Here is a 141631-nt window from a genome sequence, read left to right on the forward strand (position 1 = left end):
GTGTTCATGAAATGCCGGTCGAAATCATTCTTAGTAATTATGGCAGATTAAATATTATAAATTGTTAGAAAATCATTTTATGTAAAGAAAATAATAATTTCTTATTTCCCGTCGTGATCTCAAAAATCATCCTCAGTTAATCTATGTAAAAATAAAAAACGGCAGTTTCATTTTTTATTTAGGCGTGATAAAAATTTTAATTTATAACTGGATAGAGTAAAGCAGTAAAGTAACAGATTAATTAAACAGTTTTGCGATTTATCAAAGAGGATTTAGATAAAATAATTTTAAATACTGTAAAAACATCTTAAAAAAAGCAAAATAGTCAGTTTTTAGCATATCGTTAAAAAAATTAAAGAATCTGCTGAGTTTTTTTTAAACGTAATTGAGTGTTTTGTTTTTTCCGTGATTTTAAAGAATTTCCAGAAGATAGAGCAGGAAAATATATTTTTTGAGAGAAAAATTGTTTGATGATTAATTAATTTAATTTTTTGAAACAAACCATAAAATGAGGGCATTTTTAAAAAATTGCTTGATCTCTATTTTGTTTTAGAGTGATGTTATAGAATTTACCGGGGTTAAACGTACTAAACATATATCATGCAAAAACAAACATTTATTATTTTAGTTTTTTAGTAAAAGAGAAGTTATTTTTTTATTTTTCCCTTTATTAAATTTTTTCAAAACAAATTCGCAAAGTTACATACTATTTTAGTAGTTCAAAAATTAATCAAACTTAAAATAAAAGTTTATTATAGATTCATTTGGAGAGCTATTGATTTCAATTAATTGAATGTTAAACTTTGAAAGAACTGTATTAAAACTGTTTTTTCATTAAAACCTTTCAAATAAAAATTATGCTTTATTAGTCTTTTGATGCAATATTCTAGAAAACTCTGCCTCTGTCAAATAATTAATTTTAGAAAAGAATCTGTTCATTATGATTTCCAATCTGTAATCTATTATCTATACTTTTAATAAACTATATTGTCCAAAAAAAAATTTTTTTTGTATAAAAAAGGCAAGTATAAAAAGTTTAGAAAAACATTATAGAAACTTTAATTAGGAACAGTTTTAAGAACATTAAAAAGAAATCTTACAATAAGAAATCTCAATATCTTTAAATTTGACCAAATATATTGGATTGCTTTATATTAACAGGAAAAAAAAAGTCTTACCCGGGCAAAGTCAATTAAATCAATTTTCATCATAAGAACTCTCTTGCTTCTGGTTCATTAACTCTTTGCCAAATATCACTGACTCCAAAGAGTTGCATAGTTTTACTAACATCAACTTCAATGGAGTCAGTTATTTAGCCATATCTTTTTTGATGACTTAAAGGATGATACTTCACAAACTTATTATAAGGAAAAAGTGCTCTAAGACCCAAAACATTTAAGTAATTTAAAATAATTAAATTTGTGTTTTAACTAAGTCAAAGAGCAAGCTGTAAGATATATTTACGAACTTAACATTAAAGAACCATCAGAACTAACTAATAATAAAAATCCTTGCTAAAAAAATCATTATATGTAGAAATACAATTGTAAGAAGAAATATTTAAAGAGCAAGAAAAAAAAGTGCAAGTTCAGTTGCAAAATTACAAGTTTGCAAGCAGGGAATAATTTAATAATTGGATTCATATTGTAAAGAAACTTTATAATACAAGAAACTTTATTTCTAAGCACTAAATTGGTTTATGTAAAGTTTTCGATGTTACCTTTTCTAATGGAAACGAATATTTAGCATATAATAAATCATTTAGGAATGATAATTCTTTGGAAAAGAGTACTTTCATGCTTAGAACATTAACAGGGTTCCCACTCAATCTTTTAAAAAAAATTCAAGGACTTTTCAATGACTTTCAAGGACCTATTCGATATTATTGTTATACGCTAAAGTACATGTCAACCAGATTTTACAATTAGATGACATTATTTTACATGAAGCAGAAATTGTATATTTTTAAATCATAATGCTTATTTGACAACAACAGAAAATTATTTATTAAATTTATCAGCTAATAATACGAATGGTTGATAGTTACATTGCTGTTTCAAATTACTTTAAAAAATTCCAATTGATCAAAAAAAAAAAAACAATCTTCAATTGACACAGGATACTAGCCAACATTTAAAACTAGCATCAGTGAAACTTTTCATGACAAATGAATTAGAATTAATGAAACTGAATGAATGAGTAATGCATATTACATTAAACAAGCATAGTAAATAATTGATAAAGTTTGTGTAATTGCACGGTTTTTAAAATATAAATACTTTTTTTAATATGTTAGATCAAATTTTAGGTTACAGGAAATGTATATACTTAGATAAATTATCAAAATATATCTATTTAACATATCTGTTTCAATTTTAACATCAAATTTTCTATGTTCTTACTTAAGAATATCAGTAATGTATTTTGAACATAATAAAATCTATTGTAGAACAATATTTTACAGATAACTAAGACTTACCAAGCTTTATTTTCAATAAAATATATCTATAAAATGTAAATTTTGTGAATAAGCCTAATTTTCACAAATTGCAATTTGTGTTTCGAAAGGTGCTTAATATAGGACAGATATGTATGATTCTAAAATCATTTTGATGAGAATTGTGGGTGGTAATTTTCAAATCTCTCTTTTGTGAATCGCAATGCTTGATTTGTAAACTACTAGAATAAGAATCGTGAGACATGATTGATAAATAACTTTAATGTGAATCATGATGTGATTTATAAAATACCTTAATACAAATCCTGATGAGTAATTTGCAAATCACTTTAAAGTAATATTCGATATGTGATTCATTGATCACTTTCAGTTAAACCACAATTCATAGAACATTTTATGTGAATTTCTGATCCATAAATCAAGAATCAGTTTAATGTGAATCACGATGTTTATTCATAATCAATGAAACCTGTAGGACTAAACTTTATTTATTAGCAGTAAAAACTGAATGTAAAAATTTGATTGTAAATGATACAAAATTAATTATCCTTCTTACATAAATTAAAAGAACAAATAGGACAACAATATTAACCTGTCATAATAATGAAGTCAACACATTAAACATGTTTCTAAATCAATTAAAACCTATATATCATTAGCAAAACTATAACTAAGAAACCTAAAATTTGCTAGAAATTTCAGCTTTCAAAACATCAGAGATATGAACAACAATCTGGTCTGAAAAATCTAGGAGAGAAAAGTTTTGCATCTTCTTTAACCCCTTTTCACTTCAAGCATTAAAAATTGCATAATTAGAATTTCTATAATTTTCCTTTGAATTTTTTTTTTCATTACTTTTTTGCAAGAAAAATTAGTAGTATTTTTATTTCTAAAAAATCAAGTACTTTTCAAGTACCCTATGGCAGAATTCAAGGACTTTCTGGGGCCCTGATTTTTTTCAACCAAACTCAAGGACTTTCAAGGTTTTTGAAGTACCGTGGGAACCCAGATTAAAAATAATCTGGAAAAAAACTTCATTTTTAGCAACTCACATATTATGAAATTGAATTTCAAGATAAACTGTATTATAAAAAAAAATTGTGAACGGAAATTTAAATATAGTTACTTAAATGAATGATTAATAAGAAAAGCAAAGCTGTAAAATTATAACTTATCCAAAAGAAAATAGTTCATGATAATAATCCAACAGCAAGAAAACATTAAAGTCAGAAATCTAACATTTGTAAGTTTTTACAATGTTGTTTTTCTTCTTCAAATCAACAGAAAATAAAAAGTATACCCTTCAAAGTTTTCAATATCAGAACATTCTGGCTTCCTTTTCATTAACTAATGACTAAATATCACCAATTCCAAGGAGTTTCACAGTTTACTAATATCAATTCAATGGAGTTAGTTATTTAGCCATATACATATATGGCTAAATGATACTTCATACACTTATCCCAAGGAATGATACCACATGAAACATTTAAACTAATCGAAAATAAAAATGTGATTATGCGAATTGACTAAGCCCAAGAGAAAGCTGAAAGATGGAAAAATATATACATATGCATTAGTATATATACATTTATGAACTTAAAAGGTATATATTTTTATAAACTGAAAAAGTCATAGCTGTGTGAGCAAAAAATAATAAACAAAATGAAATAACAAAAAAAGTACTACTCAGTACTTTTAGGTATAGTATAGTAAAAGTACTAAATGAAGAAATGTTTCTACGCAAAAATTAGAGAAGATATTCCACGAAAAGAAAACTAAGAATAAAACCAAGAAAATATTAAAATCAAGTCTGTAGGCTAAATTTGAAAAAAGAGATCAAGAACGCTAGATTAAGTTCTTAGAAAAATATCTCATGGATTATAGCACAAATAAAAACAAAGAATAGATACTTAGAGTGAACCACACATGTACCAGTAAATTAAGATAGCTGCAAATCCAAATGCATTATGACAATCTTGTATTACAAACTGAAATACATTAGTTTCAAAATAGCAACTCAACAACTACAGGCTCAAAAGAAAACTTCCAGTAGCAAGGAAAACAGCAGGTTAATCATATTATGATTCTTTGAATTTTTAAGATCATTTTAATTAAATTAAGATTAAGGAATAACTGAATTATGGAAATGTCATCATTAATGAAAGTCAGAAAAATATAAGTACAATTTGCAAATTCTAGCACAAGGCAATATAATTTAAGAAAAAAAAATTTAATAATTGCTTGCAGATGCCAGAATTGTTTTTACAAGAAGCTAGGAAAACTGCAGGTTCAAAGACTATATTGCAATTTCATTTTTATCTCAAGGCCACAAGCTATAAATTTAAATCAACTAACACCTTAACCATGGAATTTATAATAGGTAGAAAAATATGAAATATAAAAGTTCCAGGCAAATGCTAGAAAGAAATTATGAAAGCAAAGAGAACTTCAGATCAATAGATCATACTACAATTTCTTCATCTGTAGATAATACCAGCTGTAAATTAAAATCAATAAATAATTGAAGCAAAAATTTAAGAAAAGCAAAAAATATTAAATATAAAAATTCCAGGCAAATAATCAAAAAACCACATAGAATTTATTCTTCACCTTCAAAGACCACAAGCTATAAAATTAAAATCAATAAGTACTTCAAACATGAAATTTATGAATGGCAATAATATATGCATGTATATATATATATATATATTAAAGTTCCAGGCAAATTTATAAAAAATTATTCTATACTTACAATATTTTCCCTATGTTAGAAGCACAATGAACATGAAAAGAATAAAATGTATATGTGTGAATAAAATTATGAGTGAATAATTAAGTGTGAGAAAATGTTTAGTTTTGAATAATAAATTAAGAAAAAGATTTAGATAATAAAATAACATAAAAAGATTAAAGCTTTTTATGTTGCAGCCCACTTTCCTGAAACATTTGTATAACCATCTAAAAATGTATAAAAAATTATTCTCTATTTACAATACTTTCCCTATGTTAGAAGCACAATTAACATGAAAAGAATACAATTTATAATCTTAATATACAAGCAATATATAATTTTTTTATTTTATTTCCAATGGCCAAGGTTACAAAAGACCACTCACCACAATGGAGGAACAACAAAATAAACAAACACAAAACAAACGTGGCAAGAAAAGTCCATGACCCCAATATGTCTCTTGCACGCCAGTAACAGTCACACAAAGGGATATCCCCCAGTGCCGGGCAAAGACGAACGTGTTTTGCATCCATCTCTGCTTGAAGGTCACAAAGCATACAGAAAGGCTCTTGAGCAACATGAATTTGATGGAGATGTTAGAGGAGGCAGTCGCGTCCGGTAGTCAGTCGAAACTCACCAACTGCCCTACGTTTCGGCCACGTAGGAAGATTTTTGAGATTATTCCATCAGATCTTACCAGAATTTTTCTCTGTGTATTGGTTTAAAGTGAGAGCCATCATCTTTTTCTTGGTTAGGCGCTTGGCATTAGTGAGAGGGACAGCTTTCTTTGATGTCTGTACTAGCCAAAGTTATAGATCATTTAGCCACAAAGCGTTACCAGGGTGCACCACTAGGAGGTAGATCTACGCTGCACCCCTATATATAAAAATAAGAATTATATATAAAAATATATAAAATAAGAATTATAAAAAACACACTATTGTAAAAATGACAAAAAATTAACACACAATTATCTGCAGATAAATCTTTGTACGCTTACTTTTCAATTAAATGAATTTTTTTAAAAAAGATTTTAATAGTTTATATTTACTCTCTGTCAGTTCAAAGTCATTTGTTTATTTTTCATGATAATAGTCTTTTACTAATAAATACCTTTCCTAATCCATACAACTTTTAATTTTTTCACTTAAAATTATAAATTTCCCCCTGGACTTAAAAATGCAAACATTCAAAGACTTGAAATATAAAAATAGAAAGAAAAAAAAATCAATCTAAAATTAGAGACTGTAAAAAGAAAAGATTAGATATTATAAAAAAGAGAGAACAGGCTGCATAACTAGTAAGCTGTAGCAACACTACAGTAGTCTGTAAAACCAAGGCCAAGTATTAAATAATACATTCCCAAAACATTTACAATAAGTTAAAAAGCTTAAGATAATAGATTTTTTGGAAAAATACTTGATAAAGTAAATAAAAAATTAATAAACCCCAGTAAATTTTATTAAAATCTTTTAGATTTAAAACTAATAATAATATAAAACTGCAATAAATCTTAAAAAAAATATTTTTATCCTTCTAAATTTTTTTATTGTAAAATATGCCTTTACAATTTAGGAAATTTTCTGCAAAATTCATAACATATGAGCATTTTCAGGAAAATGACATAAATATTATTAAAATATCTAAAGCAGAATAGTTATATAAATGTAAAAAGCAAACTGGTATTGTAAATAGGAAATTATAATTAGAGAAGATGAAAAATAAGGTTAAATAAACAACAATAATAATAATAATAATAAGACCCAGTTTAAAATCAGGAAAATACTGTAGAATGGATTAAATTGAAATTAAACAAACCTTTACATGACAAAAATTTACATTAAATACAATTATATTTACATCAACCAACACTGAGCAGGGTGGTCACTTCAATCCAGTTTTAAATTTCCCTGAATTTTTTCAGGTTTTTTCATTTAAACATATTAAAATTTCCAGGTCGTCATGCTTTTTTCTCATAAAGTGTAGGATAGGTAAAAGAAAAATATCCATATTATGAAATATTTTATTTAAAATGTTATATTTTTAATATATCACCAAGAAAAAATAATCGTACTAAATTAATTCGTAAGTAAGATATTGTTTCCTATAATTTGTAACTTAGTAAGATATTGTTTTTTATTTTTTAATGTTTGGATAAATTTCTAAAAAATTAAGACAGATGTGGAGAAAATATCTTTAACTAGTAGAATACATTGTTTTTATTGAATAAAAAATGTTTTAATATAATACATTAAGTAGGTACCAAATGTGAAATAAAGAGTGTTAAAAAAAAAAACCTTGAATAAGTATTGTTTAATATATTTTCATTAAGCAAGAGAAAAGGATTCTAAGCAATTATACCTCAAAATTTTTTTATTTTTACAGTGGCTTCCAAAAGTGCTTGCACACTTATGACTTTTATTGAAATATGGCTCTTTTCACTAATTAAAATGAATATTTCAGAATGGGTATTTAATAAAGAGATGTATAATCTATTCTTAGCAAAACTTCATGGAATATTTTAAAAACAAAGCAAAAGTTTATTTTTAAGAACTGAATAAAAAAAGTAACAAAAATTTTACATTGTACACTTAAATGCTTTAAGATTTCAGAATTAAAATTATTGTCTATCACTTTAATTTGTTTTATTTAATTATTTTCATTTAATTTTCATTTATTTATTTATTTGCAATTTAGTATCAAACTTTTGTTCAAAAAATTATATTTTAATTTTTGCTGGCTAACTCCATAATATTTTCTTTTACCATTTATAAGTGGCTCGTAGTCATAATTATATAACTGACAGCCTTTGAAAGATAATTATTTGTCATCATAAGAGGTAAATCAGTAATGAATATTGCTAAATTAGTCTATTTTGTCCCATTCCATTGTGCAACATGAGGTAAAATGCTTGAAAGAGGTACTTCATATCAGCGTGACCTGAGATTAAAATTATAAAATTTGCGAAAAAATTCATAAATTCAGATTTGAAAGTTGTAAAAATTTCTGCAAAATTTTAAAAAAATATTCTACTTAAATTTCATTTTTGATGAGGCTATACTTTGCAAATTCAATGATAAATAGATTCCTATTGTAGTAATAATGTTTAATCGGAATGGAAACAAACTTAATACATTGGGTTTTGATGTGCATTATAATGCAGAGAGGAACTTAATCCAAAACAGTTGGAACAGTTAAGCATGGTGGTGGTGTCTTTGCATGTTGGTGCAGATCATAAGGATAAGGTAATTAGTCATTTATTGATGGCATAATGAATAAACCTGTTCATTTAAATATTTTAAAATATAATTTACAATTATGAGCCAAAAATTTGGTTATTGTAACTTTGTTTTATATTAAAATTGCTACTGGTAAATTTAATTGGTAAATATTCTAATTATACTAAAAATGAGAATATTTACCAATAGGCAGAGTTTTTTTTAAAGTGTATGACGACTTTCTTAAAAATTAACTTTTGCTTTGTTTTTAAAATATTCCATGCAGTTTTGCCAAGAATAGAGTATATTTTTTATTGATATATATATATATATATATATATATATATATATATATATACAGTGAAACCTCCTGTTATGGCACTCCTGCAAAACGGACGCCTCTCAATACGGACATATTTTTAATTCCCCGGGAATCTTCTATGAATAAACCATTACGTACATTCTCCGCAAAGCGGACACTCCCGTAAACGGACGCGGACAGTCATTTTGATCCTGTAACGTTGTTTTTCATCTCTACAAACCGGACACTACTTTTTCTAAATAAATTGCAAGATAAAAAAATGCAACTTTTCACCATTTTTAAAGCATGTAAATAAAACTTTTTGCCTTATCTATAACTAAAAATATTGTTAAGCTATTTCACCACCGAAAAATCAATCTTTCTTCTGTCACCTTGCCTTATCTTTGTAAAGAAAGCAGAGAAAATGGTACTGCACTCCTGAAATAATTCTGACATCGGCATATTTTGATCTTTTCATCTGGGCCACACAGGTTATGAGACCCCTCAAGTTGAAATGATTTCTCTCAATGCTTCTTCCCCATTGAAAATTTCTTTAATTTTCTTATCAATTTGAAGACTGTATTTAACACAACTGGGGTAAAAAAAAGAGAACAGAAGTATAATCTTTGAGGTGTTTATATAAATGAAACATTTATTCAGACACTTGATAGCTGCTCAATTGTGAATAATCATCTCCATAGGTCCTCATGACTTACAGGTATGCATTACTTTTTCTGTGAATCATGGGAGGTTTATTTTCCAAGAAGGTATTAACCATGTTCCCTATCAAATGATAAGAAGGTGTAAGGGGATGTGAACCTAATAATTGAAACGGACTGAGGACAGTACGCTTCTATTTAGTATCATATGTCTAACTTGAGTATCTATGCTAATAGGAAAATTATATTTATTTATCTGTAGCTACATCCAGAATTATGTATTTATATCAAACTTCTTTATATATTCTTTTTTATCTTTCTTATTGTTTAAATAAATATTCTTGTAGATATTTACAGTATCCTTGTAGATATCATTTAATTATTTCTACATCTTTGAGAATATTCTAAAAACAACTTATGGTGTTAAATTTCGTTACAAGGGTACCCTTCCCGTAAACGGACAACTCTCATAAACGGACAAATTTTTTGGTCCCATGAATGTCCGCTTAACGGAGGTTTCACTGTTTATCCATTCTGAAATATTCATTTTAATTAATAGATAGAGCCCTATTTCATTGAAAGTCATTAGTGTATGAACTTTTTTGAGAGATACTATATTTATATTTCAATAAAAAGCTATTTTGTACTTCATTTTATCTAAACAGTGCTCTTTATAAAATTCATTGATCATATTTTAATTAAATCAGTATCTAAAGTTAAATCAATGTATAGATAATGTAGTTTGTTTGGAATTAGCATTATTATAAGAGATAGTCAGAATACAAAAATGAATGTTGCAAATGCAGAATTGTCAAATTTCTTCTTGCACACTCTATAAAAAAAAGATGATAAAATTCTTTAAATCTTATTCATTTTGCTTTCTTATTTGAAATAAAAATATTTAAAGAATTCTGATCTAACCACATAGTTTTTTAGTTTAAATTAGTTTATTGTTTTTACAACTAGAAAGCTGTCCCTAACAAAGTATCATTCTCCTTCTTTCCAAGAAATACACACGTAGAGCCCAAGCAAAATATTTGCCGAATGCGATAAATTGTAAATTCAGCGAAAGAAATAGTGTTTTGGCTAACATTTTTTCTATAGTTAAGAAAAATATATATTCTCATTGAACATGAAAATTACATAAATATGAGTTTTTTTAATAAATCTTGATTATTTTATTCAATTACAATAATTTCTTATGGATATGTCATATAACTAATTAGAATTATATTAAGTTCAGATAATTTAAGCAACAAAAAAGTAAAGGGAAAAAAAAATATAGATCACATATCTGTTGCTGTATTAAGCAATATCATGCGACAGAACTCTGTCCTTCGATTAACACTTTTTATATTTGGACCTTAAATGTTTGGCTCATTTATTGGCCTGCACATGAATAAAATCCTTTGAGATTTTATGTTAATACATCGTTTAAATTATTTCTTATACATTTCTCAGTCATTGCCAGCTTTTTAAGGTAAAAGGAGAAATAGTTTCAGAAATATCTCTAGATTGCAAACAACATTTACAAATGTTCAACATTTTAATTACTACACATTTCGTATTTTGAATCAAAAATCAAATATTTACCATATGCAGTAGAGAACTAATTAGCCGGTACCTCGGTACCATCATTATCCCCGATGTCTGAATTTCCCGGTTTTCTGGATCAGCCAAAAGTGCCGTTAATCAATGTTTTATCAAACCCAAATTGCAAGAAAAAAACGAAAAGATCTCCTAAATTAAAAAAAAAAACAAAAATGGTAGAAAAACAACATTTAAAAGGATAAAAACATTTGCAAGCTCAGACAAGAAAAACAAGTTTAAAAAATATAAAATTCACATATTTATTTTTTGATAATAATTAAAATCCCCAAATGAACTAATATAAAACAAAACCAATAATTAAAAGAAGCAATATATTTCATACTTAATTATATGGGGGGGAAACGATGAAAAGAAAACTTATTAATCTAAATAAAAAACAACACTTGAAAACTATTGAACGGAAACAACATTTAAAAAAGGCACTAACATAAATATTAAAACCTGGAACAAGGCAGGATATTAAAGGATCAACGGAATTAAAAAAACAAAAAAAAAACTTAATGATAAAATTTATGAATAAAAATAATTAATTTATTGAGTACGAAATTTATCTTGAAAAAAAACCCAAATGTAGTAGAATCAGGAAACCAGAATCAAAATTAAAAAAAAGAAAACTGCTATCTACTTCATAAAATAATCGTCTGCTTTTATTAACAAATAATTATATGCTTAAATTGATGAACAATCTTCTTTTATTTTATTTTTTATAAAAAGACTATTTTTAACGAAAGCAGATGTGATTCCACATTAAGAAACAAACTTGCTAATGATACAGCATTTCTAAAAAATCAGAATTTATTAAAAAAAACAACATTGTTTTGCAAATCGATGTCAAATAGATGAATATAACTGGTGATTATAAAACGTTTTGTTCGTAATCAATAATGCATTATCTGAAATAATAAAACAATTCATCACAATAAATAAAGGATAACTGAGTAACTAAAGTGAATTTAAAATAAATCTCACATGTCAATACTCTTAAGCAGAAGTTTCAAGTTCCTTAACATATTTATCGTTAACATATTTTGCATGTGCAATGCATATTCCCCACCCCCTCATAAACTAAAGAAAAAACCAAAACAGCATTCCACTTGTTTGATTGACGGTCGCTTATCAGAAAAACAACTGACACACAGGAGAAAGTAAAATTATAAAATTTAAATAAAGAAATTTTATAAGAAAATTTAAATAAGAAATTTTTTTTCTGTTGCATGAAATATATAACAGGGTGCATAGACAAATCTTTCAACAAAAAATAAGCACATTTTAAGTACTTTTTAAGCAATAAAAGAATATTAAGCACTATATACATTAACAAAATGCAAAATAGTTTAAAGAGACTTTACATGATCATGATAAAATAACTAAGTTTCTGACAAAAAACAACAACAACTCTTTTCTTGATTATATAAACCACCATAAAAAGATGGAGAGATTTTTCGGTTCGATTTCAGAGGATGGAAAATGAAGCCTGCACTTGGGAATCTTTTGCCAATTGCAGCAGAGTTGTACATAAGAGTGCAAGAATCTCACAGAACCCAGCTCAGTATACGCAAATGCTGACCCGCAAGTATTTCAGCAAACATGTAAAATGATTGTCGCCTTCATACGCTACGGACTGAGGGTACGCCGAAATGCATTATGTTAGATTGAATTGTGAAAACATTGAATAGAACAATGTGGAAACCACGCTTTTGCATACGTGATCGAGATGGTAGCACGTGATTTGCAATCGAGATGGTAAATAAAAAAAAATCTCATTTCCGAAAAGGGAAAATTAAGCACTTTTTAAAAACATCCATTGAAAAAAGCACTTTTAAAAAACAAAAATCGAAACAGGCAAGAAGTAAACTTTTATATATTTAAAAAATTATTTGTTTACTTTCAGATAAGTAAATCTGTCATTACTCACTAGGCTATATGGTTAAATAAGTATTTTTTTATATCCTTATTCAATTGATTTAATGTTATTTTGTTATACATAGTGAATAACAACAGTATTTCTATCTGCTGTCTGAAGTTCACATACACACAAATGATAAGATTATCTTAAAATTCATTTCATTATTCTGTGCAAGAAGAAAGAGAGAAACAATTTTGGAACAGCCTAATATTTATTATATTACCATCTAGATTAATTTAGCCAGTAGTAAAAATGATCAAGAACCAAATTAGGGTACATAGTTTAAATTAACGTAAGTTATGTTAGTACTATGTTAAATCCAATAGAGTTGACAGTTAAGCAATATACTCTTTTGGTCTTATGTTACAAATTAATAACTTACAATTCTTTGTTCGCAGTTTATATAATCTATACAGGGATAGTATTTTGCTTCTGAGTCAATTTTTATTGACATTTCTCCTCAATATACATCTTTCATATTGAGTAATAAAGAAGAAAAGAGTTTAAGAGAGAGTAAAATAGATTTAAAAAAAACCTTTAGGCATTGCAAGTACTCAATAAGTCACAAGTTGTTTACAAGTAGCTTAAAAAAAGGATAATAATAAAATTTATCACCATATATATTTACCATTTGAAAGGAACACATATTTTCCATACTTGGTTTCAAAAGAAGTTGGGGACTAGATGGACTTTTTGAATCTTCCAAAATCTGTTTCACTAGCGTTTTTTTAAATAAGTTTTGTCAATATGGGTCCTCGAATTATGAACTGAAAAAATAGAGAATAAAAAAATTATAGGCATTCAAAATAATAAATGTTTGATTAAAAAATTGGTATTTCTATTTTTTTGTAAGTGTTTAATTTCTTGTAATTATCATTATCACATAAATGATCATTTCAATCAAGTCAATAGGATATGATAGTTTTTTTTTACAGGAAAAATGTTCCTTAAATAATATACTGCGAAAAACTATGACTAGCGGGGCTATTTTTGGACAAAAGTGTTCAAGTATATTGACTAATGTTGATATGGATAGCAATATAATCAATCGTCAGTTTATTTAATACAAAAATAGAAGAAAAAAAAGTTTTGTCATGCAAAATATACCTAAACATATAAGTAAGTTATAAAAGAATATTAAAGATTTAAAAGGTATCAAAAATAAACTGAAATATATAAAAATTGAAATATAAAAAAATATGTTACTTTAAATCAGTAAAAAGTAAGCAACTATTTATTGGTTATGACAAATAATAATAATATCATTTGAAGAAAAGTAATTCAGCCGAGAGTATCTCATTAAAAGATTAAAAAATATATGTATTAAAAAAAATTAACAGAAAGTAGGTAGCGGATTGACAACAATTTTAAATGTTATATATTTAAACAATTGCAAATTTTTACAATTTAAAAATCTCTCTTTTCTATGTTTAAATAAAAGTTCATTTAAGTAAAAACTGCTAATGTGTTGATATTACACATTAGAAAAATTGAATAATATTATTGGAAAACATCTATAATAATTTTTATTTTCTTTTTAGATTTATAACAACAGCTGGTTCAGTTAAGTTTACATGGAGAATATGAAGTATTTACCAGATTTGTAAATGACACATATCTTTATATGCTGTAAGATAAAATAAAAATTATTTCGGGTTTTGAACTGTTTTTAATGCTATTTGTCAAGCAATGGCACAGGGAAACAAAATAACTACTAATGATGAAAATTAAAAAATAATCCTTTGTTAAAAAAAGAAAATAAAACAAGTTTTTAAATACAAAAAGTAAATTTTAAATGAAAATAAATAAAAAGGTCAGTAAAAAAAAGAATCATAATTATGAATCATTTTTAAAAACTATCTTCATTCGATTCTACCTTCAGATGATGAGCATATTTCTGAAACAAAATAATTATCAGAAAACACTTGAGATGGTAAGATAGACATATATAGTACTTTAATCTTTATATATGTATAGTATCTTTATATTTGTACAGTTAATATGCTTTAAATCTTTATATACAAAAAAATATAACATTAAAAAATATCATAAGTTGCTCTATCCACAAGATAGAGGATATAAGTATGTAAATTTAAATTTCTTTAAATATGGTTGAAATATAGCATATTAACTGTAAAGTGCATACTATTCCATATTTTAATGAAATTTTTGTCATCAACTTGTTTATTTCAATTTATAAAGAGACACTATGTATGTGTGAAAAAGACTGTGCCAAAAATCTTTATGTTTCATGGTCTTGTACAACTGAGGAAATTATTCAGCAAAACTCTGAACTTATATAAATAATCTTAATTATTGAGTGTTTGCTTGCAGAAAAGTGTTTATTAATCTTCATTGCAAAAGGTAAATTTATTTCATTTTACTCTTATAGTTACACCTGCAACAAAAAGTTACATTTATACCTTAACAGAAAAATTTAAATTAAGCATGACCAAGTTATGAAATTTTGTATTCAAAAATAGCTTATTAAGATACAGTGAATTACTGACACTAAAAAATTATTTTATATTTTAATAATAGTTAAGTATTGGGGGTGTGACATGTTGCAGGGCTCTTGTTAAATACATTTTCTTGTGCAGAAGAATAAATAGAAATGAATAATCATAAAATATTAAAGAAAATCCCGTAAGTAGGCAGAATATTTACAAAAAGGGACAAAAGCAAGAAGAAAAGCAAAAACAGTGAATGACCGAAATCAAGAGAATGTCGGTTTTCATTGGTGGATACCAACGATCAGATAGTCGCTATGGAGATGTTATATTTCTGGTCCCATTTATGTTGAGATGGAAATTTCGGTGTAGGTTGGAAGTTTATGGAATACTTGACCAATTGAAGATTGATGCTGAAATCAGGGGATGATGAAAATAACACTTAAAAATGAAAACCGGAATATATACTCTGGAGGAGAAAAGTGCTTTGCCCTCTGCACCAAGTGCTCTTTGGCCCAGGCATCCCCTGAACATCTACTGGACTGCCTCGGTCTTTTAAAACAAGACCTTATTGAAAGACCCTTACTTGTTTTAAACTTTTTGAAGGTGAACAATCTCATGGACCTTGTCTAGCTAGGCTAGAAATGGGTATTTGAAAGTAGAAGAAGGAACAAAATATTAAATATACATTTATGTACAGTTAAATATTAAAGCAAAATTATTATTCAAAACAATTTTAAACATACAGTTATACTTCAAAAATATATTTTCAATACTCATGTTCTTAAATCTTATGTTGATGTAAAATTAGCTGAGCACTGTCATCACCTGGACAGGCTGAGCATTGTCATTCCTTTCGTGAATTTGAGAAAACTTTATCAGTAACAAACATAATTTGCAAAATCATTTCATTTACCAAATATTTTTCTTATTGTCATTAATACTTTTCCGCATCATTTTAAAAGATTAAGTCTTTGATTTATTTTGATATATAATTCTATCAATAAAAATAAATTCAACTAATTTTCCAAAATTAGTTGAATGAATTTTTCAAGTATTATAGAGGTATTTAAAAAAATATTTTACATGCTCATTCAGTGCTTCATAAGGCCTCATTGACATGTACTTTTAGAAACCTCATCAAAAGTGAAATTAAAACATGTATACAACACACACCGGGGTTGCAAATTGATATTTAAATGAGTAAAAAATGCTATCAAATCTGAGAAACTACACAAAGGAAGGTGCGAGTAATAAACACCATAACAGGTCTAATTTGAGGCTGAAATTTGCAGGTTTCCTTTAAACAATCATCTTTCAACTCCTTTCAGATTCCTCCTGTAATCAAACCAGTTTTGCTGTTTATTACAAAAATTGAAAAAAGAAAGATTACTAAAGGTTCTGAGACCCATACTCATCTGGGACATGAATTGTATAGTTGCAGTCAAATCTCACTTTTTGGGAACTGATGATCTGAAATATAGATTTTTTTTAAATTTGAAATACAATGAAAAAAATATGACCATGTTTAAAAATATTATTACAATGAAAAATTAATAAAAATACTGTGAAAAGAATTTAAAATTTTTTTTTATCATAACACAACTAACTTTATGAACAGAATAAAAACGAACTTTTAAGACATACAGATATAAACAATAAAAAAAATATATTTTTTAGAAGAAAAATATTGGATTATTTTCTTTCCTTAAAAAAAAAACTATTATTTGAACTGAATTATATCAAGAAATGATTAATAAAGATACATTGAAAGTTTTTTTAACGGATAAAAGTTATACTTATTAACTTCACTGCATCTTAATAAATAATTTATTGAATGCATTAAATAAATTTTACAGTTAGATAAAATAAAGTATTGAATTAATCTTTAATATAAAGTAAAATGAATTAGCATCAGTTAAAACCAGTTAAAAAAATTTTAAAATTAAAAAATAATAATATTTGAAACACTAAAACAAATAATATGCTTAACAGCACTTCTAGTTAATTGATCTGATTTTATAAATATTTATATGAATTACTAAAAATATTTACAGCAGGTAATGTATATTTCACATTAATTATGTAGTATACAAAACAAGTTCTAATTCTGTAATATTAGAAGAAAAAATTTATCACAGAATTAAAAACTTAGAAAAGAAAATAATTTAGTTCTCATATTTATCAAGAATCCAACTAGTTCTTATAATTACTGTTGTTTAAATCTATGTTGCAAATTGAATGATAAAAATGCATAGTAAATAATCGGTATAAGAGAGAGTTCTGAGCACAGGTTTTCTATGCTTAGATTAGGAATGAAAATTTACCTTTTAGAAAGAAAAGACTCAGAAACAATCTTATGGCTATGAAAAGGTGGTGGAATTTTAGTTGAATCATTCTAAAAAACAATTCGTTTTGCATCCTACATCTTCATCATACTGAAAATTGAAAATATTCCTGAATAATTTATGTTAATTAAAATTAAGTTATTTAAAAACAAGCATTAGTTTCAGATATTAAAGAATAAATAGGTACTTTTAGTATCAAGCACTTCTGATATGTTTCTTCTTCTTAAAGATAATGAAAATCTGACACATTGTTATACTTGGAAAAAAAAAGAGAGATAATTCTTGTAAAATCATTCAAGTGAAACCAAGCATAATTAAGTATCAAGATTAAATTAGCCAGTGGTCAAAATGAACCAAATTAGGGTACACAGTTTAAATAACATAAGTTATGTTAGTACTATCCGGTGTGGCAGAATTTTTTTCAGGCTTTCTGAGACATACCTCTTTAATACTAATATGATATTTAACAATATCATATAGATATTTAACAACAACAAATATACAAGATATTTAACAATAACAAATGTACAGACTTCAAAAAAAAAAAAATAACTGTAACTTCAAAAAAGTTAAATTAATTAAATATATATATGAAAATTGGAGCAAATAAAATAATTTTTTTAATTGAATATGTGATTTTTCTCATTCTAATATTATAAGCGATATTCTAGCCCTTTGTAGAAAGATAACACACTAATATTTCCTTTTTCGCACTTTATAATTCATAATCGCATTAAAAAAATAAAATCTGTAGCAGTAACTACCGATAAAAAAGATAGACGACGAAATCATGCGAATCGGACTCTTCAAAAAGGGGTTACTAAACGCGTGTTTTCATTTTGAGATTTAGTTGTTGGGACGGATTTTAAAAACTATGTGGAAATCAATAGTAATAACTGCATGAAAAATTGGAATGAACATTTCCACAGAAAAGATAATCAAAATTTTTACTTCATCATTCTTTATCTTTCATTATTCTCCAATTAGAATAGAAAAATCACAAGTATTTTTTTCCCCACTCCAAAATGCCCAAAGGAAAAATACTTCTGCAAGAACTCAGTAACGTTCTGCAACAATGTCGCCACAATTCTGGCTCACTACACTGCTTCATTCAAAAAGCAGCACAAAGAAAAAGTAACGACTAATTTTAGTTTTGTACAACTACTTATAGCGTGCTACATCAGACTACTGGTTTATAGGCATAAAATGGAAAAAATTAAAGAGGTTACCCTCTTCTCGCTTTGTCTATTAACTCATGGCAGAGGAAGAATAAAAGTTTTTCCTATTTTCATGCCCGTTTTGCATTAATCCTACAAAATATTATATAAATTGTCACAAGAATTGTGGTAATAAGTAATAGGATTATATAACAAATATTATCTCATAAGTAATTTTTCAGCTAGCTTTAAAACATGACTATTTCATGAATGACTAATGTAACAAAGAAAAAAGAACTTCTACACAAATACTTTTCAGCAGTAAATACAAGACTTAAGAAACAATCGATAACAAATTAAAATATTTTTTAAATACTGCTTTATGGGAGAAAAAAGCATCAAATATAAAGCTACATAATAAAGCTACATAATAATTTACAGCAGTTTTTGAAACATAATTCATACATCATATCATTAATAGACCTTCAGAAAGTGTATCATCGGTAAAATGTTTTAATTATCTTGGAAAAACTGAATTATCTTTGGAATCTTATAAGTTTAAATTGAATAACATTTAAATATTGCATACAGACACAATGAATATTAATAAAAAAACAAAGCTGAGCATAGAAACTGAAACTAAATTGACAAACACTTACAACTTACAAAAAACTAATAAAGGAATTAATTGACAAATAAGAAAATTTTTAAAATCTAAATTGCTTGCACCTGACTTTAATCTATCCATCTATGAAATATGACTTTAATCTATCGATCTGACTTTAATCGATCTACCAAATTAAAATTTTATTTGAATAATTTTGACACATTTTGAAAGTTGAAATTTCAGCAGTAGGGTTATTTTTTCAACATACTCAGAGTTACATAAACTAAAAATAAAATATTTTATAAAATTAAAAAAAGAGCAGAATATCCAGTCTCATGGCTGAATAACATGATTGGCTATTTTAAAGATTAGGCCAAAAATTAAATACAATTAAAGCTCTTGGTTCTTGCTTTTAATTTCTTTTGCTTTATGTGCAAACATGAAAAATAGTAAATTTATATAATAAAAGTAGACTATTTAAGAAGGTAAAAAATACCTCTGTTCTAGGCAAAATATCAGGATCAGTTTCGATTCTATCAATAATTTCACACATGGTGATACCAAAAGAAAAAACATCAGCCTAAAATAAAATATCTTTTAAAATCTAATTTATACTTTCATTTATTAAACAAAAAAGATGGTTCACTGTTATCTTTTATGTAAGAGACAAATTTGAAATGGAAAATTTAAAAATAAAATTACATCTTTTTTCTTAACAACTACTAATGAAACAAAATTTTCTTAGAATATTTAACGAAATTATGTAGAAAATTTTGTTACCATTTTTCAAAAGAAGTTTAATTTTTATTTAAAAGCGAAACAGTAATAGTAATGTCAGTTTATTATCATAATAATAATATGGACTACAATTTATTTACACACTAAACTTTATTGCTATTCACAGGCAAACCACCAGGCCATCTATCTTTCAAAGGCTATAAATGTCGCTTAAATCACACACACGCATTGGCGACATATCTGTCACCTAGAAATATGTTAGGAATTTGCAGAACAGTAAAGAAAAATAGAATTTTGCATTCATTTCCATGCATTTAAATAAAACTTTGCTGCACAAATTTTATTGTTCAATGTGTAATATGGAATTTAAAATGCGTGGTGTTCAAATGGAATAAGAGAACGTATCTGGTACAAATTTTTAAAAATTTAAATGATGAAAACATGTTATTTTACATGTTGTGCTGTGCTTTGCATTCATGTACTGACCTTGAACCTTTACCAAGTACAGACTTTGACATTTTTATTCATGAATTATTAAAAAATAAAATAAAATTTTTTGCTTTTTTAGAATTGACTTTAAAATTTTATACTTTAGTTATTCAAAGCTTTATAATTTTTAATTTAGTATTCTGTTAGGTCTAACTTTCTCTATTTTCTTCATTTACTTATTTGATCTCAGCATTTTAACGGCTAAGTTGAATCTATTTTTAGCTTCCTTATACTTAATTTTAATAAATACTTACCTTCAATCATTATGGGCTAATGAATCTAATTAGTTTTGGGGTGTTATAGATGGCAATAATTTTTGATGTGTAAATTGTACAGATTGACTTTTTTCTCAAGTTTGTACATCATTAAAATTTTTTTTAAAAACTTAATGAATACCTAGGTGGTTCTATTGGGCCATTAAATTTTCATTGCTGGTGTGAACCCTAAATATCTGAAAAACTTCTTTATTAACTACCATACCACATAATTACCTTTTATTCATGACAGGTTTAACATGCACCTTGCAGAATAAACAATCAAGTTGTTCAATTTGTTACCAAGATGGAGCTCCCAGCAGAACTCGAACCCGTGCCAACAAAACACTTTGCTGTCTTGACCTTTTTTTTCTTCTTCCTTTTTTTCTTTTTAAACAGGTAAGTGAAAGCACAGGGAAGCACTTAAAATAGAACTTTGGAAATAGGCTCATCTATAAATTTTATTTTTTCACATTGTAAAGCTGAAGAGCTGGGAGAATATAGTAAGCCAAATTAGAGTTTTTGGAAGAATGCAACTAGAGTGATTTCTGAATAGACAGACAACACGATATTTAAGTGAATTGTGCTATTATTTAAAAGAAATTTCAGAAATTCTGGAAACAATACTAAAGAACAGTTACATAGAAAAATATCTTTAGAAAAAGTGAGACTTTGCACTATACTGTCTTAAATCCTTTAATCGATTATGCTCATGCCATAGTTTTTGAAATAGAAAAAAAAAGAAAACTGTATAAAATTACACATTATTAGCTCTCCATTTGAATATTTTAACTTTTCTTTGACACTTGAACATATGATTCAGTAACTGATAAGGATTACAACAATTTAAAAACTAAGCATCATAAAAAGTCATAATTAATCATAGCTCAAGAACAAATACACTATTTTTTTAAATTGTTACTTACGTTGGTCTGAAAAAATCCTGACATAATATATAAACAAAATAGACACACATGAAATCTGTTTGAATATCTTCTACTTATAACAATGCTGTAATATAATATGATATACAGTAAACAGGTTTTTACAATGATCAGAGTAACATAGTTAGCCCTTTAAATAGAATAGACCACTAGTATTCATTTTGTATTAGAAAAGCATACTACATGTTAGTGTATGACAGCTTTTAATATTTATAGCAATAAAGAGTTACAAATATGAGCTGACATTAATTTGTAAAATTTTTTCCCTAGCTAAATATTAGTAGTAACTCATTAGGAAGTAAAGACATTCCCAGATTGTACGTTAAATCAATTAGACACCTGAAATATAATCATAATCAATTTAATAAGAAATATATCAAAAACTATATTTTATTCAATTTGATCTACAAAAAAGGGGCACTGAGCACTTTATACTTATACACTAATTGTTTAGATAATCAAGTTTTTTTTAATAATTATATTTTGAAATACTCTTTCTTTAATGAAACTGAGACACCTCATACATACTAAAGGGTACTTCATACCCTAACTACCAGGATTAATGGGATACCTACCAAGATAACTGTCTCCTCCCATCATTTTAGGTATAAGGTTCTATAAGTATGTTACTATAAGGCTAACATATAAATGATTAAATAAGCACTTAAGTTTAATCAAATTATGGAAAGTTCGAAATACTAAATATTATCAGTAACTTTTTTTAATTACAGAGCAATAAAATAGACAGGGGTTAAAATCATCCCAGTCGTCTTTGTATTGTTAATACAAGAATACTCATGAAGTTTTTGAAGGAGTGTAAATAAATATGACAAAAAGTGTCATTGGAACACTGAAAATTATAAAGTAGAGCTAACTTGATTAAAAAATATTTACCTTTTTATTAAACCACTTTCCCCTTAAACACTCAGGTGTCATCCAATAAGGTGAACCAACAATTAGTAAACGTTGACTACGATCCCTAAAATAAACAAATAATGTCTTAATACCTTAATAACGTCCTAATATCTAAATGAACAAATAACATCATAATATTTTAGAAAAAACGATTAGGCTTAATTATAAAAACCATTTAAATTTATAATTCAACAGAAAAAGTCTCAAAATAAGGACAAAAGAAGTTGAAATACTAGCTGTATAATTCAGACTTTGTTAAAAAGATATTTACACTTTTACTAAAAATATATATATACACATTAAGCTTATATTGAATTATTAAAATGCTTTTAAAACTGTTATATATTTTTGAGACATGCTAATTTTGATTGTAATTAAACAAATTCTACAAAAAAAATTCTAATTTAAAAAAAGAGAAAAATCAGATCTTTTTTCCTTTATAGACACTTAGCGGTTATGCTGCAACAGTTATTGCGCAACATAGAAGTTTGTGTCACAAATGTGCAAACCCTTTAACAATTACAGAATTTTCATAGTTACAGAAAATATTTTTAATGGTAGTAAATGTAAAGTATTAATATTTTAACTAACTAAATTTAAAATAAAATTGTTCACCACTACATGCAAATGATTTAAATTGATGTATGAAAAGTCTGATACACAAAAGCTCATTAACATTTAACAAAAATTCTATTTCTTTTAAAATTTCTGCTTTAGTTTACTACCACTAGGATAAATATAGCATTCATGATCACCAAGACACTACAGGATAAAAGAGGACTTCTAAAATGACTATCCTTCCTTCATCTTTTTAAATTTTAATAATACTACAAAGCATTTTATTCAGGGGACAAAAGTAAATTGATGTATAACAGAAAATCAAACAATTTAAATTTAATATTTCATAAGAACACTAATTTTGACAATGCAATAGCCATTGTTAAGATGACATTTAATGTTATCGATGTTGAAAAAAAATAGAAATAAGTTTAAAATAATCAAACCATTACTTAATAATAAACCCCCTCCAATAAAAGGCCAAGAGGAAGGCCCAAAAAGAGATGGAAAGAATGTGTGGATGAGGATTTTGCCATCCTAAAACCTTAAAATAAAGAACTGGAAATCAATTACTGGGAGAAGGGCAGAATGGGAAAAGCTTCTGAGGAAGGCCCAGGCTCACAAAGGGCTGTCATGCCAATGCTGGTGATGACTTAATAATTTGAGCACACAAAAATATACAATTCTTTCCATACACATAGGCAATTAAGAAGAAAAAAAATTGAAGGGGAAAAATTGTATTTTAGAGTTGAGGAAGCCTTGAGAGTTTCTGAAATCCATGGCAAATATTCAGAGATTACATAGAAAAAAAAACAAAGTACAGAAAAAAAACATACAATCAATATTTTATGTTTTTCAGTCATATAAACAAATTATTTTAACATAGCATATATTAAGAATAAACTGGGACTGCAAATAAATTACGGATAAATGTGATACAGATAAAATGTGCTTTACTGTAACAATAAAAAAAAACTAAAATTATCGCCATCTGTTGGTACTTTCATCAGTGGAATCTACCAATCAAAAAGTGCTAACATCATATATAGGAAACCAGAAATTCAAACGGTAGTTTTGAATTGAAAAGTAGGTATTTATCCATTAGCTGGGTACCTTATCAAAATGTTTACAAGTTTTTTAGCATTAAGAAGGACAGTTACAACTAATCAGATTTATCTTAAGCTAATTAAAAATTAACTTTAAACAGTTAGTCTTTTCAAAGTTTTGGAAAGCTGTTTAAATTAAGATGGACTAGCAATTGTATAAAAGGTGGAGACAAGAATTCAATTTTTTCAAAAGAATAATCTATTGCTGAAGTCTTAATGAAGTTTGGCTATTTTGTTTTGCACCCAGTTAACAGATTAATGCAGAAAATATATTAAAATAATGTTCTATAAACATTCAAATATATACAGGCTCGTGGGCAGTTACTGTTTACCTTGAATCTGGTATTTTCTCTGCTAAGCCAAAATCATCAACAACTGCAGTCATCTCATCTTCATTCATTTTGATGAGGCTTTCTGTAGAACAAAGTATCACTATTTACAAATCAAATACAATAATAATATAAGTCAAAACTTTCAAATTTTCTTTACAAATAAAATGCATATTAAAATTAAAATAATAACAAATTTTTATGTCTCATATATTAAAAATGCACAGCAAAATTAGAACATTATAGTAACTTATGAAGATAAAAGATTTCAAATGTTTGAAGTAACAAAAACTTTAATTTGAAAGAATTACAGTTGCATGCTGAACGATACGTCAAATTAAAGCCATAATTTGCAATGAGAGAAACATAAAGAGCTATATTAAAGACTATAGATTTTGGGATCATACGAAAAGATTTAATTCGTTTTAAATGTTTATATGTCATTACCTTTTTCCATACTTATTAAGAGAAGAACAAAGAGGATTTCTGTATAATTCTTTAACTTTCAGAAAAAGAGAACTTTAGTGAAAGAGAAATTTAGCCTTAACCTAAAACTTTTTAACTAAACTGAACTTGTGCCGGGCACAGTTTAAGCTCAATTCATCTTAGACTCTTTGATGCAGGAGGGATGCCAGTGTCCCTTTCATATATATATTCTAATTACAAACACATATATTTTGTTATTTTTCAACTATGAAAATCAGTAATAGTTACGAAAACAAATTGTTAGAAGATTATCACAATTATATTTACACTAAAATATAAAATCCAAAAAAAGCAGTTTGAATTTCTTTTTAATCATATGAAAATTGATCAATAATTGATTTTGTAAATTAAAGAAATTTCAAAGATAAATAACTTCCTCTTAAATATAAATAATTGCAATTAAGTGCAAACTTGAAAAATTATTGTTCGGAAGTGAGCAGTGTTTGGAAGATTTAATATTTAACACAAGAAAAGATACGGCTGTATATCATAATCATGAATTATTAAAGCGCTAAATATAATATTTTTCACTCATTTTGACCTAAATTAATACCAAAGAATAAAAAATATGTTTAATAAAAATTGTGTGTCAAAGAGTTAAATGTCATAGTAGTTCAATTAAGATTTACAAGTATTAAAAATTCAAATCTACTAAAAAAATATTGTTCAAGCATTTTAGGTCTAATTACTTAAAAAAAATAATAATAAAGGAGCGAAAAAAAGGGGGGGGGGGAAGAAAAACATAGTGCCCCAAAGCATGGCTCAAAACTAAAAAACTATTTAGGATAAATTTAAAATGTTTATTTTGCTTAAATTTATAACTGTTAAAAAATAACTGATTATGATTTAATAATTTTACAGCCAACATGTTCTTATAACCAGTAGGTAAAATTATTGAAAAAAAGATAAACCTCTGAAATAAAATAATAAATTTCAGTTCTTATCCTTACAATACACATTTAGTTCTCCATAATTATCACTATATTATGATATGTAAAAATAGCTTTAATAGCTGATAATTTCTTACCAGTGAACACACTAAAATACAAGTAAATAAAATAAAAATACTAATCAAACAAATCTGATGCCAGCAACTCAACAATAAACACAGAATGAAAAGAAAGATGAGGTTAAATCATAACAGATGTTTTATACCTTTGAAGTAAGATCTCTATGAAAAACAACACGTGAATGCAAGTAACATATGCCATGAGCTATACCTAATGACAGTTTAATTCTTGTCTCCCATGACAACTCAATATGCTTGTTCTGTAAAAGCTGTTCCAAGTTTTAGCCATTAATGTACTAGAAAAAATTTACAATATGAATCATCAGAAGTTTTGGTTACGAAATCAATTATGTATATATATATATATATATATATATATATATATATATATATATATATATATATATATACATAATTGATTTCGTAACCAAAACTTCTGATGATTCATATTGTAAATTTTTTCTAGTACATTAATGGCTAAAACTGTTATTAGGATTGTTATATATATATATATATATATATATATATATATATATATATATATATATATATATATATATATATATATATATATATATATATATATATATATATATATATATATATATATATACATACATACATACATACATACATACATACATATATATATATATATATATATATATATATATATACATACATACATACATATATATATATATATATATATATATATATATATATATATATATATATATATATATATATATATATATATATATATATATATATATAACAATCAAAAACTAATTTAGTGCTAATAAGAACACAAAAGTCAACAGTTACAACATTATCAAAATTCTTACAAAAAATTGCTTCATTAAATATCATATTTTCATAATAAATTGCAAATCGAAAAAAAAAAACATATTTCAACATAAGAAATCCATAAAAAAAAAAAAAAGGAAAAGGAAAATCCATAAAATAAGAAAAAAACTTTTTAACAACATTTCTTAAGCTTCACTTTAAAACACATTTAATATTGTATCAACTTTTTCCTTGATTTATTTTGTCAAAATTTTGATTACAAGAAATCATCTCAAATCTAAGATTTTGCCAAAACAACATTAAAAATTTTTTAATATGACTGTTGTACACAAATTCATATATGTAAGAAATGTACATATTTGTGAAAATACTTAAAGTATACTGATATAAAAAGTAATATATGTTATGCAATAGCTGAATGTATCTATAATAGATAAAACACGTACATCAATAAAAATATGCAAGATAAGATCATTTTCCCTGTGACAAAACTCTCCACCACTAATGTTTTTCTGCAAGATACTTTTAATAATCAACAAACATGTATCTTACTAATTTAAAATAACAAAAGCGCTGCATTTACAAAAGGAAAAAATAAGAAAAAAACATGCATAATTTTTTTTTATTGAACATAAAATAATTTTTTACTATCAAATCTGATAAACTACACAAAGGAAGGTGCGAGTAATAAACACCATAACAGGTTTAAGTAGAGGTTGAAATTTGCAGGGTTCTTTCAAATAATCACATTTCAACTCCTTTCAGATTCCTTTTGTAATCAAACCAGTTTTGCTATTTATTGCAAAAATTAAAAGAAAGAAAAATTAAAAAAAGAAAGATTACTAAAATGCCTTAAGTTCCAGAGACTCATACTTATCTAGGATATGAATTGTGTAGTTAATCACACTTTTGGGGGACTGCTGAGTTTAATATAGATTTTTTAAAATTTAAAATACAATGAAAAAGATGTGAGCATGTTTAGAAATATTATTATTACAATGAAAAATTAATAAAAATACTGTGAATGGAATTTCAAATTTTTTTATCATAACACAACTAACTTTATGAACAGAATAAAAACAAAAATTTTAAGAGATACAGATTTAAACAATAAAATAAAAATATTTTTAAGAATAAAAATATTGGATTTTTTTTTCTTTCATTAAAGAAAAACTATTATTTGAACTGAAGTATATTATGAAATAATTAAAAGATACATTGAAAGTTTTTTTTACAGGTAAAAGTTATATTTATTAGCTTTTTTCGGTCTTCGACTGATTTTTTTCTTCATTTTTTTTGCAATAATTTTGAAATTTCTACAAAATAAATACATATAACTATTTTTAAGACCATCTATAGAGGGGAATGTAGCGATAAGCTTTTTGTCTTGTTTGCTTCTTTTATCTCACTTTCCCATCCCTAAATAAACCAGGCAGATATTTCTAACTCAGGCAGATGATGCACCTGTAAGGTGTCAGTGGTATCAATATGCATTTTCTGTCAGAGGGAATGAGTAATTATTCATTATTGGTCAAAGGGTTGGACACTGATCTATGTAGATAAGGCTTTTATTTCATCTCCTTTTTGCTCTCAGTTCAGTTAAACAAAAGGCCTACAGACAAGTGTCTCAAATTTAACTGTGGCGAGCAGTAAACGTAAAGCGTTCTCCATTGATGATAAAATGGGCATAATCAAAAAAATTGAAAATGGATGTAATCAAGCTGATATTTGTAGAGAATATAAACTATCCAAATCTACAGTTTATAATATATGAAGAAGAAAAAAAAGGCAATTAACAATTTCTGCTCATGAAAAAAATTTAGGTGACAGAAAAAAGTTGAGAAAAGCAGATCACATGGATGTTGAAGAAGCATTACTGAAGTGGTTCAGCATTCGAAGAGGCCATAATCTTCCAGTATCTGGACATATGTTGACGAATTTGCTGTGCCATTTTGTGAGACTACTTTTATGTGATCGAATGGCAGGTTAGACAGGTTTATAAAGCGGAATAACAGAAATTCAGGATCTGAGAGTCGGGAAGTGTTTCCATATCTGATGTTGAGGATTGCTCATCAGCTAAAGATTACTAATTTTTTTTTCGTACGTAGGAAGAAGAATAATAAAAAATAACACATTTTTTGCTTCCATACAATATTTTTCAGTCATTTATTTGAATAATGTGTAATAAAACGGAGGAGTTTGGGAGCCATTAGTTAAATTGCCCGTGTAACGGATATAGTGAACCGAAATTTCGGTCCCTTGAAAGTTTACCATAAAGTTTGACTGCATAAAAAAAGAGTGATTTTACTTGTAGATAAGAGAGAGATAATTCTTGAAAAATCATTCAAGCACCAAGCATAATTAAGTATCGAGATTAAATTAGCCAGCAGTCAAAATGATCAAGAACCAAATCAGGGTTTACAGTTTAAACAGCATAAGATATGTTAGTACTATCTCTTGTAATGCCAATAAAGTAAAAAATGATTGCACCAAGGTTCAAAACCATGTTTTTTTTGATATGCTAAAAAAACTGAACATGGCAATTTTCGAGCTTGGAAATCTTATTGAAAGTTTGATAGTAACATAGAAGAAGCCTATACTCAAACCTTCAACATGTTGAGCTAATCAAAACAAGAAATAACTTTTTATTGATATACTGACAATACTTTTTAGACAAAACCTGTGTTTTCATTATAAAACTGTTTATAAACATATGAAGGCAATTCATATTTATAAGCTAAACGAAACAACACCACCTAAGCTTTAGAATTTAATTAACAATACATAAATTTTAATACATTTAAGATACATGAATATGTGACAGAATTAAAATTTACAAAGAGCTTTGTTTTTTTATTATTATTATCTTAGATTTTAGACAGTTTTGGTTCCTTGACAAACAATCTGCATTTATCCCACAACTCTGTTAAAGAAAGCTAATTACTTTTATGTGGATAATTGTATTGTGTTATTAACTGACATAAATAAGAATTACTACTCCCAAAAATATAACAGGGTGTGTAGCCAAATTATTCAACAAAAAATAAGCAACCGTTTTCATACACTACAGACTGACAATACGCCAAAATAGATAGCAGTTGAATTAATTGTGAAAACGTTGAATAGAACAATGCGAAATGTGTCTTTATTCATGCGATTAAAAGACATCAATTGGCATCATTAAATTAAATCAAATATATAAAATGATTATAATAATTTTGCTTTTGATGATTGAGTGAAGGATTAATAAAAGGGAAATGCTTCTAAATCAATTAATTTTCATTAGCGTAAATAACAGTGCATGTCTAAAAAGTTGGATTTTATTTGTGCCCTCTGTTACAAGTACTTTTAATTAACTTGCAATTTAATTTTAAGTCTCTTTTATTATTTTATGCCAAAGCTTATTTAAATGCAAACAACAATGTTTTCTACTATTAACTAATTTAATCTTTTTAAGACTTTTAATTTAATCTTTCTAACTGACAAATAGTATCCTAATCTTTAACATTCATTATCAAATTGAGCTTGAAATATATAACTATGATTTTATTTTTTCAATGATTAGTTTTTTAATACTTAAATAATTGTTTTACCCATCTTTGAAACCCATAGTTTTACATTGTACTTTGAAACCCATCGTTAACACCAGAAATGCTAACTATTTTAAATAATGTTAAATATCTTTAAAACAATTTATTACATGCTTTCGTCAGAGAAAAAATCTGATTCAAATGTAACAAATCTTTTTTGGTTTTTTAATCATGAATTTTGCCAAACCGAGATTTAATTTACCAAATTTTCATTTTATTTAATGCTGCATTATGTTAATAAGCAAATTGCAGGTCACAGTAGGAAAAAAAAGAAACCAGGACATGTTTTGAAACAATATACATATATTAGTTTACTTTTTTAAAAAGGCGAACAAGATAAAACAAAGTATAGTTTTCTCAACTTAAGTACAATAAGGGTCAATTTTAACTACAAAGAAAAATACTTTTATTATATACAGAGTTTCGTTATTCTAAATAAAAAGTTTTAAAAATTTTTCCAGTTGAATTTTTTTAATAAACATGTCATAAAAGATCAATAATTAAAAAGTTTTATTGGTACTATGGCATTAAAAAATAATAAGTATCAATTATTTAATATTCTTTCATACCAATATTTATTTAAAATTTGCAACTAAGGCCATGATTTCTGTAATAAATCATTTTGAAGTGGGGTTGCAGCAACTTTGAAACGAAATCACAGTAAATATGCACATTTGTTTTCAAAAGCAAATTTTCTGCATGAACTAAAATACAACAAAAAATATTAAATTGAAAATACAAATCTTTCTATCATTCAAACTGATTACTTTAGAAACTGTATTAGTATTCATAGAAAATGGGATGTTCTTAGTACAAATAAAAAGACAAAAAGCTAAAAATAACGATAAAACATTTTTTAGTCAGGAATTCAGAAATCTCAGAACTACAGTCTTTAATATTATTAAACTTTATCATGTATTTAATCATGTATTAAACTTTATCATGTTAAAATTATTGGAAATAGTTTATACTTTATTTATTATCTAACTATAATATTAAACAATTATTATTAAGACTTATTTTTACTACTTTACATGTGTTCCATGTCATTTTTGTACCTTTTCACAATTTCATTTTTATAAAATATTTTTTTAAATTATTATAAACATAAAAAATATATGTGATATATAGCAATTTAAAATATATTAAAACTTGTACTGATTCAATGGATAAAATAAAAAAAATGTTTCATAAAATTTAATTAAATACTAATAATATAAATTTTATACAGCTGATAATGATGCTAATTAAATAATACTTAAAAATATAGCATTTTACATTACAGAAAAGCAGGGGGGGGGGAAATCATTCTCTTTAACTTATATTACTAAAATAAAATTTAAATGTTCATTTATTTGTCTGCTAAATTAAGTTGTAAAATAACATTTGTAAAAGCATACTCAAATTATCCAGCTCGTCTTTTGCTTTTTTTTTGTTAGCATATTTAAGGTAGATATTTTTGAATTGTTCATTGAAAACATTAATTAATATTTATTGGAATAGTTAAATGCTATGAAATATCTTGGACTGGTTCCCGTAATTTCAATTACAGGCTTAAGACATTGTTCCACAGTTTAAAAAAAAAAAAAAAAAACCTAGTTTGAACCAAGAAAAACATGTTCTATTTTTGATCAAGCTACATGAAATAATAATTCCCTTTTTTGATGCGACTTCAGAGTTTATCAGGATTTTTTAGCAAGATGTTCCCTAATTTTTATAAGAGAGCATTTTGACTTTGCGTCACTTGGCATATTTGAATTCGCTATGTATCTTTCTAAATTTAATAGGAAAAAATCTAAATATCTTGACATATCTAAATATTTAAATTACATCAATTATGATTAAGAATAATGACGTATCAGAAATATAAATATGACTGAAAAAAAAACACAAGGCTAAAGGAATTTACTATGCAACAGTAAAAAAAAAATTATAAGTACAAAGTTTTTGCAAAAGAAATACTAAAAATATGTACATAATCTGTATATTATCAATGTTAAATCTTATTTAATCAATGTAAGAACCTTTTCCAAAAACACAATAAGCAAATAAACCCCAATACATAGCATCGATTAAAATATTAACTATGGGAAAGATAAGAACCAATAATATAAGGAAACTTAATTGAGCATTACTTAATTAAAAAAATAAATAAAACATTTTTTAACTCTAAATATTGCATTATCCCGAAAAAAAATTTAAGAAATGCGTGAAAAATCCATATTTAATTAAATTTAATCCACAGAAGAGAAGGAAAAAATTACTATAAAATTGCAACATGAGAAAAGATTTTCTATTAAAAAAATATCATTAATAAGAGTGATAAATAGATAGAAAAATATAAATTATGATGGCAAAATTGTGAAATTAATAAGAAAAACAAAAAACTTATTTAATATGATAAAACTTACACAAATATAAGTCAATTAAAGATCTTCATTTAATTGAAGTTAAGCTAAATTATATTAAACTAAATAAAACCAAATTATAATAAACTAAAGATTTAATATAATAAACTGAAGATTTATTATAAAAGACTAAAATCACCAAATTAACTAATATAAACCAAAATTAGTCATTAAAAAATGCAATATATTTTATACCTAATTAAAAGTAAAAAATAAAATGATAAAATGTAAGGAAAATTTATTAATTAAATTAAATAAAAACAAAGCTTAAAATTTACCAAATGGAAATGATAGTAAAAAAAAACTAAATATAACATAAATATTACAATCTCATACAAGGTAGGATATAATAGAATCAACTGAATTTTTAAAAAAAAAAACTTCACCTTAAAATTTATGAATAGGTATTAATTTATTGAGAATTAATTTCATGATGAATGAAGAAAAAAACTAAAACTGTAGGAGAATCTGAAATGTATCACTTGTAAAAAGAAAATGCTGCAATCTGCTTTATAACATAATTGTCTGCTTTTAGTAATTGTACGCTTATTTATATTAATTGTACGCTTATAATATTAAATTAATTGTACGCTTATAATATATAAAGATAAAATTAAAAAATTGAGAAACAAAAATGGATGAAAAGTAAAACCTAACACATAGATACTCTAAGGGGAGAAATAGACAGTTACTTAACAACACTCCAGAATTTAACTGACAACAATCCAGAAACATGTAAGAATAATAGAAAAATCTTATAGGATACACCTAATGGTAATGAAATCTAAATCACAAATTAGCAATTTTAAAAACTGTAAAAAATGCTAAATTAGAAATCCAGTAAATTATTAAGGAACATCATCAAGTTTTCTCCTTTTTTGATTTACATGATTTCAAATAAGGCACAATTTTTTAAAACACAGTTTTATGTAGATTTGTTCAAAAAGTTTTTTTTAGGATGAAGATTAATGCTTTTAGGAAAAGGAATGTTTTTCTGTCCTGTCACAATAAGAAGTTAACATTGATTCTGAAAATTTAACTTATAAATTACGACTTTGTCTGTGAGATTAAAATTTAAATCAGATTAGGCCGATTGCCGAACCAAAAACAAAGAATCCCTAAAAAAAGAATGGATGTGTAATTTATTCGTTCAAAAAGTTGACATAATAACAGATATATAAATAGATTATGCAACAAGAGAGAATGTATAAATAGCAAAGATAATAAAAAGCACATCTGCCTTCATCCACATCCTGTAAACTCTGTCATAAAAGGTTTATTTCTTTTATGTAGTTAATTTTTATTGTATTGTGTTATTAACAATACACTGACATATTTAAGAATTACTATCCATAAAAATATATGTATAATAAGTATAAATAAAAAAAATGGAAATAATGAAAAAAATAATTGCTAACATTTAAAAAATAAATATAGTACAGTAAAAATCCAAAGCCGGCTACTCAACCAGTTCAATTCAATATTTTATGTTTAATTTCTTTTATCTCTTAAATCTCAGGTCCCACCCTAAGATTTTGATAGTTTCACTCAGTATTCACAACTTTGTTTCTTGAAGAATCTATACATAAAGACTTACTACCTGAAGGTTTTAATCCAGTTTGGCCTATGATATAAAATAATAAAACTTTGCAAATGGAGCAGATGATTTAAATCAAATTATTAAAATTTTCAATTTAAACTGTAAGTTAAATTACTTCAATTAAAAAACATCAATTCGAATCACTAAACGATATTAAATATATAAAATGATTATAATAATTTTGCTTTTAATGGTTATGTAAAGAGTTAATAAAAATAAAATTTTTCTAAATCAATTAATTTTCATTAAAAAAAATTGTTTTTTCACTTAATATATTAAATTTTCATCAAAACCTTTTTTTTATGAACCTGCTACAATCTATATTTTTTGCAGAAGGCAAAATATTCAAAGTTCAAATGCTTTTAATTCAAAAATATTGTGCATTTAATGATCTAGAAACATATAGAAATATAAACATAGTTTAAGACAGACTTGTTTATAAATTTTAACAATATTAAATAAAGATTACATTGGGGAACAAATTTTTTTTTACGCTTATACAAAAACTTGATCTTGCCTAACTCAGGGGTGGAAATTTCAAACCAGAAATTAGTTTTGTTCTTCAATCTACAGATTCTTTTTGAAATAATATTTTCAGTATATTTTTGTTGAAATGTACAAGTTTTTAAAATGTCATGTATAACAAAGGTTCACATAAATGTTGCGACAAACTTCTAGGGGAGTTGGACTTATTATCTGAATGAAACTTGCAAACATGCATGGAAATATTGTCATATGTGGCTATCATGACCTGTTCAGAAGCACAGTAAAGAGCAGTTCATAATAGTGAACCGCAGAGTATGTCAAAAAATCCAGGCATAAGTCGCTAAGCAAATTTAATACAGATGATGTGTCTTTATTCCCCTAGAAAATTGTCATAACACTTATGCGATCTTCTATTATAGGAAACATTTTTTAAACTACATTTTGACAAAAAATACACTTAAAAATATTACATGAAAAAACTGTAGCTTGGAGTAAGAAATTGCTTGCAGATTTGAAATCAGCATAGTAAAAATTATATTGTTAAAAAATCCTATTCATTGGAAAGCAAAAATAAATAATTGTTTTCCAGTGCTATTCAAATTATAATCAATTGATGTAAAACCTTAATTTATTTGTCCCACTTAAACAGATAAATTTTTGTTTTTTACAGATTTCTTAATTTTACAGCATATTATTATTATTACCAGATTAATTTAGTGAAGCACTTTTTAAATTATATTATGATTAATAAAATATATAATTCCTTCCGTGCTATTCCCTGCAGTAAGTGGGTAACATGGTTGTGTAATTTTATACTTCATTAGGTAGTAATTAGTATATTTCATGAAACGTAATTTATAATTTTAAAAACATTTGTTTCTTGCTATATAGAATATAATAAAGTTTAGAAAAAACAATAAAAAGTATATATTAAATATATGTGTAGATATGTGATACAAAGTTAACCTTTTATTACTCTTTGTTTGGTTAAAAAAAACAGTTTTCGATCTTAAAAAGTCCATCATGCTGCTTCAAAAGTATTTTAATTTTTTTTTTGTCCTTCAGTTTTCTGTTGACTTTTTTTCAAATTTAAATTAAAGTCAGATTATAGACAAAACTTTTTTAAACTTTAATTTTAACACTCAATATTCTTAAACCTCCGCTCTCAACAACTGAATTTCCCCTCCCCTCTTAACAGACAGGATAATGATCAAATTTTAAAAATAAACTTTATCAAAAATTTTATCTTATTTTTCACAAAACACAATTTAAAGGGAAAAAAAAGTAAAATAGTTTTTGACTATTAGAGAAGAAAACATATTTTCTTGCATATCAAAATTTGGTAATCTGAATTTCAAAATATTTACACACATTTAAAAAAATTTAGGACCTGAAAACTAAAATTAAATAAATTGACACATATTTTCTATAACAAACAAGAAGCAACTCAAAATATCTTAAAGGTTACATCTCTATTAAACATTTACATGCTTACCAAGTCATTTTTTTAATGAAGACTCCTATATTTTACAACTCCCTCCTGTTTACCTGTATATTCGGAAATTTCTCTGTATTTGTTGAAGAAATTTTTTTTTAAAAAATTGACAATGAAATATCCTATGATGAAAAAAATACTTCTCTTAATCCTCAACAGATAACACTATTGCTAGCACCGCAGCTTGTTCAGTGTTAATAGTTTTAAGTAAATATATTATATATTTACTTAATAATGGTTTAAAAAAATCTTGAGGTTAAGATTTATATACATATTTTTTACTTTGCTAAATGTAAGCGCTTATATTATTTCCAATTTTGAATTTCTTTTTTTGACTTACATGATAATGCACAATGTATCAAACTTTATAAGTGGCCTAAGAAATGTTGCCAGCAAAATCTCTGTAATTTTATTTCTCTAATATTGGCAGGTATGCATTTATAATTTACGGGAGAAAAATTTGAACAATAGAATTAACTTCGTCAAGTTTTTTATTCATTTATTTTTTTTTTAAATAAAAATGGTAAGCTAGTTGAAATCTATTACAATTTATTCCTTAGGTCAGTTAAAAAAAAACTTAAACTTTGAAAGAAGCAAATTTGAAAAAATAATGAATATATGGTAGAAATAATTTCAAAAATTTTATAGCTGAAATGAAATAAAATATAAGTGAAAAATGAATATCTCATATAAAACGAACCTCTCTCAACATGTATGGATTTGAAACAGGAGCAGCAGCTAGTGAAGGTAAACAAGTATACCTAAGAGCTTGTACAGAAGAACTATGGCAGCACCTACACATGAAAAAACAGGAAATATTTAAAAAAAGTAAAACAATAAAAACACTGCATTTTTTTAATAAATAATAATGAAAAAAAATCTTTTTTGAATTTAATAAAGAATAGATTTTTAAAAAGTTATCATTTCACAACTCAAATGCTATCTGAACTACATAACGTATGAGCACATATTTCTCCAAAAATTAGAATATCACTAAGGAATTGAAAATAAAATTGGCACTAAGGATAAAATTAAATACAAGCTTTTCAAAATCTTTCTAATAAAATAAATACATCAATGTTTATAAAAAAACAAATCTTAAAAATATTTAATACAATCATAAACTAAGCTATTTTTTTCTCTAAAAGATAGCTTGGTATTTTCTTAAATATCGAAAAAAATTATAAATACAGGGGTCTGTCTGGGTTTTTCTAAAAGGTACCTATTTTGTGAAAATTTTGACATAATTTGTGAAAAATTAAAAATTATATTAAAAAGTCAACACAAAAGCATGGTAAAAATATAGATTTCTGGTTTCTTAAGGGATACAAAAATAAAATTTTAAGAAAAAGTATATTGTGAAACTACCATTTTGCGTAAAATTAAATTTGTGAATGTACCGCTAAACGGTAGTAAATTCGGCCGGGACAGACCCCTGAAATATATCTAAAGAAATCTTTCCTATAAAATTTAAACTAGACTGATAAATTATTAATTTGTCATATTGTAAGCAAAACCTATAAGAAATTGAAATATATTCTTGCAAAAGTTTGCTCCCATGAAAAAGCACTTAATATTTTCAAGGGGAAAAAAAAAAGATAAAGAAAATTTTCAATTACTAAATAATCAGAGGACTATTTAACAGAATTGAAAGCAATAAATTTTAAGAATCTTGTTCGTTTTAAATCATTACCATCTGCATTAATTTAATTCGTACACAACTTTTACGCATATCTAACTAAAGAATTTGTTAAATGAAAGATATTTTAATCTTAAATTAAAGATAGAGTTGCTTAAAATTACATAACAGTTAAAATATATAATTTCTTATGCATGGGAGAAAAGTTTATTGTATTTATTGACAATATACATCAAACTATTTAGTGTGAATATTCATCTTATTAACATAAAAAATTTATCTTTAAAAATGAATTTTTAAAATTTCAAAAGAACTTTTGTTTTTACCCAAAACAGTAAATTTTTATCTTACTATGAAAATAATAAATCTAAGCTATGAAGAGCAATAATTGTTTGTTATTAGAAAATAAAAAAACTTCTTTTTGCTAGATAGGTCTATGTTTTGAATACCTAAAATTAAACCAACTTCATCAGGATAACAACATGTGAATGATGAAAAATTAGGAAAAACAATGCAAAATGATGAAACAAGAAAAAGCATAAATGACAATATAAAATCAAAGGAAACAAATTATGACATGGGTGGAGGAATTTTAGATGTAAAATCATGGCCATGTGCAAAGAAAACACAGTTAAGAACTGAGTTCATTTACTAAAGAAAAAGCTTTCTTTTAAAGAAGATTAATTTTCTCTAATAACTGCTTTTTTTCTGGCACTAATATATGCAAAAACTTGACAGTCAGAGAAGCATTTACTAGAAAAGATCCTTGGTGATGGCCTTGATACAAAAAAATTCACCAAGCTACAAAGGGATAAAACCAATGAACAGTAAAAAAATTAATTAGTAATTTATTTCTTTTTAGTTAATCTCAAAAATGTAAAACCAGGAGACAAAAATTTTTATCATCATAAAGATATTACTCTTTGTAATAAATGATGTGAATAGTTAAAGAAAAATATAATTTTCATTTAAGATAATTCATTGTTACTAAAATATTTGTGATAAACATAAAATATATATATATATATATATATATATATATATATATATATATATATATATATATATATGATGAAATTAGGTGAACTTTCTTCTTTGTATTGCATTCATCATAAACTATATTCTTTAGTTGGAAAATAACTTTTTACGTAAAGTGTTATAAGAAAAACAGAATTAGTCTTACAATTTTTTTTTCCCAGTTACAGTTCAGGCAACATAGGCACTATATATTTAAATAACTATTTTAAAATATTTATTGCTATCATACAAATACCATAGAAACGTTTCAAAAGAATAAACCCACAATGCAAAAAAGCTTATCCAAAAAAGAAAAGAATTAATTTGCAACTGAGATTATTTTGTATTTCTCTGTGATCATATAGATATTGTACTTAAAATGAATATAAAAGTTGTAACTAAAAAAGTAACATCACAAATTTTCTGAAGAGCATAATAAAAACCTTTTTCAACTTTTTGAAGATATTGGCACAGGTATTTACTAGTAATATTTCTTTATAATCCGCTAAGATTCTTAATATTATTCTCTACTATTATTATGATTTGATATTTTATTTTTTACGCAAATTAACAGTTTAAAACTGAAAGCGGTATACTTTTATTATAAAGTAAACCTGTAACATCACCTTTATCAGGTAAAGTTTTGTAAAAAAAAATTGAAAAATATTATAAAAAACATATGCTTTTTTTTTGTTTTGTTAATGGCGGGTACTTGGGGGTTGTTCCATTGGCCACAGAAATGCCAGAACTGCTACTCTCTTCTCGTTACCCAGTGGGCACCTGTGGCGAAGATTTTTGCAAAAATTTTCCTTTCGAATTTTCAAATAATTTGAATATTGGAAAGAAAACTGACTTTCTCAAGTTAAATGTATGCATTAAGTTTAGTACTTTCAACGAAAAAAAAACTTAGTTTAGCATAGGAAACTTTAAATTAGGTTCAAAATTATGTATGTATATACATATATACAACAAAATAAATATATACAAAAAAACACGAAGAAAATTAAGAAAAACAATAAGTTTCATTTATTGCGCATAAGCTGCAAGTAAACAGAACTCATTAGATAAGTTCAAAATGAAGATAAAACAAAGGAAAATAACAGACATATGAAAAAAGGGGGGAATAGAAAAATAATAATAAAAAAAAAAAAAAAACAACTGGGTGAAAAAAAAGGATAAATTTTTTTTAAAAATCCGGAAAATAAAAGATCACGAGCCCACACGATTATATCCACAAAAAAGAGTGCTTTCTGATACTGTATCAATATAGTCAAAGCAAAATATATTAATATAATAGTGTGAGGAGCACTCAAAAATTTTTTTTACAAAAATTACAACAAATAAAATCGAACACAATAAGTAAAGTAACATGCAAAAACAGAAAATAAAATTAAGTAAAAAGAAAAAACAGAATAAAACAAAATCTATAAAGCGAGTAGCGAATTCAAATGTAGTTACGCGAACGTTAAATTTTTCAAGAATGATTTAAAAAATATTTTCATAACAAGATTGCAAAATATTAAAACAAAAGGGCAAATTGAGCATAACTAGAGGAGTTTTGTTTTAAAGTGCCGTTCTTACTGCATTGCTAAAGTGAGTTTGATTTGTTAGTTACCAGGGATGGGCCCGAAATGGATGTGTGCAAGGTAATATTATACTGGATAATTTAAAGAAGTTGACCATAAATAATTTTAGAAAATAAATATTTATTTAAGAAAAAAATAGAAAACAGAAAAGAGAAACATGAATTGCCTGTTTTGCACATAATTTTAGCCATGGATTTGCCCGAAATGGGTTTGCACATGGAAAAATTATATAAATTAACAAAGACAATTTTTTTACAGTAGATAATTTTAGCCACGGATTTGTCCGAAATGAATTTGCGCATTGAAAATTGTATAAATTAAAAAAGAAATTTTTAGTGAATAATCTTAGCCACGGATTTGCCCGAAATGGATTTGCTTATGGAAAAATTATACAAATTAACAAAGAAATTATTTAGTAAATAATTTTGGTAACGGATTTCCCCGAAATGGATTTGCACATGAAAAAATTTTATAAATTAACAAAGAAAATTTTTAGTAAATATATCCACAAAAATATACGATTAATTCAATGATTTTATATCGAATTTTATTAATTTAGTTAGGTACACATTGTTTTTTTTATCAAATTTTGAAAAAGTTTATCAATTTGTTTTTTGGATAAATAAATATTACTACATATTCTTTTAATTCTATTCATTTCATTAAAAGTGGTATTACTTGGAATTCTAATGCTTATAGGAGCATCTATTTAAATACCACTTTTAATAAAATGAATAGAATTAAAAAAATATGTATTTATTTTCAGGATTTTTTAAAAAATTTTTATCCTTTTTTATCCCAGTTGTTTGTTATTTTTTAATTATTATTTTTCTTCCTCCCCCCCCCCTTTCTTCATGTGTCTGTAATTTTCCTTTGTTTTATCTTCATTTTGAACCTATATATATATATATTTGATTTTTTGCTATTCCATTTTAAGGGTAATACGTTAACTTTTATAATCTGTTCTATTGTTTTGAAAAAATAAAAATCAAATTTGATTTTAAACTTTCAAAACTTCAGATAATTCAAAAATATTAATCAGTTTATATATATATATATAATATAACTGAATGTTAATCAGTATATTTATATATATATATATATATATATATATATATATATATAGATAGATATATATATATATATATATATATATATATATATATATATATATATATATATATATATATATATATATATATATATATATATATATACAGAAGAAATCCATTTATCCGGCATCCAGGTAGCCGGAGGAAATTTTGCTCGGTTCTCCCGCCATTTTAAACTGGAACAATTATGAAAAAAAGGGGAAATTGGACTCATCCTTGAAGTTGAGTAGAGGAAAATGTGAAGAAGGGGAGAATTTTTTCCACGTTTACCCAGAGAAACGTCGTTTCTTCCATGACCTTGAAGATTTTCAGATAGAGAAGAGGCAGGGAAGGGATGAATGTTTTATTTTCTCCTTTAGGCCGTCAATCAAACTCAAAAGAGTGGCATGCTGATTTCGTTTTCTCTTTGACTTACGAGGGGGGTGGGCTGGGGAAAATGCATTGGACAGGCATATCAGTGAACAGAAGATGAAAGAGAAAAATATACTTATCTATTTGACATCGATTAATAAAAATAAAATATTTTTCTTTTGAATAAATTCTGATTTTTTGGGAGTGCGGTATCATTTGCAAGTTTTTCTTGATGTGGGATCACATCTGCTTTCGTTAAAAATCGTGTTTTTATGAAAAAATAAAAGGAGAACTGCTTATTAATTTAAACATACGATTATTTTATGAAGTAGATTGCAGTTTTGTTTTTCTGATTCCACTGCGTTTTGAATTTTTTCTCTTTTCACGATAAATTTAGCACTTAATAAGTTAATTCTTTTATTCTTAAATTTTATCATTCGATTTTTTTTAATTCCGTTGATCTTATTGATCTTGCCTTGTTCCGGGGTTTAATATTTATGTTAGGGCCTTTTTTAATTTTCGTTGTTTTTATTTAGATTAATAAGTTTTCCTTTTATTTTATCGATTCCCCCCCCTATATAATTAGGTAAGAAATATATTGCGTTATTTAATCAATGGTTTTGTTTATATTAGTTTATTTAGGAATTGTAATTATTTTTAAAAAATAAATATGAAAATTTTGTATTTTTTAAACTTGTTTTTCTTGTCTAAACTTGCAATTTTTTTTATTCTAGATGTTATTTTTCTACCATTTTTTTTCTCTTACTATAAAATGTGTTACACTTTTTACCTTGTAATTCAGGTTAGATAAAACATTGATTAACGACACTTTTTGGTCGATCCCGAAAACCAGGAAATTCAGTCATCCGGGATAGCGATGCTCCCGATAAAATATATATAATATATATATATATATAAACTTACAGTTAAGTTAAAAATATCACAGTTCTATAAATACTTAAAAAAAATCAACAAACATTTTAGTATCAAAGACTACTAAACTTTCATTTGTAGAAACTTACTTTATCATTTCTTTCACACAGAAATTTCAGTTTTTGAGCTTTCTTATGCATAAACACACCATCCAAATAACCAGTTTCTACATTACGTCGTTTTACAATCGTTTTATGGCCTCATCCCAGGATGTGTTTACGCTACAAGGAAGAAAAAAATTATTTAAACAAATGAAAGATTAAAAATAAATCACACACAAACTTAAAACTACTAATTTTAAGCTACAACCTGAAGTTGTACTTTTTAGATGATAGTAAATGAAAGATCAATAACATAATTTTTAAGAACAAAAATCTGCAATTAATTATTATTTTAAAGGTTTATTTATTGTAAATAAATTCCTTTACATATTTAGCTTTAACTCAATTAAAGATGCCAATTTTTTAGAAAAATGCTTCAAAATTTATATGTATGTTTTATCATTCTATAATGCTAAATGCAAAAACTATTAGTATGTCATGTTGTGTTCATTTAACTAACTTTTATGTAAATGACCATACCTAAGATGAATAGTAAAACAATTTTTAAAAAAATTCATCCAGTAAGGATCTCATTAATGTTAAAAAAAGACTACAGATGCTCAATTAACTTGATCTGTAAACTTTTCAACTAAATTTAGTTGAAGCTCTGAAGAGCTGCATATTTTAAGCATAATCTAATAAAAAGCAATTTTTTAAACTTCACACTCAGAAACTGTAGCTACTACTCTTGTTTGGTAGTCTAAAAGCATAGTCTAAATAAAAAGCAAGCATATCTTTGATTATAATAGCTTCATTCTTTTTTCGTTTGTATTATCATGCAAAAATATTTCCTTCAATTGATTAAGAATTCATTTAATCCTCCTCTTTATAAATCATTAATATGTTTTTCTTAATAACTTTGGCATTTGTGCAGAAATCAAATTATTTAAATAGATTATTTGTCTACAATTGCCTAAAACATTAACATAAAATTCAAGAACAGTTCAAGTTTTATTACAATGTTTTTACCTTTATAAAATAGCCATTAACTTCCCACTGCTAAAACTGTTCAGCAGATAATACAATACAATTGAAAGAATATTTTTAAAATAGCTTTCAAGATATTATACAGGATAATATGTAACTGTTCCTATCATAACTGAATAAAATGTTACATTTAAATCCATTATTCTTTTAATTTACAATAATAATATGTATTGTAAATATTCTGTTATACATTTCAAACTTGCTTTTGCAAAGCTTTTTTTCTGTTCAATTTTTAACAAAGTTGTAATTCCTAAATAGAAATAAAGAGAAGGATCTTGAGAAATCTCAATTTTCGTGATCAACTGTCAGGTTGTATTTTTCTAGCAAAGAAAACAAAGCTCAAAATGAATATTTAAAAAAAAAATGGACAAAATATTTCAAAGAAAATAGGCATTTAAACAACTTAATGTGAGTGTCGAAGAATACAAGCATTTAATTCAGATTTTTATACTACAGTTATAATTATTTTTCAAAAGAATTACATGGAACTAAAATAATTTCATAATTCGTAAATCTCTGCATATGCAATTTTAATTATAAGTAATTATTCAACAGACTTTTACAAATTCTGAAAATAGTTAAGTATTTTTCTGAACCTCAGACTTTAAGCTTTGAGAAATTAAAAGGTTTTCAAAGAATATATTTGTTTTTATTTTTTAACTCAATGATATCATCTGAAAAGTTACATTTGCAACTTTTCAAACGATCCTAGTCATCTTAACCTAGCAGTTCAAAATCTTAATCCATAAGGATTATTCCTAGTGCAGTGATAGGATATGTGCCTATAATACAAAAATATGATGGAAACTTAAAGCATTAAATAAATTCTCAATTTAACTTTTCATTTATAACTACTACAATATATTAAAATTACCAATGATATATATTTAAAATGAAAAATTAATAAACATTAAAAGTAAATAATAAATTAAAAGAAATAAATAAAAATATTTTTATAATTTTTATTTCCTTTAAGTTTCTTTTTCTCTTTCTTACTGAACACCACTTTTTACATTTTTTGGCACATGTTCCATCATTGTTAATGTTTAAAATTATATAAGTGTAATCCAAATTGTTTTAGTCTTATGTTAGAATTTTCGGGTCAATCTTTAATATTGAAAAAAATCATTGTGCCGAGACAATTTTTATAAATATACACTTTCAGCTTTATCTACTTTTTTTAAACACCCATTTGTAAAACTTTTAACACTTATTTTGAGCTATATCCAATTCTGTAAAACATGCATATCAAATTATGTTCATTTTCTTACATATGTTTTTTAGCTGTATCCAAAACAAACAGCTCAACAACAATTTAATCTTTTTAATAAATTGCAGATTAAAAAAAGTTTTATTTTAATTTTATCAGTTTATTTAAATTTTCATAAAATTTATTATTTTAATTAAATATTTAAGAAAGAGTATGCTAATAAACATCTTTTAATAAAAATTGACCTTTTTTAAAAAATAGTCTGAACATAAAAATTTTCACTTTATAAACAAGAATAAGAACATTTACATATATTTGTAAGAAATATATTTGTATAAGTACATTTAATGTTATTATTAATGGCTCAATATGTATAGATATATATAACATTGTTAAATAAATAAAAACTCTCATAATTCATCACAAACAACTTATTCTATACAGGTTGTCCGAAATACAACAAATGTGTCATGCATACAGAATTTAATGGTGGGATCTTTCCCAAGTTTTCCTAAAGGAATGCAGTACCTTGCATTTCTTCGGTTTCAGCTGAAACTGTGCTGAGAGCAGGTTCAATACATTCAAAGAAATGAAACTGCATATCTCAAAAAGTTCTGATTTTATAATAATGAAGACTCCACAGAACAATTTAATGTACAATGAAATATTTGAAACAAATACTGAACTTTTATGTGTGTGTTGTAAAATGCACAAATTAAACTCAAACACATATTAATAATTCAGTTACTTTTTAGTATCTGCTCAACATAGCACATTTTGTCGCATTGTGTGAAAAATTATTAAAACTACACAAAAATTATAGAAAATAGGAAGTCTTCTTAATAATGGAGAACTAGTTGTTTGGGTATATTTTTAAACTGATAATGCAACATATGATTAGCAATAATTACAATAAAACTATAATCAGTAATTTTAAATCTCTAACAATAAATTACAGTTTATACAGTTAGAAAATACTTTTTTTTTTTTTTAAAAAATTGATACATTCTTAAAAATGAGCAGTAAATAACTGGAATCAAATGTAAAACAATTTATGTTCAGTTATAAATTTTAAGCATTGAAATTATACTCACTATCATAACAAAGAAGGAGCTGCAAGCCTTTGGAATTAGGAAGAGTGACTATAGTGTGAGGTGTAATGGAGCCCTAAATCTAAAAGAAATATAAACATGAATATTAAAAACTTTTGAAATGTTTTGGACAATGATTAAAATAAACTAAACAAAGGAGCAGACTATATTATATAGTCTGCTCCTTTGTTAGTCGTTCACTACTTCTTTGACTATCGTATTTAAGGATAGTACAAGGACCACCAGAGAGGGACTCTAGTGCTTTTGTATAACTTTGAAAGCGCAGAAAACCTTTTTCAGTGGTTTTATTAGATTCAGCATAAAAAATTGAACAAATACAATTTCACATACCGTTTTCTATTATAAATTATCAGCCTGTACTATGTTATTATAACTAATGCATCTTCAAGCATTCATTCATTTGCACCATGTAACACTTTGTCAATCTTTTTGTTTTGAAGTTTATCAATGCAGAATCTCAATAAATAATATTTCAATGTCTATAGGTACATTTATGTTAAAAAATTAATGAATGGAAAAAATAATAGAAACAGCTTTTTCCTTTTTGCTGTTATATCAATCCCTCATTCACAATAATTTCAGCAAAGCAAAATTTAAACAATCAAGTCTTAGTTTACAATAAACATACAAAAGTTTTAATAACTATAATTATTAGTACCTATAATAATCATCATCAGCATTGGCACGACAGCCCTTTGTGGGCCTGGGCCTTCCACAGAAGCTTTTCCCATTCTGCCCTTCTCCCAGCAATTGTTTTCCAGTTCTTTACTTTTAGGATGGCAAAATCCTCATCTACACAGTCCTTCCATCTCTTTTTGGGCCTTCCTCTTGGCCTTTTATTGGAGGGGGTTGCATTAGAGACTTTCAATGCTGTTCGTTCTGGGCTCATTCTCACTACATGCCCAGCCCATCTCATTCTACTTAATTTAATAGATTTAATGATATCGTCGCCATCAAAGATCCTATATATTTCAAAATTATATCTTTTCCTCCAGTTGTCTTTATCGAGTATAGGGCCAAAGATGGTTCGTAGGACCTTCCTTTCGAAGGTTGCTAATAACTTTTCTTCCCTTTTTGTTAAAGTCCATGTCTCTGAAGCATAAGTCAAAACTGACTTGATTAATACCTTATAAAGTAAGATCTTAGTCTTTCTTTTTATTAAGTGAGATTTCAATAATGATCTTAAACCATAGAAGCAGCGATTGGCTGCGATTATTCTTTCTCTAATTTCGGGATTGATGTCATTTTGACAGTTTATTTCTGATCCTAGATAAGTAAAATTTTTTACAGATTCAAATTTAAAAGAATCTATTTTAAACAATTTAGGGATGGTTTCCTTTGTACCACAATACATATATTTTGTTTTCTCTACATTCACTCTTAAGTTAATTTTTCTAGCAGATTTTTCCAGTGCCAAAAAATTTTCACTCAGTGCTGTCCTAGATCTTGCGATGATATCTACATCATCGGCGTATGCCAAAATCTGCGTTGATTTATTAAATATAGTACCTGTAGTATTTATGCCAGCATCTCTAATAACTTTTTCTAAGGCTATGTTGAACAGAAGACATGCTAATGCATCTCCCTGTCTAACTCCATTATGAATTTCAAAAGAAGTGGATAGTTCCCCTTGAATTCGTACTGTTGAAATGGTTTCAGTGAGTGTGAGCATTACAAGTTTGATTAATTTTGATGGAATATTAAAATCATATAGGGTCCTTAATAGCTCAGCCCTATTAATACTATCATATGCCGCCTTAAAATCCACAAATAAATAATGGGTCTCTATTCCAAATTCTCTACATTTCTCCAAAGTTTGTCGTAGGGTGAAGATTTGGTCAACTGTGGACCTTCCTTTGCGGAAGCCACACTGATAGTCACCTATGACGCTGTCTACAATGGGAGACAGACGTTCAAATAGGATATTTGAGAAGACCTTATAGGCAACGCATAACAGACTTATTCCTCTATAGTTGTGACAGTCCAATACATCCCCTTTTTTATGTATTGGACATAAAATACTCAACTTCCATTCAGTAGGTAATATCTCTCTCTCCCAACTAGATAGAATAATTTTCCAGATGTTGTTCACAATAGCGTTCCCACCATATTTTAGAATTTCAGCTGGGATATTATCTGGTCCTGCCGCTTTATTACATTTCAGCTTGTTCATAGCGTGTTGTACCTCTTCCAGGGTCGGAGTGTCAACCAGTGTATCATTGATATTGTTGACCGTAAAATTTAATTCACTTGACTCATTGGAGTTAAGTAAATGGTCAAAGTGTTCAACCCATCTGTCCATAATTTTATTTCTCTCATTAACAATAGTTCCATTTTCATCTTTACAAAGAGAGATCCTTGGTTTAAAGTCTCTTCTTCCCTCATTGATGACCCGATAAAAAGCTCTGCTTTCATGGTTGGTCCTAAGAGATTCGACTTCTTTAAATTGGTTCTCCCAGTAAGCTTTCTTTTTTCCTTTGTGTACTTTCTTTTCCTCTCTTCGTGCACTCTTATATTCATCAATTGATCCTCTGGTGAATTTTCTGTTAAGCATATTTTTATAAGCTTAACTATTTAATATATTACAGTTAATATTTGTAAATTTAATACGTTTATTAAGCATTTCTCGTTTAATTTCCATCAAAAAGATTTTACAAGCTGTTTTCAACATATTTATATTAAAACAAATTTTAAACAATTTGTCACTGTTCTACAATAAGTCTGAGTAAAAACAGAAGAAATTTAAAGACATAAAATTTAACTACAAATATAACTATTTGAATGTATGTTTTATCTTTAGAATTGTTAAATCTTTTCAACTTATGAAAATATGTCACTTCAATCAATGATAAATAATTTTTACCACTTTATTTGCCGGTTTTATGTTTTTATTATTAATGATAATAACAATAAAAACAAGAGGGGGAAACGAAGATAATTCTACTATAATTCCCGGCTAATTTGATTGATCAGTTCTTCTCAGTAAGAATGGTCGTTACTATTGAAAATTATTTAATCAAATAAATTTCCTTAATCTTATTTACAATATTATATTAAATAAATTGTGCAATACATAAAAAAAACTATTAACTACAATAACTTGGTTAATCATTGACAAAAATTAATACAACATTCTTAATTTAATTTTATTTTCTAAATAGCATATATCGTAATTTAAATCACTAACTCTAAAAAAATATGCTTTAGTCAGTTTCTAATTTATTTATAGCATATCACTCAGAACCTTAACCCTCTAATCTCTTAGTTCGAATCAAATATGTGGTTTGATTTCCAAAGAATTTTCTTTTAAAATAGGTCCCCAACAAGTAATACATAAATATTTCAACTATTGTGCTTCAGTTGCAAATGATTCATATAAAATATACATATTCAAAACATCATGTCCTTTTCCTTTTGTACCAAATTTCATAAAAGAATCCATCTTACTGAAGCTATGTAGAAACTATAATAGAAATTATTTTTTTTTGTTAAATTCAGTTATGAAATTTTAATGTTCACAAAAATTTAGTTCGATCTTATGAAGATAAACCAACGAGATATTATTAGACTTCATAAAAACTAACTTAAAATTAAACTGTATGTAGCATAATGAGAGGGGAGGAACACGAAAATTGTCACAAAAGAAAAAAGATTATGAAGAAAAAAATATCATTTATGAGTTCATTACAAAAAAAAAGCATAAAAAATACAGTATTATAAATTACGATTTCAAAATCCGCAATCTTTGAAATCCTTATATAGCCAAAATCATGAATGAAGTTACAGCTAAATTAAAATAGCAATAAAGAAATTATCTTTGAAAATTAACTTTAAAATATTTTTGTAAACAAAAAAATTTGCAAAATTTAAATTAACTACAAAAAAAGCAGGAAAGAAAATAGTAGATGTATACCCAAACTTATAATTGATATTTGAAAGTAGGTGGGAAATGTAGAAAACATTTTTTACCCTTATGAGAATGTGTTACATAGTTACTAAAACACATTCCACAGCCACTCCTTCCCCAGAAAAAGGTTAAAGCAGAACTATCTATATTAGAGGTTTATACTTAAAGAGTGTTATAACAAATAGCTTCAAAATTGTATAGATTAGGGTTGTAGTAGAAAAATGTAGCAAAATAAATTGCAACACTTAATGAAGTTTCCATTCCTATTCTGCTTCAAAATCCACTTTTCATTACTTTTCAGTCAAAGGATTTACTGAATTATTACACCCAAAGTTGCTTAAATTATTGAATAACTGAGTCAGCTCTTTAAATATAAGAATTAAAGTTTATTTTTAGCTAATTCGCAAAGTCCTCTATCAAGAATAACTTTTTGGTAAGAAAACTAGTATTTGATCAGAAAATTATCAGTTTATTTAGGGGAAGTCATAAGATTGCAGGATGGTTCAAAAGTATACGTCAAAAATGTGAAGGCAGCTAGAGGTGACCTAAATAAACTGATTTTGTATAGGAATGTACAATATATGCTTAAATGCAGTGTTAAAAGTGCTAGCATGTAATGCAGTATTACTCCCAAGTAATTGATAAAAACAAGTTAGATAAAAGATTTATTAGCAGTTCCTAATATTAACAGATTTATTAACAGTTCCTAATATTAACAGATTTATTAACAGTTCCTAATATTAACAGATTTATTAACAGTTCCTAACAGCTTGCAACCAGTTTACAATCAAATTATAGAATTACTTGATAGAGCGAGCATCAACAAGATTCAAAGAAGTGGCACATGAATTGGTGTACATTAGCAAAAACAGTCAACACATTTTCAGTGGCAACCAGAGCTTTAGATGCTTCAAGACTATTGATTGTACAGGTTACTTGCTTTATATTTGACCTCACATAAAGAATCCAAGCACGTCAAATGTGGAGAATGCGGTGGCCAGTTCAGGAACGTGAGCTGGAGGAACTACATTCGGGAGTCAACAGCCAGAGAAACATCAACCAAAAGTTCATGAAAGACATCTTGTAGAAAGATGGTGCGGGTACAGTTAAATAACCTGGTAGAGTGTATAACCCAGATAAGTTATTGTGTTTAAAACCTGCCTAAAGTTTAATGGAAAACTTTAATTGGAAGGCGTATGTTCTTTTGGGCATCATGTGTTATCATGGATGATTCATCAATGAATAACATATTTGAAGTGGTCTGGCATTAGTTGACACGCAGGGAGTAATCTGCTTTGCAAATAGTACAGATGTCTTCTGTCTTCAAAACAGTTTCATGGCTCACAATCACGCATGTTTCAAAGGATTAACCTCGCATTCCACAGCAGGAACTCCATGCCAGTATTACGCCTGGAAGTATACAATCATCAACTCATCCTCAAAATCAGTTGAAGACTGCTTGCTATCTACGAAAAGCGACATTTCCAAGAACACACATTTCTTTCTGAAGTCTGCTCATATCAGTACCCTTTCCAAGCTCTTACATTCTTGTCAGTTTTGAATTAATATTATTTGTATTAGGTTTCAGCAATAGTTAATGATATTATTACACGAGCCTATATTCTTGATATCAGGATAATAACATAAAACCAGGTTCAAAATACTCTACGAAATAATTATTTTATAAGAAATATATTAAAAGCAAGCAGCAATGACATTTTTATCTGCATCAAAAATTAGGATTAGAGCGCATGAAGCCTACTAAAAGCTAAATAATGTATTCATATTTAAAACATACCTGATCGCGAAACTATCCAAAAGGAGCACAAGAAAAAGATCAACGGAAATATTATTATTCAATTAAGAAATCATCAAGGTGCTTAAAGAAGTGTAAATAGATGCAGAAAATGTTTAACAGTGACTATAAGGCTTTTAAAATGTAAAACTGTCATTTAATTTAAAGAAAAGAACTTTGGAGTAAACCAAATAAAAGATTAAAAAAAGTTAATTTTATGTAAAATAAAAATTTAGTTATTGAAATGCAAACTATCAGCAAAAATAAAATACAAAACTTCATGCATAAAATTTACATTTCCTTGACTCTCTTACAGATTGAAAATTGTCATCAAATCCAACGAAATTAACTCCAATGAATTTTTCCTATGATTTATCTTGTTTTCTATGATTTATCTTGGTGATAAGAATTTGTGTGACACCTCAAAATTTTGGCACGTCTAAAAAGATCTTTGTATAAGGATAGTCATTGTATTTCTTCGGATTATTATTTTCTTAAGTTTACTGAAGTTGCAATTTTTAAAATACCATATTTATTCCAATATAAGCCACCCTTTTCTTTTCAATGTTACTGAAAATCAATGCAACTTAGAGTCGAAGGCGTAAAAATTTGCTGAATGGAGGAAATTTAGTTTTTACCCCTTTCAAATGGAAAAATGTAACGGTCCATTCTGGTCATTGCACTAGTCACGTTCCATAGGTTTATCTTCAGTGTTCAATCTATCCTAAACATCATTGTCTGCATAACAAATGATACAGTTAGAACAATTATAGTTTCATGTGTGTATTTAATCTATTCAAAAGTTTTTAATGGTGAAAAATTAAGAAGTGAACAATTAATTTAATCAATCATTCACTTATTATTGCTTCCTATTATTAATTTCATATATATCTGTTATCAATAAACCTTTCTACGCTACTTTTTATTTTTCACAAATACATGCTCAAAATTTGGAGTGCAGCTTCAATTCAAATAAATACCATATGATCATATTAAATGGTAGCGAGTCAGATATGAAGATCTATCACCAGATCATAGTTTAGAGACCCACAGAAAACTCAAACATCAGTTACAAAAAAATTCATTAAAACTCAGAAGGATATCAAAATAATTTACTCACATGAGCAGGTATATAAATATCATAGACAGCACCAGAATCCAAATCTACAGCATGAAAACCTTCAGTAGAACCACACACTACTTAGAGCCAAACACACTCTTCAATCGTCATATTTATTAGAGCATGCCGGTGAGCTAAGTCTGCAAAAGACTTGAAGGCCATGAATTTGTGATACGGTATTGGTGCCCATTAATAAATTTCTAGGCTTTCTTTCAAGGCGATCACAAGGAACTTTATTCTTTCAAATTTGACTGGAAAAAAATTATAAAAACAGTCACTCTTTGGTATAGTAGTGATATATTGCTCATTAAGTTCTTAAAATTATAAAATAAAGAAATCATATTTTGGTAAGAACTGGACTCTTAATTAGAATTAATCATCATTACAATGGTGTGATAAGTAGTCTAATGAAAAACCTACAAACAGGTTTATAAATAATATTTGTTATACTTTGAAATGGACTTATGTTCAAGATTATACATATTAGAATTGATGTTAATATAAAATTCAAAATAAAGTTTTTAATATTAACATCACTAAACAAAGAAATCATACTTTTGTCAAAAGTAGACACTTCACAAGAATTTATCACCGTTTGAGTCATTAAAATGAATAGTCTAAATATAAACACTGCAAGCAGTTTCTTTCAAGAAAATATTTATTTTTATATAAATACACAGTGGTACCTCTTTAACGTGAACATGCTAAACATAATTTTTTTAACAGGGTGCTAAGCCAGATTTTTTAACAAAAAATAAGCACCTTTTATATACATTTTAAGTACTCTAATTAGGGTCTGTGCAGTAATAAAAATATTTCTTTTTCTATTGTTTAAAGTTCTTACTTTATAAACATAATAAAATTTTAAAAAAATCAAAATTAATTTAAAAAATTCAAAATCATCATAATAAAATTCAAGAACATTTTTTTTAAAAATTACGCAATCATGATAAAGTAACTAGTTTCTGATAAATATTGCAGAGAAAAATGTGAAAATCGTGCCTTTTTTTTTTTTTGTAATTTAGAACGACAATCGACACGGCAAAGAAAAGAAAAATCTCTTTTTAAAATATAGAAAATTATGCACTTTTTACAAACCTGAATTAAAGAAATACCACCTTTAACCCCTGTTTAACATGAACTAATTTTTTATTCCCTGCCAAATTGAATACGTACATAATACTTTAAAGTACTTTTAACATGAAATATCTTTTAAGGTGCACTTAAATTTCATTGAACTTGGAAAAAAATTTACTTTAAATGTGAACAAAAAATTCAGTTCCCCTTGAACAGGTAACAAAACTACTTTGTTATAGAGTTATTAATTACAGCAATTAAATTAATGAGTTGTATGAATTAAATCTGTTGAGAGAGCATTGTTGTTGAGAATTACAGGAAACAAGCCTTTTGTACTCTAATGTGAAAAGAGTTTTCTTCTATCTCATGAGTGAGAATGTAAAGAAGCATGCTTTCTTGAAAAACCCAAATTGATCCTTTGTTCAATATGAATAGTTATTTCTCCACCACTCTCATTGGTTACTCCAAGAAATTGATATTACTGAACTGCATTTCTAGAGATAAATACGTGTGGAGCTAAGATTTTTAGCTAGTATGTGCTAGTTTCAAAGAGGACGGGTACATTGTTGGACAAGCCGTCCTCAGGGACGGTTAAAATTTCTGAGCTTTTTCGAACCCTGATATTTTTTATATAGATTTTATGAGTTTAACTTCGTTAATAATTTTATTATTTTCATTGATAGTTATCAAATTAAATTGTTTTATTTTAAAATATGATTGTTATTTCAACATTCTTAAATAAATGTGTTCACTTACAACTAAATAATTTCACTTCAAACAGCGGATCTTGCCTTTTCAAGGTAATTTACCAGGCGATGATTGTTTCTGCTGCTTGCAAAAACAATCAACATAAATAAAAAAAAAACTGTAAAAACATGCCATTTGTTTGAAAGTCAAGCATTCAATAGTGAAATATTTTTTTTAATAATTTTAAAGTCTTTGATGGTGTTTATTTTTAGTGTGAAAAGTAAACAGTAAACCTTACGTTATTAATTTATTAATAAATTTTCACTCATTATTATTGCAATACGATGTTTAAATGTTTTATTGTGTATCCTTCTGAGTTTTCTCGTGGGTAACGAACAAGGTCATTAAATTTTTAATATGGCATAATAAAATTATTAATTATTTTGTCGAAGAAAATTAATTAGTAATTTGTTGATATTAATTGGAATTAAAGCAGATCAACATTTATTAAAATAGATTAAAAGCTGGTTTAAACTCATTGCATTGTATAATTTACTTATTTATTTGTATGTGCTACTAACTGTGACTTAAGCATTAGGTGGAATTTTTACATTGCTGATAGCAATATTTTATCAGACTGTTGCTTGGAATTATAATTTTTTATATTAATTTCTTTTTGAACTTAATTTTGTAGCTAAAATTTATTTTATTGTTTTTTTAATTTAAACTGTTGTTACTTAGGAGTAAATCTATTGATTGGTACTGAGAATGGACTCATGCTTCTTGACCGTAGTGGTTAAGGTAAGGTGTAGCAGTTAATATCGAGGAGAAAATTTCGGCAAATGAAAGTCCTAGAAGGCCAAAATATTCTTGTCACAGTGTCTGGCGAAAAATGTAGAGTATGCGTATATTACCTCTCATGGCTGAGGAGTAAAATATTAAGAACTGATGGAGTAAGTATTAGCTAGTGTATTATGAGTTTAACACATATTCAAGTTCGGGATTGTTTTTTATATATTCCTTACAGCTTTATTTCAGTTATTAATGAATTGTTTTTTATTAGCTGTAGAGAAACTGAAATAGCTTTTAATGCATATTTTATGATGCAGCTTTTGATTTTAATCAATGTAATTAATTTTTATTTGATTTCATTTATTTTTTATTATTAACAGATACCAAATATCCTTTTAAGCTTATTATGAGTAAATCATTAAATTTCAGATTTCAATATTAAATGAAAATTCGTTTTAATCTCTCCCAAACTTTTTTTTTTGTCCTAGTTAGAGAAGAAGTTATAAAAGTTTTAAAAACCCATCTTCTTATAGGGAGCTGCAGCAAGACTTGTCTTTTAATAATATACAGTACCTGTCACTTAATTAAGCATCATTCGTTCTTAGGAAGTTTGATTGTATTAAGTGGCTAATTTTATTAACTGGTATTCTACATTTAAATAAAAAAAACTGTTTCAAAATTAAACTTTACAAATACTACAAAGACTAAATTAATTTCTGTATTTTTGTTTAATTTTAATGGTTTTAATTTAAATGTGATGTATTATTAAAAAATTAGCTTCAATTTTTTTTTTTAAATTTTGTTATTTTATAAGCAGCATTTTAAAGATTCAGCTCTTTGAAGGCTTGTAAAAGTTTTTATAACTTTTATTATTTCATTGAGAGTCAAATTGGAATTGATGTCAAATTTATCTTTGACATTCAAATCTTGAGAATATAGTTAGTTAACAAATTTAATTAAATGTACTCACTATTTTTGTTGTGTCTAAATAAAATAAAAAAAAAGCACAAACTGGTTTTTATTTTACTTATTTTTTCCATATTTTAGCTCCACTTTTTTGTTTGATTTTATAAATGATGAATATTTTTTAAATATGTTTATCTCATTAAATATTTTAGGAATTTAATTTATTTTTTTAAATTTGGCTGCAGCTATTTTATTTTTTTCTCAATAGTAAAGGTTAATGAGTCAGTGATTTAATTTATGAATGATAACTGTATTTAATTCCCTTTTCTTAACTCATCAGCAATTTTTATTTACATTCTTTTACACTTCTCTTCCCCGTTTCATTCTTTTTTAAATATAAGTGCAGTTACTGCATCTCAAAACCTGTTACGTTATTTTCTCTATTGGTAAGTGTGATATTTTAAATATTTGTTTGCCTTATCTTATTGAAATTTTGCATAAATGCTCACTACATGTTTGTCAATAGTATAGAGTTAGCACTAAGTTATCAAACTATTATTTTTTATTTTACACTTATCCCTAAATTTGTATTTTTGATTATTTAGGTCTAAAAAAATGTATTTCCGACCATTTTTACTAGTGGTTGCTATATTAGTGGTAAATTATTTAAAAGTTATTGTTAAGCTTAATGAAAAGCCTGTACCCCAAGTTCATTATAAAAGCATTAAAGCCAAAAAAAAAAATTGTTGAAATGAGTTTTTTTAAAATTTAATTTAATATTTAAGTAAATAAAAAGTGGTTGCTATATTATGAACTTAATTTTATGTCCATTCTTTTTTTTTATAGTTAATGAAAACAATTTACTTAGCAAAACTGTGATCATATTTAAGATTGGAAAAAGAAGTGGTTGAAAAAATGTAGATCTTCAAGGTGCTATCCATTTTAAAATAGGTAAATATGAATTTAATACATAAGTGTTATGGTATCTCAATTTTGTATTTGTGTCCATAAATTTATGTGAAGTGTTTATGTTTATAATTCAAAAGAAATATTAGATAAGTATTTTATTTGGCGCACGTTAAAGTTAACACTGTATCAAAATTTTATTCAGCTATGCACTGCTTCTCAGTTTGAATTAACTTATCACAAATTTAAGAAAAAGAAAGAAGAAAACTGTTATTTATTATGCTTCGTAGCATACTTGTAGTTCTATTTTCTTTTATTTATAAATTTTATGTATATACAGTCAAACCTCGAAGCTTCTAAGTAAATAAAAATATAATTTTCTCTTATTAATTATAAACATTTATAAAAATTGCACAATGAATTAGTAGTCACTTGGATTACAAATACTTACATTATACAGTAATAAAAGAAACACTAGGTTACTAATAGTAACCTAGTATTTCTTTTATGAAATAATTTAAATGACAAAGGTCAAGTTATCTGGAATATCAATTTATCCGAGGGTACTGCGTTTCTTAAATGAATCAAATATGATGTTTGCCAGTTCCACAATCAAGCCAATGATTTACAGAGGTTTCTGCACAGAAATCTGAAAAGGGTTTTCCATTTAGATAGATGTTCATAATTGTGTTTAACGCTTCTTGCTTAAGACTAGTACGTAATGTGTTTTTTTTTTTTTTTGTAAGTTCATTGCTGAAAAGCCCCTTTCAACCGCTGCAGTACTCCCAAACAAAGAAAACATCAATTCTAATAACAAAAATTTAAAATGTATCACGAACAGTAACTATAAAATGGCCGTCCGAGCGGACTCGAGAAATTCGTTGTCCGCGGGGAATTTTTGACCACCGAGGACGGGCGGTTTTTCGAGCCCTGAAAAATATCAATAGTTAAAAGCCTAGTTTTTAAAATAAACAAAACAATGCCATCCAAAAATGTTTAAAATATGTATAGTCTTTCTCTTTATCAAAAATCCAGCAGTTAAAATATGGGAGTACATACAAACGTATGTCAATATAAAGGGTTACAATTTATTCAGTCTTGCTCTAAATGTATCACTATTTTTTTTAAAAAATTCACACCTAATTTTATCACTAATCTAGCACTAAAACTAAATCAGGTAATTTGGATATAAACTTTAGATGCTTGAGAAAAAGGATTTTGTTTTCAAAAGGAAATGAACACATTATGAGGAATGAAATAAGAACTAATAAGCATTTTATAGGAACCCTGTAACAGAATTTAGGTTTCAGGAAAAATATTTACATAATTTACTTTGCGCTAAATAATTGTGTATCAAAAAAGAGAGGGAGAAAATATTTTTAAAAAAGTGCTAGATTCTCACTCCATAAGGCAGTACATAGGATATCAGAGTTGAATTGCACTTTCTTATTTCTGGAGTGTCATAAGATGACTTGTGCGATGTTGGTGTAACATTGACACTATGATGGCTCTCTTTTCTTGGAGATTGAGAGGGTCCAGTACCACCACCAAACCCAAATATGAGAAAAGAGCGCTGTTTGTGTTGTAGTTGAGGAGGAGCCTTTCCAACAGCTTGCCTATACTCTTACATAAAAGAATAAAGTTATTCAATTAGAAAAATAAAACTAAGAGATAAACAGACAATAAAGCAATATAAAAAGCAAACATCAAGAAACTATAAATATTAATTCATACTGTATTATTTAAAATTAGCACAACAAACAAAGCCAATACTTATTTTAGAAAAAGTGGTGATTTTATTTTAACATTTAGTGCAATTGCAATAACATAAAAAAAAATTTTAACACTTACTTCCTGATATATCTGCAATAAGAATTAAGATACTTTTATTCTACTGATTTCTTTAGAATATTTAAAGCGAATGTCAAATTTATACATAAGTAATATTACTTTTCATTTCAGTTAAAATAAAAACTCAATATTTTCAACAAAAGTTATGTAATGAATGTATATGTAGCTACGTATGTTATAGTGAATGCTAAAAGTAATATCTTTCCAATAACATAACTAATTACTATTAAAAAAGATAACCATACAGAAAATTTTAATGAGACTTAAAACTAGAATATTATATTATGCTGTTCCATTTAAAATGTTATTTATAAATTCTAAAAACAAACAAAAAAAATTATCACAATTCCTACTTAAAAAGAATAACTCTCTCAAATAGAAAGACATAAAATTTTAGCGAATATTTTATATCAAAGAAAATCACTTATTAATAGCACATGTGGGTTCTGATAATTAACTTTAAAAATTATTAATGTTTCAGTCACAAGAATATCTTAATTAAAATATATATTGAATGACTAGTTATACAAGTCACAATAGGAAAAAACGAATTTCTCAATTCTAACTAATATTTTGCAGGGGTGACATTAAAGAAATGGGGAAACAGAAGGAAAAAAATTTAAAAAAAAATATTATGCTTAAAAAACAAGTAAGAATATTTTAAGTGCAATAAATGTATCAAGTAACAAATCAACTAGATGTTTCCAGGGATGTGTCCAGACATTTTGTGAAAGATTCGTTTCTGTAACATTGTTAGAAATGCAACACACAAATATTTGGTATTTAGTCTATACTTAGTTCCTTGCATTTGTCTTTCTCCTTCCCTCCCCCCTTCTTGGGAAGGGTTAATTCTATTAGCGAAACAATAATGAAGATAAACAAATCTGTGAAGGGTCCGTTTTTAAGTTAAAATATTTTGTGAAGGGTTCGTTAATGGACCCAAATTTCTTCTAAACAGACCTTAATTTTTGAAACCAATGCCATACAGTATGCTTATTCACAGCACTATCCCCTGACACTTGATATATTCGGAGTTTTCATGCAGCTAGTGATAAGCAGCACATGGTGTACCTGCTTTTAAAACAACTAATATTCCTGCTCCGACAGGATTTTTGACCACTTTACACACTAATTTACTTTTCACTCAATGGCAAAGCAAAGACAGCAAGAACTTTATTAGTTACCATATATATATAATATATTAAATATTAACTCATGCGTGCATTTTAAAGTTTAAAATATATATACATTTAAATATAGTAATATAGTTAACAATAATGTTTAAATTGAGATTATAGTTCAAAATTAACTCTTACTTCAATTTAAAAAATCTGTGTTAAAATATAAATTTTAGTCAGTAATTTCATAAAAAGAGTTTTCAGAAGAACGTTTGTTTATTATACTATGGTCAATACTAAAAGTTTATTTATATACACTGGTTATTTTAGATAATAGTGCATAATAATAGTGAAAATTTTGCTTTAAATAATTTGAATTCTTAACAAAAGAGGAATTTTTCAATACAATTTTTCTCATAAGTACAGCTATTTAAAATATCAAATTAATGTCATACCATTACATAAAAGCAATTCTTAAGGTTTTTGATAGCTTTAATTCTGATGGTTTCACACATAGTTATCTTAAAAAAGCTAAAAGTATATAAAAAAAAAGCAAACTCGTTCACAATAATTAAGTCTTACTTTAATTTTAGTAACACAACAGTTATAAAAATCACAAGTAATACCTCATCTGATATCGTTGAGTCTTGAAGCCTATGCTGTGGTGAAGACTGATGATCAGATGTGTTTGAAGCATGCTGCTGCAAGAGGTCAGGTACAACACCCATGGAACGTGCTAGTGGTCATCCCTATATTACCAGGAGAGCTTTGAGTCCAGGACCTCGATCACAGTCACTGCTTGATGAACTCCGATCGCTTCCTATATAACAAAATAACAAAATCGTAAATAACAAAAGAGCTTTAGTTGTCAGAACTAAACACAATTAAAAAGGAGAGAAAATTTAAAATCCCTGGAATTTAAAGTATAGCAGATATGCTTCTAGTCAGCTACACGTTTAAGCAGATTTTATTGCTATTACAAGAGTAATACTGTTTTACTACAGTGTGTTCCATAAATCAAGCAAGAAATAATTTTGATTGAAAACACAAGTTTTAAACCAAAAATTGTGATTTAAAAAAAAAAAAAAACCTAGAATTGCATTGTAATAGCGCGTGTGAAATTTTAATAGTCTAAACCCAGAACTTTCCACTGCACTGGCATTTTATTTTCAATATCCGCATTTTATTAATCAAATGACATAAAACTCAAAGATTGGGTGATTTTTAGAACACTCTTTATTGCAAACAAATAGCATTTTTTCAGCTAGGAATATAAGTAATATTATGTAATTTTTTTAAAATTATTAATACATAAATTAGAGTAACAAACCATGCCACAAAAATTTGACATCCTTAAAACAACTGACAGTAACAAAAATGACTACTAAAACTGTTCCCTACTCTACTCTATTTAAGTGTGCAGGACAGAATCAAGATCGCAGCCCAGTCTCGATTTAACAGTTAAAAACTTAATAATAAAATTAAAGTCTGCTCAAACAAATTTAAAAGTTTTAACAATTTTTCCTATTTTCTAGAAAGAAGATTTTTAAATTCATGAAAGATACTATTAAATCAGTGTTTGATATAATTACAATTATTCTTTTTAAAAAAATGAAACTGAGGAAAAACTTTTTAAAATAACATTGTTATTTTAATGTTCAGCATAGAAAAAACTTAAGTATTGAGCTCTGCAAACATTAATGCTGATGCACAACATTACCATACATTATAGAATGTTTAATTAAGTCTAAATAGCATGAACAATGAGGTTAATTTAAGTTTAGCAATCAGCAGCGTCAATCAAATTGGACAGGTTAGAGGGGAGACACCAGACAAAGAAGAACACGTTAGTCCTTCAAGTTAGGAGCTCACAAGGCTAACGGCTCAATCTCATGAATTTAATTTTTTTTCAAAAAGCAGAAACTTTTAAAACTACAATGTATACCATGCCAACTTTTTAACTGCTAAGTCACGGCATAATCAAATAAATTTTTACTCGAAATTAAAATGTTTTTTAAAGCTTTGTTGCACTACATCTTTTGATTAATGAACTAACCATTGATAAGCACATTAGCAATTTCCTACAGACAAATTAAATTATGTCTCAGCAAATACTTAATGAAAAAAAAAATTAACAACTATTTTTCTCATTTAGAAAAATGTTGCTGAACCACCAACTGATAGACAATATATATTATAATTAAACTGTTTTAAAGCAAAACAAGATAATCATGAAATATAACAAAAATGATAAAAATGAGTAAATTAAATGCAAAAAAAAAAAAAAAACAACAAAAGAAATGAAACAAAATAAATGCTGACCTTCGATTCATGACGTGAATTTCTATTTCATTCCTTTTTATCTCCATTTTGATTAGGAGCTGAGATGGCTAAGGGAAAAGGTGAGGATGAAGAGCGATGTTTATCACTACTTTTAGATTTATTAATATCTGAGAGCTCAACAGGAACAGAATCACACCTTTTTTGATTTTTTTCCAGGTTAATAATTGATCTATCTTTGCCTTATCCTGCCCCTTACTTTCATTCTTTGTTCATCTGTTGTTACCTTGCTTATTTGAATGATCTGTAATAATAGTAGTGATTTAAAAAATAAACAAGTTTTAAACTTGAAGTTTAAAAACCAAGCTAAATTATATATACATAAAACTAATCAAATAATTCTTTTAAATCAGAAAAAAATACAAGTAAATAATTTTAAAAATAAAACAAAATTGGTTATTATACCAGTAATAAGTAAAATAATATATGTGTGTTAATATGCCTGTAATGTAACACTATGTAAATTGTATCTGTTGAGCAAGAGATTCTACTAAAATAACAATATTAAAAATTTTATTTGCTTCACTTATTTAATATCGCTGTTCCCATAAGATTTTTATGCAAAACTAATAAAGCTGTCAATGTCATTGTGGAAACATTATATATTAACATTTAATAGATCTGATAACAAGCATGAGAGTGGATAAATAATAAAAAGCTGAACTTTCACAACTCAGACACTGTGAGATGGAGGATATTGTTCTACGTAATACAGTGATATCAATAAGATATGTAAAAACATAACTTCTAACTCTGCCGTGAGCATTTTATTTTATATTAAAAGTGGCAGATGCATTTAGAGAATAAAACTTACATATTTTTCTTAAATATAATTTTAAACGTCTTTGATCACTACTATATTAAAGAAAACTAAGCAATATATATGTAAGGCTTAATAATCATCATTTAAAAGTCAAATCATTTTAAATTAAAACATCTCTACCTCATCTGATATTTCGGATAGATAGTTACTAACAGTTTAGTCACTGACTGTTTTATTTAACCAAACTTGAATTTATTTTTTTCAGCAGCAGCGATCGTACGCACTTTGTGTTTGTTTTTCAAATTGACTTCCAGCATTAAAATACATTCATCTTACGATACTGAGTGATACAATGTGAAAAAGAGAAGTACACAAAAAGCAAATATGTGCACAGACAAGAACGGCCAATAATAAGAACTAGCTGAGTTGAGAGAACTAGAATATTCGGATGCCCAAATTTAATATGCGTCGCACCAAGGCGGAAAACACTGGATCAAACATCGGCAGTCGAAACAAAACTGCACCAAGAACCTCATCCTTTTAACTCTACAGCGAAAGTCATGGTTGTCAAGGCAATAGCACACCTGCAGAAGCTCAACCCATTTTCTCCTGAGGATCATTCTTTCTTGTAATAATTTGACAATCCAAAATATTACATTTTTAGAACATTGACAAGTTTTAAAAATCTAGTGGAAAAAAAAGGATTTTTCCATTTTTCTCAGAAGCCTTCCATCCCTGTGATAAACTGCTGTATCGAATTTTGGATAACACAAAATATTATCCTATTATTAAATATATATAAAGTAAAAGCATTTACTGCGTTCCTTATTACATCAAACAGATTTTATTTGACAAATTATGAATTAAATAAAAAGGCTATAAAGAAAAAAAATACAGAAAGTTTGCTTTTCCATTATCAAATCAAGGTTAAAAGGTTACAAGGTTTTTCTTTTTTTAATATATCGGACTCTTATTCTTGCTGTAATACAATAAACCAGGACAGTAACTACGCCGAGGCACATCATGTTTTTTCCAAATAAAGTGATTAAGTACTATAATTGTATATATATATATAGAGGAGAAGGTGTAAAAATGGGCACAGGTGTAAATATGGGCACCCCTCCCTAGTAGCTACGGGAGGTACTGAAGACTGGCGGCAAGGACTGCATATGGCGCCAGTTGCTAATATAAGATTGTACAGAGCAGTTGAAACCATTTTTTCAAGTAGTGTGGATGCAGCGTGAGTTATTGTGCAAATTGGTGTTTATTCTGGACTGCAAACTTTTGAGAGGTATGTGAAATCGTTTTCTTTTCATGTACTTATGTTCAGTTAAAAATAATTTGACAGTGATATCAGGAAAGCGGAGATCTTAAGCTATTTTTTGAAGCACACCTTTAGTCACGCACGCTTTTAGGTTACTTGTGATAGTGGCCATCTTTCTTAGGTGGGATTGGTGTAAATATGGGCCCCCATTTAAAGGGTGCCCATAATTACACCAACATTTTTTAGTGGAGTTTAGCACATCAGGCTCTAGTTATGCTAATTGATAAGGCAGCTGAAATACCTTAATGTTCCCCGGGAACTTCAAGTGAAATTTCTCCGTTCGACATATCGCCTGTTCCCAACATTAAGAAGATAACCACTACTCGTGGACGCAAAGCAGCAAGGTCCAGCCTCATCACCGGAATACCATACAAGGATCAGTTGACCAAGACGCTTGACAAGTGCTCTCAAGAGGACGTCCTTGAGTTTTCCCGGGGTAAGAGACCGGCCAGAGGGCAGGGTGGGAAGACGAAAGGCCTTCAAAAAAAGAAAATTCGGCCCACGCAACGATACGATTCATCATCGGACTCATCAGACTCGATGGCCCTCCTCTTATCTACAGCGATGATGATACGAATCTAATAAATGTCAACGGTGGGGATAAACCAGACTCAAGCGATGCAACTTGCAGCTTTTGTGATGGAAAGTTCTCTGAAGACACTCGAGGAGAGGTGTGGGTAAGATACGTTATGTGCCAAATGTGGGCATTGTGCCGGGGGTGAAAGAGCCAGTTATGTTTGCGATTTCTGTAAATAATTTTTTTTTATTCCTGTAATAAATAAATTCTCTACCATTTTGTATTGTTTTATCCTGTTTTTAAACTATTTTTGGTGGCTTTTTTGAAGAGGGCCCATATTTACACCCCATTTTTTCTGGTGCTTTCTTAAAAGATTTTTGAAAATCGTCGTTTTTGAAATGAAATAATTGATGTTAATCATTGTTTTGCCTTCTCGCATTTAGGAAACTTGTTATAGTTGTTAATGAAAGATAAAAATCTAGAAATTTTCAAATTGAAAGTAACTTTATCCAAAAAACAAAAGAGGGTGCCCATATTTACACCTTTTCCTCTATATATATAGCACAATAAAAACAAAGAGAAAAACGAAAATAATTAATAAGTTTTATTAACTGCGCATAAGCTGCAAGTATATAGAACTCATAAAATAAGCTAAAAAATTGAGAAAAAAATAAAAAATAATGACAAGAGAAGAAAATTATTTACAATAATTTTTTTAAAAGTATTTAAAAAACATAATTTTTAATACCTCAAAAAAAAAAAAAAAAAAAAACAAATTTAATTAAAATTTGGAAAACAAAACTAAGAAAAGATACAATCTCTTCATCAGCTCACACGATTATATCCGCAAGAGAAATATATTATTCCTATTACCTTACTTCCGTTTTCTTTTTGTTTCCGTTTTTAGTTCGGTTTTGTTTTTATTGTGCTATATATATATATATATATATATATATATATATATATATATATATATATATATATATATATATATATATGTAGGTTTCAATACCATAGTAACAACTGCGAACATTGCGTCATCCACCATCTTGTAATATTAAAGGAAGTTGCATCATCCTCGTGACATTGAGAGGCGCCGGATAGACCAGAAGGGGAAGTCCCGAAGGGAAACTCCCGAATTTATAATTAACTCTTACTTTATACCATAGAACACTCTAATTCTTAGTCACATGCATTCCGGAGACCACTGCGAGAAGGCAGCTCTCACGAGACATGTCAATAATGCTAACTGCTATATCCTTCCACCTACCTTTTTATTCTATTAAATTGTTATGTTTATTAAATTATCGTTATTATTTACTCCTATGCTGCACTATCTCCCACAAATAATGGGGGCCCGAGTCCGGAATTTGAACGGCGAGCTGTAACTATTTCTAAACTTTAAAATCCCGCGAAGGGGATTTTAACCAACAACTTCGAAATCCCGAGAAGGGGATATTTTTCAGCCAAGCAACTTTAGAAATCCCGAGAAGGGGACATTCACTGAAATTCTACGCTCGTGGAGGAGCGATTTATCAAAGTGCAGCAAAAGCAGCTGGAATCCACGAATTTTCAGGAGTCATAGTGATCGAGAGGGGAGAAGTGCAGCAAAAAATCAGCGACTGGAGAAAAGCAGCAGCAGAGACCTGAACTTTCCTAAATCAGCAATAACCGGATCTGTCGCGAAGGATAGAATTGATCCAGAAACTTCTGTCGCGAAGGACAGAATTGATCCAGAAACTTCTGTCGCGAAGGGCAGAATTGATCCAGAAACTTTCCGAAATTATTGGAATATCCTGTGCAAATCAGCAAGGCAGTCAACTTTTCCGTGGAAGTGCAGTGTGAAATCCTTGGATACGAAAAGGGATACGAATCTGGTTTGAATCAACGAATCGAAAAACATTGGATTACCATTGGACACTGAGAGTCTCTTCAATCAAGGTAGGAAATTTTCAATTTTAAAAATGTATAAAAATTCAAAGAAAGAAGACCTAGTAAAAGTATTAGAGGAAATAGGAGGCATCGCAGACAGCAGCGATAATATCGTTAAATTAAAAGAAAAAATTGAATCTACCGAAATATTTAAGAATGATTCTGAATTTGTCAAAAATTTGATAACTAACGCCGTAGAAGAAAGAGTACAGGCAGCAGACAGGGAACTTAAACAAAGCGAAATTCAAGTTGAGTTAGAAAAACTAAAATTAGAAAGACTCGAAAAGGAAATGCTTTTATTAGAGGCGAAAAACAAAGCATTTGAAATAGACCCTCCCAAAACAATAAATGATACACCTGAAACAAGCATTGAGAATTTAATTCATAGCATTAAAACTTTATCTCTTCCAGTTCCATCGAAACCTGAAAATTTTAATCAATTTTTTTCATCGTTGGAAAGAGCTTTTAGTACGAAAAACGTAAATGAGGGGCTTAAAGCCGAAATCTTAATTAATATGCTAGGTGAAAAAGCAAACAGCATCTTGTTATACATTGAAGATGAGGATTTAAAAAATTATGAAAAATTAAAAGCTTTAATATTGCGCGATTTTCAACAAACTCCCCAAGAATGTTTGAATAACTTTAAAAATGCCTCAAAATTTAAAGAAGAAACATTTATTCAATTTGCTACTCGCTTAAATTCACATTTTGAGTATTATTGCAAACTACGCAAAGTTGAAACATTTAAATCATTATGTAACTTAATCATATCCGATAAAATAATTGAGACATTAAATAAAGAGATGGTCAGTCATATTTTAATCCGTCAGGGAGAAAATTGGTTTAATCCTGTCGAGTTAGCTCGAGAATTAGACATTTACACTACGTCTAAAAATATGCCTTACAGAGAAGTTTCCAATACCCATAAATATGGGCAGAACACTTTTTTTCGAAGCGAGAAAAATTATTTCAGAAAAAACCAGCCGGATCGTTTTTCTCAACCAATAAATAAACAAAATAGAGCAGAGAAAAAATGCTACATCTGCGGAGAATTCAGCCATTTTGCACGTGATTGCGAAATGAGATCGAAAAAAACATACGAATCCAGAAGCGATAAATCAGAAAGAAAAAGTACCCCTCCCAGTGATAACTTAAGTAATCAAAGCTTTAGTGTAAATTCCTGCAAACCATCTGGAGAGAATAATTTTAAGCACGAGTTGAAGTACGCTAAGATTTATTTGAATAAAAATATCCCAGTGAATGCCATAATTGATTCCGGAGCTCAAATATCGGTGATTAATTCAAATAAAATAAAAATAAAAGATTTTCCTCAATCTAATATAATGCTGACGTCATGTTTTGGGGATGAACGGAAAGCGAAACTTATACAGATCCATATGTCTTTACATCCCAATGAGTCAGGGTTGAAGGTCAGCGCCGCTGTTTCGGATGATCTTAAAGTAGATGCAATAATAAATTCAACGATTTACGAGCAATTAATAAAACTAGGTCAGCTTTCTTCAAGTGTAAATACTCAAACCAAAACTTCTAAGAGTGAAGATTTTTATGAATGTTCTTGTTTCAATATTAATGATTCTTGCTCTTGTGAATGTTTTTTATTTAATATCAACAAGGTGTATAGTAATGATGAACTTGATTTATCACATGTTAATGATCCTTGTATTAGAAATGAACTGTCAGTGTTGATTAATAATTATAAACCAAATAAAATTAAAGACACTAAGTTAACAATGAAAATTATTTTAAAAGATGAAATCCCAGTATGTCAAAGAGCTAGACGTTTATCTTTTTCTGAGAAACAAAAGGTAAATGATCAGATATCAGAATGGTTAAAAACAGACATAATTAGAGAGAGTTGCTCTGATTATTGCTCCCCAATAGTTCTTTGCAAAAAGAAAGATAATAGCTTAAGATTATGCATAGATTACCGGAAATTAAATTCAAAAACAATTAAAGATAGATACCCCTTACCTTTTATTGAAGATGTGTTAGACCAATTACAGGGTTCTAAAATTTGTAACAAAATTGATCTCAGAAATGGGTTTTTCCATATAGACGTGGACGAGGACAGTAAAAAGTACACATCATTTGTGACACCTGATGGGCAGTATGAGTTTAATAAAGTGCCATTTGGGTTGTGTAATAGCCCTAGTACATTCCAGAGGTACATCAATTATGTGTTTCGTGATCTTCTTAGAGAAGGTGTTGTCGTCATTTTTATGGATGATATTTTTATTCCCGCAGAGAGTGAAATTGACGCACTGAACAGGTTAACACGAGTATTGCAAACTGCATCCGAATATGGACTAGAACTAAACTTAAAGAAATGTCAATTTTTGATGTCTAAAATTAACTTTTTGGGTTATATTATTGAGAACGGTACCATTAAACCCTCTTCCGAGAAAACATTAGCTGTTCAAAACTTTCCTGTACCTAAGTCTACTAAACAGGTGCAGAGTTTTCTTGGTTTAACCGGATATTTTAGGAAGTTTATTCTTAACTATGCTTTAATTGCTAAACCATTAAGTGATTTACTTCGAGATAACAGTGTATTTTATTTTGGTCCAGAACAAAAAACAGCATTTCAAACTTTAAAACAAAAACTTTCTGAAAATCCAGTACTACACATTTTTAAACAAGGAGCAAAGCTTGAATTACATACCGATGCAAGTAAATTTGGGTATGGTGCTATTCTTTTTCAGCAATCAGATGATAACAAATTACACCCAATACACTATATGAGTAAAAAAACAACTCCTCAAGAGGAAAATTATTCAAGTTATGAACTTGAAGTGTTGGCTATAATTGAGGCTTTGAAAAAATTTCGAAATTATGTAGTGGGAAATAAATTTAAACTAATAACAGACTGTTCAGCTTTCCAAAAGACTATGAGTAAAAAACAATTAACTCCTAAGATTGCTAGGTGGGCATTATTTTTGGAAGATTTTGACTATGAAATTGTACATCGCCCAGGTAAACAAATGAAACACGTTGATTGTTTAAGTAGATATCCAATTATGCATGTTACTTGTGACGAACTAACCTCTAAAATTGTTACTAACCAAATAAATGATGAATACATTAACTCTATTAAACAACTTTTGGAAGATAAATCAATTGACGATTTTGTGGTAAAAAATAATGTTTTATATAAACTTGAGAATGATAATTATTTACTAGTGGTTCCACAACAAATGCAAACTGACATTATCAAATCTACACATGCTAAAGGTCATTTTGGTGTAACTAAAACTCTTGATGTACTTAAACAACACTATTATTTTCCAGATATGAAGAAATGTGTTGAAAATGTTGTAAGTAATTGTGTAGAGTGTATATTAGTAAATAGGAAGGCAGGAAAAAAAGAAGGGTTTTTGAACCCGATTCCTAAAAATAATATTCCCTTAGATACTTACCATATCGATTTCATTGGTCCTATGCCTTCAACTAATAAAAACTACAAACATATTTTCACCGTGGTAGATGCTTTTACCAAATTTGTTTGGTTCTACCCAACCAAATCTACGTCAAGTCAAGAGGCAATAGATAAGTTAAAAGCTCAACAGATAACTTTTGGAAATCCTTCACGAATAATTACTGATAGAGGTACTGCGTTTACTTCAACAGATTTTGAGACTTATTGCCAAGATGAAGGTATCGAACATGTGAAAATAACAACAGGCATTCCTCGTGCTAATGGTCAAGTGGAAATAATGCATAAGATCCTCATACCAATACTGGCAAAACTATCAATAAAAGATCCTACTAAGTGGTACAAATTTGTTCCAACAGTACAGCGTACCATTAATTCTACAGTTTCTCGGAGCACTCAGATGACACCGTTCCAGCTTTTAACCGGAGTGAAAATGAAAACAAAAGAGGACTTACAAATTCTACAAATGCTGGAGAAAGAACACATGGAATCATTTATCCAAGATAGAGAGAACATTCGAGAAGAAGCCAAAAAGAATATTTTGAAGATCCAAGAAGAGAACCGCAGACAATACAATAAAAGAAGAAAGAAAGCCAACGAATATCGAATTGGAGACTTAGTTGCAATCCAGAGAACTCAGTTTGGATCTGGTCTCAAATTAAGACCCAAGTTCTTCGGTCCATACCAAATCACAAAAGTGAAGAAGAATGATAGATATGATGTGCTAAAAGTCGGGAATCACGATGGACCGAACAATACTTCATCTTCAGCTGACCACATGAAACCGTGGCCAGTTAATTAAAAAATTGCTTTTTATATTTTTATACTTTGCTTTCTCGTTCTTTTTCTTTTTTATTTCAGGTAACTGTGTCTGGTAGCTATTCTGATGAAAATGAGGACATTTTGTTGTCAGGATCGCCGATTGATGTAGGTTTCAATACCATAGTAACAACTGCGAACATTGCGTCATCCACCATCTTGTAATATTAAAGGAAGTTGCATCATCCTCGTGACATTGAGAGGCGCCGGATAGACCAGAAGGGGAAGTCCCGAAGGGAAACTCCCGAATTTATAATTAACTCTTACTTTATACCATAGAACACTCTAATTCTTAGTCACATGCATTCCGGAGACCACTGCGAGAAGGCAGCTCTCACGAGACATGTCAATAATGCTAACTGCTATATCCTTCCACCTACCTTTTTATTCTATTAAATTGTTATGTTTATTAAATTATCGTTATTATTTACTCCTATGCTGCACTATCTCCCACATATATATATATATATATATATATAGGAAAGAAATTGTGCTAAGGTAGAATTGATGAAAAATTTCCTCTTTGTAATTGCATATCTACTTTAACATAAAGGGAAGAAGGGTAAAAGACGTCTTTTAATTAGTCTTCTGCTAAATAGAAGATAGGTTTCAGGGTCTAACGCTTTTTATTACAGCAGTATTATATTGTATCTTTCTAATGTTAGATAATATCATTTTGCTAAATGGGACCTTTTCTGAGAATTAATTCCTTTTCTCAAAAGAACAAACACGCTTTGCAGAGAAGGGGAAAGGGCACAGCTGCATGTAGCTGATTGTTAACACTTTCAGTACATTGCACTTCTATCTTATTTAGCTGTTTCCTCTACTATCTTGTGTCAGACTCAGTGGCGTACCGGGGAGAGCAGAAGGCCCCGCTAAAATTTAAGTGATGGGGCAAACAATGTGTTTCCCCCCTCCTGAAATTTAGACACTCACAAAAGAATAAAGTCAAGTAAAATCTGTCATTAAAAAAAAAAAATTTTTTCAATTTTGAAGCTATTTTTCCAATAGAAAACTTTACATTCCTCTAAAACTTAAGCGAGGGTTGAATAATGTGCTTTGCCCCTTTTGATATTTAGTCATTCTCCAAGACGAAGTTAAGTAAAATAGGTAATTTCAGAGAGAGAAAAAGAAACTATTCTTTCTCAACTTTGAAGCTATACACCAAGTAGGAAGTAAAATAAAAGTAGAAAAATATTTTATTTCAATTTTCACTCTATTTTCTTCTGAAATAGAAATGAGGGGGCGAACAAAGTGTTTCACCTCTTCTGCAATTTCAACGTAATCAAAAATTATTAAAATTGGTAATTAAAAAAAAAAAATTCCTCTTTAAATCTATTTTCTAAATAGAAAACTTTCTTTTCCTCTGAAATAAAAGTAAGGGGGAGAAAAAGTACCTTCTGAAATTTAGACAATAATAGAACAAAATCAAGTGAAGTTGAAAATTTTAGGGGAAAAAAATTGTCTTGTTTTAAAACTTCGCTATTTTCCAAATAGAGAACTTCATTTTCCTCTTCAATTATACTGAGGGGGTCGAAAACTTTCTTTTGATATAAAAGAAAGGGGGGCAAAAATGTGTTTTGTAATTTCTGAAATTTAGACATTTGCAATAATAAAGTCAAGTAAAATTTGTTATTTTTTTATTGAAAAAAAATAACTTTGAAGCTATTTTCCAAAAAGAAAATTTTAATTTCCTTTTATATTAAAGTGATGGGGCGAAGAATCCTCTTGAAATTCAGACAATTTCAAAAATAAAGTCAAGTAAAATTAATATTTAACTCTTATTTTCGATTTTAAAGCTATTTTCCAAATCGTAAACGTTATTTTCCTCTGAAATTTAATTGAGATAGAAGATAATGTTCTGAACATCCTTCTGAAAGTGTGACATTCGCTACAATAAAGTAAAATAGAATTGATTATTTCAGAAAAAGAAACTACTTTTTTTCCAATTTACTGGTGATTTTCCAAATTAAAATAGAAAACTCCCCTCCCCCCAGGAGAAAAATACTTCTGTTTCATTTCAATTTTTTTCTACATATGACAACTTTTAATCTATTAAAAAAAATTTAAAACTAAAAGAGAAGAAGGGCACAAAAATAAATAAATAAAACAAGTGTTTAGAAAACTACAATAAATACCACTCTTTTACCATACCCTGGATCCAGTAATGAAATACATCCTACAAATACCTCCCACAGAGTTGACCAACAGTTATCTGACTCCTCAAAAAATAGCCATCTCCTTTTATACTATGGGAAAATGTCCTTTGTCTTAATTCAGATATAAATTTTCGGTTAGCTTTTATTTTGTTCAATTTTTGAAATTAAAATTTAACTTTGATTAAGAGTAATTAAAATTATTTGCAACTGTCTGCAAACATAAATCGTGATATCAATAATTCTCGTTCTTAATAAAAATTTTCTTTGGAAAACAAAAAGTAAATTTATTTCTAAGGAGGTAAGGAAACGTTTGCATTTACTCATTTAAAAGTTGTATATTTATGTACTGTTTGATTTGTTTTGAACAAAAATTAAGTATATATATATATACAGGGTTATTCATAATTCCCTCCGCCTGTAAACGCCATTTTTCTTCACTACAACTGGCTTCAGTGGTACATGTTACTGTCATCTACTGGCAACTGCTTAAATTAAAATTTGAATACTTTAGGAATAATTTCATAGACTCTTTTTTGCCATATTCATCTTTGTTTTTTTACTATAACGCTTCGAAGCCCCAGAGGGAATTATGAATAACCCTGTGTATATACATATATATAGATAAATATTGCGAGTAGGATGTAAATTCTAACCATAAAGAAGCTTACAAAATAAAAGTGCAAAAGAAAAAAAAACGCATTTTATAGAGTAATAAAAATTTGAATTAAATATTTTAATAAGAGAAAATTTATAATGTTTAAACAAAAACCAAATTAAAGAAATTTTTTATCGCTTTCAGATAGGGTTGGCAAGGTTTAGGACAGAATGGATTAATCCACGGTTTAAACTGTCCTGTCTAAAACCCTTTTACTCAAATTATGTCACAATTTTATTTGAACAATATTTAAGAAATAAAATAATCATAGAACTAATAACATATTGATAATTAAGTATACTAGAGAATATTTGTTTTTAAAAGTATGTTTTATTAATATTGTTTGACTCTTCAATTTAAACAAAGGAAGATTATTCAGTAATCAAGTTCAATTGGTCCTCTCATTCAACAGTACATAAATGAAGTTTGGCCTTGCCATACAGGTTAAAATATTAGGGACTAAGTGCTTGGTTCGTCATAAACAGGTTTTTTAACCGAAGTACTATTCAAGAATACTTTTATTACATTCATGTTCAATTCTTTTAGCATAGTGGTGATACATCACCAGTGTCAGTAACTGAAACTGATGTTATGCCCTTCGAAACTGTTAAAATATTTTTCAGTTACTTCGTATTTTCAATTTAAACTAATATATTTATATTTAAAAACGATTTTTTTTAAATAGATGTCTTTTTTATCATCCTGTGATGCAGAAATTACAAAAATATTGTGAAAAATAAAAGGTTAATTTTTGAACAAATTTAGTATTTTTTTTAAGAAAAATTATTATTTTTTAATATTGCCATATTTATCCTTATGCAAACATATTATTTATCAGTATTAAAAGCATATTTATATTTAAAGGATTAGGTATTCACTTTTGTTGTTCAATGAATCATGGAGCTTCAAAAATTATAAACCTTTTCCTATTATATTATATTATTTTCTTTTAATAAGTTATAGTAAATTGAATAAAAAATATCAAATATTTATTGATACATGTAATTATTATGTGTACAATGGTTACACCTATAGAATTTTTACCAAAGTTCAAGGTTTTGGACACTTTAAGACAGTTTTACCCAGTTTAGGACAGTTTTACCCAGTTTAAGACAGTAAAACCCATGTGTCCTGTTCAAAACCAGTTTAGGACGTCCAAAACCCCAACCCTGCTTTCAGAAGTTCCCGCAGGCCACACATCAACGCTAGGCAGGCCACATGTGGCCCGCAGGTGATAGGTTGTGCACCCCTAAAATGAGGAATTAAAAAAGTATTCTAATACAATTAAAAGTAGCATCACATAAAGAAGGCAAGATTTACCATAACTTTTTTTCTAATTAGCCATTTTAGAAGACTTGTTAAACATAATGAGAAAAAAAGTACACATTAGGAATTGCAAATTAATATATAAGGAAAAAGGAAACAAAAAGCACACTTAAAATGTGCTTAAGATGTACAATAAAATCAGCTTGATTGCTTGCAGAAATAATAATCAAATTCTTTCTTCCTAATGTTAAATCTTCTTTGTTTTCTCCATCAACCAAATAAGTTTTAATGCTTTCAGTCCTTTGCAGTGATCCTTTTGATCAGAATAATATTTTTAATTTTTTATTGCTTAAATCTGCAAACTTAATGATTGGGTTGCAAGTAAATAAGATAGTAGGTGGCTTTCCCAAAATTTGTAATAAATTACTTTTTGTTAAAAATTTAAAACAAGGGATAAATCTTTTGATTTTGCAGAAAAATTATTTGCAGTAACTTTAAGGAACATCTAGCAGAAGAGACACAAGGGCTTTCACACCAGTTACGATTCATTCAAAAGAACAAATAACAGAACTTTCACACAAATTAACATTAACAGGGCGATTACAATTAAGTTAAATTGATTCATTCACAAGGCACATTCAACAGATCAAGCAAAAGAAACAGTCAAATGATATGCAAATATGTAACTATGTCAACTCATGTCAAGAATTTAGCGCCAAAAACAATATTATTTATATAAAAATTACAATAAATATCGCCAACATGCCTAAATACTCGAGTATGCGACCTTACATTAGTCAACCAACAATACAAGTAGCCGTGAATTTAAAAAAGATTGTGCACCCTGAAATAGGTAGATACTATTTTTTTAAAAAATGCATTTCTATTTTAATTGAATTCTTTAATTTAAAAATCCAAACTGAAAGCATATTTATATGTTAAAAATAAATTATTGGTTTAAAATCAATTTTCAAAGATTGTGCGAAAATATTTTTACGCTTTTAGCTTACTTGTCTTCTATAACCGTTTTAGTTTTCTTTGGAATTCAAATTTTATAAGGAGTAAGATAAAAGCGCTCAGCAAACTGCTAAGTAAACACCTTAAAAGGGGGCAGAAATAAGAATAAATAACTTTAGTGTAGAGGTTGCTGGTCGAATCCTTTTACCCTGGATTTTATTCCAAATATTCCTATTTCCTGGTATATATAAGTCCCGCAGTGGACTGATCGTTAAGACACGGTTCCCAGGCAGATCACTGAAGTCAAATGTAACACCAATTTTCCTAAACAACTCGTAGACAATTTTGACTGAAATAAAATTATCGCCGATTCCCAAAAAAATATTAGTTGCTAAAAAATTACCTTTGATTATCTTCCTGGATCAAGTATTGAGAGAAATTTGCTTTCGTAGAGAACTCTTTGGTGCAACTATCCCACATTTGCGTAACATGGAGAGGAAAACCACGAAAACTTATTTCGGTTAGCCTGACGGCAAGGGGACTTTAACCCATGATCCGTCTACCACTGAGGATATTTTACATCAGCACTGTGGACGGTGAGAGCCGGGTGCGGAATTCGTATCGACCAGTCATTGTATCCTACCAGGTTTACCTGTTCGGGAGGCGAGCTCTCTATCCCCTGAGCCACCACGGCTCAATACTTTCATTTTTATTTTATGATCGTCGTTGAACAGCTGACCTAATTTTGGGTTTCGATTACCAATGTTCAATTCTGTATCCTTGTAATTTTGATCACATTCCAGAAAACAAGGGAGCTCCTGGATCAGTACCCCCAGAGTTTTTGATTTGTAATGGGAACATGGAGGACTTTGTGACCTGACAGATTTAACGGGCATCAGTCACTATTTACTACACGGGGAGTCATCGGCCGGCGATCTCTTCGACATGGGCCCAGTATCCTACGAACTAGGCTATCCTAGCCCTCTCTTGTAATTTTTTTTATATCCGATTTTGGGTCCTCTCTTGTAGTTAAAATTGGCGATTCAAGGTCACAGTCACTTCCTTCGTCGCTATGGTAACAATGTGACTGCCAACAATGCCACTATTTTTATTCAAGCCGCAATTAATGAATATCTATAACTCATAACTTTATATTATTATAATTACGGGGGTGGGGGAAAGTGAGATATGCGGATACTGTGGTGAAGTGTACAATCACCGCATTATGTGGTTCGGGCAGAATATCGAAAATACGATATTTCATTTATGAAAACCAATGTTATCATTTGGGATGTGAGCAAAAACTCTTATCTGGATGAACTGCATAACTGTCACTACATTAAAAAAAATGAAATAATTCAAGTTTGTACAGACGAACCTCGCTGTAGTGAGCGTTCAAAGGACAGAAATTTTGGTTCACTATAACCGGGACTTCTCTATAACCATTCCGCAAACGATTTTAACTAATGGTTCCAAACTCCCCCCCCCCTTTTATTACGCATTATTTAAATTATTGACACATAGAACGAAATACAAAAATGACTGAAAAATAATACGTCTTGCGTACAAAAAAAAATTTAGCAATTCTCAATATCGCGAATATTGAAACACTTCCCGACTCTCCGATAATTTTTCTAGAATTTATGTTATTCCGCTTTTTATTAAACCTGTCAAACCAGCCATTCGAGCACTTAAAAGTAATCTCACCCAATCGCTTAGCAAATTCATCGGCTTTGACTTGAATCACTTGTGGCCAGACCAGGGGCCCCCATCAGGGGGGAAGGTGGGCGCACGATGCGCCCACTTAAAGCTTGGGGGGGAGGAATTTTTACTCTAAATGAAACGAATAGTTTTTTTGGGGGGGGGGATTTAGAATTTGCCCAATAATGCACCCAAAAGCTTGGGGGAGGGGGATGGAGGCCACTGGGCCAGACATTGGAAGAGGGCGGCTTCTTTGAATGCTGAACCCATTCAATAATGAAGCACACAAGAAAAAATGCTTATTGCTACATTCCATGCTATGGATGGTTTTTAAAAATCGGTATATGTATTTGTTTTGACGTAGACATTTCAAAATTATTGCAAAAAAAATGAAGAAAATAAGATGAAAAAAAGTGCATACTATCCAAATTCTCTTCTTTCTTTGGTTCACTATATCCACAAAAAATAACATTATACGGGTGCAGCAAGGCAGGGGAGCGAACATTTCGTTCACTTTATCCAGGAATTCACTATAAACCGTGTTCACTATAGCGAGGTTTGACTGTATTCTCAACTTGGTGGTCCATGATATTAATGAATTCACGAAAGCTGATTTCGATAATAGCAATTCTTCATTTTTTCTTTTTAAATATAATCTCCAGCTTGCATGATTGCTTCTCATTATGTTTTTATTTAAATATTGTTTTTTGAAAAAAATAAAATAATTTTTTTTTTTTTTGAGAAATAAAACTTATATTTAAGAACTATCGCATTTTGTGAATTTGCATTTATAATTGTTGATAAAAATTTATTAATAATTTTAGCGTAGAAAAATAAACGAAACACTAATTCGTATCTCTGAAGCAATAAATTTGTGAATCAATCATAGACACAATGAATGAGGAAATTTATGAAACAGAGAATTAATAAAGTCGTCAATCAATAATTATCAGCGATTCAATAAATTAGCAAATATTTGACTTAATGAATTGATAAATAAGATATCTAAATTCTATCTAATAAATTGATAAAATTGATATCTTTTTTTTTTGCGGACTGTACAGTCCGCAAAAAAAAAAAACGAATCACCCTGAATAACTTTCGTTCTAATGATCGGATTTTCACGAACTAAGTGTCAATCTTAATGGTTCCTGGGGGTGACCTCAAATATGCTAATTAATTAGTGCTAACTAGTAATTAAGTTACGAAATCGGACACAAAAACGTACTTTCTCTGAATAAACATACATTTTTTTTATATATTTGGATATTTAACTTTCAAAATATAGGGGGTAGCCGCAATCTGGGAAATATGGTCCCCATAGTTTGGTCAGGAGAGCGATCCAAAGTTCGTACCCCTTAATGTTAATTTCACTTTTTACGTTTTTAGTCATATTTTCAAAACTAATGAAGCAATTTAAAGAAAATTACACCCACTCATTAAAAAATTGCACCCACTCATTAAAAAATTGCACCCACTCATTAAACTCATTTACCCAAAGATAATTTCATGAAAAAAATAATTTTTCATAATTATTAATTATTTTTTATTATTTAATTAAATTGAGGATGAAAACATTTTGAATTATAAGCTAGGAATTTTTTTATACTATATTAATCTACATATTTTTCAATTGACAAATCTAAAGTTTCAACTGTTTTTATTTATTAGAAGCTGAAAAAAAATAAAATTAATTATTTTTAAAAAAATAATTTGGCGACAATAAAGAAATGATTAAATGGGGCGATTAATATTAAAATGTGATAAACTTGCGAGGAACTTGACTTCGCCCGCGTAGTGTAAAATTTCATTCCTATTTTTTTCGCTAATAATCGTTTGCTAATTTCACAAACTTACTTTGCCTTGAACTTAATTATTGTTAGTTTAATCATATATATAATCAATGTTAGTTCAAAGTATAACTTAATAATTTTATTTTGAACTAAGTAATGGTGAATTAAATAAATCAAACAATTATAACCCAGCCCACAAATAAACTGCTCAAGAATTACTTTGATTACCAGTTGTATCTTTTTACCCTGGATGATACTGTTTTATGCTGTCACATATTTGTGACAGTCGGCGCGAAAAGGTTAATCGAGTCTTCTAGGCAAGAAAGTTTGAAGAAAAAAAAGTGCTTGAAAAATAAAATGTATATTGTATAGTAATTCTAATGCACATTCACAAGATTTTCTACGAGTATAATTTACGATATTTCTTTTTTCTATAACTCAAGGAATTGCCGAATGTTTAGTGGTATTTCAAAAAAATTGAAATATGTTATGTTTAAGAATAAGATATTGAAATAAAATGTTGCATATTGTATGATTCCTTGTTTAAAAAATCGCTTCATTCTGCTAGATATTTAGGTTACAAGGTTTTCTTTGGATAAAGATGATTAGCAAATAGCATCCTCGTGTTTCGATGCATTCTGAAACTTTCGTTCGCAATTTCACCATACAATTTCGCACAGCATATTCTTCAATTACGATAAGCTACATTTACCTCCAAATACTGCTACTATGATTATTTATGTTTTCTTATATATATCTGATACTCTCCTTTTAAACAGAGCTAGTAAGATCCTTAAGATACTGAAATGGGGCCCAAAAACTTAAAAGATAAAATATTTAATTTCATTAACTCAAAATATCCTGTCTCAAAATTTTAATTTTTAAGTTAAATATAACTTTTACAATATTGATGCTCTTACGTTTTTAAAGACCACATGAATCCTGTTAAAATATTAAAATGCATATGTTTACTTTAACGAGTGTAAAATCCTTATCAAAATAATGATCAAAACCCAAATGTCAAACAGTATAATTGACGATAAGAACTCAACTGGCTTCAAAACATATGAAGAAGGAAGTAAAAGTTGACATGCTTCGAGCGTTCAAATATAAACGCCCATTCTCAAGACTTGTCAGGCTTGAATAACTTGTGAGTTGTGAGTTTCATTATTGGGAAAAGTATTTTCCTAAAATATTGTATATAGCTGTAATAAGTTATGTTAATTTGATTTTAGTATGAAATCTTCGAATAAATTTAGCAAAAACAGCATTATCTAAACAATATCAGATAAAAAGTTCATGTATTTAAATTCTAAAAACTTAGAAAATCATAAATAATTTATAAATCGATTCAAATTTTCTTTTCAAAGGACATTAAAATAATTTTTTTTTTGCTTTTTAGACAGAAATCAGCTTAAAAATTGTCTATTGCCTAGAAACTTCGAGATATTTTCTATTTACAATGAATTAAACCTCTGAGCAATCACAAAAAATTATTTCAACTTTTTTACAGTTATGGCATGGTTGCCTAGCAACCTAGTAAAATTAAGCATTCCTCTTTTGAATTAGTCAATGTTAAAATATTCATTTGCGCAGGCGACTTTTTTTGGCGGTTTTCTGGACTATCGCCAAATATATAAACCTTTATTGTGACCCAATTTACGATCCAATTTTTTTAAAATTTTGTCTACCCCCCCCCCTAATTTAAGTGTCTAGATTATAAATATGTAAAAAAATTACATGTTTATTCAGAGAAAGTACGTTTTTGTGTCCGATTTCATATATTAATTAATAGTTAGCACTAATTAATTAGCATATTTGAGGTCACCCCCAGAAACCATTAAGATTGACACTTAGTTCGTGAAAATCCGATCATTAGAACGAAAGTTATTCAGGGTGATTCGTTTTTTTTTTACGGACTGTACCTGAATCTAAAAAGAATCCATAAATATATTCAATCGTTCGTTATTTCTAAAAGAAGGAGTCCTTGTACAATGTTTTATTTCAAGTTATAAAGGAGCTTTTAATAATTTATACATTTTTAATAAGAATAGCACGATATTCTATAATTGTAGTGTTATAAATAATGGATTCATTCACTATTGTATCTCAGTTTCATAAAGTTTCGAAGGGTTAAAAATATTAAAACTGATAGAGGATACCCATTAAATTCTCTTTACAAAGGTATATAGCTATGAAAAGTATAAATTATATTTTATTAAATCACAGCACAGTTAAGTATAATTATGGAAGCTTTGAACCATTTTAGAACTGCCCAAGTGTCCTCATTTTACTAAATAATATGAAGCTGGGAAAACTTATTTCCTAATTTTTTTTTAATCGGAATATGTTGCAAAATCTTGGGAAGTTCTATTTTCCAGAAAGGTTTTAGAAAAAAATGTGCTCAATTATAAACATTTTTATTTTAAAAACGAATAAAAATGAACGAGAGCTGAAGATTCCAATGATTTTAACGTGAAAAGGTATTTGTTGTACAAAGGAAGTGATAAATAAATTATGAAATTTTTTTTCAGTAAGTGACTAAAAAATTGTCCTAACTGGATTTCAAAAACGTGGCGAACTGAAATTGATCTCTTTTTTATGTTTGAAAAAGAGAAGGAAAAGCGGGGGTGAGACAAAACTTAAATGATTACGTTATTCTTAGTGAAAAGAAAATTGTTTGGAAAAGTTTCAGGACAAATAGTTTTAAAAAGGACCATCTGTGCACAGGCCACTTGATTTTTCTGACATTGAAAGATTCGCCATGAAAAATACTAAAGTTGTCGTCGCAATTCCCAGATTAGCATATGAGCTTTACTCATTTATTTTCGTCACAGCTATTGATGGGTTTTCAACGGGTCGCGTTCCCTCAGTGATTTGATCAAGACGCGAAAGTGGATAAACATTGTAAAAAATCATAGGTCCAATTTTATTTCCAACTTAATGATTAGAAATTTAGCTTTAATTTATACTATATTATATGGAGATAACATTAATATTGTATATGGTATAAATTATAATGTTAAACATTAATAATTTATACTAGACTAATTTATATTCCAATAGCTGCCTAGAACTCTCGTTACTTTTAATAGTTTATATTCAAAATATTTCAGATAGCGTTAGATTTTTTTTATTTATTAAATTTTTGAAAATAGGGCACCTAAACTTCCTTCGTTATTTTTCAATAATTCGAAGTAAATGTAATAAGTGAATAAAAACAAATGCGGCACGTAAACATATCTTTATAGAACTTTTAGGACATTTTATACATTTAAATTCACGATTAACATCAGTTTTAAAGGATATTGAAATTAACTTTAATAATTTTTGATTATATTAAATTTATTGCGATCTAAACCAAAGATAAACCATATAAATATTCCGTAAATTTACAGGATTTGCAAACTCAAAACACTTATAATTTTTGAAATTTTATTTTTCTGAGAGATTAGGCCTATTTCAGCATGTTATAAGCAATTTCAATAAACCCGTTCTTAAAACACTAGGGTTATTCGAGCGTATAATAAAGCAAACTACATTCTCTTAGTATCTATCGAATATTATGTATTCGACAAAAGTCATCCAAAAAGTTATTTGCATATAAAACTTATTTGCAAAAAGTTATGTAAAATCTTAATTCTTCCAAATAATATTATAACTAAAATAGTAAAATCTACGGGAAAAATTTAAAAATCCAATATTTTCATAAGTTAAAAGAAATTAGATTCTATAAAGTGAAATAGCACGAAATCATTTCCATTTAATGGTTTTTAAACACTATTTTCGTATTCTTTAAAAACATAAACTATTCTCGAAGAAGTTAAAGATTTAGCGTTAGAGCAATACTAAAAAGAGTTTAAATTATTAAAAGCTTTGTTTCACACAAAATCTACGAAATTACCGTTAAGACTGCTTCATTTAATTTAGCATTATTTAACACGATTTTAGCACTAAGGAATAGTTAAATATACTCCAAAGAACACGAGGTATTTTTAAAAATGGCCTTTGGAACTATGACCCAGAAATTTAAATTCAGATTCGTAAAAATTCAAAAATGATTTTTTGTGTTAAAGAATCGAATTTTCAAAAATCCGAGAAAATGTTTCTAAATCCTAAATACAAAGTGTAATAGCGTTTTTCACGAAAGAAAAATTTCTAACCTCTGTTTGCATTTATAACGTTTAATATTTTTATCAAACAATTAGGTTTTGCTGCTAAAATAAATAAATTTTTAAATCTTTACATTTGAATTAATAATGCAATGTAAAAGACACTTAGTATATTTAAAAAGTGATTAGTTTTTTTACAATATAATTGGAATTTACATTGAAAAGCAAAGTATATCAGCATACGTTAAGAACATTTTGCATTAGTAAACCAGATCATTTTAAGTGCCATAAAACTTGTTCTCTACCATGCTAAATAAACTGGTTTTGAGGGGATTTTAAGTAAATTTTTGTAATTTTTCTTCTAAATTCTAATTTACGTTTCTTCCGGAAATAAGAGTTCGTGCGAAAGTAAGTATAAAAGATCGTCGATTATCGCGATCCTACAACGTAACCCAACAAAAATTTATTCTTATTTAATAAAAGACTAAAAGTAAATTAAACGTAAATTTTATTTCTGTCCAAGACAAATTACAAACTTTTACAAATTTAGCATTTTAAAGTATCAAAGCAATAATTCAATACAAAATACTGAAAACATTCGCCACTAAATCTATTTAATAAAAAATTTAAACCAATATTACATTTACTATTTTGTTTCTACACAGATGGAGATTTATAAATGGCTAATTATATAAGTTAACGTTATTGTTTATTTAACTATTTTATCTGAAACTATTGTAATAAAATTTTTGAACATGTGATTGCAGTATTTTTAAATAACGAAACTGAAAAAATTTATGAAAGTTCACTTTTAAAATTTTGTTCAGTTAAGTTAAGCTAAAAGCTTAAATTTTATTTCGCAGTTTTGAATTTTTATCTAATCTCACTTAATTAAAGACAAAATTGAAGGAATCATTTTGAAAAAGGGGTTTCTTCAATGGATCCAAATTGAAGAAGACCCTTTTACAAAATGACAGATTCAACCTTAGGCTTAAGCTACAATAAAATTTAGAATTTTAAACTGAAATAAATTTCAGAAAAATATAAATTAACGTAGTGAGTATAATTTTTAAGAGTGTTTTACTATTAAAAAAAAGGTCTAGTTTTCAAATGTAGAAAGTTACAGAACAAATAAAACTGCATTGTCATACACAATTTTAAATTTATAATTAAGATATATCGGAAAATTTAGGAATCCAGAAAACAAAATGATTAATTTAGAAAATTTAAGTTTATAATATTTTGATAACTGGTTTAAAATTTAGTATCTTTGAAAATTCTAAAAAGATTATAAACTTGTTCAGAGACCTTTGGTTTAATATGTAACAAACTACAGGATAAGCCAGTATTCATCTTTTAAAATAATTAATTTATACTAGGAGCATTTTTAGTGGCGAAATGTGTACAAAAAGAGTGCTTTAAAACTAATATTCAAGACACATTACTCACCAAATACTTATATATACACAATAATATCGTTGACATCAACATTAAATATAAATTGAATTTCATACTATTGTAATACAATACATTTGTTATTAAATACACATTGTTTTAAAATAAACTAATTTAAGAATACAGTTTGAGTCATGTAATCTAACTGATACAAGATATTTAAGAAAAACATTTAGTTTTAGGGTAACTAGAATTAAGATTTCAAAACAAAATTTCAATTCGTATAAAAAATTCGTATAAAATTTGCTTATTACATTAAAACCTTTTATTTATTTGAAAGACTTACGTAGAATTGAAAATTTAGAAAACTGTTAAATGCAAATACTGCTAAATTACTCCAAATTTAGAAACGTTTTGCCTTAAGACACTCCAGAAATTTGTTTATCGTATTTGTTTATCGTATTTATTTGTATAAAGTTTTAAAAATTAAGAAATTTTAAACTGTCTCTGTCGAAGTTCATGTTTAATAGTAATATTAAAGTAAAAGATTAAATCTTTATTTTTCCTTCAATGTTACTTCAACTCTAAATAAAATTATCAATAGTTTTATTATAAACTTTGGAGTCTTACCTTGATTAAAAATCGCAACACACATTTGCCCTCTTATAACTATAAAACATTTCAGGCATCCAGATTTCACCCTCTAGAGTTGTTTTAATATGTTTACGAACAAATAATTTCTGAAAATTTTTATATTTTAAATTTTTTTAACTTAAACACTTCGGTTTTATAAAAAGCTCCGTCTTCTCAAGTTAAAATTTCTTAAACTGGAAAATTTAAAAAGGGTTTAGTTAATAGTAGAATTCTACTTAAACTTTTGGTTTAAAAGTATTGTGCATATTGACTGGAGCTTTGATTTCGTTACAAATAGTTTTGTATTGGCACGAAAGCTCGTATTATGAGATTTAAGGGGATGCAGACGCAAAACTATGTCAATTGAGCAACTTTTTACATGACTTTTGTCTTAAAGCTTATGTAATTTCAGACAAATCTGGGGCTTTCATTGAAAACAAATCTCTTCATATTTGCTTTTATTTAAAGTAATTTTTTCGAAAGAGTTTCTTTTACATTTCAGATTCTATAAAATATTCATGTCAAAAACAAAACTAGTAGAAAATTAAGTCTGGCTAGAACTAAATGGAAATCTGGTTTTGTATGTAAAATGGACTTAAAGGTTTGAATAAAGCTATAGTTATAAAGTTCTCTCAGGTGTAATAAGCGCAGTTCGTAAGTTGTAAATTCATAATAATTGCCATTAAAATTACCTTTTTACAGTGTTTGAAAGTTAGGTTTTACTTTAAAGAACTTGCTGTAACCTTTGAAACAAAAATTCTTTAAAAATTTAGTAATTCAAAAATTTGATTTTTATTAAAAAATAATATTTCCGGTTAAGTTATGAATTTTTCAGCTCAGTTTCTATTCAGTCTAGTCCCAATTATAATTTCACTTTTATTCAAAAAGATGTTTAGTCTTGTACTCTATTCTTATTCTACTACTGAAGCAGCGAATTAGTATTATGGTTAATGTTAAGGTATGTTACGTGATTATTGAACAGTTAGTCATTATCTGGCTACTCCAGCAGCAAATAAGAATCATTAAAACTCACAAATTTGTGATAGACTTTAAATGTAATTTATCTTCTATTTACTATTAGTAATTTGACTAGACTAAATAGCTTATTACTTTTACAATATTAGCCACTTGCTAGAATAATATTTTGATATTAGTTTTGAACTACGCTGAAAATTTTTGAGACAAGCAAGCATTTTTATGGAGAAAAAAAATTTATTAAATTTTTTTTTTAAACTGCAATTACACCAATATTATTAAATCTTTAGATTTAAGCTAAATCACGCAAGAGCAATTCTTTAGAAGTACTTATTTTCGAATTTGTTATCTCAACTCATTTTAATTAGAGCACGTAGACTATTAAAAACTTTTAATTATTTAATTAAGCTTAAAAGTAAAAATCCTATTTAGGTTTTTACATTCATATAGTCCCCCCCCCCTCACTTCCACCCTAGGGATTTTAGAATTTAGTAAAATAAAGAGTCATAAGCTAAGTCCATTTTTTTTCCTAACTGAAAATCAGTTTTACTGTGAAAGCAGACAAATTGAATGTTTTATAAATGCCCTAAAACTGTTTAGTTAAAAATTCGTTCCATAAACTTGGTACCGAACGACGTAAATATAAGGAAAGTTTCTGATATTCAAAATCAGATACTTCTGAATTATTAAATATAACTTTAAAAGCATTTTTAGTCTGTTTCGTGCATCTGTAAAAATACCAAAATTTCCAGCAAAAACTTTGTGAATTGCTTGACATTTTAAATTTAATTATTAATTGTTTTCCAAATCACACCCTTTTTAACTTAAAGTGGAATCAAGAAGAAAAAAAAACGCTAATAAAGAATTACAATGAATGTTTTAATTTGAAAGCACTGAATTATTACTTTCACAATAAGAATGCTAATTGCTTCTAATTTTTGTGTCAACAATCTAAATTTGGATAAGTTTGGCGAAATTAACACTTAATTAAGCAATTCCGAAGACTGAGTGATCGCCCGATGTTTTCAATTATACTAGCGCAAAGGATAACTTGAAAGACAAAATACCTGAGCTACTTGATGAGGAAATTAGCGTACTTAGAGATGCTCTCTATATGCCCTATATTTTTATTATAAAATGATATTTTTGCATCTAACAGTATTTGCTTTTACCAATATTTATTGGAATCTTGTAATTTGACACATTAAAGAAAATGCTTAAAAATAAAAAGTTAAAATTTATGAACATCTGTTTGCTCCTTGACTTTCGATAGAGTTTAGGAATATTGTAGTCAAAATTTAATTGGAATGTTTTTAATTATATCTTGCTTAAAAAGAATTCTTAAGGCTATTTATTAGAAAAGTAAGATTGAAACTAATATCAAAGATCTAAAATAACTGCATAAGTCAAGATTAACATGTGTAGGCAATTAATGCGAAAAGTGTACAAATTAGGAACATTCCACAAAATATAAAAAGAGTTCTTGACCTGTATAGAGTTCTGTTTCAGTTTGTTGCATTCGATGCTCATTTTCATGCAGGGAACTATGGGTGTTCATTCCAATAGAAGTGAGGACGGTAATAATTCTGAAAAAACAAAAACAAATCATCACTTTCATAATTAGAGATAAAATGAGCGCAAATACTTTGACAAATTTCCTTCAAATATTACTGAAGTGGTATCAGAATAACAGTTTAAAACTTTCGTTGCAAACTAATCTTAAAATGAAACTAAAATGGCTATGGAATTAACCAGTCAATGTAAATTGATTTAAATTTATGTTTCAAAGAGAAAATTTTTTCAACTGACATGAAATTCAAGTTCAATAATTAATATTTATTTAGAACTCTAAGATATAGTACTTAGAAAAAACAAATATTTAAATTTAACACAAGTTTAACAGTTAAAGTCTGAGACGTAACTAGATTTAAAATATTGTATTATATATTATAATACTTTAAAAATTACCAACAGAAACTCGAAATTCAGAAGGCATAGTCAAGCAGAATTTGAACAGAATAAGAATTTGTATCTGGGCTAGTAAAAGTTTTTTTTTTAAGATAAAAAATTAAATAAAGCTTGCCATAAAATTTAAGACTCATACAAGTAATTTTTTGAAAATCCGTTAAATGGTTTCTCTTATGAAAAATAAACACTGAAAATATGCAATTTGCAGAGTATTAATTTCATGCTTAGAAATTGACAGCCAAAAATAAGAGTTTGCGCCTAAAGAACTTAACTAAACAAATATTTTACAGAATAAAATACAGCTAACATACACACCAGTAAGGCTGCTCGTTCCTTCCATTCTGTGAAATTCAGGCATCCGGTGAGCAATAGTCAGGCTGCTCGTTTATTCCATGCTGTGAAATTCAGGCATCCGGTGAGCAATAGTCAGGCTGCTCGTTCATTCCATGCTGTGAAATTCAGGCATCCGGTGAGCAATAGTCAGGCTGCTCGTTCATTCCATGCTGTGAAATTCAGGCATCCGGTGAGCAATAGTCAGGCTGCAATTAAATATTAACTATGATTACTGGGCTGTAAACCACTTACATTAGTGAATGAATGCATTCAAAGCGATTTTTTAAAAGTGAAATTTTCAGTTTAAAATGTTACGGTAAGCATTGTACGGATTTTCTACAGCCAGCGCACTAAATTATTGTTCTTAAATTTCAGATTCAGTTTAAAAACTGAGCCACATGAAAAAAACGACCCAGTTAAAGAGAATTTTGTTTGACGATTCAGTTGTTTAGCAACCAGGAGGCTGATCAAATTCGTCCATTACTTAGCATTGGAGAGGAATTTTACAAATTTTGCCATTTAACAAATTAATAAAGCTTTCCTTAAACACCGCAGAAAATCTTAATTCACAGAAGCTTTTCTAATGATATAAATTTTAAGCGAAGAATTAATCAGATCATAAAATTCACGAAACCCAACCCATTTTCTGATCTCATAAGTTGCTCTTTATTACACAATGTTCTAAGAACGCCACATTGTCTGCTTATTCTTACTAGCCAGAAAAATAACTTTGTTTCTCAAGATAAAGATTTCTTTAGTTATCAAGAGCATAATTAAATAAAAAATTTCTGCAAATTCCTTCTTATTCGGTTTCAATCTATGTATAATCCTTTCTTAATAGTGTCTTGAAAGTCTATGCGTTTAAACATTTCGTCAAAGTTATGATCCTTTATGAAGTAATTTTATATTAATATAATAAACATTTTATGAAAATATTTATAAATATCAGTTTTACAATTTTCAAAGTCAATTACGATATTTACGTTATAGAAAGTTATTTAAATTTTTCAAAGCATGCTGTTAAAATAGTGAGACATTCTTGACTAGCAGCACTACGAGTACTTAGTACCAAATAATCTACCCGACAATTTAATAGGAATTTAAAAAGTCTTGCATGTTGCAAGAGTAACAGAGCTAAAAGACTGGTTTAAGTTCTATCTCAAACAGAATCAGGAACTAAATCAAAGGATACATTAAAAACCTTTGATCTTTTAATTTTAATAAATTGAAATTCTCTTGTTAATAACTGGTGTTTTGGAAGACGAAGGCTGCAAATGGAAGTTTTGCTAAAAGTGCAAGACAAATCCGTACAAGGTTCTAAAATTTTCTCAGTCAAATAAAGAGTATTCACGTTTATTTAAAAAGCTTTAAAAGTTGATAACACATTAAAAATATCGATTTTTTAATACTCCATAGAGCCTATAAAAATTTAAAAGTTTTACGATATAAGAATCAAAGTTCAATAAAATAAGGATTACGATTAGTATTTAATCTCTATGTATAAAGCTTCAAACAAAGCTCTTGTCGAGAAATACTTTTAGTTAAGACTGATATCCGATTCCACATTTGTATAAATTAAAGGGTTTTGACGTGTATGCATGTCGGACCAAATTATTGAAGTGCGTATGACTTAGTCTGCCTTGCAAAAGAAAAACCAATGTAAATTAAAAAGAAATTCAAAATTTATACATTTGGCATTTTTGCATGATAAGCTACTTATTGCAAATGATTCTCTTTGAAATTAAATTTAGTTTTATCAGTTCTTCAAATTCTATTTTAGGGTTCAAAGCATTAGCAATAGAAGGTAGTTTTCAAGCGAATTTTATCGAAGTCTACAAAAGATACTCACTCTGTTTTTATATTCGAACCGTAGCATTCTCGTGTAAAATAAAAAATTTCTTTTAAACCATCAGAACTCTGTATTTCAAAAATTTCATTTATAGTAGATAGAACTGCTAGTATTGAGAATTGAGGCGCCGCAATAAAAGTCGCGGCCCGAAACCAACTACATTAGAAAGCCGTGACTTTGAAGACTTGATTTGCTGAGAAATAGCGCAAATTAGCACGGCCAGTACCATCCCTGCTAATTGCTATCGTATTGTATCTTATTTGACTAGTTTCTAACAACCTTTGTTAAACATTTAATTTTTTAAATTAAAAATTAGTTCATTTTCGTAATATATAGGACCAATAGTATATTTACGTATGTATTTATCCTGACTTATATTAAAAAGTCATTGCTTTAAATCTGATTCCTGTGGAAGATTTGTAAAATGAGATGCCGCATTTAATGGCACGGCAAAAAATTTGCGTGTAACCCCAAAAATGGCAGCAACTGCTTAAGTGACATCAAGTTCGGCGAGTTAGTACACCAGTTTTCAGCGTGGTTAAAAGATTAGAATCTGGTGGAAATTGAAGTTAAAAATCTATCAAACAGTAGAAACCCTGAATCATTTTATCTGAGAATTTCAAAGAAATACTGGTGGGAATATAGTTTGCAGAAAAACGCTATCATGAAACAAAAGGTGGATACATTAAAAATATCGTATTCTAACAAAATTCTAGACTGCGAACTAGAAAACAATGAATCTTCCAGTAATTTAAAATTTAGCAAGTCTGACAAAAGCAAGAATGAAACATAGACATCAGCCGAAATCTAAAACTTAATAAAAGCTAAATTTTTTTTTCATATCAAAAGTTTTAATTTGTTTTTTTTTTTTGTGCACTTAAAAATGCGGTTTAATAAATTGCTTATTAACTGTTTTTCTTCCCAATTGTACTAAATCTCAGTTTTAATTCATTGGTAATTCTGTTAGTTTAGACCCAGACCACTGTTGTTCACTCAAATTAAATCATTTGTAGACAATGTTATTGAACCAAGAGTATGACAATACAGATAGGAGTTTGTTGGGCTAACATACACAGAATAATTTTACATTTTAAATCATGTTATTTTCAATGACAAATCTGTGAAATCGATTTGAATAATAAAATTTCGGAACAAAGTTCTTTAACGTTTCACTTCTGACTAACTATTTGAACGCTGTTGCTTAAATTTTATATGTTTTAGGCGTTACTTTGTCTTATAATTCAAAATTTTAAACTAAAAATAAAAAATTTGCTTGGAACAATCTTCGGTAAAATAAGTTTCCTCAATGAGTGAGTCACGATTTTTGAATGGATCGACAGATGCATAAAAAAATTCAGACCAGAAACAAAATTTTTAAGTTCTTAAGTCTCAAAACAAAAAACACAAATCCTGATTCACAACTAAAATTACTTTTTAGCAGCGAATATTAGTTTCTATCTAAATTCATAGCAGTGTTGAAGACAACCAACATGCAATCTATAGTTTTCATCCAAAGTGTATCGACGTTCGAAAACAAGAGTATTTAATGCATGGTGTGAATAAGCGACAGACTGGTGTAAGCTTCTACCATTATAAAAATTTCAGATTTATAGACATTAGATTATTAGAGCCTTTAAATTCCTGAAAGTTAAATTTGATATTATTGTGAAAAAAAGTTCCTTTATAAGATTGTTTATGTTTTAAACATCTAATTTAGAGAAATAGTACATCAGTTTTTACACTGTACGCTGATTTCTTTTAGTTCTCCACCAAAACAAATTGTCTTTTTGCGAAGAAATTCTTAAAGTTTAACGTTTACAAATGCTTAGTTTCAAAGAGTAAAAAATATTTAAAGATTAAAACAAATCTTCATTAATAGAAACACAAGAAAATAAAAATACTCACTTTTGTTTTCTTAGATTCCACGAACATCGGCAGTTGTATACGCAGGAAGAAAAAAAGAAATTCCATTCGTGATTACACAAATCCAGTCAGAAATCAGCACCTGAATGAAGCAACAAAGAGTAACGTTACTTTTAAAAGAAACTAGTCGCCAATATATAATACATTGATTAAAAATATATATTGGAGAATCGTAATGGAGAATAGCAGATGAACTTTGCATAAAGTTTAGAAAAATTTAAGTAGATTGCAAATTTAATATGGATATATATTTTGTGTGCAACAAATTTTATTCATAGTGGTCAGGAAACTAAAATAGATGCTGGTTTTTAAACCCACTGGAACCAGAAAGCAGGGAAGGCCGCGGTTAAGATGGACTGACTCGGTGGAGTGATTTTCTTACAATTAATGAAAAGAATTGCAGATCAAAGATAAATCGGAAGTCATTATGGAGAAATCCTCAGAGGAAGGCATTGGCCCACATTGGGCTGTCTGGCCAATTATGATGATGATTATGGCTAGGAAAATAGGGAAATTTGTTCCAAGTCAAAGTTGTAATTATTATTATTTGAGTACACTAGCAAATTTGAAAAGTGTCCAAAATTTCGCAACAAGACACATTTTTTTGGGTTATATAATAGCTATATATTTTGCTTATATCATTGAGAAAAACATGAAACGATGATAGCCGGAGGGCACAAATTTGATGTAAAATTTGAATATGAATCAGAAGACGGACGGAATTTACAACAAACTATCGCTTAGCCATTATATCTGAGATAGTTATAACCAGGAAACTATTGAATAAACTCATAAGCAGGTCTGAAACTGTTCGTAGGGGGAGTTCCTGTTAAGGTAGGAGTGTTCACAATACGTCCGGGTCACCAATGTGGAGAGTAAGTAGTTAACAACAATGTCACTGTCAGGTATGAAAAGGTACCACAACATAGAGTTAACATGTCTTATGCTAATGAATTGGATTTATATTTTTTTAGTGGTAGATACACTAAAAGTTTCAATTGTAAGATTTCAAATAAGAAAAAAAAATTACTGGAAACTAAATAATATGAGATTTCTAACAAAGATTTTCTTTGTATTAATTACTATTTCAATTAGAAGTACTTAAACTATCGTTAGGGAAGACGGCGCAGTCAGTAAGGTTTTCAAACATTTTGCATGTAAAATAAGGAATCAAAACTCTGCAACAAAAAGAGCTGCATGAAAAAAAATGCAACATACGAGTTTAATAAATCGAATTTTCAATAATAAGAACAATTTTAGTTCACTACAAAAACTCTGGTGTAAATTCAGAGATCGATCTAATAACACGAATTCGAATGCATTTATTTAAATTATCTTTCAAATCAAAACGGCAAATTTTGGACGCTTATCATGTTTACCTTTTCCCGAACAGCAAATTTTGGTTGAAAATTTTGAATCGAAACATTAGACATGAAGCAAGAAATTAGCAAATGAAACAGACAAAACTTTTTAAATGATACTTTATACACTTATTGTTTAAGGAGTAGTGGTTACTTAATGTTTATAAGCACTTAGTTTTACATTTAAAGAAGGCATGTAAAATGTGTTAAATTAGTTTTACTAGACTTTACGCTACACCGGAAGAGGTTATCCAAGCGAACACATTTTATACAGCGTGTCTGGATGCTTTAAGCATTTAAACGCTATTTAAAAACCCTAGTTCATCAAAATCCTAGTTTAAGAGAATTAAAAATTTAGTGAAATTTGCTTCATTTGAAATTAAATTATTTATTTTAGAGTTACTAAGACTTTTTCAACGACTATGAAGTTGATATGAACATGAACTTTTTTATTTTAAAATCATTTCATACAAAAAATATTGCTGATTATATAAAAATGAAAATAAACTTACCTGTTAATATGGAACCAACAACAGAAGGTATATCCCACAATTTCAACTTTCTACGAACATAAATACGTGGTCAAAAAACGATTCGTTCGGTGTTGTTGTGGAACTGGTCATCTGAGACCTAAATATCGCATGACGGGAACCCACATAGGAAAGATTGGGTAAAGAACGAGCGAGTGTTGCTCTTTTTATATAAGAGGGTGGATGCTTGGGATCGCATCCGACTGTTCATTTTTGTCACAAAAACCATTTTTCTCTTTAGCAGCCTTCTTGACCCGAAAGGATTGATCTCTGATGGGTTCTCACAGTGGACTGATCATTAAGACATCGTATCACTGGCTGCTGTCAGCGTGTGTATGGGTGACCACTTGGATCAGTTTGTGCTGTATGGGTCCTCATTAAGCTGTTCCGCCGTAGCATGCGTCGAGCTACCCAAGCGGGGTCGCCATCCCCTCTGCAAGAGATTAAAATAGTGATAGCATGTCTTCGGATCATCGTCAAGGATTTTTCCCAGACCGTCGCCAATAACCCATTGTGCAGCTCTAATGCAACGTAAATAAACTACAACTAGAACTATCTCTGATGGGGGCCGTGGTAGCCTAGCGTTTAGAGAATCAGACTCTGGTCCGGAAGGGCCGTGGTTCGATCTTGGACTCCGCTAAGATCCATCGAGTGAATGCGATATACTTACTCGTAAAATCTGTGGAATCAAAAATCCTGTGGTGGGTGGCCGAGCAGTACCGTGAGTACAGGGATTTGGAGAAAATTTCCTTCCTCTTCAGATCTACGTTTGAATTCAGGCAGTGGCCTCACAAAAATTGTGATGGCATGTCTTCGGATCATCCTCAGAGATGTTTCTCAGACCGTCGCCAATAGCTCATCGTGCAGCTCTAGTGCGACGTAAATAAAATACCTACTTACCTACCTATCTATCTGATGGTATTTTTTATCTAATGAATACCTTACGTTATTTGATGCTCTCCAAAGTTATTGGTACACCACATTTGTTGTTGGCGGCTCTTCCCGTTGAAAGCCAGACGATAAATAACTTTTTTTTTAATCCTTAATAGCTGAATTTTTCTCTGTTCTGCTACTTTCGCTATGTATCTATAATTTTAACTCATCTCTCTCAAGATTCAGAGGATAAAATTGAGAATCATATAGATCCTCTTCACCAACTGAACTCCGTGACAGAGGGGGATCTGTTACGTAGAGATAGCGGGTCTCACCGTAAACCTGGTGTCTCTGTAATGTACTTATGTGTACTATTTGTTCTTAAATTTTGACAAATGACTTATGAGCCACCTCTCTCATGAGTAATAATATTTTTGATCCCATCAAATACTCAAAATACTTTCCAAACGAATAGGGTCGGATTTAAAAACACCGTGCACTCCGTATTAATATAGTGATCCGTTCAAAATTGATACATCACTGTATAATATAAAAATTTTTATAAAATTTTGAATTAAGTAATTTTAGATGTCAAAACGCGAAATTACAAACAATATTTTTTGACAAATTAAAATTTAAATATTCGAATATATTTTTTGAAAAAATAAAATTTAAAATTAAGGTTTTCTTAAAATATTCTACTACAATTCGGCTGTTTGAACATTATTCCGTCTATCGAATATTTTCTATCGATCTGTCGAATATTTTTCCAACCAACTTCCTTTTGTTTTAAATATTCGAACCCACTCCCTTTTTTATCAGTACTCGAATCGGATACCATTTGAAGAGCTTTCAAGCCCACTCTCTTTTGAACAATTCTCCAACCCGCAATCTTTTTTATCGGTACTTGAACCCTCTATCAATTAATCAGTATTCGAACTCATTTTTTTTTATCGGTACTAGAATTCACTAATTTTTACCAGTTCTCGAACTCGCTCTCATTAGTTCAATACTGGTTTCTGCTATGATTTGATCATTACTTGTATCCATTATCTTTTATCGGTACAACGGAGGAAGTGGCACACCCTCTGAAGGTCGGTGAACACAACTCCAACAGGGTGCCGTGTGATGCATATAAAGAAAAAAAATATATAGAAATAAAAAAATTGGAAAAATGAAATTTTAAAACACCAAAATTTTTTAAATGTTAGATTGTAATTTTTTTCAAAGCATTTAAAATACTTAAAATTTAATTTTTTTATTGCCTTATTACAATTTATTCATTTGTATATATATATTTTTTAAGAAAGGGAGACAAAAAAAATTGCCCCGCAGTGGACTGATCTTTGAGACACGGCTCCCAGTAGATCACCGAAGTCAAGCATCACTGGCTGCAGTCAGTTTGCGGGTGGGTGACCACATGAATCAGTCTGCGTAGGGACAAAGGGTGTGCGGTATGGGTCCTCGTTGAACTGTTCTATCGTAAAGTGCTCGACTTCGAGTGCAGGTCGTCGGGATACCGAAGCGGAGGTGCCATCCCCTCTGCAGATGATCAAAATGGTTTTCCAGACAGTCGCCAATAGCCCATTGTGCAGCTCCAGTGCGACGTAAATGAATTACAAAAAAATTTAATATACTGTTTCCTCAAAAGAAAGTAAGGTTACATGAGGTCGCAAGTTAACTGGACACACCGGGATATGTTCTGAGTCTATCTCTGCATGTTTTATTTGTCTTATAGTGGTAATGATTGTAATACACGGTTCCCAGTAGATCACCGAAGTCTTAATCATAAATAGTAAGAAAAAACAACAAAATACTCCCCACATTTATCTCTTTAATTCTGAGATCAAACCAGTGAAACACGTTAAATACCTCGGCGGCACGATCTCATATAATTTGAGCTGGAGTACTCATTTAAACGACATAATTAAAAGAGCCAGAGGAGCGTTTTTTGCGCTCAAAGTCCTCCTGCATAAGAATTCAAAGCTTGATCTAGCAAATAAAAGAACTATCTATATACAAGCGATTCGACCAATTCTTCCGTATGCTTGCCCAGCCCTCACTACTATAAGCAACAACCTAAAAAAGAAGCTATCTACAACTGAAGGTAAATTTTTACGCACAATGACTGGCGCCCCAAGGACGATTAGCAATAGATTACTCAGAAAAGACTTAAACATTGATGATATCAATTGCTTTATAGCCAAATTGACCACAAAATTTTATAGCGACGCAAAAACATGCACCACATCAGATTTCAATAAGTTGTTCGATATTGATATAATCCGTGATAATTCGAATTTCAGCCCAATTACCGCCTTTTTATGCTCAGACTGCATACTATCAAAATACTATTCACTTTATCATACAACTCTACTCAAGGGGATCTCCCCATTTCAAAGATGATTTTCACTTCAAAACTAAAGATTTACTTCATTAAGGACTTGATTTGTCGTTACAACATACTACAACTTCAAAGATATTTAGGACCTCCTAGAATACGACAAAACAGAATCGATGAATCGGTTAGTGGCGCCAAACGCCGAGATAACCCCAATATCCAGCATCCAGTAGATCACCGAAGTCTTGCGCATTCCTGGCAGAGGTTAGTGAGAGGTGACAACAGCCCGTGGAGGGACCGAGGGTGTGCGGCATCGGTCCTCGTTGAACTGTTTTACTGTAGAGTGCTCGATTGCAACAAGTTAAAAGATATTTTGCCAAACTTGTGGATAATTTAAGTATTTTGTTAACAACCCCATTTCATGTTTTACACCGTTCTTTTAGCAAAGTAAAAGCTACGAAAACCTATTTAAGATCTACAAAGGCACAAGAGAGTCCTTAAGTAATAATTTCTATCAGAAAAACAATTGATTTTGAAGTGTCTATAAAACTATTTGCGTCTGCTACAGTACGAAAAAATACATTTTAATGTTCATGCTTGTATGTATTTATGTCATAAGAGATTACATTCATTATAAATATTACTTTTAATAGATATTTATATTTGAGTATTTGAGGTGATAATCTTCATTCATTAAACTGACGGATTTCTTTTTTTTTAAACCTTGAAATCATTCATTGTTATTCATTTTCATTATGTCTTTCTTAAATCACCATTCAGGGTTGGTTTTAATTTTCTAATTCTCTGGTATTAATATTGTAATTTAAAATATAAAAAGCAATTTTATACAGCGTCATGACAACACCTTATTTACTAAAAACAAAAGCAAATTTTCTACTATAAAGCCAAGTAAAAAAAGCTCTTAAAATCTGGCATTTAATAAAATTTTAGTAGTTTTTGTTATTATTTTTGTGGATTCTATATGGAATAAATTCTGAATCCGATAAATGATTTTTCTTTAAATACAACTATGGTAATAATATTTTATAAATACTTTTATCAGTTTTTTTAAACTTATTCAATCCTAACTATGCAAACCGTTAACAATTCGAAAAACTAAATTAGATTTATTGTTCATTCTATTTGATATTTATTTATTTATAAATCAGTTTTTTGTACATAAATTATTTGTATCTGACAAATTGTTACGTAAGCTGATTTCTTAAAAGACTGAGTACTCTGTAATTACTTATAAGTAAACCTAGTTTTAAGCACTATATAAAAATTTCTCAAACATTTCATAGCAAAATTTGCTAATATTCTCAGAGGCATTTATAGCATCAGATATATTTAACATAGATACCCAAATATTGTGTATTAATATTTCTAAGCATTTACTTCATACTGCAATGATTATTTTTCAGGTTATTTTATATATTGTACATTCATTGCTTCACTCACTATTTTACAGGTATTTATATTGAATTTTTATCAAAGTGCGACTCAAAATTAATGACTGATGATTGTGTTATCAGGGCCTGATCTGGACATCAGGGAATCTCCACTTGTAACTTTAAACCAAATTTACTTGTTATTTATTTACAAAATGCCTTTAAGTTATGTATGACATAAGTGAATAGTAAATATTAGTAAATTTGCTGTTATATTTCTTTTAATTTTCGCTAACTCATAATTCTAATACGAGGGTTGCTATTTATATTTCTGGTCTAATAATGAAAAAACAAATATGTAGGATCGAAATTGGTTTTATTGTTTTTCAAAATATTCTCCATGATGATCAATACACTTTTGCATGCGTTTGAACCAATTTTAAAAAGCACGTTTTCCAGTTCGATTGATGTAACTCCAAAACATGCGTTTTGAATGCATCAACCGCTTCTTCGGGGTCGAAAATCGTTGTCCACGTAATTTATTTTTGATGTATGGGAATAAGAAGAAGTCATTGGGTGCCAAATCAGGGCTGCACGGTGGATGACCCATCAGTTCGATCTTTCGCTCTGTCAGAAATGCCTTTGTTTGAGTCGATGTGTGAGAGCTCGCATTGTATGATGAAGAATGATTCCCCAAGACAAAATTTATGATGGTACCATCAAAGGATTTTGATGGTTTATGTTGGTTTCAACAAGATTCTTGATGGTCCAACATGTTTTGATGGGCACCATCATACAACAATTTCCATCATGGTTTGTTGGTTTTTGATGGACCAACAAATTCCAACATAGCAAGATGGAAAATGTTGCTGTATTGCTATGATGGTAAACCATCAAGTAATGTTGGATTTTTCATGGACCAACAGTAACCATCATATTATGATGGAATATGTTGTATTCCCTTTATGATGGTCAACCAACATGGTATGTTTACTATTGATGGACCAACAACAGTCATCAAAATATGATGGAAATTGTTGGTTTACATTTATGATGGTCTACCAACAAGTTATGTATATTAATGTTGGCCCAACAATAACCATCATATTATGATGGAATATGTTGTACTCCCTTTATGATGGTCAACCAACATGGTATGTTTACTATTGATGGACCAACAGCACCATCAAAATATGATGGAAATTGTTGGTTTATATTTATGATGGTCAACCAACATGTTATGTATGTTAATGTTGCCCCAACAATAACCATCATACTAAGATGGAATATGTTGTATTCCCTTTATGATGGTCAACCAACATGTTACGTTTATTATTGATGGACCAACAAGAGCCATCAAAATACGATGGAAATTGTTGGTTTATATTTATGATGGTCAACCAACAAGTTACGTATATTAATGTTGGCCCTACAATAACCATCATATTATGTGGAATATGTTGTATTTCCCTTATGATGGTAAATCAGCATGGTATGTTTACTAATGATGAACCAACAACAGCCATCGAAATATGATGGAAATTGTTGGTAAAAAATAGTTATTGCAAATAATAGCAATAATTATTTTCATTAAGGTGAATTTGAGAAATATAGAACAATTAGGCCTTATATCAGGACTAATAAAGTTAAGAAATATTCATTCATAAAATTTTTATGTGCACGTGAACTGCTTGAGCTTTGTGTGTGACATTTTACTGAAAGGTTTAAAGTTGTTATTTAAATTACTAAATATGTGGTGAAAGCATTCTTATGAAAGTTAAAAAATAAATGGTTATTGCTATTTAGAAACACAAAACAATGAGGCACACGTCGGGTTTAACTTAATTAAGAAAAATTTAAATAAGATAAAATTTTTATTCGCGTGAGTTATAGTCGAATATAGTCTTGTGATATTTTGCAATATGGTAGAAATTTGTGGTTTTAATTGCAAAAAATGTAGTAATATGTTGTTAAAGGTTAAAAATTAATAGTAACTGCAATTGATAACATTAATTTGAATTTTAAATTCAGAAATTAATAAGGCTTCATATCAATATTGATGAGATTAAAAAAGATTCACTCATATGGGTACACGATTGAGAAATTATGAGCACGTGTAGTATTTGAGCATCGTCTCACGGCATTTTATTGAATGCTTAAAGGTTGTGGTTTAAATGATCAAACATGTGGTGAAATTATAACGAAGGGTTTAAAATAAATGGTTATTGCAATTCATAACATTATGGAGAATATTAGAAACACCAAACAAGAAGGCTACATATCAGGATTAATTAAATTAACAGAGATTCAAAGAAGATAAAGTTTTTATTCACACGTGTGGTATAGTCGAACATATTTTTATGAAACTTCACGATAGGGTCGAAAGTTGTAATTTTAATAGCAAAAATCATAGTAATATGTTGTTAAGGGTTTAAAATTTATATTAACTGCAATTAATATCTATAAGGTAAATTTAAATTCAGAAAAACAATAAGGATACATATTAGTATTAATATGATCAAAAAAGATTTATTCATATTGTATACGACTGCGAGATTAAATTATGAGCATGGTTTGGTAATTGCAATTTAATTACCATTTGCATAAATGGTAATTGCAATTCAAAACATTATGGTGAATTTTAGAAACACAAATCAAGGAGGCTATATATCAGGATTAATTAAGTTAAAAAAGATTCACACGTGCGTTAGTTTTATTCACACGTGCGGTATAGTCGAACATATTCTTATGATACTTAACAATGGGGTTGAAAGTTGTACTTTTAAATGCTAAAAATGTAGTAATATGTTGCTAAAGGTTGACTGTTGATGACTGTTGACTGTTGATGATGATGTGGGGGGGGATCTCTGCTATTGCTAAAGGTTAAAAATTGATAGTAACTGCAATTAATATCGTAAAGGCGAGGTTTAAATGCAGACAATAATAAAGCTACATGTCAGGATTAAGTTAAGAAAGATTCATTCATACAGGTACACTAGTGATAGATTAAATTTTTATGTACACGTGCACTACTTCAGCATTGTCTGGTTACTGAAGGGTTAAGACTTGTGATTAAATTATTTAACATGTGGTTATTGCAATTAATAACATTATGGCGTTTTTGAAAAATACAAAACAGTAAAGCAACATATCAGAAATAATTAAATTTAGAGGATTTAAATAAGATAATTTTTTTTAGAAATTCTGCAATTTGTATAAAAGTTCTATTTAAGGTTAAAAATAAATAGTTATTAAATATAATAACATTGAGGTAGATCTTCAATTTAGAAAAAATTATACGTATTCACAGAAATTAGAACGATTCGTGGATTTAAGTAAACGAGTGATAGATTAAATGAGAGGAACAAAAGCCGTTATTTGTACTTTTTCTTAAATCGTGCATATTCTAGTAATATTTTACGACGGCGTGGAAATTTACTATTATAATAAATAAAAATTATTATATATATTGCTTTGGTTGACGTAGGTCATTAAAGTAAGGGCTGTGTGATTGTACTTGTTTTCCAGTCACACAATCTAGGGCCTAGAATTTAACTTCTGCCACACCCATACATCGCACCCATTTATATGGCGGAACCCATTCATAAATCCAATCATTCATTCACGGATCCTAATTTTGACCTGAACCAGAGAGCGATCAATCTCCATTCCAGTACCCCCCCCCCCACCCCAGAGATTTAATCTGTTATGAGATCATGGAGAACTTTGTGACCCAACAGATTTAACTTTCAACTGTCACCATTTATTACACGGGGAGTCTTCGAGGGATGGATTCAAATTCCCGTTCTCACGACCGTGAGTCCAGCACCTTGCCAACTAGGCTATCCCGAACTATTATATAAATGAAATAATATTTAGTAATTGCAATGATTAATATATTGAATTTTAAAGTTGCTAAGGAGTAGGTAAAAACTTAAAAAATACTTATTAAATTTATTATTTAAGCATTTTGATGGTGATGTAAACACACAAAATAACTCTGAATAACTTTCGATCTAATGATAGGATTTTCAGATTATAAATTTTCTCTATATCCCTGTACCCATGGTATAGCTAAGAGACCGAATACAAGACTTTCGATTCCTCCGATTTTACGAGATTGTACATGGCACGTACTCTCGGAGGGTCTTGGCTGAGTCAAGGATCGAACCCCGAAAGATATTTTAATAGAAAATGAATTTTAAAAAAAAAACACTTTATATTGCTTTGTTAAAATTCCAGAGTATACTTTAATTTCTCACAATATACATTCGACCCTGCGTCAATCGCAATCAGGAGTGCAGTGTGAATGGTACTTAAGTGTTCTTTTCAAATTTTGCGTTTGGGGTGAGCAGCAAAATATCAGCTCAACTTCTTATTGTTTGTTGACTGTTCACCCTCGTGAGGGTTGCAATCACGTAAGTTTTTATAAAATTATTTATTCTTTTAATTATTATATTTTCAGTACCTTTTCTTCTAGATAATTTATAGGGGATAGTTCCATTTATTTTCTCCATTTTTTAATCTCCATTTATTTTTATTCTTTACCTCGTGTAAAAGTGCAATGTTTATTAAAAAATTATGTGGAACTCGAGCTATAAATTGGCTGGGGACAAATCATAAATTCTATTATTATTTCATCTACCATCAGTATTCTCCCTAATCGTTTTTTGAAGGCTCTGTCTGAACTTTGATACCAATAAATCAACCCCTTTTCATAAAAATAAACCGGTATCTATTCCCTAATTTATTCAGATTCAATTTTGAAAACAATTGATTCATTGTTTAAAATAAATATTAATTAAACATTGATAAAATTATCTGTCTTCAGAGGTCTGTCCAAGCCAAATTTATTACCGTTCAGGGGTACCTTCAACAATTCAACTTAAAAACAGTAGTTTCACAAAATACTTTTTCTTAAAATTTTGTTTTTGTGTCTCATACGAAATGATAAATCCATATTTTTATGTTGATTTTTTAATATAATTTGTAATTTTCACTAAATATATCTAAATTTTCACGAAACAGGTACCTCTCAGAAAAACCTAGACAGTCCCTTGGTCTTTAACATAAACAGTGGGAATTAAAATAAATAAATTTTTTATTGATGTTATCTTAAAGATATTTGTAACATAGAAAATGATGGATAAAATAATTGTGATTAATGCTGTTGAAAGTCTTTTGAATTTAGTCTCTGGTGTAAGATCGTCACTCAGAAGCGAATGCAATTGCCGTACGCAAACACTCGGTGCATATGGCAAAGTTTCAAAATCCTGAACCTCCGTCGCATGGAAAGACATATGTTTATGCGTCTGACTGAATCTCACGAGATAATCTCTTCTGAGATTGAGATTCGAAAGGGGTTTAGGTAGCCCAAAGTGTTGCAATAAGGCTTTGTGTCCCGAATCTTAGAATTAAGTCACTGAGCACGTAACTTTTGAGACTAAATTTTAAGACTGGTATCCTACAACACTAGTGATGCTCTATACATTAATAAGCAATTTTGTTTTTCTTTCATTTTATTGTTATGATCTTCTGTTTTCCCAATCTTTTTTGATAGTTTGATGTGAGCTTTTTTGTTATCCACAATGCACACATCTATATTATGTAAAGCAGTTAAAGATAAAGTATCTAACAATTAAACTACTTTAAATTCACTCCTGCTATTTTATCAATTGTATGAAGGACAAATGTTCTGATAGCGATACCCATATTCACATTTTTGTTTATATTCTGTAAAGTGACTTGAAATTTACTACAATTTTAAGATTATTTATTACCATTTTATTATCCTTATACGCGCGTAATTTGCTGAAAATTGTTGTAAACATAAATATTTCTTTTAAAATGTTCATTCCATTCTAAACAAGGTATTTCGTATTTAGGGCAACAAAATGCAATTAATTTTTTCTATTAATTGACTTTCTTTTCAGTTCATTACTTTGGATGAGTTAAAAGGAACATTTGAACGTAGAATCTGTTGATCATTAGGATTTCGTTTCCATTCATCTGTTTGAGAGGATGGGTAAGTTTTGTTAGTGCAAAAAATAATCATTTTCATTTTAAAATTTAGTTAGAATTAAGAAGCTTTTTTAATTTTTCTTCAATTAAATGTGTAAACTTCTTTTTATAATGTCTAACTTTTATTTCATAACTATTTTTATTTCATAATCTGGAGTGATTTCTGTGTATCTAAAAATATCAAACTCGAAACTTTCTAAAATATACTAGATCCTGGAAAGCACTTTGTTTACAAAAATTAAAAAAACCTGAAGTAATTAAGGTTTAAAAATAAGGTTTCCAATTTTCTTGTCGCCATCGTACTTGTGAATCAGAATTTCGATATCTGACATAAGTATTAATTTGAGTTTTTGCATAGCATTAAGAGTTATTTGGAAAATTTTCAAAAAATTGCAAATCACAGTCATATAGTGGTTCGGGCCAAAGCTGTAGCGTTACTGAAGCCTCATTTCATTTCTAATAATTTATTAGAAATGAATTATTATGTTTTTGTTTCTCAGTATTCAAAATGATTTTTAAACTAAGATTTTTAAAAAAATGTTGTGCGTTTTTTGTAGCATTAGAAACAAAAAGAAAATTCTGTTGAAGAAATTATAAGCTGAGTCAAACGCTTGACATTTCTTTTGGAAATAAATATTTTTAATGTGTCCTATTTTTTCTTACTGTTCTCACTACCACTGCTTTTAGTTTTTTTTACTTATTTTGTCTTTTAAAATTTTCTTGAAAAAGTCGAATGTAGTGACAATTTTGTCACCAGATAATTAGTTGAATATTTTGTATTTAGTTAACTGATCGTTTGCTTTTTTGTTAGAGTCTTCGTTTAGGACAACCTTATTATTTTATTACTAATAATTTTTGTAGCATTGAAGTCATTTTTCCGGCTTACTGTTATGGACTTAAGAATTTGTATTTCTAAGACTTCATAATTTGTTAGAAATTTAATCTTGCAAAAATTAACAAACTTAGTAAGAATTGCATCTCACATAATTATACAATGAAAACCTCTCAGGAGAGACCATTCTCTGTTCCTCGATAAAATGGACTTGGGAATGGAGGTTGGTCGTTCTTAGTGGTGTTACCTTCATCGACTCAAAGTTACGTGATTTTTCGCAAACAATTTTAATTATAGACTGTCATTCTCTTGGTATTGAAATGTTCCTTGTGTTGATGTCGTGAAAACTGGATGGGTGAATAAAATTTTACGTTAATAGAAATTATCCCTTCTAATATAATTATGTGTGAAACGAAATGTACCAACTATGTATGGTGTAGTTTTTTTAAATAAATAAAAAATTATGTTTTTAAGTAAGCATTTAATTTTTTTTTTCTTCATAAAAATCAGCTGTAAAAGATGAGAAGGGATTTGTTTGTTTGAGATGCTGAGTTTTTTCCAATTGACTTTTTTTATATACTTAAAATAACTAAAAGTAATCCAACAAAAATTACTGATTAATCAAAAATAAATCATTCAACTCTGATTACTAAATTATCGTCTTTAGTGCAATTTGACTACAACATGAAGTTGTAGATATCTGAGAGATCATCAGAAATAATTCTTTAAATAAAAACCAAGCAAATATTTAGAATACATTTTAAACTACTTATTTGTTTTGATATTTTATTGTGTTTCCTTACTTGACCTTTTCCTCATCTTGTGCAGAGATTTTGCCTAATTGCTGGGAGAGGTTTTTATGGTCTCTGCTAAAGTCCATGGAAAAAATACCTTGCCTCCCTAAAGTGGTTGTAAATAGAGATCGCTACATAGAGGTGATCTTTCCTGGAGGTTTCACTGTATATGGCATTTTAATGCAGGGCAACAGTTTTATTAAACAGATGTAGAATTGTAATTTATTGATGTTTAATCTTTAACTTTCTTCCAAGCAATAGCAATAATTATACCTATTATTTTCATATATTCAACAACTTTTAAGAAATGTGTTATAAGATTACATTTCGTCCGTTAAATTTCTATCTTATTTAAAATAGGACAATTGACTTCAAATCTTGATATTATTAATTTTTTATTCTTTAAAACACATTCCAATAAACTGTAATAAGGTACTACATTTAAATTCTTCATTATTTAGTTTATTTTTAATATAGTTTTCAATTGCTTACAAGTATAAAATATTTAAAGGTTTACACAGTTGTAAAAGCTTAAATATTATATTTTATTTTTTCCATCAAAAATAATTTTTCCTAATTGCTAATATTTATTGAAGAATAGTTAATGTATAATTTATTTTATAGTAATTTTATTTATTTATTTTTGAATAAGAGAGAAATCATATTTTTCTACTGTTAAACTTCTAATTGTTTTGTTTACTGATTACTTCTTTGCCTTAAAACAATTTTCCCTTATAAATTTAACACTAGAAAGACAAAAGAAGCCAAATTAACCCCTTTCTCTTTTTTTTTTGGTTTCTCTATAATAGACAATTACAGTCTTTTTTTTATAATTTAATTCTTCATGCATTCAGAATTCCTTGAAACTCCCAAAAAACATTTTATTACTTTACTTGTACCATTTGTAAAGTTTTTTTTACGCAAAAAACATGTACTTTCCGTAAACATAATTTTATTATACCACACTTGTCCATCTGCCGTTCATTTACAATAGCTGTGCTATGAAAGCCAATACATTCTAGCTTTCATTTGATTTTTTGTGATTAAATCCTACTATTTCACATGGTCAATAACTATCTGTATTATAAATTTTGCCCTTATGTAGCTGAATGAAAATGTGGGTTTGATATAATGTATTTTTATAATGTTAAAATTCAATGGTTCCCACTGAAACATTGTTAATAGTTGACAAAATTTTCTAGTTCTGAATATTAAAGATTTTTTAGTTCAGTAAAAAAAAGGTGTTATGATGTAAGTGATATCAAAACTAAAATAGCCTTAGCAGATGGAGGCAGCACATGTGGCCTCATAACGAATCAGGAATCGTTTTTGATTGCATTACTTACAGAGGCCTTTTTTGAGTTAAAATGTTTAATAAGTAAACATTTGGCAAAAGAAAACAATTTTACTTTTGGTTTTAGGAGAGAATTTCCAATAAGTTAGGATTGAAAAAAAATTAAAGAGATGCTGTACTTGTTCATTCAAACACTAACTTACTGAAAGTGCTGAGTATTTCTGACCTTCCATAAATTGTTCCAATTTAAGTGCTTATTTAATCATTCATGCCTTAGCAATATAGAAACATGTTAAAAATACAGTGTTTAGTTTAATCAAATATTTTCATTAACTAATTAGAATGAAATACCACAGAATTTCAATGATCAAGCCTATAATATATTTTTATTAAATAATTATATTAAAAGATTTTGGATGTCTAATCACTAACCCCCTCAGTCTTTTTAAAGTATACAGCAATGTTCAGTTTTTCTAGTGTTAAAAGTTATGCAATATTTTCATCCAGGACTATATTTATTTTATATGTTTTCATTATTATTACAGGATTGTCAACTTTCTACGCTTTTTTTTCTTCCAAATATTTATTCTAGTGCTACATAAGTTTATGTTTTAGGATATTATTTTCTATTTATTTTAGCCAATTTTCCATGCCAATTCTCATAAATTCATTCATTTGCAAAGAGATTTTGTTCTAGGTCTTTTGTTTTAAGGCTGTTGGCAAATTTAACAAAAATTTTTAAAGCTTTGAATTTTAAATGTCCACCACTTTATAAAATATTTTTTAAAATTCCTATAAGCTTGCAGACCTGTTATTATTTTCAGCATAAAAATAAGCAAACAGCTACTGTCATTTGTTTATCTAATGTGTTTTAATTTGATTTTTTTATTTTGCAGTTATAATTCGAGAATTTATGGGAATAAAGTTCATCAATATTGTATATTGAAATTCAACATTTATGTATGTCAAATACTTTTGTAGATTATATGTGTAAAAAAAATTATTAAAAGTACTATAAATGTATTAAATGTATTTAAATAAATGTTTTCAATTTACATGTTTGTCTTTATTTATCAAAATTCTATTTTTTGAAATCTATTATATATTTTTTGTAAATTGTACTTATAAACTATAGGAAATTTTTTTTCCTCTTCAATCTTAATGTTAAATTAAAAATAAATTATGGAATGCTATCTTGTTTTAAATGTAAGAAAAAACTTTCTGTAAGTTAGGGTCCGCCAAATGATTAGAGTCTCAAGCTTTAATTTTGCTTAATTTAATTTCAATATTATAATGAAACTTTTACATAATCATAGCCGATATTGACATAGTATTCCATACAAAAATTTTTTTTTATATATTATTTACAAATGTAAATTGGACTAACATAAAGATGTTCGAATCATGCTTATTAAAAAATGCATGGATTGTGGCTATGGAACGCATGGAAGTTATGGTTGTAACCAGCCAATTTTGTTTACGATGTACTTAGTGGTTCACCATAATGAAAACAGCAATATATATTGGTTTTTTATGTACCAACAAACAAGCTGAAATATGGGTAATGGCTAGTCTTCAAGAATTAGTAGAATAGTATGATCATCAAGAATTAGTATGATTGTTGTTGGAATTCGTTCATTTGTGTTTTGTTAAACCATGGAGCAAAGTTGGATTAGCTCATATCTGTTCAATATAGGTTGTTCCAAATTCTAATATGAAGTGATGGTCTATATTGATGGTACCAAAGAATAAAATGGTTTTTTTGTGACATTAAGTTGGAAACCATCAACACACGTAGGTTTTCTAACATGGGGTGACGGTCAGTCTTGATGGTGGCAGCAGAAATTAAGCTGGTTTTTGATGGAATGTAAGTTGGAAACCAACAAAATATGTTGGTTCCTGATTATTTTTTGTGTTGGACCATCAAAAAATACCATCAAACCATGTTGGTTTTTGATGGATTGTTTTGTTGGATTATTGAAAAATACCATCAAAATATGTTGGTTCCTGATAAATTTTTTTGTTGGACCATCAAAAAATACCATCAAACCATGTTGGTTTTTGATGGATTTTTTTTTTGTTGGACCATTGAAAAATTCCATCAAAATATGTTGGTTCCTGATAAATTTTTTTGTTGGACCATCAAAAAATACCATCAAACTATGTTGGTTCTTAATGGATTTTTTGTTGGACCATTGAAAAACACCATCAAACTATGTTGGTTTTGTCTATGTTGGCCCAACATAAATTTGTTCCAATTCCTAATATGAGGTGATGGTCAGTCTTGTTGGTACCATCAGGAATTAAGATGGAATATAAGTTGAGACCAACAACATATGTTGGTTCCTGATTAATTTTTAGGTTGGGCTATCAAAAACTACCATCAAACCATGTTGGTTCTTGATGGATTTATTTGTTGGACTAACGGAAAATACCATCATACTATGGTGGTTTTGTTCATGTTGGTCCAACATAAATTTGTTCCAATTCCTAATATGAGGTGATGGTCAGTCTTGTTGGTACCATCATAAAATATGATGGTTTTTGATGGAAATTCATGATGGTTACCATCATATTCATGTTGGTCCATCAAAGAAAAACCATCATAAAATTTGTCTTGGGTCGCCTGTTCTTCTGCTTTTTTCAAATTTCTCCGATGACTTCTGGCAAACAAATGGTCGTGTACCATTCAGAATTGACCGCCCTGCGTTGCTCTAACGCCACTGTTGCCACATAACCGTTAATGCCGAAGAAACAGGCAATCATTTGTTTCGATGTGCTTCTTCCTCGAACAACTTTTGTTGGTTTTGCCTCGTCTTGGAAGACCCATACAGTTGATTGCTGTTTTGTTTCCGGCCCATATGCATACCCTTATGAAAAAATCGAGGTATAAACGAGGTATATTTTAAAGGTATAAAGGAGGTTGTTATTTAAATACGTCGTAGAGGTTGAAAAGGGTGCAAATGAATACCTCAAAATCAACCTCAAATATACCTCCAGAGGTATATATGTTTCAGCCTGAAGTATATTTTTTTACACTTGTGGAAGTATTTATTCAACAGCCTAAGGTGTGTCATTTTACACTTCAGGTTATTATAAATCAACCTCAGGTGTATTTTGTTCGACATCAGGTAATTGTTTTTCAACCTCAGGTATATAATTTTATGCTTGCAGAGGTATATATTTATCAACTTGTGGTGTGTCGTTTTACACTTCTGGTTGTTATAAATCAACCTCAGGTGTATTTTGTTTTACCTCAGGTAATTATTCTTCAACTTCAGGTATATAATTTTATGCTTGTCGAGGTATATATTTTCAACCTAAGGTGGGCCATTTTACACTTCTGGTTGTTATAAATCAACCTGAAGTGTATTTTCAACAATTGGAAAGGTTATTTTTAATTAGCGCCATGTGGTTCATGTTCTACCTTAAGTTATTATTTCGTAACCTCAAGTATATATTTTTGTATTTTTAGAAGTATTAATTTATCAACCAAAGATGTTTTTTTTTAACACTTGCGAAGGTGAGGTGTTATACGGACCACCTAGTTTATTAATTTTTAAACTCACTATATAAAAAATATAATATATATATAAAGATATTATATATATTATATGAAGAATAATGTACATTACATTTTTTTCACTAGTAGAGATCATTTATCAACCTAAAATTTTTAATATTAAACCTTCGGCAGTAATTGCTTCTTTTGTTAAGCTATAAAAGAAGATTTCAAATGCATAATTCTTCTATAATTTTAATAGATTGATTTAAATCATCTTAAAATAACACTTATCCAAATTCCACAGTTAGTAAAAATTATTTATGGGAACTCATACTAGTATTTTTAGAAGATAGTTGTCTAAGGTGCTTGAATTTTTAAAGCAATAAAATTACAAATTTAAATAATTAGTCAGCTCAAATTCGAAGTACTTTTATTTAAAACTGAAATTTCACTTTTTTTACAAACCAACAAAATTATTTTAAATACTGTTTCCGTCTACATGTTGAAACTTGTAATTATTGGAACCTAAAAGGAAAAAAAATATAAATTAGTAAGAAAGTCATATTTACAATAATAGTGGCAGGTCTTAAAATATTAGAAAGTATTTTTTTTTTTATGATTTAAATTAACTGGATGAAATTAATTTTCCTTTTCAGATAAATATCTTCAGCCATTTCTATTCAATCCTCGTAGCTAAAAAGCATGACATGTATCACAGCCACAAAATAAAATACACTGAAGACAGTATTACCATTAACAACATTTACAGAAATTCAAATATACAGGGCGTTTATAAAGTCTCGAACCCATTTTGATGTTTAACAACTCATAAAATAATAAAGATAGATTAAAATTAATAACATAAATGGTTAGATAGACTCAAAAACTTTCATGAACCTCGTCAATGAACTTCCACGTGTGCCCCCTTCGTCGCACGGAGAATATCAAGTCGATAGTCAATTTCACGCCAGGTAGCGGCAAGCATGTCGGCGTCCACAGAAGCTATTGCGGTTGTAATTCTGGCTTTTAGGCCATCAATGTTCGACACGATCCTCCTGTAAACATTGTCCTTTATAAGCGTCCTTTTTAAAGTCCAGCGGCGTTATATCAGGTGATCTGGGTGGCCAAGGAATTGGACCTCCTCGCCCAATCCATCTTCCTGTAAAATGGTCATTCAAAGAACTATGAACGATGATACCCCAATGAGGTGGTGCACCATCTTGTTGCATCCTGTTGCTGAAGCTCTTCTAGTTGTGGAAATACGAAGTTTTCCAACATGTCTAAGTATACGACTGATGAGATTGTCTTTTCTGTAAAAAAGAAAGCTACCTCTCGTGAAATTGACTATCGACTTGATATTCTCCCTGCGACGAAGGGGGCACACGTGGAAGTTCATTGACAAGGGTCATGAAACTTTTTGAGTCTATCTAACCATTAATGTTATTAATTTTAATCTATCTTTATTATTTTATAAGTTATTAAACATCAAAATGGGTCCGGGACTTTATAAACACCCTGTATAATTCCAATCTTATTATGCAATTTTAACACTTTTTATTTTTCTATACATCTGTAACATTATGGTACTTGTAAGTTTAATAATTAGATTTCCTTCCCTTTCTTTTTTAAAAATCTTTAAACTCAGTAAACCTAGTCTATATTTTTCAACTTTTTGTCAGACTTCATGAAACTAGCAGTTTTTTTTTAAATTTTTGACGCTGATTCTGAAAAGGACTTATGTTATTGTCAATCACATCAGAGTTTCTTAAAAAATAGTTATTTTAATAATTTTTAATCAATGTAATCAAGAATTTACAATCGTTTAATAAATTAAAATTTTAAAGTTATGTACCAATTTTTATTCTTTTTTTACACTCAATTGAATAGAACAAATTACATTCTGATAAGGAGCATTTATTTTAAAGTTGCGAGTAATTTTATGTGAAGAAAATGTCTAAGAGAGAATGATTTGAAATAATACTTTTAAAATAAGTTGAGTATAACATCTCCTATATAACTTATAATACCGAGCAGAATAAAACTAATAGTTAGTTGTTACAAACACTTGTTTAAATATAAATACACATCCCATAGGATGAAACTCAAAATAATGCATATTACTTTCAACAATAAATGTTTTTATTTGCAATTGATTTTATTCAATTCAGGATTAAAATTGCATACTATACTGACTTATTTCTAAAATATTTAAGATTTCCGAAATTCGCACATTTTTGAAGTAGTGAACCATAAACAGCTGCATGAAAAAACTCATAACCTTGAAACAAATTGTCATATAAACTTGAAATCGGATTTAATTTAATTCTGCCCAATATTCTAATAAGTAATAACAATCTGCTTAGTAAATAATTAACGTGGGTAAAATGCTAGAAAATAACATGTAATGAAAATAGCAGTTTTGTGATCAAACATGAAGAAGTGAGCTAGTACAGTTACTAGTTTTCAATTATCAAATATCTAGCAAACTATTGTTATCAACAATAATTACGCAAATTCTGTAGTTTATTAGGAGAGATTACTTTTTCTTTTAGGTATAAATTCAGAACTATATCCTTGGGGAAGGCTGAGCAGTAGCTTGCTTGTCTCTTCTTCTGCGCCGCCGCGCATGTGCTATTTACAGCCTAGGCCATCTCAGTAATATCAGGGAACTGTGGATAAGCTCTGTAAATATATATATATATATATAAACTTTGTATATATATAAACAATAATATAAACTTTGCAACAAATATCCAAACGATAAGCATACAGCTATAGTAGAATTTCAAAGCAAAATTGCTATTTTAAAAATCTTTCAATTTTCAATGATTTATTTATAAGAGAAATTGTGAACATTTTTCTCAATTAATCAGCGTGCATACTGCTACGTTAAAACATATACATTTAAGCAAAATAAAAAGAATAGTTCTATTTGACTGAACTACAAACAATAAAATATACTGTGCATAACCTGCTGTAACGATTCACCAGTAATGTTACCCTAAACAGTGACGAGAAATATTTCGGTTATTCTCTCTTATTGCTAAGCCTACAACGATAGCCTCTAAGAATATCCTCCAACTTAAATTATTTAAGATCAGGACGCGTCGTTAAAACAAAAATAATAAAATTTAAGTTTCAAAATTGAAGCATATTTGATTAAAAGTGATAAAACTAAATTAATAAATGTCAAGCACACTTACCGAATTTCGAATAGACTTTCGATTGTCAACACACACGCCATTTGCCGGCTCGCATGGAACTCTGGGAAGTGAGCTAGTTAATATGAAGTGTACTTTAAGCAACCTTAAAACAAGCTTAGGTATAAATAAAATGACTTCAACACCTCAATAAATACCTCAATATCGTTAGTAGAAAAAAGGTATATTTTTTATACCTCGTAATTACCTCACTCTCGTTAGTTGAAATAAGGTTGATTTTTTTATACCTCAAAAATACTTCTTTTGTTACAAGTGTAAGAAAATAAACCTGGTATGCCTTAAAAATCACCTTATCAGTCTGGTTGATTTGAAGTGAATTTTAAACAACCTCAAAACAGGCTGAAGTATATATAAATCAACCTCGTACACCTTAATTACAACCTTTACGAGGTATAATTTTTATTTCTGTTTTCTCTGCATCCTTAAATATACCTCAAATATACCTCAAAACAACCTTAATACCTCAAAAATACCTCAAATCAACCTTAAATATACCTTAAATTTTCATAAGGGTAGATCCATGATTCGTCACCTGTTTAGATGTTATACACAGCCTTTGATGTACAGTCCGCAAAAAAAAAAACGAATCACCCTGAATAACTTTCGTTCTAATGATCGGATTTTCACGAACTAAGTGTCAATCTTAATGGTTCCTGGGGGTGACCTCAAATATGCTAATTAATTAGTGCTAACTATTAATTAAGTTACGAAATCAGACACAAAAACGTACTTTCTCTGAATAAACATGCATTTTTTTTTACATATTTGGATTTCTTATCTTCAAAATAGAGGGGGTAGCCGCAATCTGGGAAATGTGGTCCCCATAGTTTGGTCAGGAGAGCGATTCAAAGTTCGTATCCCTTAATGTTAATTTCGCTTTTTGCGTTTTCAGTCATATTTTCAAAACTAATGAAGCAATTCAAAAAAAATTTCACCCACTCATAAAACTCATTTACCCAAAGATAATTTCATGCAAAAAATAATTTTTAATAATTATTTATTATTTTTTATTATTTAATTAAAGTGAGGATGAAAAAATATTGAATTATAAGGTATGAATTTTTTTATACCATATTAATCTACATATTTTTCAATTGAAAAATCTAAAGTTTCAACTGTTTTTATTTATTAGAAGCTGAAAAAAATGAAAATTAATTATTTTTAAAAAAATAATTTGGCGACAATAAAGAAATAACTAATTGGAGCGATTAATATTAAAATGTGATAAACTTGGGAGGAACTTGACTTCGCGCGCGTAGCGTAAAATTTCATTCATATTTTTTTCGCTAATAATCGTTTGCTAATCTTTTTATTTTTATTTCTTTCACACTATAAAATACGATGTTTCTTTTTTAGTCATTTAATAATTTATTTGCAATTTAGTAAAGAATTTTGAATAAAAACACTTTATTCAACAAATGTCTAGTTTTAAAAAAGCGTGCTTCTGAAAGAATACACCAGATTGTGCTTATTTAATGTGATTATTTTTTATTTTTTTTTATTTTGTTTTTCAATAACTGATACAATTTCAATAATATACATACGTATGCATAGATTTGGAATAATATATTTATCAATTTCTTGAATATATATTTTATAAATATTAATAAAAATACGTAGTCAACATTTTTAAACATCTCTCACAACATCGCAAATTTCTCAACATCTTATAGGGTAAACTAAACAATGAAGGAACACTTAAGCTTAGCTTGCCTTTAAAAAAAATTCATAAAAATTTCAAAATTTGTAATTTTAGCTAAATGATGGTTTCGACATATTTGTTATTAAATGCAAATTATGTAAAAAAAGTTAGATAACTTACATAATATTGTTTTAAGCTTTTGGTGGTTTAAATAATAAGTAGTAAGATGACCAAGTGAAGGAACAGTTCTTACCAGTGAATAAGCACTAAATTTTCCAGAGAATGAACACTTAATTTTGATAATGTTTGATGCTCGTTAGGAATCCATAGGCCACACAAATGTCTAAAAACAAGATTTTTCTTGGAATTACGACATATAACCATAGTTAATGTGGAAAATTTTACTTTTTTTTCAGTCATGGAATGGAAAGTAAAATATGTTTGAATACATAATTTAAAAAAAAATGTTTTTCATTTTTTTCTTACAGTTTAATAGTCCGTTCTAAATTATGAATGTTTATCATTGTGTAATCTGATGATGTTTTTATTATTATTATAATTCGATCATTTTTTTTTGCTTAATCTTTTCCTCATATTTTTCAAGCTTTTTTTTAAATCTTTTTAAGTATTTTTTTTTTCTCTTCGTCATGAGTAATTTATTTCTTTTTCTTTTGATTTAACCTTCCTCTTTTTTCCAAATTTTTGGCCAATGTAAATGTATCTTCGAAATTTCTTTTGATTTTCCAGTTCCATTTCAAGAATTCCTCACTGGATAATAAATGAGAAAAAGGAGTTTCGAAGTTTGAGTAAAACCCATCTCTCATTGACTTATATCTAGTAGTTACTTATGAAACCAATCGTTTTTGCAACTAACAATGCCTCAAGAGGATTTATCTCAAAATCGGTTTTCAAGATACTTTTATTATTAATGTTAGTTGTCTCAGCTTCAGAGCCAAAATTTGATTATACAATTGTTCTTTTTGAAATAAATTCTTCAATATTGAGAAAAGCGCAGGCTATTGGATATTTGGGAGATTAAACTTTTCTGTCAATGTTCCTTTAAAAATTGGCAACATAACTTGTGAGATTTCCTTCTCAAACTTCTGAAGAAATAGCGCATCGTTACTCTCGAAGCATGTGTTTTGTTGATAAGTTGTCTTGCTCATTAACTCTTGGTGTCTGTTTTGCATGCATTTGTTACAGTCAACGTTTCCTACATCGAATGAAAAAATATCGCATTTCATAAAAGCATTTTAACTTCATCAGTTGATGCCTCAAATCTTATTTAAAAATGGATGTAAAATTTTCTAGACATATTGTTTTACAATTCTTTTGTTTTCAAGATCTAACGAGATTTCCAAGAATTACGTAGAAAACTAAACCAGAAAATTTGTTTTGAGGAACAAAACTTGCTCAGTTTCAAATTGATATGAGATTTATACCTATCCAGAAGAAGCAAAATTAGGAATTTGATTGCATTTTTAATTAGCCATGGGTAGAAACATTTGCAATATATTTGTAAAATGTTGCTGCGGTCATCGTTTCATTTCATGAATAGCTTTTTCCAATGAAATATGTAGCAGGGACTGATTCTGTAATATCTCTACGAATTCTTCTGTAAGGAAAAACTACCAATGGAGGTACTTTTTCTTTCCTAGGTACTTTAGAATATAAATCCTTATAATTTTTAAGGCCGCAGATTTTTCCCGTTTAAGGGCAGTATTCAACTCTTGTTTCATTCGCATTGTAAATGCAATCACTTTATAAAAGGATGCCAGGGCTACTTCCCTCCTAAAGATTCTCTGAAGTTCTTAAAACCAGTATTTCGAATATTATTCTCTAAGGGAAGTTTTGCCTTTTGAAATTATCTTCGCATTGCACTGAGTTATCGGTGGATGTCACCTTAAAAAAACTTCACCCATTTTTCACCTAGATAATTGTCTTTAAATGGATTTTTCCTACCAGTTCCCGTTAGGACATTAAAGACGGCAATAGGATAATAATTTAGCTAATTATTGGCACAAAATCCTGCAAAGATTCCATTCAAGCTTTTATTATATTCAGTTGTTATATTTAGTTAATAAACATAGTTTATTAAGGAGTGTAAGGTATGATGTAATAACTAATCACTACATTTATAAAGATAAATAATAAATTAATTATTATTATAATTCTTTAAATAAATTTAGCAATTAAATTTGCATATTTAAATGAAATAGTTATAGGAACTATTCATACAACATTTAACTGAATTTTAGGAGTCCTCTATGTCGCTGAACTACTAATTATCCAAGTAATATCATATTTCACACATACTATTCATTCACTGGGAAATCTATTCTCAGTGAAGGAACATGCCTGTTCCTTCACTGGTTAGAAGTTGTTTTTTTTATTTTTAACATAATTTTGATTTATAATATGACAAAAGGTACAAGAAAACTAAAATTTTTCTTTTATTTTCATTAACTTGAAAAAATCCCAGTAAAGGAACACTTGTTTATACATTGGTTTTTCATCGTTCTGTAATCCAGTTAATAAACACCCCCTAATCTCAGTAATTGCTCAGTTATTGCTTAATTTCAGTACTTGCTTATGTTATGATGCTTAAAATAAATAAAACGTAAATTCAATGACCGTATTTTGAATTCTTTTTTTCACAATGAAAAGAAAAAGCATTATTATATGCAATTAATTGTAGTTTAAACGGATAACAACAAACACTGACCTTATAATTTTGTCAAAGAAACAAGGCGTTGAACAGATACTAACAAAATCAAAACTTTTTCCAGAGAAGACTCAAAGACCAGATAACTAAATGCATTGTTAAAGAACTTCCTATTGTTAGGTAGTAAGCTACTCTTACCAATCAATCTAAATTAAAACGTTTAAAATCTTATTTCTAAGAAATATCTATGAAATGCTCCTTCATTTGTTGGTTTACTCTATATCATCCTAATCTTAAAAGAAATTTCCGGAAGTGTATCGCAGAACTATTTTACCAACTATTTAATAAAATTTTAACATTTTAAAATTCTTATTCTTTTCCATTTTACGTTTATTATTTCTTCATTAATATACTAATAATTTTTTAGAACTTTAATTTAGATTTTCTTTAATTTAGGTTTCCTTTTCAAATTATAGTCAAGTTTTTTTAAAAGAATTATTGTCTGCTAGCTAAGAATAAAACCTTGTTAAGAAATTAAAAACATTCAGCTGTTTAAAATTATTTAATGCGAAACAGCTGATTATTTACTTAGCATACTATTTTTTTGAAAAAGAATATAAATTATTGATTGTCTTTTTTTTTGTTTCTTGTGACTTCAACTTAGATTATCTAAAATAGTGTTGATGTTTTATAAGTCACTACAAAGAGGATAAAGATACCGAACATAAAAAGCTGTGGAATACGTAGGCAATTTTTTTAGTGTCTTAAAATATCTCAGTATCTTAAATGTCGTCCTACTATCTTAGTTGTGAAATTAAATTTTTAATTTTCTGACCACGTCTGATTCACTAATTATTTCATTATATATCTTTTACTCTTTATGATACCAAGTAGATTTTTTTTCTGATAATACACTAAACTATTTAGTTTAATTTTTTACTTTAGCATGATTTCCAAGATATTATTGTAGTATAATTTGTTATCAGGAAAATGCCTTATTTTGCTAATCAGGAAATACTAAAAATTTAAATTTGTAAGGATTCCGAAGCTGTGCACACAATACACAATTTCCGACCTTATTTTAATAAAAAAAATTTTAAAGAAAAACGTGGCAAGTAGGCTAACATACTTTTTACAGAAACTGTGAAAACTAATTTTTCCTATATTTCGTCAAAAGAGGATAAGAATGATATTGCTCCAAGAGACCTACTCAATAATTTCGCTATTTCCAGAATGAAATCTGTTTGATCGAAACATATTATTCCTTGAAAATTACACGAGGGAAAAATTAACTTTTATTATTTATCTAAGCTTATTCCATTTATTTAATGATAGCGGTATTAAGGTTAAGGATATGCGTCGGAAGCTCCGTTTATTATTATACTATAAATGCATTAAATCATGTAGCTTGAATAATTTATTTTAAGTAAATTATTTAATAATTTTAAGCAAATAAGGGTGTAAAAATAAACTCGATCGAAATACTCCGAAATTATACCCTGAAATATATGTAGAATAAACTTTGGAATCGATATATAAAAAATACCTTTTCAAACAACTTCGAGTAGGACGGAAACGCTAACTTGTTTAAAAAAGTTGTCCTTGTTACTATTTAATTTCGATTCCTGGTACTAGGGGACATTCCATTTTCACATTCGACTTTTGAAATTTCAATTGTAAACGGAATTTTTTTATGACCTTAAACTAAAATGTTAAGGCTTGCAGCAACAAAAAAAAAATTTTTTTTTTACTGCATTAATTATTTTACAAAGTAGTGAATTATTATTTTTTCAATCTAAGAACCTGTGCCTATAACATATGTAAAACTTATTTTAATATCGAGTGAGATAATTTAATATGTTGTGTAACTAAATGGATAATCCCAAGAAACTGAATCGAAAATATAAAAACTTCATTGATTTAAAAAAATAATAGATGATAATAAAAATAGACGTGTTTTGAGCGTCCAATAATAAAAGTCACAAGTTATCCAAGCCTGACAAGTCTTGAGAATGGGCGATTATATTTGAAAACTCGAAACATGTCGACTTTTACTTCCCTCTTCATATGTTTTGAAGCCAGTTGAGTTTTTATCGTCAATTATACTGTTTTACATTTGGGTCTTGATCATTATTTACACTCGTTAAAGTAAACATATGCATTTTAATATTTTATCAGGATTCATATGGTCTTTAAAAATGCAAGAACATCAATATTGTAAAAGTTATATTTAACTTAAAAATTAACATTTTGACACCAGATATTTTGAGTTAATGAAATTAAATATTTTATCTCTTAAGTTTTTGTGCCCCCATTTCAGTATCTTAAGGATCTTACGAGCTCTGTTTAAAAAGAGATCATCAGATATATATAAGAAAGCAAAAATAACTATAGTAGCAGTATTTGATGGTAAATGTAGCTTATCGTAATTGAAGAATATGCTGTGCGACATTTTATGGTGAATTTTCGAACGTATAAGTTTCAGAATGTATCGAAACATGAGGATGCTATTTGCTAATCATCTTTATCCAAAGGAAACGATGTAACCTAAATATCTAGTAGAATGAAGCGATTTTTTAAGCAATGAATCCTACAATTTGCAACATATTATTTCAATATCTTATTCTTAAACATAACATATTTCAATCTTTTTAAAATGCCACTAAACATTCAGCAATTCCTTGAGTTATAGAAAAAAGAAATATCGTATATTATAGAAAGCCTTGTGAATGTGCATTAGAATTATTATACAATCTACATTTTATTTTTCAAGCACTTTTTTTTCCTCAAACTTTCTTGCCTAGAAGACTCGATTAAAACTGTAAAAATGATTATCCCTAAAATTTTGTATATAGCTATAATAAGTTATGCTCATTTTATTTTAGTATAAAATCCTCGAATAAATATAGTAAAAACAGTGTAATCTAAATAATATCAGATAAAAAGTTCATGTATTTAAATTCTAAAAACTATCATAAATAATTTATAAATCGATTCAAATTTACTTTTCAAAGGAGATTAAAATAATATTTTTTTTGCTTTTTGGACAGAAATCCCCCAAAAAAATTGTTTAAGGCTTGGAAACTTCGAGATATTTTCTATTAACAATAAATTAAACCCCTCCAAGCAATCACTGAACATTATTTCAATTTTTTTACTATTAGAGTTTGGTTGCGTAGCAACCTAGTAAAATTAAGCACTCCTCTTTTGAATTACGCAATGGGTTATCTTAAAATATTTATTTGCGCAGGCGACTTTTTTTGGCGGTTTTCTGGACTATCGCCAAATATATAAACCTTTATTTTGGCCCAATTTACCACCCAATTTTTTTAAAATTTTGTCTACCCCCACTAATTTAAGGGTCTAGATTCCAAATATGTAAAAAAAATTATATGTTTATTCAGAGAAAGTACGTTTTCGTGTCTGATTTCGTAACTTAATTAATAGTTAGCACTAATTAATTAACATATTTGAGGTCACCCCCAGAAACTATTAAGATTGACACTTAGTTCGTGAAAATCCGATCATTAGAACGAAAGTTATTCAGGGTGATTCGTTTTTTTTTTTGCGGACTGTACCTTGAACGTATTTTTCCAACATTTCCGTGCACCAATCGACACGAGCCTTTTTTAAGCGTTTGTCAGATTATGCGGGATCCAACGCGAAAAAAAAAAATTTTTCGCTCAAATGTTCATGCAATATTTTATTGATGCTAGTCATACTAATGTCCAAAGACGCTTCTATCTCACGGTATGTCACATGACGATCTTGCTTTATCAGTTCACGCAGAGCATCGATCTTTTCTGGCACAACCAGGGGCGGATCTACTTAAGGGCTTTTTGGGCTGCAGCCCAGGGCCCCGTGGATATAAAGGGCCCCAGTTCCCACAGGAAACAATAGGTGATATTTTGGTTTAAAAAAATATCTAATATTAAAAAATATATATATTATAAGGTTTGCAACCCTGAGATCAATCAACCCATGCATGTGCGCGTCTATCGAACGGAACGGGGAATTACCCGTCGCTTGTTTTTGGTCAGTGTATTTTTTCGCGTCTATTAAGAGGGACTTCCCGCAGCGCCGCTTAACACCCGTCGCAATTTTGTTTTTTCCCGCACTTTTGTTCTAGTCGTCAAAGTGACAAACTTGTTTAGTTTACTAATAACTGTCTTGACTACCAGAAACCCTCTAATCCCACTGAAAACTATATTGGTGTTCCGCAAGACAGTACCGTCTTTACGCATGGACACACCCGGGTAGTGCCCGAGGGCCCCCACGCACTCAGGGGGCCCTAAAGAATCTCACTTTTTATAAATTGGTTCGATTTTAAGTAGTATGACATGTTATAAGATAAGGGACCAAAACATTTCTTTGCCAGGGGGCCCTGCATGCTATTTAGACGGCCCTGCATCAAGAGGACGGTAATATCGAGGCGGAAAGAAATTTAGAGAATATTAAGTTTGAGTTTGAGAAATATGTTGACGTGGGCTTGTGGTCAGAATTGCTAAATAATGATTTTATTAATGACATACTCTCACATGAAATGACTGACTTTCAAAATAAAGATCCGAAAAATATATATTCAGCTTCAATAAAGAAATACAAAGAACAAAACAGAACATTTTCAAATAGGTATTTCATTAAGAAAATGAAAAATGGTCAATCATTGGAAAGATCTTGGTTATGTTATTCAACCAGGGTTGGTACTGTTTTTTGTTTGACTTGCAAACTTTTTTCTAAAATTCCTTCTCAATACACAACCGGATTTTCTGATTGGAAACACACAGGAACTTGTTTAGAAAATGATGAAAATTCTAATGAACATAAGAAATCAATGTCAGTGTGGTTGACACGTGAAGGCAACAAGTTAATTGTATCATTAAAAGACTTCAACAACAGAAGGCACCAATCAGATGAGAAGCAAAAGGAATACGAACAGAAAGTTAAAAAATTAAGTACTAGGGTGGGAATAGACTACAATGACATAAACAAGAGACGCATTACTCCAAAATTTTCAGATAAGTCTACAAATAACTATAGTTGGTTCACCAGGAGTTGACACTTGGCTCCACCTCCTTGGACGCAGAGTTTATTTCAGCGCGGGAGTCAGAAGAGAAACATCTCCGTGCTTGAAATTGAGACAACCCTTAATTTGCGCCAAACACAAACAGTGAATTCTTTTTCAGTCAAATACTTCGCTTTATCATCTGCTATTATACCTTTTGTTACTCTAGTTAATTAAATATAGTTTAAATTTAAAAACTGCTGCTCTCCGAGCAAAATGTCTCATGAAGGACATACAATTCACTCAAAAGAAAGAAATATCATAAAAAATGGGGCAAAATAGCATCAAATTTATGAAATATTTATTGTTAAAAAATGCACATAAAGTTTGCGAAATAAATATTTTTGCCAAACGATCGCCAAATAGCAACATTGTTCAGGATTGCTCACAACCTTCTCCCAAAAATAACAAAATAGAATCGTCGCATACCACGTGATGTAGGCGGGGCCAAGTGCCAACTCCTGGTGAACGAGCTATACTCAGTATACGCAGCGCAGAAAAATTTAAAAGAGTCACGCTAAACGTTGCGTTGGATAAGCTGATTATGGATTTAAATAAAAAGAGCCAAGTCTATGAGATGTATAGTAAGAAATTCAAATTTTTAATGGATTTATAAGACAAAAATATGGAAAACATAGATCTGGAAAGTGTACGTAATATTGTTGATTATTATCCAGATGACGTAGACGAGCATTTAGTGAATGAGTGCATTCAGTTAAAATCTTATTTACTTCAGTCTAAGCCAGAGTCTTACACCACTTGCAGAGAAATTTTTATGCTAATTTATGAAAAGAAATTTGTTGATGTTTTCCCAAATTGCTACACTGTTTAGAAGATTTTTTAAACTTTGCCAATTACTGGCTGTGAAGCTGAGCGCCCTCTCTCTCTCCAGGATGTCATATATAGAAAACAAATATAGAACAACAATGTCGAACCATCGACTAAATCATTTATCAGTTCTTTCCATAAATTGTGATTTAACGAAGGACTTACAATGTGATGAGCAAATAAAGGAATTTGCAGCACCAAAATGCAGAAAGATTGCTTTATAATTTATATAACATAACTACACATAACCTGTCAATTTCTTTTGCAATAATGTTGTACAATTGCTGTTTGTATAGACAAATAAAAATAAATAAATAAAAAAATTAATAAAATTATTTTAGTGTCCAATTTTTTTCTATATGCTTATCTACATTCCTATAGAAAACAGTTTTTTGACAAAATGGCTATTAGGGCCCCAAAGAAGTTTCAGCCCAGGGCCCCACAAAATCACGATCCGCCCATGGGCACAACAACGGATTTTGGACGACCTGCACGGGATTCGTCCTGGATCGAACATCGACCACGATTAAATTCGTTATACCAATTTTTTACAGTGCTGTAGGATGGCGCTTTATCGCTGAATAAAGAATTAAGTTCATCGAAGCACTCTTGTCTTGACAATCCACGTCGAAAGTTATGAAAAATAATGGCACGAAAATGTTCACGATTCAATTCCATTTTTTGAAAGAGAAGAACTTTTCAATTTACTGTCAACAACACAAATGAAGCTATAATGGTAAATCGTCTGCTGAATTTATGTTTAAAAATATCAAACTTTCGATTAAAATCGTCTGCGGTAGCCTAGCAACACTTACTGTTGCCAAGGCCAGAAATATAAATAGCAGCCCTCGTAGCAATAAAAATTCTTTAAAAAAAATATCGCTATCATTTAGAGATGAGGATCCTTATGAGTGTTGCCAAAAAAATGCGTCAATATTCCCCCCAAAGTAGTTTTTGTCTTACGCTAGATTACTTCAAAAGACAGTAATCTAAATTTCTCTTTTAATTGCAGCTATAGTTTTGTCATCAGTCATTTTTATTTTCGGTTCCACTTTGCACACCTGATAAATATTCAAATGTACATCAAAATAAATATATATATATAAGATATTTGGGACATAATGATAAAATATTTGATATGCATTAAAGAAATATTTGTAAAATTTTGTGAGCATTAAATGTCAAACACTGATAGAACATCACTGGAAGATCTTAATAATGACATTTGTAAGATGTTTAAAAGCGTCGAACGCAATATAATATTAAAAAATATGGGAAAATATTATCTTGGAAATTTTTCCAATATTAATGAAGATATCCGTCTTCACGATATTTATATGATATTTCAAAACATCAGACGCTGTTTAAGACTGTGTTTAATGAACTGATGAATACCAAACTTATGTGCTTTCACAAAAGATATTTTCGGAATCAACAATGTTGATGCCTTTTAGATATTTTCGAGTTGTCGGCTACAGTATAGGACGTTAAAATCTAAGTAGAGTTGCATAAATAATAATTATACTTCAATTTTTAAACTCTTATGAGCTGTATTAACTAATTTTATAATTTCTAGACGTTCAGTTTCCAATGAGTCTCAATATTCACTGTTTGCCAGACATCATTAACAAACTAAATTGAATCAATGATTGTAAAGTAAAAATAAGTCTTAGAGGTAATTATAAAATTTAGTGTTACTGAATACACCACCAACATTTTTTACTACCCTAGAAACACTAAAACCAATTTTTGGGTTAAGATAATGTTTGTTGTTGTTGTTGACCGTATGCCTGTTTAGGCAGAAGGTAGCGATCTATGGCCCAGATTTCGACTTCTGCCACACCCATATGTCACACCCGTTTATGGGACGGACCCATTCATTCATCCATTCATTCATCCACAGATCGTAATTTTGACCTGAATCAGAGAACGATCGATCTCTAATCCAGTACCCCCAGAGGTATTGATTTGTTATGGGAACATGGAAGACTTTACGACTCGACAGATTTAACGTGCATCAGTCACCATTTACTACACGGGGAGTTTTCGACCGGCGGGGTTCGAACCCACGAACTCTCGGACAAGGACCCAGCGCCCTATTTACCAGGCTATCCCGGCAAGATAATGTTTTGAGAGCAGAATAATCTCGACTCTTTGGATATTGATAGTCGAGATACTTTTTGTATCTACCTTTACATCTGTGAGTGGTTGTAAAAAATTTTTTAAAGAAGTTTAATCAATATTTCTTAGCATGACCATATATTTTTAGAAGCTTTGACACCTTTAGAAAGACTTGAAATTATAACCAAAGTTCTTTTCTGAACCAAAAAATTATAAAAAATCATTAAATTGGCTACCAAATGATCCCCTCAAATGCAGTATATAATATTTATTAGAAAGCAAAGGAGAACATTGCCTATAACGGAAATAGACGATACTGATCCTTAAAAGTAGGCTAAAGAGAATTTTCTCAATCCTACTCATATCATATTTGCATCACTACCGATTTTCGCGACACCTGTGCTAATAATCTACGTTGTCACGGACAAATTAAAAAATTTTTTTAAAGATGTTTAATCAATATTTCTTAGTATATGTATATATTTTTTGAAATTTTGACACCTATTCAAAGACATGAAATTATCACCAAAACTCTATTGTTAACCAAAAAAATATATAAAGTTATTACTGCAAATGACCCCATCTAATGCAGTATTTTATATTAATTAGAATTTAAATTATAACATTGCCTATAACGGAAATAGTCAATAGTATATCTTAAAAGTAGGCCGAAAATAATTTTCTCTGCCCTACTTATATCATCTTTGCATCACTATCGAATTTAGTGACACCTGAGCTAATAATCCGTATTGACAGGGACAAATAAAAAAAAATTTTATGATTATTAATCAATATTTTTTAGAATATGTATATATTTTTTGAAATTTTGACACCCATTCAAAGACATGAAATTAATAACAAAGTTCTCTTGTTAACCGAAATAATATAAAAAATTATTAAAGTGTCCGCCAAATGACCCCCTCAAATGCAGTAAATAATATTAATTAGAAAACTAATTAGAACATTGACTATAACGGATATAGACAGTAGTGTACAAACCGCAAAAAAAAAAAAAAAAAAAAAAAACGAATCACCCTGAATAACTTTCGTTCTAATGATCGGATTTTCACGAACTAAATGTCAATCCTAATGGTTCCTGGGGGTGACCTCAAATATGCTAATTAATTAGTGCTAACTATTAATTAAGTTACGAAATCAGACACAAAAACGTACTTTCTCCGAATAAACATGCATTTTCTTTTACATATTTGGATTTCTAATCTTCAAAATATAGGGAGTAGCCGCAATCTGGGAAATGTGGTCCCCATAGTTTGGTCAGGAGAGCGATTCAAAGTTCGTACCCCTTAATATTAATTTCGCTTTTTGCGTTTTCAGTCATATTTTCAAAACTAATGAAGCAATTCAAAAAAAAATTGCACCCACTCATAAAACTCATTTACCCAAAGATAATTTCATGCAAAGAATAATTTTTAATAATTATTTATTAATTTTTATTATTTAATTAAAGTGAGGATGAAAAAATATTGAATTATAAGGTATGAATTTTTTTATACCATATTAATCTACATATTTTTCAATTGAAAAATCTAAAGTTTCAACTGTTTTTATTTATTAGAAGCTGAGAAAAATTTAAATTAATTATTTTTAAAAAAATAATTTGGCGACAATAAAGAAATAATTAAATGGGGCGATTAATATTAAAATGTGATAAACTTGCGAGGAATTTGACTTCGCGCGCGTAGCGTAAAATTTCATTCATATTTTTTTCGCTAATAATCGTTTGCTAATCTTTTTATTTTTATTTCTTTCACACTATAAAATACGATGTTTCTTTTATAGTCATTTAATAATTTATTTGCAATTTAGTAAAGAATTTTGAATAAAAAACACTTTATTCAACAAATGTCTAGTTTCATAAAAGCGTGCTTCTGATAGAATATGATTATACACCAGATTGTGCTTATTTAATGCGATTATTTTTTATTTTGTTTTTCAATAGCTGATACAATTTCAATAATATACATACGTAAGCATAGATTTGGAATAATATATTTATCAATTTCTTGAATATATATTTTATAAATATTAATAAAAATACGTAGTCAACATTTTTAAACATCTCTCACAACATCGCAAATTTCTCAACATCTTATAGGCTAAACTAACCAATGAAGGAACACTTAAGCTTAGCTTGCCTTTAAAAAAATTCATAAAAATTTCAAAATTTGTAATTTTAGCTAAATGATAGTGTCGACATATTTGTTATTAAATGCAAATTATGCAAAAAAAGTTAGATAACTTACATAATATTGTTTTAAGGTTTTGGTGGTTTAAATAATAAGTAGTAAGATAACGTAAAGGAACAGTTCTTACCAGTGAATAAACACTAAATTTTCCAGTGAATGAACACTTAATTTTGAGAATGTTTGATGCTCGTTAGGAATCCATAGGCCACACAAATGTCTAAAAAAAGATTTTTCTTGGAATTACGACATATAACCATAGTTAATGTGGAAAATATTACTTTTTTTTCAGTCATGGAATGGAAAGTAAAATATGTTTGAATACATAATTTGAAAAAAAATTTTTTCATTTTTTTTCTCACAGTTTAATAGTCTATACTAAATTATGAATGTTTATCATTGTGTAATCCGATGATGTTTTTATTATTATTATTATAATTCGATCATTTTTTTGTTTACTCTCTTCCCCATATTTTTTAAGCTTATTTTTTAAATCTTTTTAAGTATTTTTTTCCTCTTCGTAATAAGTAATTTATTTCTTTTTCTTTTGATTTAATCTTCCTCCTTTTTTCAAATTTTTGGCCAATGTAAATGCATCTTCAGGGCCGGATTAACCTATAGGCACACTAGGCACGTGCCTAGGACCTACGAAATTCAGGGGCCTACAAAAAACTTGGGAGAAAAAAATTTTTAAAAAAAATCAAACGTAGTGGAATCAGAAAAACAGTTTTGTTTTTCTGATTCCACTACGTTTGATTTTTTTTTCTTTTCACGATAAATTTCGCACTCAATGAATTCTTTTTATTCATAAATTTTATCATTAGGTTTTTTTTTTTTTTTTTAAATTCCGTTGATCTTGCCTTGTTCCGGGTTTTAATATTTATGCTAGTGCCTTTTTTAACTATCGTTTCGGTTCGTTAATTTTCAAGTGTTTTTATTTAGATTAATAAGTTTTCCTTTTATTTTATTGTTTCCCTCCCGTTTAATTAGGTATGAAATATATTGCGTTATTTAATCATTGGTTTTGTTTATATAAGTTAATTTAGGAATTGTAATTATTTTTAAAAAATAAATATGAGAATTTTGTATTTTTTGAACTTTTTTTTTCTTGTCTAAACTTGTAAATTTTTTTTATTCTTTTAAATGTTATATTTCTACCATTTTTTTTTTCTCTTTAAAGTTAGGAGTACCTTTCTCTTTTCTCTTACTTTATGCATTACACTTGTCGGTATTGCAGATAAAGTTCTATAAACAAATTCGTAAATTAAAATCCATATTAATAAAAATGTTTGAAAAAAATATGCAAGAAAATTTTAGCATATATTTTGAAAAGAGGGGAGGAGAGGGGGAAGGAGGGGAGGGCCCAAAAACGGCTATGCCAAGGGCCTACGAAAGGTATAATCCGGCTCTGTGTATCTTCGAAATTTCCTTTGATTTTCCAGTTCCATTTCTAGAATTTCTCACTGGATAATAAATGAGAAAAAGGAGTTTCGAAGTTTGAGTAAAACCCATCTCTCATTGACTTATAGAGTCTAGCGGGTCTTCAGCAGTACTTACCAGTTACTTATGGAACCAATTACAATTAATTTGAGTTTTAAGGACACTTACTTTATAGCATTCAAATTTGAATTAGTTTGTTTTGAACGGGATTCAACGTCATCTTAAAGGGTTACCAAAAACTAAACAAATAACGCCAATTCCAGGAAAAATAGAGCAAGTTTTACTCTCATTTAATATTAAAACAAAAATAAATAATGCATAAATTTTGGTGTAAATTTACAAGTAACAACGGTGATAAAACTTCTGTGTATTTCCCCACTTTTTTCAATTAAACTCACACTTTTAATAAAAAGGAAAGTTTTTTAATTTTTTTTTTTATTTTTGATTGAAATATAGAACATTGCAATGCATATTATTATTAGAATTTAAGTCAAACTGTATGTAGAAGTGCTATGTCTAATTTATTTTATCATCGGTGATGATATTGGACCATAAACAATGCTTAACGCTTTCTAATTTTGATCACAAAGAAGAAAAAAAAGTAATCGTCACAACCTGCCTTCATGGAAGACTTGCAATGGCAGTAATCAGCATAACAATGAAGAAAACCTTCTATGGTTCACCCGATGGCAGGATCCATGTAGAACATTTGCAATGATAAAGAATTTTGTCGGCGAACATTAGATATAATTCTACTCTTAGTTTTGGGAGGAACTATAAATCTAGAACAATTTATTGCTGAAAATAAATGTTAAATACAATAATGCTTGAAACGGGTCAATTGAAATTCATTCCTCTAAAAAAATATTCTTCTAAAGCAAATAATAATAATAATAAAAATAAGGAATATTTTTGAGTTTCATCAATTTTATCTTTTTTAAAAATAAAAAAAAAATCAAACATTACAAATTAAACTTTTAAAAGAATCAACGGATAAACTGAAGATCAGAAGTTTAAGTCTTCATAAATTATTAATCTTCATAAATTTTACATGAAATAAAATAAATTGTCACTTAAAATGACGTTCTAAAAATTAAAACGTAGAGTTGAATTTTTTCTTCCTAATACCAACGTTGAGTAGAAAACTAAAAGGAAGACAGCGGATTTTCGATTTTAATGACAAATTCTGTATTTTTTTAAATTTATACTCAATATAGAAAATTAGGAACTTTTCTGATGGTGCAATTTATGTATTGTTGTAGGGGGCAGGGAACTCTCCTTGCATCAGAAAGGTTCTGGGTTCGAATCCCGGGCAAGGCATGGATGTTTCTTTCTCTCTATCTGTGTTCTATGTCCTTTCTCCCTTGTGTGTGAATGAGATCCGCCCTATAAACGGGTTGTGGTAGTGTGACGTGGGTGACGCTGCTCCACCGCCGTCCACAGGTGCCCACTGGGTAACGAAAAGAGAGTTAGCAGTTCTGGATGGACAATAGTTCCAAGTGCCAGCCATTAAAAAAAATGTATTGTTGTTGCTGTTGTCGTCGGCCATTAAGGCAGAGGGCGTACGATTGCTCTTGCTTTCCATCGGTGTCATCTATGGCCAAGAATTTGACTTCTGGCACACTCGATTATAGGGCGGAACCATTCATACATCCATTCATAAATCCACAGATCGTAATTTTGACCTGAACCGGAGAACGATCAATCTCCAATTCAATACTCCCAGAGGTATTGATTTGATATGAAAACAAGGAGGACTTTGCGATCCAACAGCCTTAACGTACACCAATCACCATTAACTACACGCAGAGTCTTCGATTCGGCTGATTTCTCGCAGAATAGGTATCTACTCTTACTATGGAAAGCTCCCCAATCGGTGCTCTGAGGTAATTTTAAAGGTGACAGTTAGGTCTGGGGGGAGTGTCTTCCAACGTTTGAGCTTTTATGGATTCGTTCAGAGCGGCAAAAAATTGATGAAAATTATCAAAATTCTCCTAACACTGCTTTGAGTCGTGATGGCTCAGTGGTTAACGCAATAGGCTGTCATTGAGAAGAGCTGGGATTCGATTCCCGGGAGGCGGTTTGAAGCCTAGTCAGCCTCAGATCGATGGGTACCAGTTGGTGTGTAAAGTAATGGTGGCCTGTGCGCAGTGCTTACCACTTGGCCGCAATCATGCCGTTGGTCACGAAATTTTGCAGTCTTATCCCCCATGACCCACTACGGGCTGTTTTGGGCACTCTCTACATAACCACTGTTTTTTTTTTTTTTTTTTTTTTTTTTTTTTGTACAGTGCTGCGACCACAGATCTTAAGGTTAGTTTCTTAAGACAAACGCCTTCTCTGGGCGTCAGCGGGAAGTTGACGTACCGCTGACGCCAACAAAATATTGTTTTGTAAGCTCAGCGTGAGCAGTCGTTCCAACGCAGACATTATCACGCATTGTGCATGCTTTAATAACATAAACAAATTTTTATTTTGAATTTGTATTGATTTTGTTATTGTCGATCAGTGTCTTAGAGAACAAATAATGACTTTGTCCAAGAAAAAAACACATTATAGATTAGATAAATGAAGAAGCTGTGCTTAATATTAAAATCAAAATCTTGGCTAATTTCAATGCTCTGTTGGATGTTGTCCGCCATTGCTTCTGTCGTTAACGTTACGTTGTAATCCAAATGCTGTTGATTCGGATATCAGTCGTCGGAGCTGAGCGTTCGATGACGTATACTGTCTAACTCACTAATTGACCAACCAAGTGTTAACACTCGCTTCAAGATGACGTTTTGTAACGCCGACCTGTCCTAAGAAACCAGACCTTTAGGAATTTAAACGAGCAATGTATTTAAAAGATAACAAAAAACTTTGAGTAAAACTAAAAGAATAAACACTGAAAAACTATTAATATTTGAACTATCGGTAGTTTTAAACATTGCAGATGAGGAAATAATTACATTTTCCCCACAAGGGTATGAAAAGAAATCCATTTCGAGTGTGGTTAAAATTTCAAAAGAAATTCATAAATAGTAGAATATTTTTCTGAAATTATTTAAAAAGACTTTGAACAAATCATCCTGCAATTGTAAAACGCTAAGTGGAAATTTCAATATAAAAATTCTTTTAAGTTATAAGACAAAAATATTTAAATCAATGTTAAATTTACGCCGACCAGGTGGTCGAGTGGTTAGCGTGCCTGACTGCGGAGCCGATGGTTGAGGGTTCGAATCCCGCTTAGGGCATGGGTTTTTCTTTCTCTCTCTCTGTGTGTGTCCTTTCTTCTGTGAATGTAACCCTTCCTATAAACGGGTTTGTGGTTGTATGACGTGAGCGACACTACTCCACCGCCGTAGCTCAGCTACAAGTGCTCACTGGGTAATGATAAGAGAGTAGCAATTTTGGCATTTCTGAGGCCAATGGGAAATAGACCCAAGTGCCCGCCATTAAACAAAAAAAGAAAATAAATTAAATTTACTAAATAACTACTTTTTAATTCTTCAAAAATTTATTCTGTTTCAATGCAAGGAAAATGTGCTGCAAAAAATTAAATTCACAGTGAGCGACTCAAATTGTTGGAGCCTATTTTTAAATTGTGGTTATTCCTTATAATTGGAGTCAAAAATTTGTCGTAAGAATGACGTATTTCTCTAGAACACCGGTTCCCAAAACGTGTTCCATAGAAGGCCGAGAGTTAAGACAATTCAATTAAATTGGGCCATGATGGGTCAGGGGATAGAGCCTTCCAATGAGGTGAACCGGGTTCGAATCCCATCGATGGCTGGTCGATACTAATTCCCCATGCGGCTTGCTGACGTAAAATATCCTCAGTGGTCGACGGATCATGGGTTAAAGTCCCCTTCCAGTCAGGCTAACTGTGGGAGATTTTCCTCTCCATGTAACGCAAATGCGGGTTAGTTCAATCAAAAAGTCTTTCATGCAGGCAATATTCTACCAATACTTGATCCAGGAGTGCTTTTGTCTTCTGGATTGGGTTCAAAATTACAAGGCTACAGAGTTGAACATTTGAAGTGGGGTACAGTGGGGCTGTTATTCAACGACGGTCATAAAATGAAATTCAATTAAATTTGTAACAATTATATCTAATCTTTATTTATTTAATATTTCTATTATTTCTACAAAATTATTCAAGCAAAATATCGCTGAAAAAGTTAGCAGTTTTTAAAAAATAAATCGACTTTTGGAGTTCTTTTAGTTTTGTTTATCACCTTTATTTTTCCATTTTACGATGACAACATTACGTTTTATAATTCAAATGGCCTTTGTTTCGTACCATTTACATCTGACAAGTCTTGAAAATGAGAGCCTGTTTTTGAGCGAGTAAAACATGTCGACTGTTATTTCATATCAGTATAATTTTAAAGCAATTAAGTTTTTTTTTTAATCAAATACTAATCACACCACTTCAGTCTTTCGGGATCGTTTTTTTAATAAACACAATATTTTCCAATAAACTTTTAATACTAAAAAAAAATTATTGCCAAGAAAAATGTTTCTGTAATAACAATTTTCAATGTTTGTATCATTTGTTTGTTTTTCCCTGAAATTCATCTTATTTTATTTATTTTCAGTTTATGCATAAACTAAATAAAAATTTAGAACAAGTCCAGAAGAATTCAACCATCTGACACAACACCTAATTTTAAAATTATAATTGTTAAAACGATAACAAAAATCAATTCTTCACTACAAAATTAATAGTTGTCTTTCTTTGTTTACTAAATTGGTGTTCTGCCACATCAATCATCGCTAGGAAAAATATGTTTTCTTATTATTTTATATTCTTTATGGCATCCGCAGCGTTTAATAAAAATATTTATAGTTCGCTAAAAATATTAAGATAGCACCATGTGACAATCATTAGATATGTTTGGAATTTTTATTGGGCTCCATATAACCTTTAAAAAACCGCAGTTTACGTGATGAAAAGCCGTGTAAAAAATATTTTCTTATATAATTAATAGACTCTTAGCAATTTCTTAAGTTACGAAATTAGACGAGAAAACGTGCTTTCTCCGAACCACTTTTTCGGATTTCTCAAATATAGGCTGCAATCTAGGAAATATGGCCCGAATATATTGGCCAGGGAAGTTTGGTCTCTTTTTGAACGAAATGTATCGAACTTTACTACGGAAGTCAAATTTTAAAAATGTGAATTTTTTATAAAATTTGATATTTCAGAAAATATTTGACCCATTTTGCTCACATTTTCAAGTAATAAAAATGATTACATTTGATTAAAACTACTTTTTGATAAAAGTTTTCCCTGAAAGTTTACACGACGTTCGACAACACACAGAGAGCATTTCTCCACAAAAATCCCTCCCACGATGGTTTCCTATTAACTTCCATCTATCTTCCTTTGCATGTTATAAATGAGTTATATATATATATATATATATATATATATATATATATATAATAACAGGGTGAGTAGCCAGTTTTTCAATCCAAAAATAAGCACCTTTTAAGTACTTTACAAGCACTCAAAAGATATTTTTAATCACCTGCCAAAAAAAGTCATAATTAGGATTTGTGCAGCAATAAAAATTATTTTTTCTATCATTTAAAGTACTATTATTTAAAGTATTATTTTTCTGACATTTTCAAGAACTTGGCATAATCATGATAACTAGTTTCTGATAAATATTTCAGAGAAAATTGTGAAAATAATGCATTTTTTGTAGTTTTGAACAACAATCGTTACGGCAAAGAAAAAATCTCTTTTTAAAAAGATAGAAAATTAAGGACAAACACCGAATAAAAGAAGCACCTTTAAAGGCTTTTAAAAAACGTAAATCAAAAATAAGCACCTTTAGGCACTTTTTAAAAGCGCTACAAACCCTGAATAAGGAAATATATATGTATATTATAAGGGTTTTTTTTAAAAAAATTTGATGCGTTGACAATTAAAATTTGAAAACTCTATTGTTTATCTTTACAATGAATTTTTTGTGCTTTCAGTTAAATCATGAATTTATGTCAGAGTTCCGCTTTCAAGAAAATATTAAACCTACTTCTTAGTTCTGAGGGGATCTGGCAGACAGATCTTTGTTTAACCCAAATTATGACGAGAAAGTTTAGAAATTTTAATTAATTTTTTTTTATTCATAATTCATCTGAGTGATTGGTTTCTTATAAATTTTCTATTTCAATATTCGTTTGCTTTTTATCATAATTTTAATTTATTTCCTTGTCATCGACTCATTGAGAGTAAAAATCGCCCTCTTGGACAATCGCCCCCAGTTTGTGAACCACTGCTTTAATGCACGCGCTGTCCATCATTTTTACACGGAGAATAAGGGTTATTACTTGTCTGCTATAACCTCAACTTCCTGGCTTGCCAACCACGGGGGGTGGGGGGAATAGGCGCCACTCTCTGAAATTTAAGTGAGGGGGCAAAGAACATGTTTTGCCCCTCCTGAAATTTGAACATTCGCAGCTAAAATAAAGTCACGTGAAATTGGTAATTTTAAAAAATAAAAACTGCTTTTTTTTTTCTTCCAATTTTGAAGTTATTTTCAAAAAAAAATTTTTTTTTTATTTTTTTTTTGAAACTTGATTAAAGGGCCAGTGATGTATTTCACCCCTTCTAAAATTAGAAATAGAGAAAGAAAAAAAAGCTTTTTTTCCCAACTTCAAAGCAATATTTTAAGTAAAAAACTTTATTTTCCTCGGAAATTAAAGTAAAGAAGTGAATAACGTGTTTCGCCTCATCTGAAATTTAGACATTCATGAAAATAATGTCAAGTTAAACTGATAATTTAAAAAAAAAAGAAAAAAAAATCAACTTTGAAGTTATTTTTAAAATTGAAAACTTTATTTTACTCTGAATTTTAATTGAGAGTGCGAACAATTTGCTTCGCTCCTTCTGAACTTTAGACATTTGTGAAAATTAATTGGTTATTTAAAAAAAAAAAAGAACTTTTTAATTCAATTTCGAAGCTATTTTTCGAAAAGAAAATTTTCTTTTGAAATTTAGTTTAAGGGCGAATGATGTGTTACGCTCTTTCTGAAATTTAGACATACATTAAAACAAATGTCAAGTTTAATTAACAAACATAATAGAGAAAAAGAAATTTCCACGTAGAAGTGATAAAACTTTACTTTCCTCTGAAATTAAAGTAAGCTGGCGAATAATATGTTTCGTCCTTTCTGAAATTTAGACATTCGTGAAAATAAAGTTAAATTGGTTACTTTAGAAGAAAAAAAAATTTTTTTTTCAACTTAGAAACTTTATTTTCGTAAGACAAACACTTACATGTGATAAATTTCTGAGTCATTAAATGAAAGAAACATTTTTGAAAACAAAATGCAACCGCCTCAATGGAAACAATTTAATTTCGTGAATTAAAATATTTAATTCCTCATTTATACCGCTCTACAGAATATTCATCTATTTTTTACTTTAATTCAAGAGCATTTTAATTCATTCATTTTAAAATGCACTTTTGTTTTACGTGATGTGATTAAAAAAAAAAAAACCATCACGTTTTCAAATCTTTATATTATTTTTTTCAAATCTATTTTTGTGTATAAAAGAAATATTATTTTTCAAAGTAGGATTCTGGTATTCTTCGGCTTTGAATAAATTTGTTCAAAAGAATTTAATTTTACGCAAATATGTTACAAAATTGACTGATAAAAAGCATTCTGTCGGAAACACTGTTGTTTAATTTAAAATTAACATAATGGCATAAACTATCTGTCATTTAAAGTATAAAATAATTCAAACAAAAAAAATGTATTTTAATTGCAAAAATGCATGAAAAATTTTAAAAAGGGGAAAAAAATCTTACTCAGTTCGATGTTTCACTTTTACTCGATACAAATTCCGTACTCGGCTCGATCTTTAAATAGAGTCCCATTGAAGTGAGACTAACCATGGGAAATTTTTCGTTGTTTTCCTCTCCATGTAACGCAAATGCCTCCACATTTTTGAAAGCACAAGGCAGAATAATAATAGCCCTCGGCCACTGAGGACCAAATTTTTTATACTTAAAATATTAAATTGTTCCATAAAATAATCGTTATCGGTATCTTTTAAGTATAATAATACCGAAGTTAACATAGATAACAAATAACTGCAGTAAATGCCTTAAATACGAAAGTAATGTTGAAAAAATTTACAATAGAACAAATAATAGAAGATCCTTCAGTAGCAGATTCATTTCTCGATTTCATTGCAAATTTCAATCTTGACATAATAGCAGTTTCTGAGACGCACACAAAGCACCTTTACCTGAATAACTTATGAGTTCTAGGACTGAATCTTTAATGGTTTGAGGGGGTGACTTCAAATGTGCAAATTAATTAGTGCAGACTATATTCTAAGTTACGAAATCAAACACAAAAATATACTTTCTCTGAAAAAACTTTTTATTTCGACAGATTCAGATATTCAGGCCCTAAAATACAGAGGACAGCCACAATCTGGGAAATATATCGAATTTTAAAATACGACTTTTTTAAAATTTAATTTCTGAGCTTCGACCGGCTTGAATTTTATATTTTGCCCTGTAAAATTATATTCCTTAAAATGGTGTCAAAAATTGTGAACTTAAAATTTTTTTTTTGACTCTTATTAAATAATATAATAATAAATATTTACTAAAACTTATATTTTGCACGGAATTAATAAACGAATTTTTTAATGGTGTGCAAAATTTTTCAATTCTCTTAAAAAACGTTAAGAGGTTTAAACTTTGGACCGCTCTCCTGTCCAAACTATTGGGACCCTATTTTCCAGATCCCTTTTAAGATTCAAAATCGGAATCCATCGAAAAAAGATAAGTTTATTCAGGAAAAAGTACGTTTTTGTGTTTGATTTCGTAATAACGACAACACTAATCAATCAGCATATTTGAGGTCACCACCTTGAATTATTAAGATTGAGTTCTAGAGCAGGAAGATCCGATCATTAAATCTAAAGTTATTTAGGGTGGTGTATTTATTTTAACTGTACACACTTCAATGATATTTTTTTGCATTCATCATGTCGCAATTTTGTTAAAAATTATTTAAAAAAAATGAAAAATCTTTGTAACACAACTTGTAGGTTTAAAATTTTTTTTATGAAATTATAAACTCATTCACTCGCTTATAAATAAATTCACTGCCGTTAATATACTTACTTGTTATTAATATGCTTTATTCACTGATATTAAAGCAATTCCCCCCCCCCCCCTCACACCTAGAGAATAGGAAATTGTCAAAAAAAAAAGACTTTTCTGCGGCACACTTTTCTTTCCATCTTTAGTAAAACTTATATGTAAAGAATTCTAACGACCAAGAAAGTTAACCTAAGAATATATGAGTAAAAAAAAAACCTATAAATATATTTTTCAAACAAATAATATTTTTAAAAAATAATAATTTAATTCGAAGTTTGATTCTCGATAACCAGCCACACGACCATGATCCCGGGATGAAGTATGAACAAGCGTCGAACACATGAGCGAGGGTCCGAATCTTATTGTGGTGGGTCGTCACGTATGTAAAGAAAGGCTAATTATTAGCTACGAAATTTTTCTTTCAGTACAACATTAAAAAAAATTTTTTTTTTTTTTAATGTTACCTTTTTCCCCATTATGGTCATTTAAAGAAATTATTTTACATACTCCAGGGTGCGTAGCCAAAATATTCAACAAAAAATAAGCACCTTTTAAGCACTAAAAAAATATTTTTAAGCACTTTAAAAAAATATAATTAGGCAGGGTTGAAAAGTTTTTGACAATTGTCAAAAATCAT

The 141631-nt window shown here is 28.6% G+C and overlaps 1 protein-coding gene and 2 long non-coding RNA genes across 8 annotated transcripts; 1 reads left to right on the forward strand and 2 right to left on the reverse strand.

Annotated features, from left to right (window-relative positions):
- Positions 1–13519: 13519 nt before the first annotated feature.
- Positions 13520–77079, reverse strand: LOC147810115 (dual specificity testis-specific protein kinase 2-like). 6 transcript variants are annotated; one of them, XM_087164977.1, is made up of 11 exons: positions 61500–61689; positions 58356–59527; positions 53537–53787; positions 46697–46775; positions 43394–43525; positions 37367–37460; positions 24786–24867; positions 22769–22853; positions 19946–20029; positions 16752–16810; positions 13520–13654 (listed from the first exon to the last, which is right to left on the reverse strand). In XM_087164977.1, exons 7-11 carry the CDS (start codon positions 24851–24853, stop codon positions 13648–13650), a joined length of 303 nt encoding a protein of 100 aa, XP_087021103.1. In that variant the 5' UTR covers positions 24854–24867; positions 37367–37460; positions 43394–43525; positions 46697–46775; positions 53537–53787; positions 58356–59527; positions 61500–61689; the 3' UTR covers positions 13520–13647. The 6 variants fall into 6 exon arrangements, 1 of the variants encoding a protein (XP_087021103.1); XR_015434205.1 differs by lacking the exons at positions 13520–13654; positions 16752–16810; positions 19946–20029; ... (2 more) ...; positions 37367–37460; positions 43394–43525 and adding exons at positions 63196–63457; positions 76946–77079 and having other exon boundaries at positions 46711–46775; positions 58356–58553; positions 59307–59525; positions 61500–61693; XR_015434204.1 differs by lacking the exons at positions 13520–13654; positions 16752–16810; positions 19946–20029; ... (2 more) ...; positions 37367–37460; positions 43394–43525 and adding exons at positions 63196–63457; positions 64157–65044 and having other exon boundaries at positions 46711–46775; positions 58356–58553; positions 59307–59525; positions 61500–61693.
- Positions 77080–86714: 9635 nt separating this feature from the next.
- On the reverse strand, positions 86715–95793 carry LOC147810116 (uncharacterized). The gene is made up of 4 exons (XR_015434209.1): positions 95615–95793; positions 93724–93823; positions 89952–90175; positions 86715–89254 (listed from the first exon to the last, which is right to left on the reverse strand). It is a non-coding gene; the product is annotated as an uncharacterized LOC147810116 (long non-coding RNA).
- Positions 95794–104542: 8749 nt separating this feature from the next.
- Positions 104543–110233, forward strand: LOC147810117 (uncharacterized). The gene is made up of 3 exons (XR_015434229.1): positions 104543–104655; positions 106171–106262; positions 110075–110233. It is a non-coding gene; the product is annotated as an uncharacterized LOC147810117 (long non-coding RNA).
- Positions 110234–141631: the final 31398 nt, after the last annotated feature.

Source organism: Parasteatoda tepidariorum, chromosome 5 (genome assembly GCF_982258835.1).
Source record: "Parasteatoda tepidariorum strain Cologne lab strain chromosome 5, Ptep-v5.0, whole genome shotgun sequence".
NCBI classification, from domain to species: Eukaryota; Metazoa; Arthropoda; class Arachnida; order Araneae; family Theridiidae; genus Parasteatoda; species Parasteatoda tepidariorum.

Bases quoted from the DNA above. Each gene is read 5' to 3' on its own strand.
- LOC147810115 (XM_087164977.1), bottom strand. From the start codon at position 24,853: ATGAATGAAGATGAGATGACTGCAGTTGTTGATGATTTTGGCTTAGCA. The intron at 22,854-24,785 runs GTAAACAGTAAC...TGTTTATTTTAG, and splicing joins GAGAAAATACCAGATTCAAG to GGATCGTAGTCAACGTTTAC. The intron at 16,811-19,945 runs GTATTTTTTACC...TCTATATTTCAG, and splicing joins ATATTTTGCCTAGAACAGAG to ATCATCAGTTCCCAAAAAGT.